This window comes from Myotis nattereri, assembly GCF_964212035.1.
Source record: "Myotis nattereri genome assembly, chromosome: 1".
In the NCBI taxonomy this organism is placed as follows: domain Eukaryota; kingdom Metazoa; phylum Chordata; class Mammalia; order Chiroptera; family Vespertilionidae; genus Myotis; species Myotis nattereri.
In genome coordinates this window covers 207,251,802-207,387,337 of record NC_138075.1, presented here as the reverse complement: position 1 = coordinate 207,387,337, position 135,536 = coordinate 207,251,802, and the positions used below count along the sequence as shown (strand labels likewise).

At 42.4% G+C, this 135,536-nt stretch overlaps 2 protein-coding genes and 1 pseudogene across 4 annotated transcripts; 1 reads left to right on the top strand and 2 right to left on the bottom strand.

Moving 5' to 3' along the window:
• Positions 1-16,729: 16,729 nt before the first annotated feature.
• Positions 16,730-79,132, top strand: FAM114A1 (family with sequence similarity 114 member A1). 2 transcript variants are annotated; one of them, XM_081093055.1, is made up of 14 exons: positions 16,730-16,781; positions 24,031-24,386; positions 34,658-34,745; positions 48,247-48,357; positions 48,475-48,581; positions 51,154-51,288; positions 53,421-53,573; positions 59,301-59,424; positions 64,604-64,701; positions 66,807-66,968; positions 67,816-67,955; positions 70,256-70,328; positions 75,415-75,468; positions 77,619-79,132. In XM_081093055.1, exons 2-14 carry the CDS (start codon positions 24,039-24,041, stop codon positions 77,718-77,720), a joined length of 1,695 nt encoding a protein of 564 aa, XP_080949181.1. In that variant the 5' UTR covers positions 16,730-16,781; positions 24,031-24,038; the 3' UTR covers positions 77,721-79,132. The 2 variants fall into 2 exon arrangements, with proteins under 2 accessions (XP_080949181.1, XP_080949182.1); XM_081093056.1 differs by lacking the exon at positions 24,031-24,386 and having other exon boundaries at positions 16,733-16,781; positions 34,658-34,741; positions 77,619-78,400.
• Positions 79,133-113,104: 33,972 nt separating this feature from the next.
• TMEM156 (transmembrane protein 156) lies at positions 113,105-134,073 on the bottom strand (the record flags this gene model as incomplete). The annotated part of the gene is given in 6 exon segments (XM_081102166.1): positions 113,105-113,239; positions 113,241-113,383; positions 116,003-116,122; positions 119,440-119,697; positions 122,943-123,212; positions 133,986-134,073. Coding segments are annotated over 6 exon segments (1,014 nt in total).
• LOC308529898 (small ribosomal subunit protein eS6-like) lies at positions 114,837-115,784 on the bottom strand (annotated as a pseudogene). The gene is made up of 2 exons: positions 115,772-115,784; positions 114,837-115,634 (listed from the first exon to the last, which is right to left on the bottom strand). The product of its transcript is annotated as a small ribosomal subunit protein eS6-like (transcript).
• Positions 134,074-135,536: the final 1,463 nt, after the last annotated feature.

Genomic DNA, 135,536 nt, shown 5'->3' with positions numbered 1-135,536 from the left:
GGCGAACACTCTTAGGTAAAAGCTGGGCAAGAGGTACTCTTACTACTTCTAGTCAACATAATACACTGGAAGTCCTGGCCAGAGTAATTAGGTAATAAAAAGAAACAAAAACATCCAAATTGGGAAGGAAGAAGTCAAATTATCTCTGTTTGCAGATGATATGAACTTATATGTAGAGAATCCTAAAGACTCCACAAAAAACAAACTAACTAATAAACAAATTCAGTCAAGTAGCAGGATACAAAATCAACATACAAAATCAACAGTATTTCTATACACTAACAACAAACCACCTGGAAAAGAAATAAACAAAACAATTCCATTTACAATTTTATCAAAAGAACAAAATATCTCAGAACAAATTTCACCAGGAAGGTGAAAGACCTATACACTGAAAAGATAAGACATTGATGAAAGAAATTGAAGACACGAATAAATGAAAAGATATCCTGCATTCATGGTTCAGAAGAAATAATATTGTTAAAATGTCCATTCTACCCAAAGCTATCTATATATTCAATGCAATAGTTATCAAAATTTCAATGATATGTTTCACAGAAATAGGGAAAAAATTGAAAAATTCCTATGGGACCACAAAAGATCCCAAATAGCCAAGCAATTCTGAGACACAAAACTAAAGGCACCACACTTCCTGGTTTCCAACTATATTACAAAGTTATAGTAATCAACATAGTATAATGTGCACATAAAAACAGACACATAGACCAATGGAACAGGATTGAGAGCCCAGAGAGAAATCCAGGCACAAACTAATATTTGACAAGGGAGTAAAAAATACTCAATGAGGAAATGTCAGTCTCTTCAATAAATGGTGTTGAAAAAACTGTATATGTACATGCAAAATAATGAAATTTGATGCCTATCTTATCCCACTCACAAAAATTTACTCCAAATAAATTAAAAACTTAACTTTTAAGAACTAAAACAAAAAAACTCCTAGAAGAAAACACAATGTCAGGTTCTTCTAGAAGAAAACCTGACTTTGGTCTTGGCAATAATTTTTTGGATCTGGCAACAAAAAGGAAAATTGTTTAAGAAGTGGGGCTCTATAAAATTAAAAGGCTTCTGCACAGCAAAAGAAACAATCAACAAAATGAAAAGTCAACCTTGTGTAGAAAATGGTTTAATCAATTATGGCACACTCATAATATGAATAACATGCTGTCTCAAATATTGCACTTTTGGAAAAAACTAATGTCTACAATATAATGTAAGGTGAATATAAGAATACAAAATTGTATATGTGATAGGACTCTAATTTTGCAAAACATGAGGAAAACCTGATGTATAAGCAAAGCCTAGGGGCAAAAAGAATGGGAAGAAATATATCAAATGCTAATAGTAGTTATATCTGGCTTTCTGAATCCTAGATAAAGTTAATTTTCTTTCCTATGCTTTTGTGTATTTCCAAAATTTCTAATTTTGAACATCTTTTATAAATCAAAAAAGGTTTGTCTTAAAATACAACTAACATAAAAACAGTTTATATTTAAAGAAACATGCTTGTATTATTTGTAGAAAGAAAGAACTTCTTCCGCATGATGCTCGATAATTGGCATTTATGAATGAGAACCTACCTAGAGGTCCCTCTCTGGTGTCTGTGGTCAGGGGACTGAAACTTAGCCGCTGTGTGAGCAAGTTGATCAGCTACCCTTAGAGCACCCTGCCCCCAAACGGCAGTATTCCTCCAGGGGCCTTTATACCCTCAAGCAGTTCCCAGTGTATACACCTAACAAACCAGCCAGGAGCTTTTATATTTAAGAAAAAATAAAAGAGAGGAAAAGGGGAGATGAGAGTGGATGACTACAGAGTTCACTACTTTTTTTTTCCCAGAAAGTAAAAAGAGGTAGGAGGAAAAGTTGTTTTTTTTTTCTTTTTCTTTAATGCATGGAATGAAAAGAGGGAGGAAAAAGACAGATGGAAGAAGCTCTATTTCAAGAAAAACACCATAGTGGATAGGATCTGTGAAAATTAAGACTAAAAGAAAGGGGAGATAAGAAAAACATTGAGGTAAGAGTGATTCCATAATTGAGTCAACAAGTATGCGAGAGAAATATTGCTTTATTTGTCAAAGTTTAGGTGAGGGACGCAGAGAAAGGCAAATCCTCGGTCAGTGCCTTCCACTTCCTTCATTTAATAACTGTTTATTCAGAGTGTATTATGTGCCAGGACTTTGCTAGGCGTTAGGTGCTGGGGAAAGAAATATGAATAGCACTGGCATAATCCCTGCTTTCCAAATGCTTATAAATTAGTGGCAGATACAAACAAGCAATTATAGAATTATTTGACAGGGGACATAAAACACTCATGCCTACTATAAAGATACATAATATGTAAGAGGTGCCGTAGCAGTGGCATAAAGTACTGTAAACGTTACTGAAAACAAGGAACTAGAGAAAGGTGAAAAAAGAAAATGTAGTAGACAAAAGCAGAAGAAATAAATCTCATCGGTTAGATTTTCCCTTAACTATGACTACACGTGCTATTTTTGTACCTTTGGGAGACAGTCCGGTCTTTATCTTTCTTGTATATTTAAAAGGACATTTGCAACATTTAAAAACACACACACACCTAAAATCATCTTGCAAAAATGTCAAAGAAACATTACCTATTTCCTAGACAATCATTAGCATTTTCTTGCTTGTTTGAAGTAATTATGCCGTAATTTGAAAAAGCTACAAAAGCCTGCTTACTTACCCAGATTTCTTTCTCAGAAGAAAACAACGTCTAAAGGCGGAAAAATAAGTGCTTGACAAAGTGGAAGTTCTTAGTTTAAGTAAAGCAGTACTGTAGGTACAGTATTGTGCCATCTGTAGGACCTTCCTGGAATTACTCCTACATGTGAATTTCCCTTTCAAGGGTCACTGTGCAAAGCATATGACTCAGCAGGCTTTTATGGGCTACCGACTAAAATAGTCATCAAAATTTAATTCATTTGAGCAAGAAGTTATGACCATTTCAGTGTGAAGAAAACTTTTTTAAGGTAATATTTATCTGTAAAAGCTGTAACCTGAATGTGAAATTGTCACCAGAGTGGAAAGTTATTGAACTTGGTCTGTTTTCTATTATCACCATACTTAACTTTTCCAAAGTAATTGCAACTACGGTTATCAAGCAGTTTGGGAGCACTGTCTTTCTGGATAAGATACTTTAAAATAAAATACGCTTAAGTCCAAGATTTTTTTAAAAATCAATTTTTAAGAAAAGCTTAGTAGTTGATACCTATATAGCCACACCTAGAGGAAATTGCATCCTGTTTCCCACATTCTGACCAACATTTAGTATTATTAGAGGCTTTAATTCTAGATCCTAGAATAATAAATAACACTGAGCCCTAACCGGTTTGGCTCAGTGGATAGACTGCAGGGGTGGGCAAACTTTTTGATTCAAGGGACACAATGGGTTCTTAAACTGGACCGGAGGGCCGGAACAAAAGCATGGATGGAGTGTTTGTGTGAACTAATATAAACTCAAAGTAAACATCATTACATAAAAGGGTACGGTCTTTTTTTTTTTTTTTTAGTTTTTTTCATTTCAAACAGGCCGGATCTGGCCCGTGGGCCGTAGTTTGCCCACAGCTGGATAGAGCATCAGCCTGTGGACTGAAAGTTCCCAGATTCGATTCCGGTCAAGGGCATGTACCTTGGTTGCAGGCACATCCCCAGTAGGGGGTGTGCAGGAGGCAGCTGGTTGATGTTTCGCTCTCATCGATGTTTCTAACTCTCTATCCCTCTCCCTTCCTCTCTGTAAAAAATCAATAAAATATATTTTAAAAAATAAAATAAAATAAATAACACTGAGATCCTGCAGGGCTAATTAAACAATCAATTTTCTAAAGGAGATTTAGAATAATACATTTTTTCATGTTTAAATCCTTTTTATTTTTCAATTACAGTTGAGATACAATAGTATACTAGTTTCAGGTGTACACTCCAGTGATTAGACATTACCTAACTTACTAAGTGGTCATCCTGATAAATCTCACACCCACCTGACACCATACATAGTTATTATAATATTATCCTATATAATAAAGAGCTAATATGCAAATGGTCGTCACACCCTCACATCGTCGCACCATAATGGCTCAGATACTCAACACTGCCTGATCACCCCTAACCCCTCTGCCTGTCTGCCTGATCGCCCCTAACCATCTCTGCCTGCCTGATTACCCCTAATGGCTCCCCTACCGGCCCAATCACCCCTAACTGCTCCGCTGCTGGCCTGATCACCCCTAAGCACCTCTGCCTCGCCCCACACCCAGGACCCAGGATTCCCTCTCTCTGGCCAGCCACAGGCACCCAGGACCCAGGCCAGCTTTGCCCAAGCTGGCCACAGCTGCAGGGGATCGTGGGCAGGGGAGAGAGGAATCAGGACCAGCCAGGCACAAATGAGTTCATGAGAGAGGAATGGGGACCAGCCAGGCTGCAGCCTGGGAGAGGGACAAGCCGCTCGCCCCATAGTCCTGGGAGCCAGCCCCTGGGGCTGTGGCCCGGAAGAGAGACAAGCCACCAGCCCCACGTCCTGGTTGCCTGTGGCTATGGCCCAAGCAAAGCCACCTGCCCATGATCCCCTGCAGCTGTGGCCAGCCTGGGCGAACCTGGCCCGGGTCCTGGGTGCCTGCAGCTGGCCAGAGGGAGGGAATCCTGGGTCCCGGGTGAGGGGCGAGGCAGAGGTGCTTAGGGGTGACCAGGCCAGCAGGGGAGCCGTTAGGGGTAATCAGGCAGGCAGAGATGGTTAGGGGCGATCAGGCAGGCAGGCAGAGGGGTTAGGGGTGATTAGGCAGGCAGGCAGGCTAGTGGTTAGGAGCCAGCAGTCCCAGATCATGAGAGGCAGTCGGACATCCCCCAAGGGGTCCCGGATTGGAGAGGGTGCAGGCCAGGCTGAGGGCCCCCCTCCCATGCACGAATTTCATGCACCAGGCCTCTAGTTGATTATATTCCCTATGCTGTGCATTACATCCCCATGGCTATTCTGTAATAACCAATTTGTACTTCTTAATCCCCTCAACTTTTTCACTCACCCATCCAAACCCCTTCCCATCTGGCAACCATCAAAATGTTCTCTATATCTATGAGTCTGTTTCTGTTCAGCTTGCTCATTTAGTTTTTTAGATTCAGTTGTTGATAGATATGTATTTATTCCCATTTTATTATTCATATTTCTTCTTCTTCTTCTTTTCTTCTTCTTAAAGAATACCCTTAACATTGCATATAATACTGGTTTGGTAGTGATGAACCTTTAGCTTTTTCTTGTCTGGGAAGCTCTTTATCTGTCCTTCAATTCTAAATGATAGCTTTGCTGGGTAGAGTAATCTTGGTTGTAGGTCCTTGCTTTTCATCAGGGGGCGGGGGGGGGGGGGGGCATTGGTTTGTTCAGTTTGTTTGTTTTTTAATCTTTATTGTTGAGAGTATTACAGATGTCCCTCTTTTATTCCCCCTTTGCTCCCCTCCACCCAGTCCCTGCCCCTCCCCAGGCCTTTGCCACCCTATTGTCTGTGTCCATAGGTAATGCATATCCTATACAATAGAAGGGTAATATGCAAATCAACCAAACAGCAGAACCACCAGTCACTATGATGCACACTGACCACAACAGGGCAGATGCTCAACACAGGAACTGGCCCCTGGTGGTCAGGGTGCTACCACAGAGGGAACGCTGCTCAGCTACAGGCAGGCTGATGGCTGGCGAGCACACAGCCCTCCTCCACAGAAGTGCTAAGAATGTCCTACTGCGGCTTAGGCCCACTCCCCATGGAGATCAGACCTAAGCTGTCAGTTGGACATCCCCGAGGGCTCCCGGACTGTGAGAAGGCACAGGCCAGACTGAGGTACCCCCAACCCAGCCTGAGTGCATGAATGTCATGTGCTGGGCCTCTAGTATGTATATAAGATCTTTGTTTAATCTCCTCCTGTCCCCCCCCCCCATTTGTATGCTAAAGTCACTGGAAACAGCTTGGATGGACTCAAAAGTTGGGTGGAGCAGAGTCTCAGGGACTCACCAGGGTGGACCAAACAGTGTTAGCTAGGTGGATGGAATTTCAGATATGGCACCAGAGTGCAGCTCTGTGAGGGGAGGTTTTATCAAAGAAAAAAAATGGCCTCTGGAAGCACATCTGTATGGGAGAAAGCTGACCCTCAGCTCTCACCCTGGTGCTGGAACAATTCAGTTTCCCCCCTATGTCTCTGGTGCTTTTCAAGCTGCTGCTCCAGTGCTGGAGCTCAGAGGGACTGAGTTCGAGTAAGTTTGTGCATGGGCCCTTTAAGAGGAACTTCCTGGGACTCCAGCAGTCTTCTGTTTCCCTCAGCCTCAACCCCCACTTGTTTTTACAGCCAGAAGTTATGGGGACTTCTCTTCCAGGCACTGGGACCCTGGACTGGGGAGCCTGAAATAGGACCCATCACTCCTTGGGGGTGACTTCCGCAGCTAAGATATTTCTCCCAATTTTTGTCCACCACTCATGTGTGTTGGACCAGCCCATTCTACATCTCCACCCCTCCTACCAGTCTCGATGTGGCTTCTTCTTTAATTCCATAGTTGTAGGACTTCCATTCAGCCAGATTTTAGGTGATTCTGAATGATGGTTCTGTTGTTTAGTTGTAATTTTGATATGGTTGTGGGACAAGGTGAGTGCTCATTTACCTCTAGAATAATTTTAGAATGATATTGTTAAGTGATCTAAAAAAGAAGTCTGGAGGCTTTAGCTAGAAATGATTGATAAAATTTATTAAAGGGTCTTAGAATTTAGAAAAACCCAGAAGTGTTCCAAAGAAGAAAAAAAGGTTCAGAGTTCCCAGGCTAGTTAAAACAAGAATAGAATCATTTCCTCATGCCTCAGCAGACTTGATTTCAGTAATTGAGCAGCTTGATCATAGTGACTCCAATTTTATTCCTTCATTCTGTTTTTCAATGTAAATGAGTGTTGATACAAAAAGACAGTGTCTGGTTTATCAGAGACTTCAGGTGGCCAGAACTCTCTATTCCTAACACTTTCCACTTACTTGAGGTTCTGTAAAGAACTGAACATATGAGTTAAATAACCATTCTATAATTAATTCTAGTCTTCATTGTTACAAAAAAACAAGCACTACTTCATTGTTACAAAAAGCAAGTTAAGACCCTACAGTTTGACCCATGACAAAGTTGAACATCTGGTAAGAACCACTTCTGCTTTCAGGAGGAAGGGAAAGACCAGCTTCTTACCATTCGTTCTTACTCATCAAACATAACAGGAAGTTTTCCCAGGCCTGAGGAGGGTCAGTAAGTAGATTTCCAGCAAAAGGAGACAGTGAGAGAGCAGCGGCTATCTGTGACACGGCGAAGCCAGATTTGGAAACAGTCAGAGGGGAGAGGGGCCAACTGTGGCTCTGAGGAAAATTCAAGCAACACTGGACTAATGTCCTTATGAAAATACAAACACATGCATACACACACACACACACCACTGCAGAGATGGTTACATCTCACAGTGACTAACAAATGCTTATTAGGGTGTTGCATAATAATGCTGGTTTAGGGGAACAAGGAGACTATTCTTGTTGCAGCTATTGTAATTCTGAGAAATATCTTTAAGAAGATGACAAAAATCAGGTAATGTGGCAGAGAGCATGTCCAACAATCAGACAGTACTGGGCTGACCATGTTCACCATGCCGGGTACTAGCTGTGTGGTCCTGGCTGGGCAAGTTGCTTAACCTCACAGAGAAATCTTTTATTCATCCACAAAGTGTGAGTACTTGTGATTTGTAGGGGAGATAATGAATACAAAGTGGCTGCAACAGTGACTGATACAGAAGAGAAGTCATTATAGAAATGACTTCTATGCAAGCTTTACCTTTTACACACTGAGGTAGAAAGACTTCAGAAAATACTATTAAGAAAAACACAGAACAGTATGGAGAGTGTGACAGCATTTATATAAAATCTTGTCTGTAAAACACTTGCATAGGTGATCTTCACTTGACCCTCATAAAGGTGCTATCAGATAAGTATCATTATCTCTACTTAAGGTGGAAGTGGGAAAGCAGTTAGTTAACTGTCCAAGGTTGTACCACTGGTCAGTGGTGGGTCAGAGGCTTGAACCCAGATGCAATCTATCCCCTGAGTCTGTATGCTTCAGCATTACACCATGGTTCCTTATAAGATATCATATCCTATCTAATAAAAGAGGAACATGGTAATTGGCGTACGACCGCTACCCTTCCCATTGGTCAATCAGCGAGATATGCAAATTAACTGCCAGCCAAGATGGCATCCAGCAGCCAGGCAGCTTGAAACTAACATGAGGCTTGCTTGCTTCAATGACGGAGGACTCCAACATTCCCCGCCTGCTCTGCCGGCCTCTGAGCCTGCAGTTTAAACATCGTAACAAATATAGAAGCTAAACAAAACTCCAGAAACCTGCTTTCAGCGAGCCCGGGATCTCAGAGCTGGAGTTGATACAGAGTTTCGATTATAGAACACAAACAAACCAGATACCTTCTTTCAGCAGCGGAGGCCTCAGAGCTGGAGCCAGAGCTAAAGCTGGCCCAGAATAAAAAAAAATAAAAAAAAATAAAATAAAAAATAAAAAAAAGGAGCGGTTGGGAGCTTCAGTCAGCCTGAAAACAGCCCTCAGCCCCTCACCCAGACTGGCCAGGCACCCCAGTGGGGACCCCCACCCTGAAGGGTGTGTGACCAGCTGCAAACAGCCATCATCCCTTCACCCAGGCTGGCCAGGCACCCCAGTGGGGACCCCCACCCTGATCCAGGACACCCTTAAGGGCAAACCAGCCGGCCCCCACACGTGCACCAGGCCTCTATCCTATATAGTAAAAGGGTAATATGCCTCCCAGCACCGGGATCAGCGGAGCCGTGAGGCCTCCCAGCACTGGGATCAGCGTGAGAGGGTGCAGCGCCCAAACCCCCTGATCGCCTTGTGGCTCTGTGTGTGACAGGGGGCAGGGCCACAACCTCCCTATCCACCCTGCTCTGTTCGTGACAGGGGAAGGCGCCCCAACCCCCTGATTGGCCCTGCTCTGTGTGTGACAAGGTACAGCGCCCCAACCCCCCCCCCCCCCCACGGGCCCTGCTCTGTGTGTGACGGGGTAGAGCCATAACCTGCCCATCGGCCCTGCCCTGAGTGTGAGAGTGGCGGCACCCCAACCACCTGATCGGCCCTGGTCTGTGGGTGATAGAGGGAGGCGCCCCAACCCCCTGATCTGCCCTGCCCTGAGTGTGACAGGGGGCAGTGCCCCAACTCCCCTATCAGCCCTACTCTGTGAGTGACAGGGGGGAGCTCCTCAACCCCCTGATCGACCCTGCTCTGTACATGACAGGGGGTAGCTCCCCAACCCCCTGATTGACCCTGCTCTGTGCGTGACAGGGTACAGAGCCCCAACCCCCCTCATGGGCCCTGCTCTGTGTGTGACAGGGGGTGGCGAGGCAACCTCCCCATCGACCCTGCCTTGAGTGTGACAGGGGGCGGTGCCCCAACCCCCCAATCGGCCCTACCCTGAGCATGACTGAGGGTGGCATCACAACCTCCCAATCTGCCCTGCTCTGTGCATGACAGGGGGTGGTGCCCCAACTCCCCAATCGGCCCTGCTCTGAGCCCCACCAGGGGCTGCACCTAGGGATTGGGCTTGCCCTCTGCCACCCGGGAGCAGGCCTAAGCCAGCAGGTCGTTATTTCCCAAGGGGTCCCAGACTGCAAGAGGGCACAGGCCGGGCTGAGGGACCCCCCCTTCCCCCTAGAGTGCACAAATTTTTGTGCACCGGGCCTCTAGTCTATATATATAAAACCCTAATATGCAAATAGACCGAACAATAGAACTGAACAACTGGTTGCTATGACGTGTGCTGACCACCAGGGGGCATGCACAGACCATGGCGGGCCATGGGCGGGATGGTGGAGCAGGTGAGCGGCACCAGACCAAGGCAGGGCACCAGTCGCTGTCATTGGGGCGAGCCTCTGATGGTTACTGAAAATTTTTTGCTTTTGCATGCCACGGTCCCACCAGTTGCTCGCACCCGCTGACAGTGCTGGCCCTCCTCGCACCCGCTGCCAGCACCCGGCATGGGTCCCGATCACTTGGCACCATCAGTGGGTGCAAGGGGCGGCTGCCAGCCCCATTTGCCCCTGAGGGCTCCTCCACCTCCCCCTGCTCCTGAGGGGCAATCAGGGCAGCAGCTGCTGCCAGCAGACAGGGGACTGGAGGCTGCAGCTGGAGAGGCCAGGCAGGGGTTCAGAGGGTGGTCTGAGACCTGCCCCTGTGCCCACTGCAGCCTCATAGTCCACGGTTCCTTTCAAGGTGCATGAATCCATGCACTGGGCCCCTAGTGTTCTTATAAGACTCACTCAGAAGAAAGATACAGAGAGAGAGAGCAGCAGGCCATTCTGAAAACAGATTGGAGTTTTGCAAGCACAAGTAAAGAAATGCCTGGAACCCTCAGAAGCTAGTGGACCTGCCAACACTTTGGTTTGGGACTTCGGGCCTCCAGAACTATAAGACATCGAACAGGACATTGTAGACATCATTCAAAATACACAAAACAAATTACATGGATGACTTAGATATTAAATGTTGCTATTAAAACCAAAAATTTATGCTGCATTAAAAAAAGACAATTCATGGTTTGAGAAAGATATTTGTAACAGATACAACCACAAAGGATTAATATATAAAATATATAAAGAATTTCTACAAATCAATAAGAAAATGACTAGCAAGCCCAATGGGAGGATTAACAAAGAATATAAACAGATGGGTAACAGAAAAGAAAATGGAAATAGCTCAAACATATGATAAGGAAAACATCCTCATTAGGGTATGGGAAATACAAATTAAGACAACCAGGAAACACCATTGTACATCCCTGAGATGGACAAAATATTAAAACATCTAATAATATTAGATGTTGATCAGAATGTGAGGAAACAGCTGCCAAACATGTCCAGAGATTCCGACTTAAACTGCGTGGGGTGGGGCCAGTCATCCGAATTATTTTTAAAGATCTTCAGGTGATTTCATTCCAACACAGTGAGGATCAGGGCACTCTTGAGGCCTAAACTCTGTCCTGAACACACTGCCCTCTAGTGGTCCCTATTTTCTCAACCGCATCCTTCACACCTCATGGCCTGGAGGTGAGACAGGTATCCTCAGTTCTCAGCTGCTACTTCCATATAACTGCTCCTTCCCACAACCTTGAAACCTACTCTTCCTGATTGCAGTCCTCCCCAGAGCCTCATCCCTCCCTCAGTCTTATTTTAGCACTGCTCACTGTCAAGTCCATCACCACCCCAGCCATAATTCTAGTGACTTCAACAGCCATGTAGAAAGTCCTTCATTCCCATGGCCTCTTAGTTCTTTGATAGTCTCTTTCCTAATGACTTTTTCCTGCAACATACCTCAGTCATGCTGTCCCCTAACCTAGATGTCATTATTACCAATGGCTGTACCCTCTCTATAATCTCAATTGCATTGCCAGCCTCCCACTTTCCAGCTACCACCTCCAACTCTTTCCCTCTGATGCCAACAAATCCCTAGCCCCACTGCACTGGACTAAAAGATTATGACCCATGCTTTCAACCATCCCTCTGCATTCACTACAGCTACCTTACTCTTCTCTCCTCAACCCAGGTTAAATCCAACTTACCACTGGACGACATTGAGCCTGAGCAGCTAAATGTGGTCAGAGAAAATACACACCCATGATGACTGTCACACTTAAAATTCATGACTGGGTCCCAACCTCAAGAGGGAGCAGCAATATTACTTGTTCTACTCCCCTTCCCTAGCCCATTGACTCTCCCAGTCTCCTATTTTACACGCCTTCCTCTCTCTTACACTTTTAACATCTTCTTCCCTTTCTCATTCTCGGCTGATGATGCTTCAATTTTTACAAATAAAATAGCTGCATCAGAAGAGCATTTCCATATGTGTGTTACATGCCATTCAGTTGGCTCTGACTCCAACTCTATGGCAATACTAGGACTGAGTGATGTCCACAGTGTCTTGTCCTCAACAGCCCTGCTCAGCTCCTGGAGACTCAGGCCTATGGCTTCTTTCATGGAGTCATTCCATCTCCTATTTGGCCTTCCTTTTTTCCTGCTGCCTTCTATTTTCCCTACATTATTGTCTGGGAAGTAAGATGTGCCCACAGTAGGACAGCTTCAGCTTTTTCATTTTTGCCTCCAGTGATGTTTCAGGCTTAATTTGCCCTAGGATCCACTTGTTCATCTCCCTGGCAGTCCAAGGTAGAGCTCTCATCTAACACCATATTTCAAACAAACTCGTTTTCTCCCTATCAGCCTTCGTCACTGTCCAGCTTTTGCTTCATACATAGTAACTGGGAATGTAAGGGTGTGGGTGATCTTAGCCACATCCTCCCCACAAAACTCTATTAGCCTATCTGAACCTGTTCTACCTGCACTCCTGAATAAAGTCTCTGTGTCAAGAGCCAATTCCTCCCCATTGAGCACGCCTGCTCAGCTACTCAAGCAAATCACCCTTGCTATTAGCCTGTCTACTGCATCACCATCTGTCTCTTCCAATGCATAATTCCAATTAGCCTATAATGCTACAATTTCCCCATATTTAAAAATACATTCCTTCCTTTGAACCTACAACCTCTTCCTCTTTGCTTCTCTTTACACTGGAACTCCTTGAAAGAGTTGTTTTCTCACTGACTCTAATTCTTTTCCTCCCATTCTCTCAAACCCTCTCCAATTAAGTTTCCTTCTCCATCACTCCAAAGAAATGGCTCTTCTCAAGGTCAGTAATGATCTCCACATTGCCAAGTCCAAGAGTCATTTCTCAATTTTTCTCTTAGCTGTACTATCAGCAGCATTTAACACAGTTAAAAGATTATGAAAAGTTTTCTACTTGGCTACTGGTACCCTATACTCTCTTCCCAATTTTCCTGCTAAATCACTGACATTTCTTCCCAGTGTCCTTCTCAGTCCTCAGTATCTCTCTGACATGAAACACCCAAGACGGTCCCTGACCACATTTGCTCTTAGTCATTATTCTGTAGACCCCTAGACTCTATATCCTGCTTTATTCCACCACCAGATAGGGCCTTTCGCCCCTTCAATAGACTGTAAGTTCTTGGAGGGCAGGACTTTGCTTTGCTCCTTATTGTATTCTCAGCACCTAGAGTAGTTCTAGGCACATAATACATGCTCAAAAAAAAGTTTTGCTGGATGACTAGTGGAACCACACTGGAGGACAATTTCACAATATTAGTGAAGGTGACCTGACTATTCCATGTCCAGTCTGGGATACAAGAAACATAGACAAAGATGGCTGGCCATTACAACACAACATGTAATAGTGAAGCATGAAACACACTAATTGTCCATTGATTGGGGAATGGATAAATTGTGGCATAGTCATACAATGGAATTCTATAAAGACTTTGAAATAATGGACTAGAGCTATATGTAGGAACATGAACAGTTACCAAAAATATAATAACCTATATAATAAAAGCCTAATATGCTAAGTGTCCAGTCGGCCAGTCAGCTGTTCAACCAATCAAAGCATAATATGCTAATGATATGCTAAGCCTCTCAACCACTCGCTATGACATGCACTAACCACCAGGGGACAGACAGTCGACCAGTTGACCAGTCACTATGACGTGCACTGACCACCAGGGGGAAGACACTCCAACCAGCAGGTGAGCTTGCTGCTGGGGTCTGGCCAATCAGGACTGAGCAAGACAGGCCAGACACTCCCTGGAGCCCTCCCACAGTCCTTCTCTGGCTGGCCAACCTCCTGTGTCCCTCCCTGGCCCTGATTGTGCACCGGTGGAGTCCCTCAGCGTGGTCTGCAACCTCTCGCAATCCAGGACCCCTTGGGCATGAAATTCATGCATGGGTGCGGTCCCTAGGCCTGGCCGGAAATTGAAGAACAAGAATCTGGCATGGAAGGGCACATCCCAGCTGACCTCTGGGCCCTGGGCAGCACCTGGGCCCCCAGGCCCCCACGTGCCTCCCTCCGCCTGAGTCATGGTGCCCGAGTCCCCAGTGGAGATGCGGTGAGCACGGCTGGATGCGGGCCAGGGTGCAGCGTGGGCCTCTGGGCCACCCAGCGATGCTGCCTGAAAATGTTAGACAGGCAGTTTCAGCCCAATCCCACAGACCAGGCCAAGGGACCCTACTGGTGCACAAATTTGTGCACCAGGCCTCTAGTCCTATATAATAAAAGCCTAATATGCAAATTATCCCCACAACCGGGAGTTCGACCAGGAGTTCAACCACTCACTATGACGTGTGCTGACCATCAGTGGGTGGTGTGGAACATGGTGGGTGTTGGCAACGCAGCGCTGGTAGCGGGCGGCAGTGGAGGCGCTGCTGGCCTCGATGGGCCCCGACGAGAGCAGGACTACAGCAGGATGATGGAGCAGGTGATCAGGCAGCGCCAGGCTAAGGAGGGTGCAAGCAGGGGCCCAATGGCCCCACTAATGGCCTCGCAGATGGCAACCATTGGCAGCAGCAGGCAGTGGGGCCACCGCCAGGCTCCCAGATGCTAAGGGAGCTGGGCGGGGGCCTGGCTCCAACCAATAGCCCCATAGACAGCAACCAGCAGCCGCTGGCAGGCCCTGATTGCCTGATCCTGGGCTGGGACGGGGAACTGGGGGTAGGTGGAAGAGACAAACTTCCTTCAGCGCCCAGGTGGGGGCTGGGGGTTGAGGGGTGCTGTGACCTCTCCTCGCCTACGTGGGGGCTTGGGTGACAGGGACGGTGCGGTGAGAATGCGGAGTGTCTGCGGAGCTTGCTCTCACTCCCCCTGTTACCCTCCCCCAGGACACTAGGGCTTGCACACGGGAAGCCCCTGCACTCAGGTGCCCGCCCTGCACCCTGCGGCTTCTTCCGGGTGAGCCAGGACATAGCCGCCGGGACTGCAGGGGCTGCTCGGGCTCCCTGTCGGTTTGCACAGGAGCTGGTCTGCAAGGCCAGCCGAGAGAGAGTGGCCTGCTCACTCGGCTTTCAGGCAGCACCGCTGGGTGGCCCAGAGGCCCACGCTGCACCCTGGCCCGCATCCAGCCGTGCTCACCGCATCTCCGCTGGGGACTCGGGCACCATGACCCAGGCGGAGGGAGGCACGTGGGGGCCTGGGGGCCCAGGTGCTGCCCAGGGCCCAGAGGTCAGCTGGGATGCGCCCTTCCATGCCAGATTCTTGCGCTTCAATTGCTGGCCAGGCCTAGGGACCGCACCCATGCATGAATTTCATGCACTGGGCCTCTAGTTAAGTAAATAAATGTATAGGATGTTATGATTTTTTAAACATTGGAAATCAATTCTGTCTAGTGTTTATGGGAGAGGACATGTGCAGTAAAATATAGAAATATTGGTGGGAAAGATACCCAACATCCTCAGGACAGTAGTTACCTCCAAGGAAGGTGGAAAATGAAACATATCTGTAACTTCTTTCTTTTAAAGCAAAAACACTGCTAAATATAAGCATTATAATATTATAATACTCTCTACTTTTATACACAAATAAGTATTTGTCACATTATTCTCTACTTTTCTATATGTATTTAAAATACTCCAGAATATTTTAAGTGAATAAAAAATGGTCAAGTTGCAGAAAAATAAAAGTTTTGAAATACAACCTGGTGGGCTTGAAAGCAACGACATTTGCGTAAAAGGGCATAATTTGCAGTCAGCAACAAAACTTGTTGCTAGGATTGCTTGGTTAATGTTCTTTTCTTGGAAAGGCGTGGTTTGGGCAAAGGAGAAAAGGAAACCAGGCCTATAAAAGGGAATGTCTGATTGGGCGTTGCCACAGCAGAGAGGGGCAGGTGCGGCAAAGGTGCAGGCTGTCCCACAGGCAAGGGTGTCTGTGTGTATGGGACACCAAAGGACACCTGTCACGCCTGAAACACAATTTGCTAACACTCACAATTGCAGAGCTCAGGAAGAATCACTGTTTTTAAAACTATTATTTCCCTGACATATAAAATATACATACATATCAATATACATGCCCTCTTCTGAGCTTCCCCTGCCCTCCACTTAATAGTTGGCTATGGCCTTCTTTTCATGTCAACAAATTGGATGTACAGGCATGATTTTTAATGGCTGCAGTGTTATCCCTGACTGTGTGACATTACTGTGGTTTACTTCATCAACCCTTAATTGTGGGGCAGGTTGTCTCCGGTTTCCCTGGGCACCAACCACTACAGTGAACGTAATTGCTGATTTGACTGTTTACTTAGGACACATTCACAGACATGGAATTCCTGGCCCAAAGCTGATTCACTTGAATTTTGATCCGCATTTCCGAATTGACTTTCTAGGAAGTGCTTCTGTTTGTTTAGCCCATTGGTTTTAAATCAGATTACACTCCCACAAACGGGGTAGGAGAAAACTTCCAATGCGCCTTGGGCACATGGCAAACTTGCTGAAATGGAGCGACCCCTCCCCAGCATAACTGCCTGCGGGCTGTTCGGGGCACCTTGGAAAAGACGGGGATCCGGCGCCCCTCCGGCTCTCCCGCGGGGACAGAGCTGGAAAAGCAAAGTTTCCCAAACAGGTGGGAAGCGCAGAGGAGGGGCGCGCCCGGACGCCCCCTGCGCTCCGGGGCTGGGGCGGGGCCCACGGGGCGGGGCCAGCCCTGGGCGGGCCGCGGGGCGGGACGGGGCAGCTCGGCCGTGTCCCCCTCCGGCCCGCCCTCCGGCCCGCCCTCCGGCCGCGTCCCCGCCAGCCCTGCCGACGTGGCGGGGCGGGACCGCCGGGCGCTCCCGCGCGCACTCGGCCGCCAGAGCGGTAAGAGCCCCCGGCGCCCTTCCCGGCCCCTTCCCCGGGCGGGCGGGCGGGGACAGCGGGTGGTGGGGAGACCGCGCCGTCGCTCCCGGTCCTGACTCCCGAATCCCGCACGCTGTGTCCCCTTCGGTGGGGACAGGCCACCGGGCGCGGGACCAGGAGGATCCGGGCTGGAGGGTGAAGTCCAGGGAGGCGCGGGTGGCGCGGCCGAGGGCCCTGCGTGGGTGCGGGCGTGTGAGTGTGTGTGTGTGAGTGTGTGTCGCTCGGGTCCACGCTCATGCACACACCCACACGCCCGCACTCCGGCTCTGCACCCTCGGCCGCCGGGGAGCCTGCCGCGAGCTCCGATGCATCCAGTCCCAGCACCAAGCAAGTTTGAGAAAGTTTTCCCAGGGTCCCAGGTCGGAGGCCCAGATGGCCTCGGGGTCTAGGCAGCTGGGGGCGCAGAGGGAGTGGTCCCCGGCAAGGCAGGGGCCTCCTTCTTGGGGTTCGCCTGCCCATGGACTTGGAAAACCGAGTGCAGGCCCTGACTTCCCACCCGAGCTCATCATTCCTCCCCCTGCAGACCCATGCCCTGCCTTCCACCCGAGCCAACATCCTAAACTGACACCACCTGGACTCACAGCCCTTGGGTTGAGTCCGACTCCCTAGCCCAGCCCCACCCATCCACCCACCCACTCTTACTCGCATTCTCCCTGGAATGTGGTGGGTATTTCCTCTCAAATCAGGCACCTGAACTTCATTGCCTTTTCCTAGAGTAGGAAGACATCTCTATAGGCTGTGAGGGCTCTGAGTATGCCCTGCTGATCCCATCAGTTACCAACCTAAACATCTTGAGGGATACCAACAGGTGGCTTTTAAAATCCATGTCTCTTGAACTCCAGAACGCCTCAGGCAACCCGCAGACCTGAGGGTCAGAATGGCTTTTCTCCTTGCTGCCCTCTTTTCTTCCTGGGGGCCCCTTTCCCACCTCATTTATATCCATCCTGTACTCTCTCCTTCCTTTCCCCCATCAAAATCTGAGCTCAGGAAAGAATGACACACTCTTTACATTGCGAGCTTTAAGCAAAGGCATGAACCTTTCAGGGTGGAATTTGAGGCGCAAGCGAGCCAATGCAGAAGGAATTTGAGGGTGGGAGGGGGCCTTGCTGAATCTCAGCGATTCAGTCCATATAAGTAGTCATTTATTTATAAGACCAGCTTAAAGCAAGCATTGTTTCTCTTACATCAGTGCCAGACAATATATGCAACTTGGGTGAATATCTGAGGGTAATAAACCAAGCTAGGTGCTTGTTGGTCACAGCCCCAGAGGAGACTGTGACATAGAAACAAATACTCCATTAAGTGCAATAGAAGCATCACATAAAAGTATTGCAGAAATATAGAAGAGGCAGCAATTTAATTCTTCAGAAGGAGCAGGGCACATTATGGAAAATTTCGGAGTGAAAAGTGACATTAGGCATTGAGAAACAAACCGGAGTTGGAGGCAGGGCAGAGGAGCCAGCATAAGCAAAGGCAGCGAGGTGGGACGGTTTACGAGCTGTGTGGGCTCCTCTGATGGAAAGTCTGGTGAGGCAGGAGTCAGGGTGTGTTGAGAGCTGCAGGAGGCAGAGAGAGAGAGAGAGAGAGAGAGGGCGATTGGAGCTGGGCTATGAGGGGCCACTGATGCTGTGCAAAGGTGCTTCTAAGCAAGAAAACAAATAGTTCCCTTCTATGTTTCAGAAAAATCCCTGGCAGACACATGGGGCCAGGCCTGTGTCCTTGTCCATAGGCACTCTTACAAACTGATTAGGAACCTCTCTTCTAGAGTTGTTGTTCCTGGTCCTTTACTGACCTGCACTTTTTAAAACCGTGTTACCAAATTCTTGTTTTGCCAAATGAAGCCATATGTAAAAAGATATCCATCCACTACATCGCTGTTTCATCAGAATGAAAGACAGTACAATCCCAAGGAAAGCTAAACTTGGAAAATGAAGGCAGTCCTTTATATTTAATAAATTTAGATTGATGAAAAACTGGCTACCTTGTCCTCATTTTTCTGTCATCAGTCTGGTGTTGGAGAACAAAGTATTCGGATCTTTGTGTCCAGCCTTACTTTACAGAGGAGGAAGTGAGGAAGCCCAACAGAAGTGAGTGAGTGATGCCCACCAAGGGGCGGAGGGACAGAGCACAGCTCTCTCCACCTCAGAATCCCATCCCTCCCACCCTCACTAGTCCTTCATGTAGCCTCTGGGCCCAGTCACTCCGATGTCCATCCTGACTATGTAAATTCATTTCTGATGCTGGACATTTGCATATACTCTTATCCCATCATGCCTCAAACCACATCAAAGACATTTCACAGGTCCTCCCTTGCACGAGATCAGTCTAGTTCACCTCTCCCTTAATTGAGATGCTGTTTTACATCATCATTTAAGTAGTTCGTGTTAGCTGAATTCATTTCCTGGACCTTCACTGACCAGGAATAAGATATAAATGCATTATTCATTTTCTGAAGGATAGTAATCACGTCTTCTCTTTTAAAGTTATTTTTGGAACTATGGTGCTGCTGCCCCACTACATAGCATCGTTCTGGGAGCCTTTTAGGTAATGATTGCATTTACGCATGAAAAAACTAACTTAGTCCCAGCTCACAAAGGCTTCTTTATATGCCCCTTCCTCTCCTTGGAGTTTACTGAAGAAGCCTCCTTGTTTCTGTGGGTTGAGTCTCCCCAGCATCAAAGCCGTGATGTAGCTGCCGTGATCAATGTTCCTAACCATAAATCAGGAGAGATTCTGAAGCCGGACTGCCTATGGGCACCCGGCAGGGATGAGACTGTCCCGGGAAACAGTGTGTGCATCACGGCTGTGGTCCGGGTGGACGCCAACAGTAACAGCTCAGAAACAGCTGTGTATCCAGAATACACAATTTCTGATGATTTCAGACAAAAGGGCAAAGTCTTAAAAAATGATTGCGTCTCTCCTGTCATAAGGACACCCAGAGTGAAGGCCTACCAAAACAAACAAAAAAGATCTCTCTTGTGTTAGTTTTGGTTTAGGGGGAGGTAGAAGTAAAGAGATTAGAGATGTGTGCAATTGGAAGTTAAAGTAGGGCTGAATATTATAGTGCCCATTTTTACTATATAAACAGATGTAAAAATATAGTCCTTCTTAAATTGATAAGTTGTCCATAAACATTTTTAATAGTATCAGTTCAAATACTCATCTTCTTGGGTATTTCTGAAGGAATGGTCTTGTGTTGCTGGTTGAATGCAGAGAGGTGCAGAGAAGAGAGATTTTGTTGCAGCAATATTTCCAGAATTGAGGTGAGCTGACCTAAGGCAATTTGGCCATTAGAGATGAGTGAGGGCTGTAGGTTTCCTCCCTTGCAAACCTCTCGAAGGAGAGTGAAGTTCTCAGAGTTCTGCCGCCCACTCGCACGGATACTACCCACTGGGTTCAGTTATACAGCTTGTTCCTGGAGCTTGATGTCCTAGCTCTGTCCTTTTGGGCCTCTGGGAGGACTCGGGTAACCTCTTCAGCTTCAGTTTTTTTCTTCTCCCAAAATCAGCTAGAAGAATTAGAAACATTCTACTCCACAGGGCAATAAGCTGCTGGGCTCAGTGCAATTGTGTGCCCTGGTAATGGAAGGGCAGAAAGAACCTGTACATTACTTCTTGCCAGTCACCTATCTTAAGCCCCATTGCCATCTCATCAGTGAAAATGATTTCTAACATCCCTTATGCTAATTAGCACACCCTGGAGTACCTACCCGAGAGGGTAAAAGTTGAACCCTCTGAAGAGGTGAACTCAGTTACAGATACTGAAATGCTAACTAAAGACCTCTGGCGAGCATATTCCTGAATACGGGACTTCAGATGTTAACCCACCACTGCCAGGGCGTAAATGACAACCCACACACATGGCATCTGGTATATGCTGGAGTATTTTAACATTATGAATGGTATCATAACACATTTAGGGCAGAGCACACACGACAAAGTGCTCATAATGCTTTTTATTTGCCCACGAATGTTTATCACAGCCAGGTTTATGTTCCTGCTTATAGGAAAGTGAAATAGTTTGGAGCTTCTTAATAATTCAGGTTAATGATAAGGATTTTCAAATTATCTTACAGAGAAAATAGACAGTGTCTGTGACCAGCTGTTGATGAACCAAAACTAGGAACAAAAGTGATGTCTCAACATCATTTACTCATAGACCCATTCTCCTTATGGTCCTGCCCCTAGCACCCAGATGAGGATAGGATAAATTAGGACGGAGAACTCTTTAGGCCATGGCAGTCAAGCAGTGTCCTAGGCCATAAGTCAGCAAACATCTTCTGTAAAGGGCCAGATAATAAATATTTTAGGCTTTGCGACTTTGTGGGCCATATGGTCTCTGTTGCAGCCATTCAACTCTGAGAAGCCGTAGGCAGTACATAAACATATGAGCATGTCTCTGTCCCAATAAAACTTTATTTACCAAAACAGATGGAGGGTGAGATTTAGCCAGCAGGCTCTAGTTTGCCAACTGCCATCCTAAGCCAATCCTGACAATGTTTTCCCAAAGATCTTATAAATTTCCAAATGACAGTGGCTTTTCAAGTAGCCTCCCTCGATCCCCTCCCCACCTCCACCCTGCCCCCATGAACCGCAGTAACTACCCTTCTCTGTACAGCGGCCTTATATCATTCTTTACTGTTTCAACTAGGCATTGGTCATACTTATTGACAGACCATCTCCAACCTTGATTATCCTGAGTAATTGGGGACATCTGGGTGCCATTAAATGAAACACAAAAGTTAAGAGGAAGATCTAGTGTTAATGATAAGACAAGTTTCCTTTTGTCTAGGAAGAGATGTTCAACTGGCCATTAGAGCTACTTATCCAGGGATAGACTTTCTTTATAATAGCATATTAATATATAACACTATATATTACATATATACACTGAGTGGCCAGATTACTATGACCACCCCATCAGTACTTCATTGACACTTCCAAAAATACTGAATATTGAAAACTTCCTAAGCAAATACTCTCAAGGTTTTATTATTATTATTTGCATAACTAATTCACTTCATTGTACTGATGGGGTGGTCATAATAATCTGTGCGGTCATAATAATCTGGCCACTCAGTGTATATTCTTAGTAATTAAGGTGTAATTTGTATACCATAAAATTCACATACTATAAAATTCACTATATATATATATATATATATATATATATATATATATATATATATATAATTGATTTCAGAGAGTAAGGCAGAGGGAGATAGAAACATCAATGATGAGAATCATTGATCGGCTGCCTCCTGCACGCCCCCTCCTGGGGATCGAGCCCACAACCCAGGCATGTCCCCTTGACTAAAATCGAACCTGGAACCCTTCAGTCCACAGGCTGACGTTCTATTCACTGAGCCAGACTGACTAGGGCACAGAATTCACTCGTTTAAAGTGTATACAGTTCAGTGGTTTTTAGGATATTCACACAATTGTACAGCCATTACCACTATCTAATTTTAAAACATGTTCATCACCCAAGAAAGAAATCTGTACTCATTAGCAGTCACTCCTCATTCCCTTTCCCTTCAGCCTCTGGAAACCACTAATTTACTTTCTGTCTCCATGGACTGGAGGTAGACATTTGAGATTCATGACATGCAAGTGGTGTGATAAACAGAAAGGCATGTGCTTCACCAAGGGGGAGAATGTAGCAGGAAAAGGAATTAGCCAGATGACTGCTCTTTGAGGGGATATGAGGGTTGGGGATATAAGTTCTTTCTAAGTCTACATCACCAGGTGGCCAGTATGTAAACTAGCTTCTCACATCCCATGGTTTTAGCAGCAACCTGAGATTTGACCAATTGGTAAACACCATGGTCAACAAAAATACCCATTGATTTGCCTGAGACTTGGCTTCTTGTGTAATGAGAACACTGTCTTCGTTTTATCCAAAAAAAAAAATTATCATTTAACCTACTTTCTAGATCTGTGCTATCCAATAAGGTAGCCACTAGCCATATAGGCCTATGTAAAATTAAAATTTTAATTATTTAAAATGAAATAAAATTTAAAATGTACTAAATAAAATTAACATTTTTAATATGGCAGTAGCCAGATTTCACATGCTCAGTAGCCACATGTGGCTATTAGCTACCACACTGGATGGTGCAGATTTAAAACAGTTTCATCATCAGAGAAAGTTGTATTGAACAGCGAGGTTCTACATGATATCTACATGAGAATGAGTTTTCTGCTTCTCGGGTTGTTTTGTAATGGCTACATTCCTCTTTGGCTTAATACACCACTTCTTTGCTTCCCATTTTATCCTCATGCATCCCTGTTTAAATTATTATTCAGAGCACAGGCCTTCATCAGCTGGTACCCAACAAAGCATACTTATGTGCATGTATGTCTCTTTCTCAATGTGAATCTCTGATGACATGGCGGAGCTAAATGTCACGTGTTTTTTAATAAGCTCTTAGGTATTTTCTATGCTAATTCTCATTGCGACAAATATAATTAACCAAGTCTTACTACATAAATAATTTCCCAGACTCAAATAATACTTCTAGTTACCATTTGTATATCGGTGCAAAGCAAGCAAGAGATCCATGAAAGGTTAAAGATAGCACTGTAGGTTTTATTAGTTTCCTATTGCTGCTGTAACACATTACAACAACCTAGTGGCTTATAACAACACAAATGTATTTTCTTACAGTTCTGGAGGTCAGAAGTCTAAAATGAGTTTCACTGGGCTAATGTCAAAGTGTTGGTAGGGCTGGTTTCTTCTAGAGTCTCTGAGAGGAGAAGGGTCTCCTTGACTTTTTCAGCTTCTAGTAGTCACCTGTATTCCTTGGCTTATGGCCCCCTCCTTGCCTTCAAAGTGCATCACTCCAATCAATCTCTGCTTCTGTCATCACACCACCTTTTCCTCTTGATAGTCAAATCTCCTCTGCCTCTCTTTACTAAGGATACTTAGGATTTCATTTAGGACCCACCCAGATAATCCAAGATAATCTCCCCATTTTAAGATCCTTAATTTGATCATATCTTCAAAGTCCCTTTTGCCATGTAAGATAATATTCACAGATTCCAGGAATTAGGATATCTTCGGGATATGTGTTCAGTCCACCCCAAGATTACATAAAGTTTATTATTGATTTACCCCAGCAGACTTAATTTAATCATTTAGGGCTTTGAATTAAAGTTCAACAATTCATATTAAAACAGAAAGTTTTTGTTTGTAATTATGTTGGCAGATAATAAGATGTCTGATGATGCTGGTGACACTGTAGCCCCTGGAGACAAAGCAGAAATTACCGAGATGCCCAATAGTGATTCTTTATCCAAAGATGCAGAGGTGCACTGTGATTCAGCTATGATTTCAAATGAGCCAATGCTGGCTGACCCCAGAGGAGATGCATGTGAAAATGCAGCGGTTCAGGGTGAGGAGATTGCTGACACTGGGCACACTGACCAGCCCGAAGACACCAGTGCCATGGATCCGCCCCCCAATGGAGAAGTGACTGAGGAGGTGCTTGCCCAATGCATTGATGCCGTCAGCCTTGAGGCAGAACTTGGACCTGAAATACCCCTGAAAGAACAGAATAATCCGGTAGGAGTGGTTCATTCGGTTTAGTTCAACCTAAATTCTTACTGATACCTACCATGGGCACGGATTTGTGCCAAGCTCTGTGGGAGGGGGTTGGGATTCAGAATAATCTATGATGTAACCTTATGAGCATAGCTGGTCATTATAATATTTGCATTTTGATAATTGTGTTAATAATAATAACAGCCACTAATAATTGGATACATCCTGTGTGCTGGGCACTCTGCTAGCCACTTTATATGTTATATAATTCACTCCATACAAAAGTTGTTTGCGGCTCTAAGCTAGATAGTATTAACCTCAATTTGTAGACAAGGCAACCAGGCATAGAGATTTTAAACAACCCAGTAAGATACTAAGCTATGCAGTAGTAAAATGGAAAATATTGTAATATTGAACATAATGAGTCCAAATTATTAAGGAGCCTGATTTCACCCTAAACGAGTCAATGTTTCTTTAATAGAACTTAAATTTTAATGCACATTTACAAATCCACTAGGGCGATCTTAGACATTCAGACCACTCTTTTATCATCCTATACCTTCCACCTTCCAGGGGACCAGAGGCAGGCATGTTCTCTGCCCCTTTCCTTCAGCACCTGCATCTGTCTCTTTGTGGGGAAAAGATAGACCACTGTCTCCTGTTTGCTACCTTGTGACACATCAACACAACCATGGAGCTGGCTTTTGTTGGTATTTCCATCTCCATCCATGTGGGGACTGGTGGGGATGGGAGGCACCCAGCATGAAAGGAGGAGGTGGGCTGCTCTCCTCCTATCCTCCGTTCCAGAGTGATGGTACAGGATGGGGGGATGGGGGCCTTCCCTCAGCCATGCCCCAGCCCTGCTCATCCTGCACTGTCACTCACATCATCTCCAAGGGACTAGGCTGCACGCCCTGTGGGAGGGGAACTAAACAGGGAGCCAGGGGGCCTGGGCTTTCCTCCTCCAACCTGTCATCATGTCTGTTAATTTGGGCAAGACACCTAATTTCTCTGTGCCTCACTTTTTTCCTCTATAAAATGAAAGGTTTACACATGAAGATATCCTTCTGACTAATGTTTTATGATTCTTTTATTCAAAATCAACTTCCGTTTTGATTTTTTCAATTACAGTTCACATTCAGTAGTATTTTGTATTGCTTTCAGGTGTACAGGGTAGTGGGTTAGACAATCATACACTTTACAAAGTGCTCCTCCCCCCACCCCACCCCCCAATATTATCAGTACCCACCTGGCACCCAACATAGTTATTACAATATTACTGAGTATATTTTCTAGGCCGTACTTTACATCCCCATGACTATTCTGGAGCTACCAAGCTGTACTTCTCAACCCCTTCACCTTTTTCACCCAGTCCTAGAAAATCAGCTTCTTAGTTTCCTTAGAACTGTTCTGAGATGGGCTTTCTCGGAGAGGAGGGTGTTTTCCAAGACAAGATGTTTAAACAAAACCAAACAATTATCTTGTAAGGATGTTAGCTGGGAGTTGGATCAGATATGGTCAACATAAATGCACACTTTTGTTTCTGAGTTCAGAGAGTTCTCAGACCCTTTGAATTCACCCTGGGCCCCATAAGGGCTTAAGAACTCACAGACTAGAGGTTCTGTGACCGTAGCTGAACATTTCAACCAATGGGGGAGCTTTAAAAAAATACTGATGCCAGGGTCTGGGCTAGTCTGGGTTCTCCAGAGAAACAGAACCAACAGGATACATATTTATAATTCCTCTACCTATAAATACCTATATGCCTGACTCTGGAACCCCTTTTCCCCCCCATGCTATCTTTCTATTGTGGGGAGCATTGGTTCCTAATTTTTATTATAAGTGCTACTGTTAATAAATACCTTTGTTGATTAGGAAAAATATATCTTAGCCACAACATCCTGAGATGACTTAAAGAAACTACATAAGTTCTACCTAGTCAAAATATATGTTCCTGATGCCTAGGTTATTCATTCAATTTCTGACTTCTAATAATTAATGATTGTTAATAAAGATAGCACAATAAAAAGTCAGTATGCTCCTATACATCTGCCTTCTTAAATTTTTTGAGCAAATTGAATGGATCCTGCTTTTGAAAGCACTTTATAAATCTCTTTGATGCTGCAAGAATGAGCCAATAGGCAGCTAGATGCCTCCCTCCTGCATCTGCACAACTCTGTTAGCTTTCAGGGACTTTGTTAAAGGTGAGCATTTCCTCATAATGAACTATCACACTAGTATTTGGATGGAAGTGCAAATATTGGCTACAGAGTTGGGACCGTGGCTCTGGATGTATACGTGGCATTGCCCTCAGGAGCTCGGGTAGAACCAAGCTGTGGGAGGCACACCTGAGAGTATGTTTGTTCTAAGAAAGGCAGAAAGCTGATAGGGCTGGTTGGAAAGGGTATCCCTTTCACGCGGGTCATGTTTAAACTCTTCTAGGTAGTTGCAAATTTAATCTTTTTTTAAGGATTACCAGAAAAGAGGATTCTACTATCTCTTTTGGTAACCTATTCTTTTAAGTTAATATTAGAAGTCAGTTTTGTGCCTCATCTTCAAGCATTGTTCATTTGTTCTATTTTATTTGCTCTTTGCTGGACACTTATAGGAAGTCCTCTCACAGGGATGAAAACAACTGTGGGATTTTTTTGGGGGGGTGGAGGGTGGGTGTTTGTTTGTTTTTGCTTTATTTTTATTTTATTTTTTACTTAACTCCCTTCATTTATTTTATTTTATTTTTTCTTTATTGATTAAGGTATTACATATGTGTCCTTATCGCCCCATTGTCCCCCCACACACACTCATCCCCTCACTAACCCCCCCCCCCCCGTGTCTGTGTCCATTGGTTGGGCTTACATGCATGCATACAAGTCCTTTGGTTGACCTCTCCCCCTTACCCCCACCCTCCTCTACTTTCCCTCTGAGGTTTGACGGTCTGATCAATGCTTCTTGTCTCTGGATCTGTTTTTGTTCATCAGTTTATGTTGTTCATTATATTCCATAAATGAGTGAGAGAAAAAATAAAGAAAACAATTATTTTTCTGATCCACAAGAGGATGAACTCTACAAAAAATCTTGCATCATAAGTTCATTTACAAGTTGACTGTTTGGATCGTGAACACAGGCCCCCGAGGAATGGCAGGTCCTATAGAAAAACAGCCAAATTCAAAAGCCTATTTGACCCCAGGTATAGCTGAGCCTGAAAGCATCTCATCACCCTATTTTAAAATCTTCTATGGAAAAAATGTCTGCTTAAAAAAAACCCAAACCTGGTAGAAGAGCCTTTGAGACAGTATTATAAACCAATATCTTCTAGGACACACTGCATTTTGTAATAATGTGCTTAAATGTGTATATCTTTCTCTAAGTGGCTTGTATCTGCAGTTACTTTGGGTATGAGGTCCCTTAAAATCCTTTGCATTATTAGCTTCATCTTTGCCTGAGTCAGCAGGGTGGCCATAACTCAGCAGGGAGGGTGGTGTGACCAGGAGGGGCCTAGAAAAGAGGAAGAGGCCAGTGGTTCTGCCAGCTGCTCAGCTGGCACCTCTGCTTTGAAGGATCACACCATTCACAGCTTATGCTCTCACAGAAGCTATCTCATCCTTGGTGTTACTTCTCTTTCTCATCCATTCTTATGTACAGACTGGAAGCCATTGAATTGGCGCTTCCTGCAGGAATCCACTCTACAGCATCCATGAGACATGTTGGACTAGATACTTCAAGGCCTCTGTCAGTCCCATGACACCATGTATCATGCCCAGAAATCTGGTGAAACTAGCTTCAGGATGCCTACAGTCTAGGTGGGGTATAAAGGCAGTGTGGTATGAAGTAATTACAGCATGTCCTATAGTGCTAGATAGGACAGGCACGAGGGAAGAATGAGATGGGACACTTAAATGAGTCTTAAGGAGTCAGGAAAGTTTTCAGCCTCAGTTCAGAGCTGGTTGTCTTCGATACTAATCAGGAGTGACATTTATTCCCAGAGATCTTGTAGGACCTTATTATATACTAGTCCATCGCCCCCCAAAAGATCCTATCTATATCAAATGTCCCTAAACTCTTAACACCAAGAAATGTGACCCAGAGTGAAGAATGCCATCCCTACTGCTCAACACCAATGCATAAGGCTAATTATGAAGGTGAAGAATCCAGAAAGTACTCTTCAAGGAAAACATAGACTACCACCAGATAGTTCTTTCCCTAGAAAAGGAGAAGCAGAATGTTTAAGTAAGAAAATTGCAGTTGAAGGAGACAAAGAAGAGAGAACATAGGCCAAGACATGCTGATAACAGATTTTTGCCTCTTCAATGAGTAGAGTTTGCTCCAATTCTGTTTGAGTATTCCCCCTTTTAAGCCTGATCTACACGATGACACTAAGATGCTGGTGCCATTTGGTCATATAGGGCAGTGCTTCCTAAATTTAGTGGTGTATTGGAATCACCTGGGAAATTTGTTTAAAATTCGGATTCCTGGGCTCTACCCTGAGAGATTCTTATTCAACAGATCACAGTGGAAGCCAAGACTCTATTTTTAATAAGTTCCCCCAGATGATACTCTTGCAGTCTGTGGACCAGTATTTGGAACACAAAAAGAGGTAGTTGTGGGGTGGGGTGAGATTGAGAAGATGGGGAGTTCAGTATTGAACATGCTATGGGACATCTAAGGGAAGAGATTTTGTAAGCAGTTGGTGATAATGGTCTGGAGTCCAGGAGAGAGAGAGAGAGTCTGGAGGCCATGAGTACTTGGATACTATTTAAGGAATTGGAATGGGGGAGATTGACCAGCTGTTATTAAAAAAAGAAAAAGAACAGAGACCAAGGACTTGGCCCAGGAAGGCTCCTATTTCTAACACAATTTTGTCATTCACAGTTCTTAGATTCTCTTTGATAGGTTGTGATAGATAACAAAGAAGTTGAGGTGTTGAGAATTACCTCTTCTCTCCACAATCTCGCCATCACCGTCAATAAGTGAAATCAAATCTCAAATCACATTGTACCACACTGACATTTTTAAATTAAACATCAATTAACAAGAAAGTTAAAAACAGATCATAAAATCTGTTTCTTTCTTTTTTTTTAATATATTTTATTGATTTTTTACAGAGAGGAAGGGAGAGAGATAGAGAGTTAGAAACATCGATGAGAGAGAAACATCGATCAGCTGCCTCCTGCACATCTCCCACTGGGGATGTGCCCGCAACCCAGGTACATGCCCTTGACCGGAATCGAACCTGGGACCTCTCAGTCCACAGACCAACGCTCTATCCACTGAGCCAAACCGGTTTCGGCAAAATCTGTTTCTTTTGTAGGCTTGAGAACATCCTTTTGTTCTGTCCCTTTAGGGGCTCTGACCACCAGCCTGAGTGAAAGGTTCACTCAAGGCAAATGCCTAGAATTCTAGAGGCAGGTTTTTTCCCCTTATCGTTGACATCAATCAACCAGAATTCCCCGGAGTTCAGAGCTGGATAGAAAACCATTTAGCATAGGGCAACCTCCTTTCGTATATCCTGTTCATGTAAAGGTAGGAAGAAGCTTTAAAATATATTTAATCATCTCCAAACCTCAAATACTTTTAATTTCATCATCTAGAACTCCTTTCAGATATTCAGAATGCTAGTTAACAGTCCACCGTGTTTACCAGTTAAAACCCGTTTCTGCACCTCAGTATGCTAATTAGCAAATCATCAAATGTTAATGGAGATTCAGATAATAGAACACACTGGTGTAAGCCAGTGTGTTTTTGTGTATAAGAAGGACTACACAGACTTTTAATTCGGGTTAAGTAATTAGTGTTCAATTTATTACGGTCACAAATTCGAAATTTCATTTCTCCCTAGGCTTTATATTCATCTCACAAATTTTTATTTAGAAATCTAGCAAAATGAACAATCACTTTCAAGGGATTTTTGATTAATGCTTGGTCCTTTTTACCAACTTAAACATATTTAAATATTTTTAAACAGCATGCATACATTTAATATGTTCTATTTCCTTTTTAAGTACCTCATTTACCTACTTAAAGAAAACCTTGCTGAGTGCTTAAGAATAGTTACAAATATATTAAATTAAGTTTATAGAGCGGACCTAAAGACCTCTTAGGTATTATAATAATATGCATAATTTTAGGAAGATTTCAACTTAAAATCAGAAGTCTGATAATTCAGTTATTCATTTTAATTGGTTTTCAAAAATTGATGCTCTCATCGGTCAAATTCCTTAAAACCTTAGTAGTACAGAAAAGACCAAATATGCACAAAAATATTAATAGCCTGACTTTGATGCTTTCAACCTTTCTATATTAATTTTAAGTCTTCCCAGAGCTAGATGATCCATACACACCAAAGAAGAAAATTACCTGGAAATAACTGAAGCCATTTTTCAGCCAATATTTTGACAGAGCTATAGGCATCCAGAGCAATTCCCATGCTCCCAAATGTCACACTGAGTCCACTTTTAGAGAAGCTATGTCATGAGTTACAAAACTTAAAAAGGGCAGCTCTTATCATGCACATCCCTAGACACATGCTATATACAGTACCTGATTCTTGATCTACTCAAGTAAATAGGACAACCAGGTTGATCTATGATCTTAAGACGGGTTCATTTATTTTCTAGTTAAATGTTAGAGACCTTCAAATTCTATAGAATCTAAAATTTATACATTTTTTCTGTCTCATGATACCATTGAACTTTTTAGCCTAAAGTAAATAAATGTATTTTCCATTGGAAGATCTTTAAATAAGATACCAGAGATATACATGTCTTTTCTATTTAAAGACCTTTGAACTTAATGGAATCTTGAATTCTTTCCTATCCTTAGGACTGCACAATGGTTTTAGACATTTAAATGATCTCCAGTTGAGTTTTGATATTCCTCTTGATCAAGCCAGATCTGAGTTGTAAGAGATGAGGTCATTCCTCTGCAATTGTATGGGGAGGGAGGAGGAAATTCAGAGAGTTTTCATCTAATGGCTTCTGAGTTCTCTGTAAAATAGGATGTAAAGTTGTCTGATAAAGGAGGTGGGGGTTACATGGCAAGAGGGTGAGAAAAAAAAGGTTTAAAATAACTATATTTGATCATGGAAGATCTGAGTAGGTCCAATCTGTCTACTTTATAGCCTCAAAAGTTTGGGACATTAAAGCCATTTAAAGTGGAGACAGTACTCGTGGTGAGATAGAATTATAATTCATGCTGAACATTTAGTTTATATGGTTTTTGCATTAAACATGCACAGTTAGTCATTTGAGTATTTGCCACTGATAAATATTCTTCACAGCTGATTAGGTCACATCTCAATGTCAAAGGAGCTTTATTAATAAATCAATTGAAGTTGTCACTTATTATACTGCAAAAAGTTCCAAATTTATTTCACAGTTATTTCCATTTGCTAGTCAATTACCAGCTGTCAGAACATATTAAGTATTGTAAATTTGAGTCAGAAGCTGTCACCCTTAAGTGTATTAACTCTCCTTAATCACATAGGTAGTGATTTTTTCCATAAAAGAATGATATTATTCACTAGCTTACATCTATCTTCATGATGGTATAAAATTGCCATTGGCTTCCATTGCCAGAGTGAAGTAAATCAATGTAGACTCCAAAAATGAAAGCTCACAGTCATGAATCATGAGTATTTCCATTCATATTAACAGGCTTTTCATTGTTTCCAACAGAAAAAATGTCAGCCAGTTTCAAAGCTTTTTACTTCTTAGTGTTAAAAATGTAGTTTCTTATTATTGTTATTATTAATTATTATTATTATTATTACTACTAGTTAACATTTATGAAGTATTTCTTAAGTGCCAGGAACTATGCTCACAGTTTTATATGAATTATTTCTTTTAATCTCCACAATAAACCTCTGAGGCCATTGGTTCTTATACAGAAGGTGTTTATACTACCATACCTTGTGTTCTGTAATGAAGTAAACAATGGCTTAAAGGACTTGAGTAACTTGTGGTCCAAAATGGCACAGCCTAGAGTCAAACCCAAGCAATTTAATTCTATAACCTTTTCTCTTGACCAGCAGTGTACACTGGTGGATGGTTTGATATTTACAGGTGAACCAGTTAGGAATGCATTTGGGTGCAAGTAATTAAAATCCAACTTATAGTTGCTTATAAAATAGCAATTTGGGTGTGTTTTTTCTCACTTGACAGAAAGAATGGAGATAGGCAGCTACTCACATTGGGTTAGCAGCTCAGCAGTGGCAGCACCACTGGACTTTCCCTTATGGCAACAAAAATGGCTGCTTCTGTTTGAAGCATTATGTCTACATTCAGGGCAGGATAAAGGGAGAGGGAAAGAGCTGGCACTGGCCATAACTTTATAATTCATTATGAAAACAAAGCGTTCCCAGTTATATCTCATTAATTTAAAACTGTTTCACATGTTTACTCTTTCTTAAAAAAACATGTTTGGCCCAGCCTGCATAGCTCAGTGGTTGAGCATCAACTCATGAGCCAGGAGGTCACGGTTCAATTTCCAGTCAGGGCACATGCCTGGTGTGCGGGCTTGATCCCCAGTGTGGGGCGTGCAGGAGGCAGCCGATCGATGATTATCTTTTATCATTGATGTTTCTATCTCTCTCCCTCTCCCTTCCTCTCTGAAATAAATAAAAATATTTTTTAAAAAAATGTTTGTACTGATTTTAGAGAGAGAGAGGAAGGGAAAGGGGAGAGAGAGAGAGAACATCAATGAGAGATCGGCTGCCTCCTGCATGTTCCCTCCTGGGGATTGAGCCCACAACCCAGGCATGTGCCCTGACTGGGAATCAAACCAGAGACATCTAGGTGCCTGGGACAACGCTCAACCAACTGAGCCACACCAGTCAGGGCCACACGTCCACTTTTATCTGCAAGAATGGCAGACAGCAGAGGAAGGGAGTTGGAGATGACTGATGGACCAAGCTTGGGTCAAAAGTTATATAATTTACAAACTTTGTAGGAATTTTTCACTTCTTTCTTAACTACTTTCTTTCTTTTTGGAGTGAAAGAACTGTGATTCTCCAAGTCCTAATATGTTCTTGCCTCATTTTTTAGAATGTATTCTATATAATAAAAGGCTAATGTGCACATTTTCCCCTCAACTGGGAGTTCGACCAGGGAGCAGGGCCAGCCAACTGCCCAAGGCCCCTCCCTCTGGCCAGCCCCACTCCCGATCAGCCCCCACCCCCATCCCGTTCAAGGCTGGCCGGATCCGACCCATGCACAAATTCGTGCACCAGGCCTCTAGTTCCTAGATAATAAGAGAAAGCCATGGTTTCACTAATTGGATCAGAATACATTGGTTGCAAGTATTGCACACTTAAGAAAACAGATGAATTTTAGTTATTTATTCAACAAATAAATGTATTGAGCACTCATTATATATCATGCACTCTTCTGGGGATACATGAGTGGAGAGGAGGAGAAAATAGAAACACACACACACAACACACACACACACACACACAATGCAGGAATCTCATGGAACCCAAAGACAGGAATGCAGCAGAACCTCGAAGAGGAAGAGGAACCAGGGCTGAGGCGGTATCAGGAATTTGAATAGATCCTCTGAATATATCTCCTTCACTCTGCTCATGCTGCTTCCTCTGAATTCTTAGCCTGCCAGGTGGATAGAATATGGTCGCCCTACATTCCCCAAGTTTCCATCTTCTATTCAAGCAACCAGTCTCTCTCAGTCCTAATTCAAACACCTAAGCAAGAGGTTTTGATTCCACTGAGCCCATGGACAGGGAGAGATATGGTTGCAAAGGTCATTGTGAGTGGAGTGGACACTTTGAAAGCTGTCTACCTTAAAAGGCTACCTGTTGCTGCTTCGATTTCCAGGCTCACTGATGCTTTTCTAGACACTTTGCCTATCACCTATGGCAAAGCTCCCTCCTACATGCCCCCAGAGATTTGAAAATTCACTCCACCATGAGAAGCACAGTTGTTTAATTCTCTACAAATCGCATGAGTCAGAGTTGTTTTGAACTTTTTCAAAACACTTTTGTGCCCCTTTCCCCCCACAGCCCTGTCCAGATGATGGGAGATTTGAGTCTTGGTTAACATCAAACTCCCTTCTTCTCACTTCATGCCAAACCCTCAGAAGCCAACACCACATGTAATCAGTTTGGTTCCAAAGTACATATTGCAGTGTGGGATGGCATATTCTTTTATGGCCTTTATAAACTGCAAGCCAGTGAGGCATGGTTCTTGGTGATTTAAAAATCAAACAAAAATCTCTTTGCTTCAAACAAATGCATGCTTTTGAATTACTGATCTCATGGCTAATCTGTTTTTCTACAGGCTGTGGATTCCCCTCCACAAGGAGGCGGATGGGCAGGCTGGGGATCCTGGGGCAAATCTCTGCTCTCATCCGCATCTGCCACAGTAGGTAAGCATTAAATCTTGCATTTGAATGGATAAAGTTCAGAAGCCTAAAAGGATATGATAGTTTAGTCATACTATGTGCTGATACAGTTTAACATTAGCCTCTAAGATCATCATTTTTAGTGTTCTAAGTGCTTCATATATATTAATGCATTTATTCCTCAAAATAGACCTATAAGAGCATACTCTTATTTTCTCCATTTTCTCCAGCTGAATCACAGAGTTTGAGGCAAAGACCTTGTCCAAAGTGAGGAGTGGCTGGGGCTGAGATTTGAACCAAGGAGTATGGCTTTTTATATAAAAAACACTATATTATATTGACTCTTAAAATATAAGATTTGGGCTTTTTAAAATATATTGTTAAAGCTTTGTACACATCATTTCACTTAAATATTTTAAAATGTACAATGAACATACCAAAAGGGATCCACAAATGGTACTTTTGAGGTATCTATAAAAGGCACTTCATCAGCAGAGCACTGAAATACAAATAGAAATAATTATGCAGGTAGGAAGGATATATAATATATATTTAATATATCCCAAAGCTAATAGAGTTACTGTAATTGAGCATTGACCTTACTATCAATAGAGTTACTGTAACTGAGCTTTTTGGCTGCCAGTATTTCTCACTGAATGATAAAATCAAACTTAGTTCACCTAGCCCTGGCCAAGTGGCCCAGCTGGTTGGAGTACTGTCCCAGGCACCAAAAGGATTCTAGACGGGTTTATATGGGAGGCAAGCGATTGATCTTTCTTTCTCTCTCTCTCCCTTCCTTTCTCTCTAAAATCAATAAAAATACATGTCCTTGGGTGAGGATTATTAAGAAAGAAACTTATTTTAGCTAGATAAATTTATTATTTTTTATGGTATTAAATTTTTGAAGCAGTTTCTTCTATTGGCCCTTTTTTGTTGTTAATCCTCACCCCAGGATACTTTTTCCATTGATTTGTAGAGAGAGTGAAAGGGCAGGATGGAGGGGGCAAAGAGAGAGAGAGGGAGAGAGAAACATTGATGTGAGAGAGATACATCCATCAGTTGCCTCCTGCACAGGCCCCAACCTGGTAGGGATGGAACCTGCAACCCACGTACATGCCTTTGACTGGGAATGACCAGAATTTAACCTGAGACCCTTTGGTGTGTGGGCCACTGCTCTAACCATTTAGAAACACTGGTCAGAGAACTATTGGCTCTTACGCAAGGAGAAAATATAATGGACAATGTCGTCATTCGTGCAGGTTTGTCAAAATATTCTTCATGTGTCCTTTCCTTACATCCACTTTTCATGAAAACTGAGGGTATAGCATCAACATGCCTAAGATAATTTAGCAAAGGATTTCATCTAGAAGCTAGAGAGTGAGGAGCAGGACAGGAGAAGTCACAAATAACATAGCTTTCACATCATTCAATTCGGGTGTCTCAGGTATAGTTCACGGCCATGAGCATCTTTTTTTTTTTTTTTTATTGATTAAGATATTACATATGTGTACCCTCTAACCCCCTCCCCCCCCCCCCCCCCCGCTCATCCCCTCACCCCCCCGTTGTCCGTGTCCATTGGTTAGGCCTATATGCTTGCATATAAGTCCTTTGGTTGATCCTTCCCCCTTGCCCCCACCCTCCCCTACCTTCCCTCCAAGGCCCGCCAGTCCAATCAATGCCTCTCCGTCTCTGGATCAGTCCTTGTTCATCAGTTTATGTTGTTCATTATATTCCACAAATAAGTGAGATCTTGTGGTATTTATCCGCTCTCCAGTTCCATCGATGCTGTGGCAAATGGTAAGAGTTCCTTTTTCTTCTTCCTCTTCTTAAAGAATACCTTTCAGCATTTCATATAATGCTGGTTTGGTGGTGATGAACTCCTTTAGCTTTTCCTTATCTGTGAAGCTCTTTATCTGGCCTTCAATTCTGAATGATAACTTTGCTGGATAAAGTAATCTTGGTTGCAGGTTCTTGGTATTCATCACTTTGAATATTTCTTGCCACTCTCTTCTGGCCTGCATGGTTTCTGTTGAGAAATCAGCTGACAGTCGGATGGGTACTCCCTTGTAGGTAACTGACTGTCTTTCTCTTGCTGCTTTTAAGATTCTCTCCTTATCTTTTGCTCTTGGCATTTTAATTATGATGTGTCTTGGTGTGGTCCTCTTTGGGTTCCTTTTGTTTGGGGTTCTCTGCGCTTCCTGGACTTGTAAGTCCATTTCTTTCACCAGGTGGGGGAAGTTTTCTGTCATTATTTCTTCAAAAAGGTTTTCAATATCTTGCCCTCTATCTCCTTCTGGTACCCCTATAATTCTGATGTTGGTACGCTTGAAGTTGTCCCAGAGGTTCCTTACACTATCTTCATATTTTTTGAATCTCTTTTCTTTTTTCTTTTTCGGTTGGGTATTTTTTGTTTCTTTGCATTTCAAATCTTTGACTTGATTCTTGGGATCCTCTTGTCTGCTGTTGGATCTCTGTAAAATATTCTTTATTTCAGTCAGTGTATGCTTAATTTCTAGTTGGTCCTTTTTCATGTCCTCCATGGTCTCACTATACTCCTTGAGGGATTCATTAAATTTATCGGCGGTTTCCATAAAATTCTTGAAAAACCTTATAAACGTGGCCTTGAACTCTATATCCAGTCGTCTGTCCTCCTCCATTTCTGACAATTGTGACCTGTTTCTCTGTCTCCGCATTTTGGCTGCTTCCCTGTGTTGATAGAGTGGCCCTGCGCGCCAGGTGTCCTGTAGGGCCCAGTAGCTCAGCCTCCCCAGTTACCTGGGGTGGACACTCTTGGTGCACTCTTGGTGCCTTGGTTGTTGTAGGATCACTGGGAGGAATTGACCTCCAGGCCAATTGGCTGTGGGAAGCAGCTGTGTCTGAAGTGGGAGAATGGTCCCCCTCTGACCACTGGGTACAGTGGCTCCTGGATCTAAGGAGGTGCTAATTCAGCCCCTGCCTGAGGCCACACAGCCGGAGCCCCCACGAAGAGGCTCAGCTGTGAGGCAATGCAAGCCGCTGCGGGGCCCTGGGCCTTCTCTTGGAAGTTCCGGGTCTGGCTGGCCGGGCTGCAGTTAGGTACATTCACATGCAAAAGCCTCTGCCGCAGCCTGGTTGGGGCGGGGTCTCAGGGAGTCAAAAGGGAGGAGAAAGAAGCAATGGCTGATTCTCCGCGCCCGGAGTCGCGCGTCTCAGTGTCCCGGTAACGGCTGCAAGCACCTCTGAGGGAAATCCGCCCTCAAGTTCGCCCGCTGCCGCCTGAGAGAGCAGCCTCTCCCCGTATGTGTCCTGGGTCCCCAGAGACTTCCCAGAACCGGAGATCAGAGCAGTTGGGAGCTTGTGATTCAAAAAGACAGCCGCGTCCTCAGGTGCCACCCCCTTTCCGCGCGCGCAAGCCGCCGCCGTACCTCTGCACTCAGCCTCCGCAGCTCCTCTGGCTCTCAGAGTGCTTTTCTTTTCTTCTAGTTGTAGAGATTACACTCAGCCAGCCTTCCTGTTGTTCTGGACGATGTTTGCTCCGTCCTTTGGGATAATTTTCAATTGCTGTGGGAGGCGACTATTTCCTGGTGTTTATCTATGCCGCCATCTTAGTTTCTCCGGCCATGAGCATCTTGAGATGGACCATGATTGGCGCAATCTGTTGTTACTTCTTAAACCAGGAGGGATAGGAAGGTCTGAAGGTCTTTTGCTCTGCTGCAGTGGACCATAGTCACAAGCAATTTAAGGACCAGATATCTAATTTGATAAGATTTAGACTTACCGGAAGAATGGATAGATTATCCCCCCCTAATTCTATGTCTGTCAAATATCACGAGAGCTCCGGCAGGAAGTAGACGGTGTTTAAATAAATGTTGGCCTCTTTGGCGAGAGCTTGGAGAGAGATTTTTCTCTATGCTTCTTGTAGGGGACAGGTGTGCGGTGGGCACTATATGCGGAGATGGAAAAATTAGCCAAATTAGAGCAGAGAAACCTGTGTTGTCTGAACAGGACAGATTCTCTTCGTGAGCGTGAGAACAAGCACCTGCAGGCAGCCTGCTTTGGGGAAAACGTTGGAGCTTTTAGTGGCTCACAAATGGATCTTGCCACTGGCAGCACTTAGGACTGACATGCTTCCTGAACCAAAACCTACAAGTGTGGAGTCTAGAAGTTTTTGAAAATGGGAGAAGTCATGTAAAAGTAAATAATATGGTCACAGAATTCTACAGCTGTCCTCACGATTGATGCCATTGACAGCAAAGTGTTCTGCGTACTTCCAGTTATAATGGTGTCAAGAGCTGCCCTGGTTTTATAACAAATTCAGTGCTTTAGAAGGGTCTTTTATGGAGAAAGGATGTACTTTCATGTTAAATATAAGCTCTTCCCATGGTAAATGCAGAAATGTGTGCACACTTCCAGAGTGCCGGTAATCACTCTGCCCTAGTTGGTCTGACTCTTTGCTCTTGTTCCTCATCGGTCGACAGCTACACTTCATCCTTTGACTTTGGGCTTCTCTGGACCCTTACAAGGTTTTCCATCCACCAACTGACAGCTCGCCTGTTGAATTTACCACCTAGCATCTTAGGTATCCTGTTGTAATCTGACCTTCGCACACGTACGGCCTAGTGCAGCCTTGGTCTCAGTAGACTGTGCTGCAAAGTCTCTGGGTTCTGTTACCTAGTTCAAGTATAGCCGGTAGTAGATGATGTGGTTTTACTGCTTAAAAAGCACAGTGTTATTTCTGTGGCAGGTCTCACCCCATGCTGGTAGCCACTCATCTTTTAACTTGATCGGAAGTCAACATCTTTTATCTGCAGCCTGTGCTTATGTTTGGTGTTGCTCTTGAAGTTTCCCTGTGTCTAAGTTACCGTGAAGATGATAAATGCTGTATCTTATTGATGTTGCAGACACTTAAAGCTTCTGGTGTTTCTTGGCCAGCTCTGTGCAATAATTGATCCAGAAGAGCCTAGAGCAGTGGTTCTCAACCTTCCTAATGCCGCGACCCTTTAATACAGTTCCTCATGTTGTGGTGACCCCCAATTTCATTGTTACAAGTTGAACATAATTAAAGCATAGTGATTAATCACAAAAACAATATGTAATTATATATGTGTTTTCCGATGGTCTTAGGCAACCCCTGTGAAAGGGTCGTTTGACCCCCAAAGGGGTCACGACCCACAGGTTGAGAACCGCTGGCCTAGAGAGATAAGTGCCCTTGAGCCAGCATGATTGCCGTGTCACCTTCCCCTTCTGGTTGGTGGATATGCTGTTTCTCTGAGATTGTAGGACATTTGCACATTGGCCAATATAATATCCAAATGATGTTCAGTATATCCTCTTGCGTTCATTTCTATTGCTGTGGAACAAATTCCCATAAATTTGGCGACTTTAGAACAACATTGATTAGCTCACAGTTTCTGTGGGGCAGGACTTTAGGCACAGGGATAGCTAGGTCTGCTGCTCAGTGTCTTACCAGGCTGAAATCTAGGTGCCAGCCCACTTCATTCTCACCTGATGCTCAGGGTCATTTTCAGTTATATAGGGTGTTGACAGAACTTAGTTTCTTGCAATTGTAGGGCGGATATCCCCATTTTCTTGCTGGTTCTTAATCAGGGGTCATTCTCAGCCCCTTGAGGCAGCCCTCAGGCCCTTCTTCAAAGCCAGCAGAATAATCTCCCTCATACTTTAAATCTCTCCCTTTAGGAGTCCTTTTAAAGACTCGCCTGATTAGTTCAGGCTCACTGACAATGATTTCTCTTGTGATTAACTCAAATCCAACTGATTAAGGACTTTAATTACATTTGAAAAATCCCTTCATGTTTTCCCTAAACATAACTAATCATGGGAGTGAAAGCCCATTATATTCACAATCTTGTTCACACTCTAAGGTTGAGAGTGGGGGGACAGGATGGGGGAGGGGGAAGAAAGTGTTTCCATCACCAATTTTAGAAACTGAGTATCTTTTGATGGCTCTGGCTACATGATGGAATTTTGAAAAGTGTTTGAATCTTGGCATTTTTCTCTTGTTTGCACCAACAGTAGTCAAAGGGCACATGAGGGAGACCAAAGAAATGTTGAAACATTGATGCTCGTCCTAAGAGTCCCTCTGGACAAACTGGAGCTATCTTGTCCATCACCACTGGCCATCACACCCTAATGCATGCAAGAGCAATATAACTGAATACCCCCCCATATGTTGCTCCTAAGGCATATTTCGGAGATTTCTGGTCTGGGAGTGCTATCACTTTACAGATAGTAGCTAGAATAATACCCGTGTGTACTTCAAAACTGGGTACGTATCTTTGTGGGCCTGATAGAGAACTAAAGCAGGTATCGTCAGGGGAGGCTGAAGTGATGGGTTCCAGAGCTGGAAACAGAAAGTGGTGGTGGAAGGGAGTTGAACTCCCAAAAAATAATTAAGGGGTCACAAATGTCCCACAAACGGAGAGGTGTCATAGCTGGCCTCAAAGCCTGCAAAAGGGTTGGAATAGGGTCCAGCCATCCGTGAACAAAGACTTTAAAAAGTTATGGGTAACGTCCTGGATTGTGTTCTGTATTGATCTGCTACCTTGGAATTGAGAGAGGCAAGCTAGGCATGCCTTCCATTATGTAGAGGTATACTATCCACCCAGGGCTTTGCAGCATTGATAGTTTATTATCATAAGGCAAAGAAACTCATTGGAGAACAGAGCAGTCAGAGCAGTAGACAAGCTCTTGGAAGTTTATAAGTTGCCTGTGGAAAGTAAAGAATGAAAATAACCACGTATTCCATTGCAATTGATTTCAACTCAGAAACCTCATGTAACCCCCAGGGCAATTCCAATTGCAGACAGGAGTGCGGAACACATAATCTGTAACAAAACACAGAGCTGTCAATTCAGCACTAGAAACAGAAACCAATACTTCTTTTTCTTTTTAATCCTCACCCAAGAACATGCTTTTATTGATTTTAGAGGGGAAAGGAGAGGGAGAGAGAGAGAGAAACATCGACGTGAGAATGAAAGATCAATTGGTTACCCCCTGCACATGCCCCAAGAGGGGATCGAACCCGAAATTTGGGTATATGCCCTGACAGGGAATCAAACCTACAACCTTTCAGTGTAAGGGACAATGCTCCAACTAATGAGCCACCCAGCCAGGGCAAAACCAATACTTCTTACATTGGTTGAAAAACTGATGTCACAGTAGTTAGAACTGTTTAAAGGTGGCAGGAGAGGAATTAGAAAATGGAAACATTTAGAAGGTGGTTGTCTCTTGGAAAGAGCACTGTACCAGGAGTCAGAAGACCTGAGCCCGGCCCTGACTGCTACTTACTTGTGATCACAAAGGACTGTCACTAACTAGCTGCACCATGCATGCCAGCTCTCTGAGACTCAGCTTCCTTATTCGGAAAAGTGGGGGCCAGGGAACTTGACAAATTCTAAGACTCCTTTCAACTTTTGGAATATAATGATTCCATAGTCTATAGCTATATATAGAAGGAGAAAGATGCTTATAAGTACCGTGCTAAGTGGAAAAATACAGAAAATTGATTGACTTTTTGCTACTCTGTATTTTTCTATTTTGTCTGCCTCACTACATTGACCCCAAAGTTAAAGGAAAATGAGAAAAAGTAACCTTCCCAATGTTTATATAAAATCAAGCATTTCTCAGCCAACAATTATTTTTGGGAAAGGTGGTAACTCTTGCATTAGTTTCACCCACAGCTGCACCGTCATCACATTCTAAGAAGACCCAGGCCTTTGGGCAAGGTCATAAAATGCAATAAAAATGGTTACTATTGAAGATCCAGGCAGAAACCAGAATGGGAAAGGAAAATGTAAAAAAAAAAAAAAATGATTGTGATGGTAATTTCACAGTGATGTTGTGAGAACCAGATGTGATTTCCCACAAGCCTCTTAGAGACCTGACTGGTTCCTAGAATATACTAAGTTAAGAGTGATAGACCAATAATCAGAATGAAAGTCGACAATGCTGAAACTCATACAAATATGTATACCAAAGTAAAAGCTCCATGGCAGAACAGAACAGTGTATTCCTAGATACTACAAAAGGCCTAAATGTTTACTAAAATTCTATTTTGACAGTTCTATGAGTCTACAAGAGAACCTGAGGGAGGGGAGGTGCATCTGATCTGCATATTTACCTTTCAAAACTACCATTGCCCCCCTTCTCCGTCCTCTCCCAAGTTACACATTTTTTTCCTTCTGCACATGTTAATGAATCCCTTCTTCCAGCACTGTCAGAAATAATGACAGCCTTTATTACAGAGAATGCCAAACTTGTCAGAATGATGCTAAAATGAGAACCCTTAACTGTGTAAATCACTATTAATATCACATGAATTCATGTGACATTGCTGATGATGTAAGAATTCTCAAGAATCATGATTTTAATCCATGGGCACTTTCTACTGGTCCCATATGTTCAAGGACCCTTGAGTAGGGCACCAGCTAACTTACATTTTTTATTTTATTTTTTTCTTTCTTGATTAAGGTATTGCATATGTGTCCTTATTCCCCTCCATTGCTCGCCCCCCCCCCCCCCACTCATGCCCTCACCCTCTTGGTGTCTGTGTCCATTGGTTATGCTTATATGCATGCATACAAGTCCTTTCGTTGATCTCTCCCCCTTAGCCCCACTCTCCCCTAGCTTCCCTCTGAGGTTTGACGGTCTGATGGATGCTTCTGTGTCTCTGGATCTGTTTTTGTTCATCAGTTTATGTTGTTCATTATATTCCACAAATGAGTGAGATCATGTGATATTTATCTTTCTCTGACTGGCTTATTTCACTTAGCATAATGCTTTCTAGTTCCATCCATGCTGTTGGAAGTGGTAAGAATTCCTTCTTTTTTACCACAGCGTAGTATTCCGTTGTGTAGATGTACCACAATTTTCTAATCCATTCATCTACTGATGGGCACTTAGGCTGTTTCCAAATCTTAGCTATGGTAAACTATGCTGCTATGAATATAGGGGTGCATATATCCTTTCTGATTGGTGTTTTTAGTTTCTTGGGATATATTCCTAGAAGTGGGGTCACTGGGTCAAATGGGAATTCCATTTTTAGTTTTTTGAGGAAACTCCATACTGTTCTCCACAGTGGCTGCACCAGTCTGCATTTCCACCAGCAGTGCACGAGGGTTCTGTTTTCTCCGCATCCTCTCCAGCCTTGTTGTATGTTGATTTGTTGATGATAGCCATTCTGACAGGTGTGAGATGGTACCGCATTGTTGTTTTGATTTGCATTTTTCGGATGATTAGTGATTTTGAGCATGTTTTCATATGTCTCTTGGCTTTCTGAATGTCCTCTTTTGAAAGGTGTCTATTTAGGTCCATTGTCCACTTTTTTTTTTTTTTTTTTTTTTTTTTTTTACAGAGAGGAAGGGAAAGAGACAGAGAGCTAGAAACATTGATGAGAGAGAAATGTCAATCAGCTGCCTCCTGCACACCCCCCACTGGGGATGTGCCTGCAACCAAGGTACATGCCCTTGACCGGAATCGAACCTGGGACCCTTCAGTCCGCAGGCTGACGCTCCATCCACCGAGCCAAACCAGCTAGGGCTATTGTCCACTTTTTTGATTGGGTTGTTTATCCTCCTTTTGTAAAGTTGTATGAGTTCTCTGTAAATGTTGGAGATTAAACCCTTATCAGTGATAACATTGGCAAATATGTTCTCCCATGCGGTGGACCTACTTGTTTTGTTGATAGTTTCTTTCGCTGTACAGAAGCTTTTTATTTTTATGTAGTTCCATTTGTTTATTTTCTCTTTAGTTTCCATTGCCCTAGGAGCTGTATCGGTGAAGATATTGCTTTGGCATATGTCTGAGATTTTGCTGCCTGTGGATTCCTCTAGTATTTTTTATGGTTTCCCATCTTACATTTAAGTCCTTTATCCATTTAGAGTTTATTTTTGTGTATGGTGTAAATTGGTGGTCTAGTTTCATTTTATTGCATGTGTCTGACCAAATTTCCCAGCAGCATTTATTGAAGAGACTGTCTTAACTACATTGTATGTTCTTGCCTCCTTTGTCAAATATTAATTGAGCATAGTGGTTTGGGTCAATTTCTGGGTTCTCTATTCCATTCCATTGGTCTATAAGTCTGTTCTTGTGCCAGTACGAGGCAATTTTGAGAACATTGCCTTTTAATACATCTTGTTATCTGGTATTGAGATCCCTCCTACTTTGTTCTACTTTCTCAAAATTACTGCAGCTATTCGGGGTCTTTTTTTATTCCAGATGAATTTTTGGAGAGTTCGTTCTAGGTCTGTGAAATATGCTGTTGGTATATTAATGGGGAGTGCATTGAATCTATAGATTGCTTTGGGTAGTATGGACATTTTAATGATGTTGATTCTACCAATCCATGAACACAGTATGTTCTTCCATCTGTTTATGTCTTCCTCTATCTCTCTTTTCAGTGTGCTGTAGTTTTCTGAGTACAGATCTTTTACCTCCTTAGTTAAGTTTATTCCTAGGTATCTTAATTGATTACTTAAATTTTTAATATAACATTTCCTCCCTTTTATTTCATTCATTTATTTATTTTTCTTTTTAAAAATGAATATATAGAAAAGAAACTAAAGAAAGTAAGATTCATGCTTGAAGTTTGTTCACAATCCTTTACAGTCTTTGAATATGGCCCAGGGGTTAATGAATTTCTGTCTGATAATTAGGCAAACACTATAAGTTTAGGTTCTTTCCACTTGAGTATAGGCAGTAAATTAAACACCAGTCAATCATTTATCATTTACTTTTAAATTATACAGCATCACAGCGTTTATAGACATTCTTATCCTTGCAGTGCTGCAATATGTCAGCGGGTGGAGGATATCCCATCTTCAGAACCATGGAATTTGAGGATTTTGATATCTTTAAGGATATGTAGGGTTTGTGATGACCTGTGAAGAAACTAATTGAGGAACTATACCCTATAGTATTATTCATATTTGTTGTTTTTCTCTGTTAGTGGTAGAACCGATCAATGTTTGAAAATGAATCCCTCCCAGTCAAAAGGCAACCATGATTCCCTATTACTTCCTTGTTTTGAGCACTAGATGTCACACTAAGTAAAGTTTTAGAAGTTATTCTTCAAAGTGGGGTGTGGTGTACAGTGTAAAGCCTAGTTATGAAAGACCATCGCTTTATGTTTCTAGTAGAATGTAGTAAAGGTGTACTTTCACTAACAAAAGAATTCAGAAAAAAAGAACTATTCATCAGAATATATCATTGGAAGAACCTTAAATATGTGCAGTATAATTACAACTCAATAAAACTGTGTGTGTGTGTGTGTGTGTGTGTGTGTGTGTGTGTAGTTGGAGTAGCAGCCTATTCTCATATCTGTTAAACAGGCACCCCCCATTGAAATGCACATAAAAATGGTATTTCCTTCCAGAAACAAAGCAATGTTTCGAGAGATAGCCTATGCACACATATCCGTGATCATTTGTTTTCTGAGGTGGTGAGAAGCTGTTCTTCTCTAGGAAGAGAATCAGACATGGTCCTAACCTGCAAAGGGTGGAAAAGGTGAAAGAGGAGATAGTGACAGTGAGGTTTAATAACCCCCTACTGGTCTCAGGGAATGAGGTGGAATCATCTTTCTTACACAGCTTACGCAAAGAAGCTGTAACAGATGTGCCCCAGCCTTCTCAAACTCATTCATTCCTTGATTGCAGATCCCAGAAATCTAGGTGAGAAGCATAGATTCCTATCTGGGTGTGCACTATTTCCTTTCTAACAATATGTATTTTTAAAAGATGGCAAGGAATATGGACTCCGTATGTAAATAGGTTAGATGGCTATGTTCTGTAACTTAAATGTGCTACTGAAACGCCAATAAGTTCCCATTGAAATGCTTGGGATTCATTGGAAGCTGGAGAGAATTAATTCAAGGCTTGGTTTTGGCAGTTACAGTGCATCTTCTCCCCCGCCCCCGCCCCCAACGTAACTCAGTAATGAATTTGAACTGCATTTAATGATCTGCACATGAATATAGACACCTATTTCTGCATGTAATTAGTGTTACAAACATTGTAGATAATATTTCAGGGTTTTCTAGATCATGTATAATGATAGGTGATTCCCACTGGGTATAATTAGTCCTCTGTCTGTTTGGTAAGTATCAGTGTCCTAATTATGTTCAGATAGCTCTGGTGAAGTTACAACAAACACAATACTACTATTCGGGTTTGGGATTCAGCCTTGTCCTTCTCTTAGTCAGTAGGTGGATAATGGATCATTGTAATAGTGCCTTCTAAGACCAGGTGGTTCTTTTTGGCTCTAAGTCCTGGCACGAGTTGGGATCTTCCCTCCCCAGCCCCAACCCCCACCCCCGTATATTACTGCTGCTGCTGCCTTGGGTTTTAACAACCTGAGGTTGCCCTCATCCCCAGTGAAATCCATTTCTCCCAGAGTGCTCGGGGGAGGTGAGTGCTGTGAGGATGGCAGCTCATGCTGTTTCTCCTTCAAGAACTAAACAGCCACTTAAGAGCGTCAGCAGATTTTTGTTGTTGTCGGATTTGGGACTCTGAGAAAAGCTATAGCTCATCAGGGGGGCCTCTAATGAGAAGCAGATAAAGCTGCAGACTACAGTGTAGAAAGGAATACAGGGTGTCCAAAAAATGTATACATGTTATAAAGGCAGCGTTTATTAAAATATATTTCATTTTCAACATGTAATAGAATCTACAGCTATCAGCTGTTAAAGTCTGTATACATTTTTGGGGGACACCCTATATTTATCAAACCAAGGGGGGGGGAGAGAGAGAGAGAGAGAGAGAGAGAGAGAGAGAGAGAGAGAGAGAGAGAGAGAAAATGTGTTGGGGGTGGGGTGGGGCATGAGAAGGTCAGCTCTGTATTTACCAAATAGTTACTGAATACCCACTGTGCTGGGTCCAGGAGAGAGAGGTTCTATCCCTGCTCAGATGGAGTGAAGCCCGTGCCCTTTATCCTGGCTGACTGTTCTTATAGCTCATGTTTAGACTTACTGTCAAGACAACTGTCAGAGCGGTTGGGTGCCCTTCCTGGTTTTCCCACTGACTTGCCTTTTGATTTTGACACATGGGCTCCAACCCTGCTCTCTCCATTCTAAAGGAATGACCAACACGTGGGAAGAGCATGTTAAAGCTCAACCGATTTCCATTCACCAAATAGCAGTGGAGCACCTGCCATGGGCTGGGCCTGCAAGGAATCAAATAATGAATCAAATGCTATTCGCAGGTCATATCTTTGGTGTGGGACGCCAGGTTGCTAGTCAGACAGTGTGCGAAGCCACGTGGAATAATGAAGCATCTGGGGGCGCTTCACATCTGTCTCTCTTATCTGCCCCTCACAATAACCCTACAAAGAAACGGAGTCGCTGAGAGATGAGGAAACTTCTCCAAGGCCGCCCCCAGGCGGTGAAGCTGGGCTGGAACTGGGACCCACATCTGAGTGACTGCACAGCCTGAGCTGTCCTCCACCACCCCGGCTTACCACCACTCTGGGAGACGTGCTATAGAATCGGAGGATCTCTCTTGTAGCCATGAACCATATCTTTATTTCCCGGTAGGTCACGGATTGACGGCGGTCAAGGAAAAAGCAGGGGCCCTACGGATTCATAGTGTGAATTCTGGCTCTTCCGAAGGGGCCCAGCCTGACACCGAAAATGGCGTCCCTCCAGGTGAGTGAGGTATTAATCTGGGGGCTGTTCGGACTTGGGCTGTATTCCACTCGACGCACAAATAAGAAGATTTCAGATGAGTGAAATGAACTGTGAAACAATCTTTTCTCTCTTTAGCCGCAGAGGCGGCCCCAGATCAGAGCCCTGAGGAAGGCCCACCCACTTCTCCGCCGTCGGGGTCCCGGGGCATGCTGTCAGCCATCACCAATGTGGTTCAAAACACAGTGAGTCCTTCGCTGCTCCCTGTTTTCCCTGGAGTCTCCCGGCGCCTTCCTTTCATATCTCTATTTACCAGTGACCTAGATACATCAGAGCAAAGATGGCCTCGCTCACAACTTCGGATGACGGTTTTGTTATGTTTTCCCCGACAGAGTAGGCGTAAACCTTGGAACCAAAATAATAAGGGCAAAACGAAATGCATTTTCTGTTTAAAAGAAAGGAGCTGTTTAAAAGGCACATTTCTCAGTCTGATGTGACGGTCCTCCAGCTGCTGCAAGGACAGCGTCTGGCTGCAGGGAGAGAGGGCTTGTTCTCAGAGCTGGGACAGCTGTTTTCGCTCAACGCTCTGTGCCTCTTAACCTTCCATTTGGAATATCATAAAGCCACTTAAATAAAAACAAATTCTGGTAAAGAGTCAGGAACAACATCCCCAAGATGTTCCTAAAGCGCTTCCAGATAACTAAGACCCACATTCTTCCCCCATTCCCACCTCCCAATTTCCACTCTCCCTTCCTCCAATAACTCAAAGTCTTGTCCCCCCCACTCACACCCCTGGCTGGGGGGAGGGGCCGCCTACCTCTTAAAGAAACTTGTTATTGGCAACAAAACAGATGACTAATGAAAAAGGCGGGAGGTACCCCAACTGAGGTCACACTGTTCAGAAGGCCGTGCAACTTAAAACCTATGAATTGTTTGTCACTGGAATTTTCCCTTTAATATTTTTGAGCTGCCGTTGAACGCAGGTAACTGAAACCTTGCGAAGTGAAACCACAGGTTGGGAGGTCACCATGTTCTCTTTTCCCAAGCTCCGGACACCCCCACCAGGGCTGCCCTTAGTCACAGTCTCTACGACCTCCCTCCTCTCGTTTTATTCTCTACTTTAGGAACCCCCCCATAGAATGTTAGAAGGAAATACATCAAATATACAGAAGTATGAATGGCCAATATCCCAGTCCTCCCGAAGTATGTGTATTTGAAGATTTGGTTTATAGTGTGATTATTGATTTGCACCCAAAACAAGTCTAAATGTCCAGGATGGAAATGATGGATAAAGCATATTAACTCAGTGAAATAGAATATTGTTATTGAAGTGATAATTATGGAGATTGGGAAATGCATGTAGGAAATCTATACTAATAAAAGGGTAATATGTTAATTAGACCAGGAGACCTTCTGGACGTCTTTCTGGACAAAGCCATGGTGGCGGTTAGGGGCTATCAGGCCAGGAGGGGAGGGCAATTGGGGGTGATCAGGCTGTCAGGGGGGGGCAGTTGGGTGTGAGCAGGCTGGTGGGGGGGCATTGGAGGGGGCGGTGAGCAGGCCAGCAGGGTTGGGGCAGTTGGGGGCGATCAGGCTGGCAGTGTGGGCAGTTGGGGGTGACCAGGCTGGTGTGGGGGAGCAGTTGGGGTGAGCAGGCCAACAGGATGGGGGCAGTTGGGGGGGGGGCGATCAGGCTGGCAGTGTGGGCAGTTGGGGGCGACCAGGCTGGCGGGGGGGCAGTTGGGGGTGAGCAGGCTGGCAGGGCAGGCAGTTGAGGGCAATCAGGCCGGCAAGGGGGGGGGCAATTGGAGGTGAGAAGGCCAGCATGCAGAGTGGTTAGGGGTGATCAGGCAGGCAGGCAGGTGAGTGGTTAGGAGCCAGCAGTCCCGGATTGCTAGAGGGATGTCCCCCAAAGGGTCCCAGATTGGAGAGGGCGCAGGCTGGGCTGAGGGACACCACCCCCGTGCACGAATTTCGTGCACTGGGCCACTGGTAATGTAATAATAAAATAAAATGTATATAAATTTAGGTAAGGTGGGAAAACACAGGTATATGCATATTGTAATTTCAGTTGTGCAGTCGGAGGGTATGTGCAGAAGTTGCACAGACTTTAAGCAGTTCTGTTTTTAGGAACAGTTTATGTGAGAAAGATGATTGTTTTCATCTTTTTTTTTTTTTGTTTTTTGTTTTTTAAGGAAAACAGTGACTGGCAAAGTGATTCACAATAGGATAACTGTATAACAGAACAGTGTCTAAAGCCAGTAGTATATGGAAATCAGCCTGTCTTAGTTCATGAATATACTAATCGTAGGCAGTTATTACTCCTTTCTAAAAGTGTGGAGGAGCCATCTGAAACAGCCTAAGGCTTCTACACTCCAGGGCCCTTGATTAAAGAATTCCCTAAACTGCCAAGAGCATTTGACATTTCAATAGATTGCTCCACATAACTCAGTTACTTGGCTTAAAATTTTTTCAAAGTAGCAATCGGGCCACCTATTAATTTTATGTCCTGAATACGTATCTATTCATACACTCAGAGCTGGTCAAAGTAATCCCAAATATGTTTTGTTTTTTTCCTAACCGTCCTTTTAAAATAACATTGCATGTCCTACAAATTATATGACATATGCTCTTCCAAGGGAAAGCAAATCAGATTAAGTGGATAATAAATCTCCTGATGAAAAAAATTATGACGTCATATTGATATTATTTGAAGACAGGGTCCTCTGGGAGCTGCCGACTGCTTCGAAGCAGCAAAATGTAAAAATCGAATCTCATGCAACCTCGCCCCCCCCCCCCCCCCCGCCCCATCTGTAGGGTAAAAGCGTCTTAACAGGTGGGCTTGATGCTTTGGAGTTCATCGGCAAGAAAACCATGAATGTCCTCGCAGAAAGTGACCCAGGCTTTAAGCGGACCAAGACACTCATGGAAAGAACCGTTTCGTTATCCCAGGTGGGATTATGTTTTTTTGCAAGTTTTTCTTTCAGTCAATAAAACAAGAGGTAGTAGAGGCCTGGAACTGTGGACCCATGAAGGTGGTCATGAGTGCTGACCCTGGGTGCAGTGCGAAGGCCTATCCAGATTTCCTGAAGGGCTGAATGTGGGGTGTGAGATAGAGGGAGGAGGCAAGGATGGCTCTGAGGTGTTGGCCTGAGCAGTTGGAAGGATGATGCTGCCATTAGCTGAGGGAAGTCTGCTAGGGTTTCCCTAACCCACAGTCAATGACTGGAAATCGGAAGTGTTCACCCATGCACAACCTGCATGCCTCACGGTTCTCTCCCAGGGGAACTCTCTGGGAAACATTCATTGGACCTCACGCCAGAATCACTCCTTGCTTTTTAAACCCATCGCCTTTCCAGAGGGAAAATAGAACCAGCATCCTGGGTAAAGCCAGGTCTTCTTTAGGCAACTTGAATTCCCACTCTCCATTTTTTTGGAGTGAATTCAAATCATTCCAGGATGATGCTTCCCCTTTACCTTCCATCTCAGCCCTTTCCTCTCTATTCCCAAGTACAAAGTCAAAGATGGAAATTGGTGTAGAGAAAGGAAGCGATTTCAATGTCAACTGGTTATTTTGTTTGACCACCACCAACCCAGTGAGGTCAGTGGGGGGTAGTGTGTGTGTCACCTGCCACCTTGATTGGCTCCGACTCCTGGTGACTGAGTCATGTCCACAGTGTCCTGTCCTGCTCAGCTCCTGTAGACTCAGGCCTGTGGCTTCTTGCATGAAGTCAGTCCTTCTCCTGTTCAGCCTTCCTTTTTTCCTGCTGCCTTCTATTTTCCCAGCATGATTGTCTTTTCCAAACCCCCACCTTGTCATGAAGTGCCCAAAGGACAGCTTCAGTATTGACGTTTTTCCTCCCAGGGAGGTTCAGGCTCAATTTGCTCTGGGACCCGCATGTTCATCTTCCTGAGAGCCCATCCGTAGAGCTCTCTCTCCTCCAACACCATATTTCAAAGGAGTGATTTTTTTTTTCTATCAACCTTCTTCACTGGGTTTTATTGTGTTAAAAATTGCCAGTGGTTTGATGGGGTTGTTTCGAAAACGTTAAAATTCAGAGCTTGTACTTATTAGTTAGAGATAAACAGGTGGGAGAGTCTGTCTGCAGACCTGTGGGTTTTCAGCCAATAGCATCCAGACCCAAACGGAGGAAGTGGCTGATTGTTTTATTGACACACAATAAAAACAAAATCTATTCGCCTGTGATCTTCCCTTGGTGACCTTATGGTGGCCAGTGTCTTTATGGTGCTCTTCACAGATAGTAAAGAACCCTATAAACTTAATGCCCCAGTAAATTTGATGAGGAATCGAATAAATGAGGTATAAAATCAAAGAAAGCAAGTGCAGGAAACTGGGAGTGACTGGTGGACTTGCGTTCCTTTCATTGTTCTTTTATTTAAATCAACAGAAAGCATAACTTGAGAAAAATTATCAATGAGGAGAGGAACTCAGTTCACAGTCATACTTCTCATGAACTGCCAAGCAAACATTCTTATTTACATTCAGGATCTAGTAAGGAATATATTATGAATTTATATTTTATTCATTTTGTGTGTTTTAATAACCACACATACACAAATTTTTAAATGATGTGACTCAGGTAAAATCAGGTCAGTTAGTTTCTGCTTTGAAGTCTGCCTAAGTGCAGCCAGCGCAGTTAATCCTGTCACAATAGATTAAACTTTTCTAGTGCACATACATTTGCTCATTATAAAAAAAATTGGACTTCGTAGAGAATTTAATTACACACAGAAAATACTTCTGTGGGAACCACTGTTGAGCTTCTGTTATGCTTCTTTCCAGTCCTATACCGGGGCATAGAATTTTTGCTTTGATTTGTTGTGTGCATAATGAACATGTAAAATTCAAAGTGGACCACTGTGTAAAAATTGTCAGTAGGATCCATCAAAACCATCATCTTTTTTTTGGAAATTCCAAAGTGACTAAAACCTACCCTTACAAATACAGAGTCAGCTCTCATCGCCCCCTACGTCTTATGCAGGAAACGGGGCTTCTGGGCACACAGTGAGTATACGAATATTGTGGCACACAGTGAGTATACGAATATTGCCTATTTCTGCAGATGTTAAGGGAGGCCAAGGAGAAGGAGAAGCAGAGACTGGCGCAGCAGGTCACGGCCGAGAGGACTGCACACTACGGGATGCTGTTTGATGAGTACCAAGGTTTGTCACACCTGGAAGCTCTGGAAATTCTATCCAATGAAAGTGAAAGCAAGGTATGTCTGCAGAGACTGTTTTCAATGACATATTCATCAACGCGTTTTCTTAAATAGGAAAGAAACTGGAAAATCTGCCACTAAAACACCTCCTTATTATTGTGCCGAGCTCGCAAATACTGTACAGCCTCGGACCGCCCCATACTCCATGCTATTCCCGCTCCGTCCTCCGCCAAGCTATTACTCCTCCGCATCCCCAGGAGAGTCATCACTAGCCAGGCCTAATGGTGCAAAAGGCTGCTCAGAAGCTTGGCTGTCAGGCTCCGGGCCCGGCACCTCTCTTTGCTGACACAGTACCCAGATCAAAGATGCCCTACGAAGCCCGTCTTCATTCCCACCCAGTGAAAACAAAGCAGCTGATGTTGGTTCCGGGCTGTGGAGTTTTAATATATTTAGTTTTATGGCTCAGATGTGTAATCACCCATTTGTTAGATTGCCGGGGCTACAATGGGCAGGATTATCTTATTGGTGGTTACAGTTGTATTTGGGGGTGCTCCTGAGAAGCCACCCAGCAGCCTTGCATGTTCACATCCCCCCGCTGTGACCCCAAGGCTGTGATCCCAAGAAATAAAGCATCGCCCTAGCCAGTTTGGCTCAGTGGATAGAGTGCTGGTCAAGGGCATGTACCTTGGTTGCAAGTTTGACGCCCGGCCCTGGTTGAGGTGCGTGCAAGAGGCGACCAATCGATGTGTTTCTCTCACATCCATGTTTCTCTCTCTCTCTGCCTCTCCCACCCCCTTCCACTGCTTCTAAAAGTCAATGGAAAAATAGCCTAGGGTGAGGATTAACAAAAACAAAACAAAAATATGATGAGCAAAAATCAGCAAGGTGTGGTAATTTCTTTCTAAAGGATCTACATGGTGTGTATATGTGTGTCTTTAGTTAGCAAACACTTATACTGGCACTTATATAGTCACCATTCTAAGCACTTCATTTTATTTATTTCTTATTAAATTTATTGGGGTGACATTGGTTAATAGGATCCTATAGGTTTCAAGTGTATATTTCTATGATACGAGATCTGTATATTGTACTGTGTGCCCATCAACCAAAATCAAATCATCTTCCGTCAAAACTGTTAACTCATTTAACTGTATGTATGGCTCTGTTGTGTGAATGTCAGGGTGACCGTATTCACGGGTACTTTTCCAGTGGAGGCCATAGGGCAGTGCCCTTTGGACCTCCCATGAGGGGCTATGGGCTATGAGGAGCCGTGGGCCATTCACTGGGAGAGGCAGCTGCTCAGACAGGAAGCTGAACTTGGAGGTGAGCCTCCAAATGGAGAAGAGGCCTCATCATTTCACGTTTGGACTTTGAGGAGATTGAGACATTCTTCCTACCTGGTCGGGGGAAGATGACATCTGCCACATAGCAGGCAACCAAGGACCAAACAAGATGGAAACACACACATCCCCACTCCTCACCCACAAGATTATTGAGTTACAAGTTATTATCTGTGTTTATTTTCTTTTCAGTTACCCATCAGTGACAGTGTTCTGGTTAAACCAGCCGTGGGCAAACTACAGCCCGCAGGCCGGATCCGGCCCGTTTGAAATGAATAAAACTAAAAAAAAAAAGAGACCGTACCCTTTTATGTAATGATGTTTACTTTGAATTTATATTAGTTCACACAAACACTCCATCCATGCTTTTGTTCCGGCCCTCCGGTCCAGTTTAAGAACCCATTGTGGCCCTCGAGTCAAAAAGTTTGCCCACCCCTGGGTTAAACTGTTAACAGATAATTTTTGTAAAAAAGCAAAATCATGAGATATAAAATGAACATGAATTAAATCATTTCTTTATCTCATTAATTAAATGAAGAAACCAAACAACTATTATAATTCAGTCAAAAGGAAAAGCCAAAGAAGCACAAAAGTATACGGAGTGAAACAGTTTTGAAATGAATGTGCAAATGGACACAAACCTGGTTTTTGCAGAGGAGGTTGTCCCTCCTCTGGGCAAAATTCACTCACATATCTGTAGTCAAGAATTACTTTTGTGCTTCAAACAGCTCTCTACAATTTAGAGAGTTATAAAATGACTCCCATAGAGCAGAATCGGATGATCTGGGAAGGGGTGCGTTAGAGAATGAAGCACAAAGTTTCCCCTACAAAGCTGTTTGGGGTCAGATATTACGTGATCAGATACGACTCAGTAACTGTATGGTTGGGACCTGTCTTATCTCAGTCTCCTTATCTATGAAATGGGAATGGGAATGAAAACCTACTTCATAGGGTTATTAAAATAATTGAGCTAATCCATGTGAAGTTAGCCACAGCATGCCTTATACATAATAAGCACTCAGTAAATGTCAGCTGCCGTTTTATTGTATACATATATGTGTATAGATATATATAGTGTTGATGGCATTTTCTTTTTATATGAATTCTTATGTTATGTATTTGTTGTTAATACTAAAAACATTACCAGGGAGCATGACCTCTTGGAGGTCATGGTGGTAGCTGGAGAGATTTCACTCTGGCTGGTTCCATTGCAGGTCTCAGCCGTGAAACAGCTGCAGGTCCCAGGTCCCTAGAAAAGCGCCCCGAAGGAGGGCTGTTGCTAGGAGGGAGGTGAGGTCCCTGGAGGGAGGCATTGCTGTCTATTTGCACACGGCTCCCTCAAACTCAGCTTTCCTTCCCCAACCTGGAGACTTTTGTAGTTTTCATAGTAAGAAATGTGGACCTTTTTTTTCTTGGCTTAGTGATGTTACCTACTGGGTGCTATAATAAACAGTCCTAAAATGTTATGGGTCGAACCCATTAGGCATTATCCTCCCTCCTGTAACAGTCCCAGGTGGGGGTGCCTGATCAGCAGGCAGCTTTCCTGCATGTAGGGATCCAGGAGCCAGGCTCTGCCCATCTTGTGCCTCCATTAGACCCATCCTAATGCTCACAGGCCTCTGGCAAGAACACAGATGGAGACCTACACTGGGGCTGTCAGCTTGAACAAATAAAAATACAGGATGACTAGTTACATTTTAACTTTAGAAAAGCAATGAATACTTTTTTTTTTAAGCATAAATATGTCCGGTGCAATATTTGGGACATAACATTTGTACTACAAAAATATTCATTGTTTATCCAGAATTCAAATTTAACTAACTCACCCATATTTTATCTGGCAACCCTACGCATACCAAATATTTAAGAGCAAAAGCACTTTTGGAAACAGACTGCTGAAGAAAATATATTCTGCCATCCTACCCTTGACAAATATACTTTCTAATGACCTGGGAGGCCAGATTCCCACTTAGACTTCTCAGACTCCTCCAGTTTCCACACCACCCTCCTGCCTGCTCTCCTCCCTTTATCTCCAGTTGCCTCCCACCTCAGAGCGCCTCACATGCACATGTAATGATGACTTAGTTCCAGTTCCACCACACCCTGCGAACAACCACCTCCTTGTCATCCCGTGGGCCCAGAAGTGCACTCTCCAGTAGCCGGTCCCACTGTAAGGAGCACCGCCTGGGGAAGAGGTCCCTACAGGCCGTGGAAGGGAACCTGGAGAGTCCCCTCCAGGAGGGCGGTCCAGCAGGGGGAGTACGGGCTCTGGGCAGCCTATCCTTTTGCCCTGCGGACTCCCCTGTGTCCAATCCTAAAGTATTGGCTTTTACCATCATCTAGTGCCTTCTCAATCCCACCAGCATAAGGAAAGAGAGTGTAGAGGGGACACTCGCATTTTTTAAAAGCCTTGACCCAAAACTGATTTCTGTCTCCTCTGCTAACATTCCATTGGCTAAACTGAGACGAGGCATAAGGAAATATAAAGACTATCTACCAGATTGGTTCTAGGATGGCAGTGGGCATGGCAATGTGGTATAATCTATAAATCTTCAGGAAGAACCAATAACTGTATTGCCATTGTACTCAATATTCAACAAAAATAGTAAACAAGAATCTTCAAAATGGTGCCCCACGCCCCCTTTTGGGGAAAAGGTTTGTAAGGCAGACTGTCTGCCCTCGTGTTCCGACAGCACTTAAGAACAGTGCCAGGCACGCAGTCAGCATTCCACAGATATTTATTGAGGCGTGCGTAATTAATTATTTGTTATTGGGTTGACATAAAGATTCAGTGCCCATTGCCTTGCATAAGGGAGTGAACTAGAAGGAAGCAAAAGAGATGCGGTCGTAGACAGATGCAGACAAATGAGTCCTTTGCTTAAAAGAACCCTTCCCAGGGGTGCCCCACGCAGCAAACCCCACTGCCATCACTGCAGGAGGATGGCTCCCCTCCAGAGGCCACGGGAAAACCAAATGTTCCATATGTGTGCGTGCATTTTCACTAAGGGTTGTACTCTCACACACTTACTCAGTTACCTTTATTTTTACTCGTAGACAACTGCTGTTAGAAAATATATCTGAGGCGTCGGAATTTGACGTGGGCACATCCAGGACCCCGAGACCTAAACATGAGTGTGTGCGCTGCAGGAAGAGTCTGAGGCGGTCGGGGTGGAAAGGAGGGGTGGCAGCCGCCTGCAGCCTGCGTTTGCTTTCACCTGCTGCACTCAGCTAATGGGTTTTGTGCTGATGACTTCCCGCCGGGCTTCTGCCCAAAGCTTCGGCGCTGGCTGCATTAGCAACGTTTAGGAAATTGGTGCTCTGGCATCCCGATGCCCTCTCTAACTCCCTCACTTACCCTGATGTGTGAATCTACTGCCATCATGAATATTTAAACATATTCTAAAGGGCATGGTGGTTCCTCTGCTGGCTCTCTCTCCAGAGCAAGGGTTGGCCCCGCAGAATGAAAAATTAAAAGCCTTATACTGTGCGGTCGTACTTCAGAGGGCGAGAATCATGCCCTTTGGCCAGCTGGGGAATGGAAATCAATGTTCAGACTCTCAGAGGATGCCTGGCCATCTGTGCAAATAATGTTTAAGTATTTACAAAGGATCCTTTCCAAGAGGGGAGCTGAAGACATTGGGCAGGGAGAGCAGCAGTTCAGGGAGGACACCAGACCTCACACACCCTCTCGTCTCCCCCGAGGGATGGGCAGCTCCCTCCCTGGTGCCCCCACTGACACTCCACTGGCACTGTCATGGTGTTATAGGCTATCATGGGCTCCCTCTCCTAGACTATAAGATCTCTGAGAAGAAAATTGTGTTGTGCATTTTTTGCAACTCCAGTATAATAACCCAAGTATATGTGTGTATATATATATATATATATCTGTATCTGTGTATATATATTTATTTACATGTGTATATGTATATGTATATGTATACAAAATGTCTTGATCATCACTGTAAATACTTTTAACTTTCAAGTCAACCTTATAAGGTAGATGCTTTTAGTCCCCATTTGAAAGATACCCACCATTTGGAGCTGAGGCATAGAAAGGTTAAATTGCCCAACGTCACATAATTACTAAGTGAGGAGCTGATATTGGAATCTAGGGTTGACACCAAAGTGTGTTTATAAGTGCTGTCACCCAGGAGCCTCCGCCACCATTCATTCAACACCTGCTGTGGGCGCCTGTGCAATGCCCTTCATGTTCGTCACCTCATTTACCGCACATCAATCGCAGTAGAAGTGTGGGTCTCACTTTAAAATTTAAAAAAACTGAAGCCGAGGGAGCTTAAGTAATGGGCCCAAAGTTGCACAGTTAATAGGCAGTTCATTCAACCCCGCATTACCTCCCACGCCAGGACTCACCCGGTCCCGTGTACGTAAATGTTATTAAGGAGAAGAAAGGATGACAGTTATGCTGACCTATTTCTTTTTTCAGGTTCAGTCATTTTTAGCATCATTTGATGGAGAGAAGCTGGAACTCTTAAAAAATGACCTAATTTCCATTAAAGACATCTTTGCAGCCAAGGAGTTAGAGAATGAAGAGAATCAGGAAGAACAAGGTAACGGAAAATAACGAGTTAATAGCAGGATGGGCGGTTGGTATAATCCTTATGACACTGCTATTAATAAGCACATCCCTCTGAGCAGGATAGAATTATTTAATCCAGGGCTCCTCCGTCCCACTTCCAAAACACTCCAAGGAGCTGGTCCCATCGATCTATAGTCCTCTCTTTTTTGCTGGGCGGGAACTCCTGACTGGGGCATCTTTATTTCTCTAGCACAGTCCCTGGCACATCACAGGCACTCAATGAATGGGTGTGGTCAAGTGAACTAGGAGGGCAAAGCACTGAACAGGGCCCTGAGGGCGAGAGTGTATGCTCCGGTGGCTAATGTTCTATCTGCAGGTGGAAGCTGTTGAATGTGACTGATATTGATGATGGGCAGGTATTTCAATGGATTTCTTTTCATAGTTTGCCTCTCCCTTTTAATGTATATGTGTAGACGTTAGGATGTATTTGTAAGTCACCTACAGTCCAGTGAAAGGTACAGTTTATACAAAGGCCCACACTGGAGTGTTGTGTGTCAGGTTGTCAATCGCTGAACTGAGCCAGGTGTGCTCTCCCGACACTGACATGACCCCAGGGACAGGAGGACCTATTTTGTGAGAAGCAAGGCTTCCTTGAGAGGGTAGAAAACACTCTCAAAGGTAGACACGCTTAACGATTAAGTTGTCCATTTGGGAGAATATAGTAAAACATTTGCTGTGTACATGGACGGGATTTCTTACCGATGTCATCACCAAGCACTACAACCACAGCGTTCGTGTAGGTCTGCCGGGAGCCGGTCCATCCTTGCTGTTTCAAGGGACCTGGCATATATGGCATACTGTTCTTAATATGTTTGCTCACCTTCTTGGCACTATGTGTTTTAACCAAGGTCTCTGAGAAAGGTTGTTTCCCCAGGTAGGGATTTTCCCCTGAAGTTAGGGAGGGAATAAAACCTCTTAACTAAGTGCCAGGTGGGAAATTAATCACTTTAACTACAAACAATCATGCTTAAGCTACATAATCTTTACTCCCTGGAATGGAGATAAGAAACGCCCTAACCTTTGAAATAGAGATTGATAGGATTGGAATCAACTGGTATAAATACAGATGTAACAAGACAGAACCGAGAGAGACAGAAATTGGCACAGAACCTACACAGAACGTTCTCTAGAGACAGAAGAACTTCGCTGGAGAGAACATGGCAAAAGATCCTGGACAGAAACTGGCCTCAGAACCTAGAGACAGAACCTAGTGAGAGAACATGGCAAAAGATCCTGGACTGAACCTAACTACAGAAATTGGCAAGAGAACCTGACTAGAACCTGGTGACTGAACCTGGCTGGAGAACCTGGACAGAACCTGGCTGGAGAACCTAGCGAGGAAACATGGCTACAGAACCTGGCTGGAGAACCTGGAGAACCTGGCTGGAGAACCTAGCAAGAGACCATGGACACAGAACCTGGCTGGAGATCCTAAGCAGAACCTCTCTGGAGATCCAGACGAGAACTTGGGTGTAGATCCTGGCTGGAGATCCTGGCTAGGCTGCTGATCAACTGAACACTGTCTCCGTGTCATTCCTTCTTCGCCGACTCCGTCTACACCTTTGGGGACCCCTGGACCCACTGGGGTTGGACCCCAGCATAGGTCAGTGGTTCTCAACCTGGTCTGCACATTAGAATCACCTGGGAATCTTTTTAAAATCCTGATTTCTGGGCCTCATCCTCCGGAAATTCTGTTTCTTTGTTATGGGGTGGGGCCCCAACATTAGTAACAAAGAAACAAAATTTCCGGAGGATGAGGCCCAGAAATCAGGATTTTAAAAAGATTCCCAGGTGATTCTAATGTGCAGCCAAGGTTGAGAACCACTGGTGTAGGTTATACTGAAAAGGTCGAGCAGCCATGGACAAGACAGGGCCGGCTTCTAGGACCCTCTGAAGGGTCCCATTGGACATATGTTCACCATTTACATGCTATATGGCCTCGAACAAGCTATGTAACCTTCCTGAAACTCAGTGTCTCACCTGCAAAGTGGCGACAATGACACATATTTCCAAGGGCTATTGTGAGGATCAAGTTAGGTTAATATATGTAAAAACATATATGACAGTGCCTGGCACACAGAACCGCTCAAAAATGCTAGCTGTGAGTATGATTTAAAGTGCTAACACAATGCCAGGAAAATAATAAAGATGCAATAGGTGTAACTCTTATTTACGGTTGCCCTTGGTGTCACCCACATGCGGAGTATGGTAACGTGCATTCATTCCGCCAAGTCTCGGAAGTGCTTTGTGTCCAGGTGTGTCACGGACCTTTAATCAGAGCTTGAACACCAGCACCCCAACGCTTCAGCCTCGGGGCTCAGGGCAAAATTATTCTAAGCTTTTGCAAACTGTCATTTAAATACCATCTCCTGCATTAGCCTCACGTAGTGACCTGACGTGCCTCCAGTTTAATGAGCTTCACGCTCATTGCATCAAAATAGAAGAATCAATTATACTAAAGCCTAGAGAGAGGCCTATTGCAAAGAGACTGTTGGAGAGTTATGTGTTTGAGCATTTGTGTGTTTCTCTAAAGTCACAGAGGGTGACGGCCTTGTCTTGGGGTTAATAATGAAGAAGCGAAGACTACAGTTAGTATTCTGGACTCAGGATGAGCTAGTGTAACAGTCACCATCAGAGCCAGGCTATTCTCTTCCATTTCTTTTTTTTTAAAATATTTTAAAATATTTTTATTGGTTTCAGAGAGGAAGGGAGAGGTATAGAAACATCAATGATGAGAGAGGATCATCAGTCGGCTGCCTCCTGCATGCCCCCTACTGGGGATCAAGCCCCAAACCCAGGCATGTGCCCGGGAATTGAACATGAACTCTTGATTCATAGGTCGATGCTCAACCACGGAGCCACTCTGGCAGACTCTCTTCAGTTTCTTGATGCCTGAGGTAGACTTTTTTCCTATTAGGGGTTCATTCAGAAAAGATAAAAAAGAGATCCCAAATTCCCTGTAACATCGGAGAAATATTGTTGCCAGTGCAAGATAAGGCAGTTATTGCTTTCTCAACTAGTGCTATTTCTTGGAGAGGAAGTTTGATTCAATATTGTTAAATAGAAAACGGTATGTCTCACTCCCGTGTGCAGCTTCAGTAAATTGAGATTTTTTTTAATATGACAAAAAATATTAAAGTTCTAAATAGCATGCTTATGAAATGTCTCTCCTTAAGTCACAGAACCCTGTAATCTCCTGTTTAGTATGTCCATTTTCCCAAAGGGCATCTCCAGGTTATCAAACCACACTTAATTTTAATTAATTTAATATAGAAATGTCATTCGAACACTTGAAAAAGAACCGGGAGGGAAGAATAGCAGGGTTGTCGTTAAATCAATCTTATTATGATGGAGTGTTACAACTTATAGGGGGCGGGGGCGGCCGGTGAGCAGACAATCCAAGAGCAAAACTCGAGAAGAAACAAGAACATTTTCATCAAATCCTTTCTTGGAACCACTTCCTAACACTTAAATAATTTATTTGATAGTCTCCGGATACGCTGTCATTGTTAGATAAATTTAATATCAGGCTCCCTTGCATTGACTAATGTTAGCTTATGATCTGCCTGTTTGCTTCTCCAGCAGAATATAATTTTATCACACTGCCATAGATCTCTAATTGAGTTTACCACTGTTGTGAAGAGATTTTAAAAGCCTATTTTCTATTTTCATTGCCTTGGTGAAGGTCTTTTCACCATATACACAGAACAAGAGTTGCAGGAATAAGTATCCTTTGTTGCAACGCTTTTTTATCATCTGTTTTTTCCACTTCCATTTTCCCCTGTGATTTTTTTCCTAACATATTTGGCAGCGGCATTGGTGGATGTTCCTGTTTTACAGAATGAATGCACATTTAAAAGCAGGGCTGCACCACATACTTGTCTTCTACATTAGTGTTGATCACTCCCAAATATTTTTAATCTCCTTATGTTATATCTTTGTAGCGCATAACAATATAGCTACATAAAACTTCAGAGTTTATAAAACGCTTTTGCATCTGTTATAGTATCTGGTCCTTGCAATGCTATGAAAGAGAAGATGTGTGGTTTTATTTTCCTAAGTTTGCAGAGGAGGGTTTGGAAGCTAAGAAGCCCTTTGACGGGCCGCACGTCACAGACCCACCAGGTGCTGGGGCCGGGCTAGAACATACCTTCCAGTCTCAGTGCAGGGCTCCTCCTGCCCTGCCACTCTGCCTCCTGCGGAACGAGACGAACGGGCCGTTTGGGGATGAGACCTGGTTGGTGCTCAGCTGTGCCCTGTCCCTCTTAGTGTGCCTACCTAGAGAGGATGACCCAGGCCTCCGCCCAGTGGAGAGGGAATCTCAGCTTTTAATGAAATCTCTCTCTCCCTCCATGTTTCTTCCTCCCTCTCCTTTCCCCCCTTTCACCCGCCCCCAAACTCTCCTTTGTGCATGTGTAATCCCTTCTCATTCTTTTTTTTTTTTAATCCTCACCAGAGGATATTTTTCTATTGCTTTTTGTGGATAGAATGGAAGTGGGGGGGGGGAGAGAGAAACATTGATGTGAGAGTGATACATCAATTGGTTGCCTCCTGCATGCACCCTGACTGGGGAATGAACCTGCAACCCAGGTACATGTCCTTGACAGGGACATGTACCCGAGACCCTCTAACCACTGAGCACCCCAGGCAGGGCTGCCTTCTCACTCTTGAAGACTCAGATCAGACATGAGCTCCTCCATCGAGACTACTTTGATGTGCTCAGCACCGTGGCTCTGTGGACATGAAAAGGCTCTGCGTGTCATCAGACTTGCAATGCTAGGCATAATAGTACTCTAAGTCATAAATACAGTGTTGGTGGAGGCCACTCGGGCCTGGGAAAGGTCATTCATTTGTTCATCAGTCATTCTTTCAGCAAATAGCTACTGACCACCCATAGCTGCAAATGAGACGGTTAAGTCCCTCCCCGCCCTCCCCTTACAGCCTGGTGGCACCCCAGCGAGTGCTGTGAGACTCTGGCAGCCCCCACCCAGCAGCAGCCTGCTGCCTCACTGCCATGTCATAAGTGGGCAACACTCATCTTTGCTGGCAGCTGGAGGGCAGGTTGTGGAGGGCAGGGGAGGGGCGGGCAGAGCTGCCACATTCAAAAAGATGAAAAATAAGTCACGCTTCTTACTTGTGTCATTTTCTAGTTCTAGGCTCGGAGGAAAAGGGAGAAGAATTTGCGAGGATGCTTACAGAGCTTCTCTTTGAATTACACGTTGCGGCCACGCCTGACAAACTCAATAAGGTCAGCACCATCTGTCTGAGTTTTTGTCTTTTAGAAGAAGGTCCCAGTTATCAAATTCCAGAGCTCCACCTGAAATGGAAAAAACCCACACCCCATATGACACATGGGTGGAGGGAGGTCTGAGGTCGGAAATTAAGACTCGGGGCAGCTACATAATGAAATGCAATGGTAGAGCACATGCAGGACCTGCGTTTCAGATGCAGCATCAGTAGTAATTACCTTATGACCTTGAACAAGTCACTTCTCAAAATAGAATTGTATGTCGGAGCAGAGGTTACCTTCAGCATAGGGCAGAGACGAGGGTTCCAGAATCACCAAGGGGCTGTTTCAAACGCCATCTCCCCTCCCCCACTAGAGTGGCAGGCCAGAATTAGGCAGAGAGAAGCACATCGGCCAGGGGGCCCCGTGCCCTTTCCCGCCTGGAATGCTGGTGCCACTTCCTGTCTAAGGATGTTCAAGCTGCTACAGTCAGGGTTCCCCTCATAGTGCAAGGTCTTGCTGCAGAGTTTCTTAACGCGGGCACCAATCATTAATTACTTAAAACTGTGTCATCTTCCCTACCGTCTCCCTTTTTGTTTTCCTGTTCTTCTCTTTAGCCCCCAGTAGTTGCCACAGGCCCTCCTTTATCCAGGAGGGTGAGGAAAGAGGCAGTGAGGGGGAGAGATGGGTAATTTCTTTATCTCTGAGAGAGTTCACTGATTCTGGCAGGTCAGTGACTTGAGCACGATGGGAAATTGCCTCATTCATCTCAGAGCAGCTCCTGCCACTGGCCGGAGAGTGTGCCGTCTCCAGGGCCTCCCGGTTTCTGTAGTTACATAGTCAGGTAAACCTGGGTCCCTGAAAGAGGACACGCCAAGGATAGTGTTATTGGGTTTTGTCTCCCCAAATCTTCTTACCATTAACTCGCCATTCAACACTCTGACATATTAAACTTTGACATGGACACTTTAGGATGAGAAGTAGTTTAGCCTAAGCTCAGATACAACTTGCACTTAAGCAAACGGCTTAAACTTTAATGGTAAAAGCTCCCTTTCTAAATGCAAGAACTAAGAGAGGGAAGGTGGTTGATGCTTGTTCAATTTAACTATCATTTCTTAGGCACTCCTGTGAAATTCAGCTAGTCACAACGCGATGCCAGGTCTTTCCAACAGCCCTTCCCTCCTCCCCCCGAGGTCAGGAGACCTTGCACAGCTAGAGCAGAGCCATCTTTCATCTCTCCAGCGCGATGCATTATCAGGTTCATGAGACATAGCGGACGAGGACATTTGCTTTAGCAATGACCCTGGCTAAATGTCTAACCTATATATTTAAAAAGTCCTGTGATTCTTTTATCGTTGGTCATGAAAAGTGAAAAATATACTATCACTGAGTACCATTTTAGAGCGCTTTTTAAAACATCCTTCACCCTCAGTGGATATCAGTCATTGAAGTTGGTACAATAGCCATAAATTAAGTAAGTCATCCAGAAATCCAGATAGGAAATTCCCATTTTTATAAAATGTAAGTTCCCAGAATGACTAATTTTAGGGGGAAAAAATGAAATTTTCCTCTATATTTGAACAGAAATATAGCTCATTGTGCAGCAGTCATAGTGCAGGCTGCATGGAGCCCTGTGAAAACAGAACATCGATGAAGAACATACTTGTCACAGTGGCAGGTACACAGAACCTGTGACAGTTACCCTTCTGAGTAGAAAATGATACTGCACTAAGGTACCAATAATGAGATCAAAAGTTATATGTTGAATCCTTTGGTAGGCCAATTTTCGTTTGTCTGTTTGTTTTCAGCCTACGTTGGAAATTTGCCCTCAAATATGACAATAAATCTCTCTCTATTGCTAAATAAATAAATAAATAAATCGTCTTTCGCCCTGTACAGGGCTCTCCATGCTTTCTTTCTATTCTGTCCCCTTTTCCTATGTTATAGTCACCCAAAAGCAACAACAAGGTGTTTGTAAGGAGCGTAAGGAATTGTCCCATCATTGTTTAAATGTACAGAGAAGCAGCCTTGAAGGTTTAGGGCAAATTGATCATAGTCTGGAGAATGGAATATCTTAGTCTCCTATTTGCACAATAAATGTCTCGCTTTGGCTGGGACCTTTGCAGGCCATGAAGAAAGCTCACGACTGGGTGGAAGATGACCAAACTGTGGTGCCGGTAGACGTGGCAGAAGAGACAGAGGAGAACACTAAGAAGGAAGAAAAGGAAGAGAAACCTGAAAGCCCTGAAGAGGGCGAAAAGCAAGAAAGGAGAACTAAGACAGTTGAGGTAAATTTATTTTAGATTGTCTGCCTAAAGAGCAGTAATATTATGCTAATTTTATTACCGGCCTAATTTTAAGTGAGAAAAAGCCATTTCACTTTTGTTATGGAAATATGAGTATTAGTATAATAAACACCGAAATTTCTCAACTCCAAGATAATTCCTGACTTAGCATAGGCATTGTAATTTTCTCCATAGCTCTACAATTATAATTTACAGAGGGTGTGGGGGGGGGGAGGGGAAGGTCTTTAAGGACATAGTTGATTTAGCTTAAGAGTGAAATTCCATCCTGTATGCAAATCTGTAACCATAAAATGCCTCTATGCCCCATAACTAATGAGGTAATTGAAGCTTTTTCCAAAAAAAATTTTTATTAGCACAGTTTTTATTCTGTAGTTTAATAAATATAGATGTGTATAATTTATATCCTGCCTGTGTTTAAAAATGAGTTCATGATCACTTCATCTTACATTGGATTTGAATTTTAGAAAAAGTAATTTTTAAAATTAGATCACGCTGAGAAAAATGTCCATTGAGGTCTATTCATTTAACTGCCCTTTTACAAGCCTTCTTGAGTGCCTGCCTGTAGAGTACCCGACATTGGAGGGACAGAGCTGTGACTAAGACTTGCCATGTCCATGGGAACTGGACAGCACTTCCATTTTAGGGCAGATTTCCACTCAGAAAAGTCTTAGACATGCCCATTAATCTTTGGGTAAACTGTTTCCGTTCATATTTGGGTTCTTTTTAAAAAAATTATATGTGCATATATATTTTTTAATATTGCAGTGTGTATTTTTTTAAAAGCATCTGCTCAGTTGTTAATTTTCTTATTTGCATTCACTTATTTCAGGAAGTATACATGCTGTCCATTGAAAGTCTGGCAGAAGTCACAGCACGCTGTATCGAGCAGCTTCACAAAGTAGCAGAATTAATTCTTCATGGACAAGAAGAGGAGAAATCAGCTCAGGACCAAGCAAAAGTGCTCATAAAGTAAATGTTATTTTAAACGCTTATTTTTCCAATTTTATATACATGTGCCATTCAAACACACACACACACACACATACACACACACACATACACACACACACACCCTAGGTACTAAAGATTCCCATTTCAAATCAACTAATTCCAGTTTTTATGGTCATCTTAAGGAATAAGGACTCTCTTAAGAAGTGAGCCATGTCAGCAAGGATATAATAGTTAACTAGATATTTCAGGAATTATTTATGAAGAGATTTAAGAGAAGACACCTTAAATAATTCAGAGCTAAGTAAGTACTAGTATTTATTTTAATAGATCCAAGTCTTAGAAGTATGAACCTTTAAGGGTAATTACACAACATACCACACAGATATTGAGAGGACACCTTAATGTGACTTCTGAGCAAGCTTCATAAAAATATGCACACACACACCCACTGTTCCTAGGGACTTATGCCAGCTCTTCATATTCTGAATTCTGGCAATGGCAGTCGCTAATGTAAGCCAGTTCACTGGACTGTATGCATGCGTATATGTGCTGTTATATGTTATGTTCTTCAAAAATTAGAAGTTACTATCAGTTAATCTAGTGAAATAAAAATGTATATATGTAACTCTGTATACAATAAAATAATTGGTATAGAGTGTTCATTAATATAGTTGGTATGGAGTGGAAAAATAAGATATTAACTTTTATGAACATGACTCTGTGTTGTGTGCTAGAAAATTAGCACAAGTCGAAAGACAACTTCATTATTATACAGACACAGAAGACAAAATAAGAGCCTCCAAAAAATATATAGGTGCACATACACACATATCTCACCTCACTCATTCACCTCGCTAGCTGACTAGTCTTTGCTTATTACTGCATTTGGCATTGTAGGTCGGGGAACAAATTTTCCAACAAGTCAATATTAGTGGCATTTTTCCTCATTTGTGAAGTTTTGTCATCTAGTCTAGATTTTCATATTTAAACACATGAAAAATCAAAGCTATTATAAGAACTGTATAATCCTGCCCTTCATATGCCTAGAAAAGAATATTACTCCAATGTGTGGAAGGAAGAGGAAATGGCAAAATAGTAGAAGTTAACATTGATGAAAACACCTAAGGACTATTGCATATTTGCTGCACTGACTTGGAAGAGGAGGGCTGACTCTGAGCTGTCCCTGAGTATGGGTAGCAGGACCTTACTCTTAGCTTCTTTCTGATTCCCAGCCCTGCTGGTCCCATCCTTACCAAGCTCACAGCAAAGAATAATCAGACCTCATATTTGTGTGTAATAAGTGCCTCTCCACCCACCTACCAAGAACACAGACAGAATGGCTCTGGGCCATCTCCTAGCTTTACTCCTGACCCTTTGGGAAGAGCAGTTTTGGGTAGAGGGATGGATGAATGTTGCTCAATAAACCTGAATACATAGCTTAGACAAGGACCCCTACTTCTCAACACAAAGCTTACTTCCTTCTACTCAATGCACTAGATCTTTTCTGAGCTTTGAGTTACTGTTTTTCTAATAGGATTTTAATCACGATTCATGAAGGTCACATATGTTATTTTTAAAAAATCAGACAATACCGACATTGTTAGGTAATTAGACTGTTTTCCGTTTTTGTCATCATCTGTAACGTTCTGACACATTCCTTTAGTTAAATATTTGTGCCCATCTCGTGTTACTTTCTTGGGGTAAAGTCTTAGAAGTGGAATGGCTGGAATAAACTTGGAGTTTTGATGTAAGTCTTAAAAACATCTTCTACAGAATCATCTGAGACACCTGAGTTTGAATCCCAGCTCTGTCATTTACTACTGCTTGTCCTGAGCAAGTTACTTAAACTTCTTAAACATCAGTTTTTTCATCTATAAAATGGGAATAATAATGTAACCAATCAGGTCACTATGAGGGTTAAATGAGTTTATTTATACAAAAGTACTTAACTTAGTACCTCAATGAATGTTCATTATTATTTTTAAATGACCAAAAAGCTGGAGAAACTTGGTAAGAGTGTTAAATGCCTCTACATGTGGGCCCTGAGACTGATGTTCTTCTGCATGTGGTTTTGATTCATGTGGCCTGAATGGATTAGATGATTATTCTTAATTAGCATGCAAAGAAACCCAGGATTAGATTCAACAGTGCTTGTGAATCATGGAAGATTATTGAGAAAAACATTTCTACAGAGCATCTTCAAACTTGTGTGCCATTCTTTTAAGTGGAATATGGTATTAAGATCAGTAATTGTCTTCATGGTTAAATTATTTTACTTTTAAAAAAAAATCCTCAAACCACTTTTTTTAAAATTTCAGATTAACTACTGCAATGTGCAATGAAGTGGCCTCCTTATCAAAGAAGTTTACAAATTCCTTGACCACAGTTGGGGTAAGATTGTAATGCTGATTCTTTTTTCCCCTCTTTAAGGGAGGGGGTTCTATGAGGAAGAGTGGAAGATTTAGGGCCGACTGTGATGGCTCCACACACAGAAGCTCTGCCGGGACGTTTACCAAAACTAGGCCCAGAGCACCTTCTCCAACAGGCAGCTCAGGGCCCTCATCGGACTGAGGTTTAGCCCTGGCACTGCCTCCTCAGATTTTGAGACGTTGGGTGGGCTTTCAAACCGCTCTGAGCCTCATTTTCTTTTTTCTTTTTTTAAAATATATTTTTATTGATTTCAGAGAGTAAGGGAGAGGGAAAGAGAGATAGAAACATCAATGACGAGAGAGAATCACTGATCGGCTGCCTCCTGCACGCCCCCCTACTGGAGATCGAGCCCAAAACCCGGGCATGTGCCCTTGACTGGAATTGAACCTGGGACCCTTCAGTTCACAGGCCGACGCTCTACCCACTGAGCCAGACCAGCGAGGGCTGGGCCTCATTTTCTTTATCTGTTTTTTTAAAAGAAGTCAAGCAAACCTTCCTTCCGTTACTTAATATCTGAAGTATATAATTCAAGAATAATTAGCTGAATATTTTCAATCACTGTTGTCTTCAGAGCCTATTGATACGCACCCAAAATGAAAAGTTTCCTTGCTTATTGTTACACTTCAACTTTAACCAAAAGAAAAACATTTACCAATTTGGCATGTGTTTCTCTTCTGAAGGTAACAACTTGGAAAGGCTTGTATTTGTTTGAAGGTATAGCTTCTGGTTATTTTCTTTTTTCAAAATATTTTTATTGATTTCAGAGAGCAAGGGAGAGAGATAAAAACATCAATGATGAGAGAGAATCATCGATTGGCTGCCTCCTGCACAGCCAGCCCCCACTGAGGATCGAGCCTGCAACCCCGGCATTTACCCTGACCGGGAATCGAACCATGACCACCTGGTTCATAGGTCAATGCTCAACCTCTGAGCCATGCCAGCCAGGCTGGTTCTTTTCTTTAGAAATTAGTCATGGCCCTAACCGGTTTGGCTCAGTGGATAGAGCTTTGGCCTGCGGACTGAAGGGTCCCAGGTTCGATTCCGGCTAAGGGCATGTACCTTGGTTGCGGGCACATCCTCAGTAGGAGGCGTGCAGGAGCAGCTGATGGATGTTTCCCTCTCATCGATGTTTCTAACTCTCTATCCCTCTCCCATCCTCTCTGTGAAAAATCAATAAAATATATATTTTTTTAAAAAAGAAAGAAATTAGTCACGGTATGTAACCCCACCTTAGTGGGACCAGAGAAGACAAGTGGAAAATACTTATTTTCAGCCTTTGTACTTCCTCTTTTAAAGCCCTGGATGCCAAGGTGGATGATTCTTTGCATGAGAAACAGCAGATTTTACTTCCTAGGGCTGTAACAGGTACCACAAACTGGGTGGCTTAACAACAGAAGTGGATTGTCTCACGGTGCTGGAGGCCAAAAGTCCGAGATCAAGGCCATGCTTGCTCGGAACATCTTGCCTCCTCCAGCTTCTGGGAGCCACAGGCATTCTTTGGCTTGTGGCAGCATAGCTCTACCTATTTCTCTGTCTTCACATTGTCCTCCCTCAGTGAATAGCTATGTCCAAACCTCCCTCTTCTTATAAGGACCCTAGTCATATTGGATGAAGGAAGGACCTCATCATAACTGATGACATCTGCAGTGACCTGATCTCCAAACAAGGTCACGTTCTGATGGACTGGAGCAGTGGTTCTCAACCTTCTGGCTCTTTAAATGCAGTTCCTCATGTTGTGACCCAACCATAAAATTAGTTTCATTGCTACTTCATAACTGTAATGCTGCTACTGTTATGAATCGTAATGTAAATATCTGATATGCAGGATGGTCTTAGGCGACCCCCGTGAAAGGGTCGTTCGACCACCAAAGGGATCGAGACCCACAGGTTGAGAACTGCTGGACTGGAGGTTAGGACTGTAACATCTTAGGAAGGGACACAATTCGATTCTTAACGGAGTAACAGAAACAAGCTCTAAATAATTTAGACAGAAAGGGACTTTATTAGAGGCAGTGGAGAAATGTGAACAGCTTTGGGGGCCCAGTGCCAGAGCTCACATACCCTCTCTCTCAAGTGTTGCCACAATGGGACTCAACTACCCAGTTCCCAGTTCTCTCCCTTTAAATGCTGGGTTCCCGGGGGGAGAAGGTTTGAAAGGCTCAACAGCCTGAGGCAGATACCCATCTTGGAATCACCAGTAGTGACTGGGGACAGTCATAGCCTGCATGTAGACCTACCTGGCTGCTAGGGTGCACCTCCCTCCCCCCAACCCCAGGCCAATGGCAGCTCTCAACACGGTGGAAATGGCTATGGACCTGTCAGGAGACGTGTGTCACCCACACTTCTGTAAGTGATTCAGTTAATAACGCTATCCACCACTTATTGGTCCAGCTGTCAAGGAATCTGGTTTGCTTCTCCTAGTTTGTAAGACATCAGCTTTTATATTTGTCTCATTTTAAGCCATCAGCAATAGAGCTTCACTGTATACAGGCAGAGTAAAGGGGGAGGTGGAAGTTCATTGATATGATAGGCTCGATAAAATGCATGTATGTGCTCAGTGTTTCTAAGTTAACGGACACCCATGGACTTCAGTGTAACTGCTAGGTTTACAGAGAGATGGAAGGTCTTAAACAGGATGGGCTGGCCTCAGTGGCTCAGCTTCCCAAGGCTCTACTGTACCCTCTTCTCACTCCGCGCAGTTTACTAGGAGACACTGAGCCCCAGAGAGTGCACTGACTCACCCAAGCCTTGCAATTGGTCCCTCAACTTCCAGTTGTCTGCTCCTCAGACACATCAGACAGACAGACAGACAGATAGCTGATTCTCTGTGGTTATCTAGTGATGAGGAGATATATGTATGCATATATATATATATATATATATATATATATATATATATATATATATCTGCATGGGTGTGTGTTGTATGTTTTATACAGTTCATGGTAAACATTAATTGATTTGCTTTAGTGGGTACTATTCACAGTAGTTTCCCGTTCCTTTTAACACAGTATATTCCAGCCCAGTGCTTCTCAAACCTGAATGTGCAAGCAGGTCACCTGGCGATCTTGTTAGAATGCAGATTCCGATTCAGTGGGTCTGGCATGAAGGCCGAGGCTCTGCCTTTCTAACAGCTCCCAGGTGATGACAAGGTTCCTGACCCACCGTAAAGCTCAGCAGACAGGTGTTGTACTTGAGCTCACATCTGTATGTAAAGTTGACCCTTGAAAACATAGGTTTGAACTGCGTAGGTCTACTTATGCGGGTTGTTTTCTCAATAAATATTGTAAATGTATTTTTTTATGATTTTCTTAATGATACTTTCTCTTCTTTGTATATAATACATATGCAAATATGTGTTAATTGACTCTTTTGTTATCAGTAAGGCTTCTTGTCAACAGTAGGCTATTACTAGTTAAGTTTTGGGAGCACCAAAAGTTATCTACAGATTTTCAACCATGCAGGGTCTTGGTGTCCCTAACCCCAAGTTGTTCAAAGGTCAACTGTACATACAGAAATGTGTACAAATGTGTGCACAGAATCAGAAACACACAGTTATTACATGGGAGAAAGAAAAAGCTAAGTCTAAATAGAGTTCTCTGAAATGCCATCTCGCCACAAAATCCGTCTCATCCGATGCTGTGATGAATCATCCACATCAAGCATTGTTTCTGTTCTCCAAAACAGCCATTATTCATAACTTGAAGTTAATGAGAGTATATTGCTCTCTAGACTCTATTAAAATTGCTTGCACATCTCATTGATTCTGAAAATCAATGTCATTTTGATTATATTTTAGAGATTTATTGATAATCAAGTAAACATGAAAGCAAATACCATAATGGATTTTCTGGTTACTTACTAAAATGACTGGGCTTCTAAAGGTTTTTTTTTCCACCAAGACTTCATTATGGTTTCCCAGTAGAGTAATGTCAATGAAAGTAGGCTGCTCTGGGACGATGTATTTCATTTATATTCTCCTGTTTACCATAAAGTCTTCTGGGTACAGTAAGGAAAAGCAGTCTATTAAAATTGCCCCCTCTCTTTCCAGTCCCTTTAATTGTTTACTGCCTAAGAGTAGACTGAACATGTTAGACAGAGAAGACTGTTGATGGATAGACCAACAGCGGAGGTCATGATGACGATGCTGACACTAGCTCTCATTTTTTGAATACCTGCTTTATATCAGGCTCTGTATTCTGTGCCTTACAGAATAGTCATGGTTTGCAAACCGGGATCTGCAGACCTATTTGCAAGTTATAGTTAAGATTGTTTTAATTATGCTGCTAAACTGAAAGACACACTCTATAACCAAATACCCAAGTTTTGCACTGAAAGAAAGGAACAGAGAGAGAGAGAGAGAGAGAGAGATTGAAAAATTTTAAATTGAAAAGAACTGATCTCATGGGACGAAAATTAGTATAATAAAAAATTTAATATGAAAAAAAAAAGAAAGGAAGGAAGGAAGGGAAGGGAAGAAAAGAAAAGAGAAAAGAGACGAATGACCAGGTTGGGACTAAGATAGGCAAGTAAGATTCTTAACTCACTTGAAAATTTTCAGGGGACTCCCTCCAAAAAAGACGCAGAAAGAACTTCAATCATCTAGACAAATATTTTAATGCAACATTTTTTTAAAAAATCAAAATGAATACAAAACAATTTTAAGTAAGACAGGCTCCAGCCCTGCACTGCTACACCCAGCCTCACTCCCCTCACTAATCCCAGGCCTGCTTCAAGTCTTCAACAGTTAACACAGGTCTGCGTTTCGGTGTCTAGCTGTGTGACCTCACACAAGTTACTCAACCTTCCTGATTGCCATTTCATCTCAAATGAGGATTGTCATGGCACCTACCTAGGGTTTCTGTCAGAACTCAATGAGGTCATCCAGGGGAAGCAGCAAAGAAGAAGCCTGGTCTAGAGTAAGCTTTCCACCGCTCCTCTCCTTCCTCCCTGAGAGATCCCTCAACGAAGCCAGTGTCTGACATTTCGTGGCACACCTGGCAGTATGAGCACCTAATCTGTCCGTTTCCTTCTTTTCATTCCATAGAGCGACAAGAAGGCCGAGGTCCTTAACCCCATGATCAATAGTGTATTGTTAGAGGTAAGTGGCCCCGGAGAGAAAGTGCTTCTGAATCAAAGCAAATGTTAGCACTACATTTTTTTTCCCCAGGCAGCAAGTGTTACCGCAATTCCAAATCTTATTATCAACGGTCTTCTTTTGAGTACATTTGTGGAGCTCAGCCAGCTGTAAACCCGAGGGTGAAGCAGCAATACATGATTCTCAAGAATTCCTGATTATGAAGAGAAATGCACAGCTTGCACGTTATTCCTGCTGCTGTGTCCTCCAGCTGAAGCAGCTTTCTGTGGCCCGGTTTGACTCCAGATCTGGCTCTGTGGTTATTGGCTGCAGGGAGGGATGCTTGCTCAGTGGCGATTTTTGTAAAAATGGGCACTTCCCTTCATTCATAATAATCTTTGGTTTATTGGGTCTGAGCTCCAGACGGGCAAAATGGCACGTAGACGATTTAGCCTCTGCCTGGTCAGTGACCCAGAGGCGCCTTCCTCTGCAGCCACTCGCTCCGTGGCCCGTCCACGCACCAGGACGCTGTTGCAGAGACAGGAAGTTGCCCTGGCACCTCTGTGTCTTTGCCACACACAGTGACGTACGAGAGGCTCGGGAACATTCTTGAGTCATGAGGCGCTGTGTTCTACCTGTGGTTGTGGGGGAGAACCTTCCCTTAGGGGCTACACACTAAGAAACAGACATATCTGTAGCCACAGGCACCGCGCTGAAGCCATAAGGTGCTACCAAGTTACGTTTAAACATGGGCAATGCATATACCGTCGTTTTTTGCAGGTGTCAATTGCAAATTTTGGAAATTACAGAACTTCAAAGGAGGGAGGGCTACCTATAAATGTATAGCAATATTTTTAGGAGTCATGCCTTACTATTCAGGAAAACAACCAAAGTGCCACAAAAAGTACCGATGTGGTGGCACCGAGTGTCGTTGTATAAGACACAGCCACACATGGGATGGAATCAAGGGACAAGGAGTGTAGCGGCAGGTTCTGCAGGCGGGGCGGGTGTCGGGGCGGGGGGGGGTGGGGGGGGGGAGAAGGGAGGGACAGACACAGTTAAGAAGAAACCCAAGCTATCAGAGGCAGAATGTGGAACAGGGAAATCTCTCCCTGGCCACCCAGAGGGCATTAGCAGAGTAATTGACCATGTCAGTCATGGAGACTATGAGGTCAAATATTTATTCATTCTCCCAGTGGAAGTTTTCTCGTGTTTTAGTCATCTGACACTTGAAATGGCCTCTCCCTCTGATGCTGTATGTATGGCAGAGAACGTGGCAGCAACATCAAACACCAAACCAGGTAGAAGGTACCAGCGTGCATGGGAGGATGCTAGCATTCAAAGTTTGCCACGAATAATGGCACACTATTTCCAGTTAGCTTTATGCAGGCCATTCTTGTTTACGCATCTGCAGGTTGGACAAACTGGATTCCCCTGCCTGCTGTGACTTTATGTTATTTCAGGACAGTGGGGTCGATCTGGGAAGAGGATAGTTAAGACTGGACACGAATCATGAATATACGCACATTGATGCGCCCTCAAAATCTATGGGAATGGCTTTTCTCATTTTGAGTGAATTCTTCTCTCTGTTAGTATAGATCAGTGGTCGGCAAACCGCGGCTCGCGAGCCACATGCGGCTTTTTGGCGCCTTGAGTGTGGCTCTTCCACAAAATACCACGTGCGGGCGTGCACGTACAGTGCAATTGAAACTTCGTGGCCCATGCGCAGAAGTCGGTTTTCGGCCTGGGCGAGTCTATTTTGAAGAAGTGGCATTAGAAGAAGTAGGGGTACGTTCGCTGAGGTCGACCCCTCAGATTGAGGACGTTTTTAGCAAAGGCCAGCTTAGGAGTACCCTAATTATGTTAATAACAATGTACCTACCTATATAGTTTAAGTTTAAAAAATTTGGCTCTCAAAAGAAATTTCAATCGTTGTACTGTTGATATTTGGCTCTGTTGACTAATGAGTTTGCCGACCATTGGTATAGCTCATTAAGAGACGGACGCACTCCATCCCAAGGAATGTGTTTACGTTTGATTTAAGCACCAATGTCACAAGAAAAATATGATATAATATGACGGAGTTTGATGAGAGGGAACATTATCAAGTTGGAAGGATTGTCAGGATTGACCTAAGAAAACAACCCTTCCTCCACACGTTTCTCCTCTCTCAGGGCTGCAACAGCACGACGTACATCCAGGATGCCTTCCAGCTGCTGCTGCCCGTTCTGCAGGTTTCCCACATCCAGGCCAGCCCTTCAGAAGCACAGCCATGACCGGACCAGACTCCATCTGCTTAAAGGAAGCAGCAGGCCCCGTGGCTCTGATATATTTATCATTGAAGGTGATGTTTTCTATGCATCTGCCCATAGACACCGATTTGAGGACACTACAAGCAAGTTTGCACAGTGTTGAGAATGAAAGTTTAAAGCGTATCCTGTCTCTTAATGTATATGGTTGTTCTTACAAATAAGAGTGTTTTCTTGATGTTAATTTAAACTTACTCAGCTTTGTATTGGTCATGTCCTTCCATCTGAAATTCATTCACAAATACTCATTGCCATTTTCCTGGTCAAGCATCCCATATTTAGAAATTCATGGGCAGACCCTACATGTTTGTTTGTTTTTTTGACTCTTTAAATTTCCACCTTTAAATTTTCCATTCTTATAGTATTAGTTTAAATCAGTTCTTATACTGAACTTAATTTTATTACATAAATGTCATGGACAAAGATAACACTACTTATATATTTATCTGTAATATTTAAAGGGAAACATAAGTATCTCTTTAGAGCCACTCATTCTCGAAACAAGCATTTATTGAGCTCCTACTGTATGCTTACAGTACGGGAACATGATCTCACCCCAATAGAGATAGATTGAAAGAGGGTTTATAATCATTCTTAAACTGCTTTAAAACACTAATAAATTTTCTAAACCTTAAAATATTTGACAGAACAAGGTAAATTCATAGTTTTTAAAATGTTCTACCCTTCCATTTATTCTATTTTTCCACTCTTTCTGCACTTTTTTATCCCCAAACTTTGTACATGGGTGAACATATACATGGAAAGGGGTACTATAGAGTATTTGGTTTAAAACTGACTTCTTATGACTATAAATACATGATAGCATAATTACAAAGCTTGGAAGTATTCAATTAGAAAACTAAAGGGATTCCAGCACAGTAGACCCCTAGGACTGCATTTTTAAATCTACTACAGTGGCGTCAGGCTGTTTTATGAATACACAGATCATGTTCACCAGCAGCAAATACTAGCACTGCTTCTAAGGGGCAGGAAACCCTGATGTGTGGGTTGACTAACTGGTATATTGATCCACGAGAGACTGCACAGAAGGCCCTTTAGCTGGGAGAGGCATCACCAATGGGCATTTCTTTTCCTAAACTCCATCTGCTCATTCCGGGTGGGGGTGCTAGTAGAATGCTTCTGTTTTAGACATCCTCACAGGCACTGTCACAAGATGCCTTGCCCAGTGGTTCTCTCCAGGGCAGATAGAGCCTATATTTTTGCAAGCGTGAAAAATCTTCCCTTGGCATTTGCTTGTATTCCCCTGATAGAGTAGACTGCCTTTGTTCCATGCAGGCATTGCATTTGTCTATGTTGTATATTACATTTGTGTATCTGCTGAAACGGCCAAATAGAAAACATAAAAACAATTTATTTACAATCTGGAAAAGAAATTATTCAAGGCATCCATTAAAGACGGTGTTTCTTTTTTTTTTTTTTTTCCTACTGGCTTTTTGATTGGTTGAAACATTTCTGTGATTAAATCTAGAAAACAATTAACTGATGAAAATGTTACATCGACCTCTTCAGAAATTTATACTTTTTATCTAGAGAGCAGAGGAAAGGACTTAGATTTACAATTTCTTCACATCAGGTTTTTTTTAAGCATCAGATAGATTTTATAAACACTAACTGGAACTATAAAAGAAATCATTTCAAAGAAGCTAGTCTTTAAGCCTAACTACACCCATTTGGTGTACAACAAAATTTTAATCATGAACTAAAATAGAAATCTGTAAAAGAATGAGAGATAATTATTCTTTTTATAATTTTTTTATTGACTTGAGAGAGAGAGACATGGATTTCATTCCACTTATGAATGCATTCCTTGGGAGATTCTTGTATGTACCTTCATCAGGGATTGAACCCACAACCTTAGTGTGTCAAATGACACTCTAACACACTTAGCTACCCGGCCAGGGCTGAGAGATAATTATTCTTTTAAAAAGTGGGTGACATGCCCTGGCCAGTGTGGCTCAATGGATTGGAGCATTCTCCCATGCTCTAAAGGGTTGTAGGTTCGATTCCTGGTCAGGGAACATACCTAGGTTGTGGGACCGATCCCTCGTCAGATGCACCTGGATTAATGTTTATCTCTCTCTATCTCTCTGTTTTCCCCTCTCTCTAAAATCAATAAATGTATCCTAGGGTAAGGACTTTAAAAAAAAAAAAACTGGGTGACATAATTTACATTGCATTTTCATGTATTTTAATGATAGAATATCAAATGTTGCCAGGTAAAGACATAAGCTGAGAGATGATTCCCGGAGCCTAGCTCCATGGTCTGTGAATTACATTATTTAAGAGAGAATACTCACTTAATATATATCCACCTTCCAGAATTGCTCTCTTTCAATGCGGTTTTTCACCATCACTTTTAAATAATTGCTTCTTTGCTTTGCTTTAAAAGCTGGCAAAGCACAGGATCCAGATCTAGGCAAAATGTCAATCGGTGCCTGAATGAATGATTTAGCAGGCTTACTCTGGAAGTTTTCTATTTCTTCAATAATCCTTTACATAAACTGGGTTCCTTTCACTCTGTGCAATTACCCTGAAGAAGCATGCCAGATTTTTCTTACATCAAGTGCAAAATAAGTTCTAGTCTAAATAATGGATGTAGTTCGTGCCTGTGCCTTATCAAATGAAAAGCATCAAAAGCCAATTTCAAATTCAAAGCAAAATGCATCCAAGGAAAATTCCTTTGGGGTATCTATATAATAAAAACCCAGTGGTCGTAATGCTGTAACGACCAAAGATTGGTCACCAGGAGGCTGCGTGCACGGCAAGGCATGCACAGGTGGTCGGGGACTTGACTCTGGGTCCCGCAGCGCACCGGGACTCGGGGGAGTGCCACAGCACTGGTGGGCTCAGGGGTCCCGGGTCTCACGCAATTTCCCATGGGTCTGGGTCTCATGTGATTTCACGCACTGGGTCACTAGTTGATATATATACCACTAAAGGACAAAACTGAGTCCCAAACCTTAAAGCAGAGGCCCAATCTTAAATATTCTGTCCCTCTGAGCACAGACATCTCTCTCTTCTCTGGCCTCACACTGGGCTGCACATCAAGCTCATGGTTAAATGAGTGGAGTTACTGGCTTGAGGCAGTGGCAGGACTGGGCTGAGTTCCTTACACCAACAAGGAACCATGGACCTCAGTGGCAGAGCTCACAGGGCATGAAAGAAGCACCAGCTTTGGGCAGCCTCAAGGAAAGTGATAAGTGTAGGATGTGGGAAGCTGCCTATTGTCTTCTCTAGCAGGGAGGTGTGGACAAAGAGTCCAGAATGCTGGTGACCCTTGAGCCCTGGCAAAGTTCAGAGCTATGCACCGACTGTTTAGTCAAGACAATGGTAGCTGAAGCAACTTTCCCACCAGACAGTCATGTAAATCCTTACTGGTAAGATAGTCTGCCTGTTACTGGAACTTGCCTGCCTAAGGACTATGGGTGTATCCCAAACTGAATAAAAAGATGGTGAGGCCTGAGCACAAGCGGAGTCCATCCTCTTGGGATGGGCTCTCGCCTGGCCACCCAATTTCTAAATTTTTATCTCTTGTCTTGTCTCTTTCATTTGTGTGCGGCCCCTCTTCCAGATCCTGAACCCTGAACCATGCAGGACCAGGGGAAACTTACACAGTAGGGTATGTGTCTGAATCCAGAAATGAGAGCATTTCTGTCTTTGTAGAAGTCAGATGCCCCAGGTGCTCGCATGTCTGGGAACTCACCTTCCACACAGGCCAACCACACTCGCTTAAGTTAGGGACAAAAGCAGACAGATTTCGCCCTAACCTGTTTGGCTCAGTGAATAGTGCATCCGCCTGCAGACTCCAGGGTCCCAGGTTCGATTCTGGTCAAGGGCATGTACCTTGGTTGTAGACACATCCCCAGTAGGGAGTGTGCAGGAGACAACTGATCGATATTTCTCTCTCATGGATGTTTCTAACTCTCTATCCCTCCCCCTTCCTCTCTGTAAAAAAATCAATAAAATATATTAAAAAAAAGCAGACAGATTCCAATCATAGTTATCCCAGAAATCAGAACATAATGTGTCTTAGGGAAGTAATTCAGCACAAATGTGAAACAAACATATTTCTCTTCTTTTCTAAAAATATATATGTACACATATATACTATATGTGTGTGTGTGTATATATATATATATATATATATATATATATATATATATATCTGTTTGCTAAACAGACGGGATGGATCATAGCACATGACTTCAATCTGTATTTAATTTTATAAAAGCAATGATTCTTCAGGGTCAAGCTCATTTTTGTCATGTAAAGATTGCCCTTTGATCTTCCTCTCAAGCGTGCCCTACATTTTTATATTCAGATCCAGCTTCCACTTGTTTTTTTAAATTCTCATGTTGGTAAAGGCACATCAGAAGAGATCATGTTGAAAATTCATCTTAGAACTGCAATTTTGCCCTGGTTTTGTAGTTGATTAGAATTCAACAAGCCATAGGAGTGGATTCAAATAAAGGGGGGAGGGGGGAGAATCCTGTGTTAACCATTTATTTCATTTTTCTAGATATCTCATTACTTATTCAGGTTTATGTTCATTTTCTGTGTGTTCATCTATAATAGATGCTCCATTCAGTAACTGCTATTAAACAAATATGAGGAAAGACCATTCTGTTCCCCCCACCCCCTCTCCTTAGGTCCTAAAAATAATCTGTTATTCTACCCTTTGAGCATTTTGCCTTCTACGGTGATTAAATTGTTACAGCCCAACAGTGAGAAATGCATTGATTGTGTTTCTTATATCTCTGGTGTCTAGGGTCATCATAGACTGGGAAAAGAGGCTGATTATGGAAGGTCAGGATTTCGTGTTGGGATTTAAGCTACATTTACCTTTGTCTGGATCAAAGAGTGTTTTTCTCTGCATGAGCTGTCAGCCAAAAAGAAATAGGATTATGTCTGCCATGGTCACTGCTGGCTCACTTCACAGGCCTGTCTCTTATGAGTCTCAGAAGAATTCTATACTGCAAAAGAATAACATGTACATTTCTCATATGCCTTCACTGAATATAGAAGTTTAGGGCAATTCGGAGATGGAGTATCTCCCTGACCCGAGTTGCGAGTTGCAACACCAGGCTTCTAGAGCTGCCATTTGGAGGGAAAAACCAGCATAGAAGCCAAGGCCAGATGGATGAAACCTTGGCAGAAAGCAAAGCTAAGCCTCTGTCTTTGAGTTCCTGCCATGTTTATCCTTTTTCTCTCGAGATTTTTTTTTTTTTCCTGACAGTCATTAAGCGCCTCTTTTCCGGGATCAGCTTTTAAAGTCCTGCCTCTCTTTTCCATATCTCTTTCCTTTCTCTTTCTCTGTAACTTATATTATCCTTTCTCCGTTTATCTCACCAGAAAACAATCCATCCAAAAGACTTGAATAATAATAATTACTGTGTATTGACCACATGCTGGGCACTGTGCTGGATGTTTTATATGCATTATCTCATTTAATTTCCATAATTACCCAACCGGGTAGGTATTATTACATTTGCAGCTGCATGAATGAGAACATTGAGACCCAGACAAATTATATAACTCATCTGATATTACACAACTAGTAAGACAGAGCCAGGGATTCAAACCGAGGTCAGTGTGACCTGACTAGCATTTTAAACTCTTATACAGAGCCTCCTAATGAAAGAGAACGTAACGTGTTAATTTTAGAGACATCCGAATGCTTATAGGTTTCGCTCTCTGTGCCGTGAGGTGGATTTATAGCTGAAAGATTTGGTCCATCAGCTTTGGTTGTTTCCATGAAACTAAGAACAAGCTGGGACTAAAGAGACACAGAATGAAGCCAGGCGAGGTTATTGGGCCCCTGGGCTGTTCTCACCGCAGGCCTCTCCACCACTTCACAGACATTTACATCCAGCAGCTCCCTGGTCATCATGAACACAGCATCCTGTCTCACAGGTGCCTCTGCTATTCCTAAACTGGCTTCATTTCCCCCTCCCACCCCCCTTCTCACTGCCCAGGAAGCTCATTTGTAAATCACCGCCCATCCTGAAAATCCTTAACCCTCTACTCCCTGTCTGGAGCATGGGTGTTTTGAATGCTTTCCTTGCCTTGAAGATTACCAACTTGTCTCACAGTCTTTCCGCTGAATCTTCAGCACCAGGTACTGTGGCACACTTATAAATAATTTAAGGATGTACTGAATAATGCCTTCTTGTCCCTTAACTTGGTGCTATTCCCTGTTAAGCCCAAGAAATGGTGATGGTGGTGATGATGGTGATGGGGGTTGTGGTTTAGGTGGTGGACTTATTTATTGAGTACTTATTGTTAAACAAGAACCTTAACTGCCATGACTGAAAGCCTTTGTAAAAGGAATGGGTTATTGGGCCATAATGGACCAGGTCCTGGGGCATGAAGTCTAACCCAGCAGCAGCAGCAGCAGCAGCAGCAGCAGTACGTGGAAAAGGCAACATGTCCTCCATCCTGGAGTCAATGGGCTTTTTTGTGTATCAAGTAGGAGGACACAAGATAGGAGTTGTTTTGAGAGTATTTACTTTGACTACAGATAAGGGGTAGGATAAGGTAAAGCAGGAGCAGTTCTGGGATAGTTTTTAAACAGGAAAATTCTTCATTTCCATCTCATTGGAAGAGACACCAACTGGATAGTCTCTCTAATCTTCCTACTAAACCTGAACAGCTCTGGGGTACGTAATGACTGCAGAAGCAATTTCAGAAACTTCTGGAGGGAAGCACCATGCAAATGAACAAGTTATTAGCTTGGTGCATATCATGTTTGCAAGAGGCCACTTACAATCTGCTCTTCTTGACAAATATGGCACCAGGGGGTTTTAATACCTGCATTTGCCATTTCTGCCTCTCCCTCTCCAAATTGATGGCAAAATTGTAGACGAGAAAAATGTGTCAGGGTTGAATGACCTGAGGTCTCTGCTCTACTCCTACAGCTTCATTTCGCTCAAAGGAGAGTAACGAATGGAAAATAAAAGTCTCAACAGATAATGAATCTGAGTCCTAATGACCTTCCTGAACTACAAAATGGATTTGTAACTTAATTGTCATTGCCCAAATCATGTGGTGCCTGTATTGAGGTGTGAAAACATCTTGGCCATTTTGGGCCACAACTGTGCATTTTAAGCATTTCCTCAATGACTTGTGAAGGGTCAGAAATACCTTTCCCTGGAAAGGTAAAATGCATCCATCAGTGGTAGTGGAAAAATTGTTTCCAATCTGCCCTGTTTACTGTCTTGATGGTGGTGTGATTGATTAGTAAAGAGGCTTGGTATATTCTGCAGCCCCTAGAACCATAGTTTCACCATCTATACAAGATATGGGTGTTACGTGACAATGCCTGGCATTCTACGTCTCTTTCTTTTAAAACCATTTGGTCTCTGACAAGGAATGTAAAGACTCATATTTACTCAAGAGAAGTCATGTGTGAAATAACATGTTTGCTTGCTGCACAGTACCCAGCCCATACTCAGCTGGTCTTCTCCATCTGGATTTCCTGCAAAGGCATCATTACCTAATGGGAATAATGTACAGCAAACGGTCTGAAATCAGTTGGCTTTTTATAAAAATGAAAGGCTCATTGATTTTTAAAGGCATTCAAATGTTGCCTTTTGGCTTCTTGAAGGTAGTCATATGGTTTTTCTTTCCAGAGCTAAAACTGAAACAAAACCTATCTAATAAAAGACGAAAAGGGTAATTGACCGTACCTTCGCTACACTTCCCATTGGCTAAGCAGGGCGATATGCAAATTAACTGCCAAGAAAGATGGCGGTTAACCGCCAACAAAGATGGTGGTTAATTTGCATACATAGGCGAAGCTGGCTGGTCCCAGCAGGAGCAGCGAGCGCAGGCCGGTGTGGCAAGCCAAGAGCAAAGAGGGAAGCCCACTGCGCCAGCCTCAGCCACGCCCCCAGGGCTCAGGCCCCTCCCAGCGAAGAGCGAAGGCCTGGGTTCCGGGCACCAGAGGAAAACTGGAGCCAGCAGCCAGGGGAAGGGGCCCCAGACTTCGAGAGGGCACAGGTCGGGCTGAGGGACCCACCCGAGTGCACAAATTTTTGTGCACCAGGCCTCTAGTCATGAGATGAAGTAAAAGAGAATATGTATAGATTTTCATGAACCTATACTCTTCATTCTCTTGATCATCCATCTATCCATATATCCATCAAGTGGGTCCACAAACATTTATTGTAACTGTTGTGCATTCTCCTGAATAAAACAGGGCTCAGTTTGAAGTTCACTTTGCATGTCTCTCATGCAAAATTGTATAAATCAGTTTGAGCAAAGAAATATACTGTGTGTCCATGGTTTCTGCAGCCACCCACTTATATGCTGGTGACACCCAAATTTCTACCTGGAGTCCTGACATCTCTCCTGAATTCCAGCCATAGAGTCAACTTTCTACTAGACACCTGTAGAAAGAGTTATTAGCTTGGTGCAGATCATGTTTGCAAGAGGCTGTTTGCAATCTGCTCATCTTGACAAATGTGGCACAAGTGGGTTTTTAAACCTTCATTTGAAATTTCTGTCTCTCCCTCTCCAAATTTATGGCAAAATTGTGGATGTGGGAAATGTGCCAGGGTTGATGTACATCAGTATTTGGGTGTCCCACTAATCTTAATCTGAACATCTCCAAATTGAATTCATCATCTTTCCCCCTCCTCCTACATTCTCTGTCTTAGCTGGATGCACCGTGTTACTTCTGCCAGAGCCTACCTGTCACCCTAGGCCCATGGTCGGCAAACTGCGGCTCGTGAGCCACATGCGGCTCTTTGGCCCCTTGAGTGTGGCTCTTCCACAAAACACCACGTGCAGGTGCGCACATACAGTGCGATTGAAACTTCATGGCCCATGCGCAGAAGTCGGTAGTTTGTAGAAGAGGCACACTCAAGGGGCCAAAGAGCCGCATGTGGTGCGCGAGCTGCAGTTTGCCAAGCTGCAGTTTGCCGACCACTGCCCTAGGCTGTTACTTTTCTTCACCGTCAACACCCACTCAGTTTCCAAGTGGTAGCAACGACCTCTTCTTTGTGTATCTTCCTCCATCCTATTGCCTCATTCTTGTTTTATTTTCTTCTCTTCCTGCCTATGAACTAGTTTAATAGACACTGAAAGGTAGCTGAATATACCCCAGTATTATATGACTGTAGGAGTTTAGGACATGCCCCACCCCCAAAATGTGCTGCTTTGGTATATTAATTATTTTGACCTGTGGGCACTTTAAAAGCAGCAAAATACAGAGAGAGGCTTTCTCTGAACTCCCCTTATCTGTCTAAAGACAGATCCCCTGAAAGGAACTCCGTTGGCATTGATCTCCTGCCCAGGAGTTTTATCAACCAAGGAAGACTGACTCTTGTCACAGGAAAAGGAGACTAGGAATTGATGTCACACCCAGGCCAACTGTGCCACAAGTTATCACGCCTCCCCTCTGTTCTTCTAAGGGCCCATTTATGTTTCCTAACAATCATTCACATTCCCCTCAGACCCCGGTATCCCCATTCCTTCTTCTCTGTGAAGACGGTGTTTATGCCTGAATTTTAAGCCACCTCTTTGAGTTACTCATTTTTCCCTGGTTATCTCCCACAGGTTACATGTTAGTGAACTTATATAGTTTTTCTCTTGTTAATATTTTATCACAGGGGCCTCCACTAAGAACTCAGAAGGGTCGATAATTATTTTCCCTCCCCTACAATAACCACCTGGTATTAGCACAGTCTCAGGCCCCTTTTAATTACCCATAATGAGAGCATCAGCACAGACTCTCTAAGAGTTCAAATCTGGTTATTCCTCTGATTAAAACCGCTATTGGCCGGCCCCGGCATTTAGGAAAATATCCACACAAGGTGCTTTACAGTCTGGTCCCAGCCTACCTTTTCAGGCACCTTCATCAACTTCTCCATCAATTCAGGCACCTTCATCAACTCTTCATCAACTCAAGGGTAAAACCGACAGAGATCCGTGTGGGTTGTCCCTTGCATCGTGCTCCCTCTCACCTCTGTGTAGTGGGAATTTAACTTATGTAGCTGCCAACATGCATTTATTGGAGCCCACGAAGGACCAGTATGAATAGAAGGACTTACCAGTACTGATGATGCCGTAGACCAAAGCATTCCTAAAATCAGTACAGTAGGTCCTCAAATAACATCTTGTTTTGACATTTTGTTGTAACATTGATGAGATGCCATAGAACTGAACTCTTGTTCATATTAATTAGCCTATGGCAAAATTGGTTTCATTATACCCCATTCATCAGAACCTAATAACGATGTTAGGTGAGGACTTCCTGTATAGCATCAGTAGCACAAATGAAAGTGTGCTTTAGTGGCATTCATCTTTGGGTGTTTTTAAAAATACGGCTATAATATAACCCCAAAAGAGGGATAAAATTCCATAAATCCTTCAGTGTCTCAATCTTCTCTTACTGCAATGATTCAAAAACTGCTATTTAGAGGATACTTGGGAAGAGAAAAATACAGGATTTTCCTGGGAAGTGTGTTTAGCCATTAATAAACATATATATACTAGAAGCCCGGTGCACAAAAATTTGTGCACTCGGGGGGGAGGGGGGTCCCTCAGCCCGGCCTGTGCCCTCTCGCAGTCTGGGACCCCTCGGGAAATAACGACCTGCTGGCTTAGGCCTGCTCCCGGGTGGCAGAGGGCAGGCCCAATCCCTAGGTACAGCCCCTGGTCAGGCTCAGAGCAGGGCCGATTGGGGAGTTGGGGCGCCTCCCCCTGTCATGCACAGAGCAGGGCAGATCGGGAGGTTGCAATGCCACCCTCAGTCACGCTCAGGGTAGGGCCGATTCGGGGGTTGGGGCACCATCCCCTGTCACACTCAAGGCAGGGTCAATGGAGAGGTTGCCACGCCACCCCCTGTCATACACAGAGCAGGGCCAATCAGGGGGTTGGGGCTCTGTACCCTGTCACTCACAGAGCAGGGCCCATCAGGGGGTTGGGGCGCCGCCACTGTCACACTCAGGGCAGGGCCAATGGGGCGGTTATGGCTCTACCCCGTCACACACAGAGCAGGGCCCATGGTGGGGGGGGGGGGGAGCTGGGGCGCCGCACCCTGTCACACACAGAGCCGCAGGGCGATCAGGGGGTTGGGGAGCTCCCCCCTATCAGGCACAGAGCAGGGCTGATCAGGGGGTTGGGGTGCCTTCCCCTGTCACGAACAGAGTAGGGTGGATAGGGAGGTTGTGACCCTGCCCCCTGTCACACACAAAGCCGCAGGGCAATCAGGGGGTTGGGGAGCTCCCCTCTGTCATGCTGATATCGGTGCTGGGAGGCATACCACCCTTTTACTATATAGGGTAGAGGCCTGCTCCCGGGTGGCAGAGGGCAGGCCCAATCCCTAGGTGCAGCCCCTGGTCAGGCTCAGAGCAGGGCCGATTAGGGAGTTGAGGCGCTGCCCCCTGTCACGCTCAAGGCAGGGTTGATGGGGAGGTTGCGGCGCCACCCCCTGTCACGCACAGAGCAGGGCCCATCAGGGGGGTTGGGGCTCCGTACCCTGTCATGCACACAGCAGGGCCCATCAAGGGGTTGGGGAGCTTCCCTCTGTCACTCACAGAGCAGGGCCGATAGGGGAGTTGGGGCACCGCCCCCTGTCACAGAGCAGGGCAAATCAGGGGGTTGGGGTGCCGCACCCTGTCACACACAGAGCAGGGCCCGTTGGGGGCAGTTGGGGCATCGCCCTCTATCACCCACAGAGCAGGGCCCATCAGGGGTTTGGGGCGCCGCCACTGTCACACTCAGGGCAGGGCCGATGGGGAGGTTATGGCTCTACCCCGACACACACAGAGCAGGGCCCGTGGGGGGGAGGGGGGGTTGGGGCACCGCACCCAGTCACACACAGAGCCGCAGGGCCATCAGGGGGTTTGGGCGCTGCCCCCTATCATGCTGATCCTGGTGCCTGGAGGCCTCGTGGCTCCGCTGATATTGGTGCTGGGAGGCATATTACCCTTTTAGTATATAGGGTAGAGGCCTGGTGCACAGGTGGGTGCCAGCTGGTTTGCCCTGAAGGGTGTCCTGGATCAGGGTGGGCGTCCCCACTGGGGTGCCTGGCCAGCCTGGGTGAGGGGATGATGGCTGTTTGCAGCTGGTCACACATCCTTCAGGGTGGGGGTCCCCACTGGGGTGCCTGGCCAGTCTGGGTGAGGGGCTGAGGGCTGTTTTCAGGCTGGGGGTGACTGAAGCTCCCAACCGCTCCTTTTTTTCTTTTTCTTTTTTATTCTGGGCCAGCTTTAGCTTTGAGGCTTGGCTCCAGCTCTTAGGCCTCCGCTGCTGAAAGTAGGTTTCTGGCCTTTGCTTACAATGTTGCGATCCTGCTGGCTGAAGCCCGGCGGACTAAAGCAGGTTTCTGGGGTTTTGTTTAGCTTCTATATTTGTTACATAGTTGCTTAGAGTTGCAGCTCAGAGGCCTGCAGCGGCAGGCGGGGAATGTTGGAGTCCTCCATCACTGAAGCAAGCACGCCTCATGTTAGTTTCAAGCTGCCTGGCTGCCGGCCACCATCTTGGCTGGCAGTTAATTTGCATATTGCCCTGATTAGCCAATGGGAAGGGTAGCAGTCATACGCCAATTACCATGTTTCTCTTTTATTAGATAGGATATATATATATATATATATGTGTATATATATATATATATATATATATATATATATATATGAATTTTCCAAACCTTTTAGTTTGCAACTGTGCATTGGAACTCTCCAAAAGGGAGATTTAAGGCACTGCTTTTCTCCAAGTTGAACAAGGAACCCTGGTTCTGAAGCACCAGTGAACAGCTACCTACAGTGGTGTTCCTCTGCATGCAATCTGGCTTTCCTCTATTCCAATAACCTTCTGTGTAATAAATCATTCTTTCAGTTGTGCAGTAGCCTTTAAGGCCTCCCTGCTTACACTTTAATTGGTTAATCAGTTACAAGTTCAAATTATATAGTGTGAAAAATATCACAATAGATCACAGTATGGTCCCTTTTCCCCTGTAGAACTCTGACATTCTCAAGCGTAACAAAGTTCATCTCTCACACATTAATTACTGCAATGTCCTTGAAATAGAGAAGAGCATAGTTATTACTATTTTCAGAGAGAGCATACTTCTGTCTCCTGCATGTCAGGAGCCCACATATGTGTGTGTCTGTGTGTGTGTGTGTGTGTGTGTGTGTGTGTGTGTTGGAGGACACATATCTTAAATTAAGGTCCCCTTTTCTGTATGTGTTCCTTCCACCCTGGCCAACTTATCCTTTAAGACTCAGATTGTGTCAAGCTATCTGGAAAAAGTAAAAGCAGATAAAGAAGCTATAACAATATTCCCCCAGATTTTAAATAATCTATATATATAAAAGCCAAGCAACCAAAATGCCAGAATGACCAGAATGACCAGAACAACCAGTCACTATGACCTGCACTGTGGCCAGCCAACTGGCCCGATGGGGGAGGGGGGACAGCCCCTCCCCCTGGCCGGCCCCAGCTGAATCGGGGGCGGGACTGACCGGCCAACCTCCTGCAGCCCCTCCCCCACACCAGCCCAGCCTGATCAGCCCCCATGGGGTGAGGGGCCAGCTGGACCCCACCCATGCACAAATTCATGCACTGGCCCTCTAGTGAATTAATAAAGAAAGCAACAATTCGATTGAGGGGAAAAAAGGACTCAGATTGTGTCCCCTTCTCCAGGAACTTTTGCTTCATTCCTGCTTCCTCCTTGATTCAGGTGCCCATTGTCTGGGCTCCCATAGCAACGTTCAATAAGGCCACAAACACTTACTGGATAATTTCTATATAAATCTCCTTGGCTGAGCATTCAAAGATGGATAAAAATGAGTTTCTCAAGAGTAAAGACCCAGCCCAGCCCTTTCCAGACTGCATGATAACTGTTTGTGTAACTTGTCTCTGCTATGGAACTGTGCCTGGCATAAGGTGGGTATCACATTAACAAATAAATAGATAAATAAAAGACCTCCATTTCAACAGTATTGTAATAATCAAAAGGGAGCCCTTCCAAGGCTTTAATATGTAATGGACTCCAATTATATTTTGCTGGGGAAAAAAAAAAAAAACACCTGCTAATAAACCAAGCCTGTGTATTGAGTTGGTAGGGGAGGTCCTGCACTATCGTGGAGGTGTGAATTAAACAGCAAGGAAAGACAGTCTCAGACACTGGCTTGTCTGGGGCACAGATGGGCCAACCTGGGTCCCCGGGGAGGGCAGGCCTCCATTCCCAGGGCCCATACAACTAGTTCCCAAGAGAGGACAGAATAACCTCCCTACTGCTCCCCGACCACTATGCATCCCACCAAAGTGACAGGTACCCTAGAGTACAGTCCATATGATGAAATTTCTGGCACTAAAGCATACCATTGAAAGAAATCTTTTTTTGCTCACATTGATCTAATTATTTTGTAAATAAAAAAATAAGCAATGATGAATAATGAAGAACTTTCCTTCTGGTATTAGCCTGTTATTTAGGTAGCTGGAATAAAGCAGAGCATTTTTAAAGACCCTTTTTCTACTAAAATGTTTACTCTGAATAAAGAATAATATATGAGGGGGGGGGCGGAGGATCTCATTATGATGTAATCATTAAGCACGGTTTGTTTTGACATAGTGGAACTTTGTTATGATAAATTGCTTAAAAATAAAGCCTATGTTGTCTGTTTGCCAAATAGAACCAGAATAGAAATGACTTCCTGTCTCTCTGTAGCAAATTTCAAGTAGAAAAATGTGTTTTGAACCCAGTAAGCAGAAAGGGGCTTTTTGGGTACTCGGTTCACCGCCTTTTCTCATCAATATTTGGGTGTAGTTAAATTGTAATTAATATCTTTCACCACAGGGGACCCTGACATGAGTTAAAAGAATTAAAGTCTTTTAAATAATCAATGGAACAATTACTATTGACCCTAATTTATGACCACCTAGGGCAAAAAGTTTCATTCTGTGCAATTTTCACAACTCTCAAATAATTGAGTTCTTTAAAGATACTTTATTAAAAGAGAAGCAGCTGCTGTGTAGGAGTATTTGTGGGAGATTGTTGTTTGTAAGTATACCCCAAGAGATTCATAATACAGAACCCCTGCTAGAAGTGTTTGTGAAAAGTCATTTGTCTACATTGGATAATCTTTATTTCCTTAAAAAAAAAAATCATCATCATCTACTTGTACCTCCACAGAGAGAGATTATGTGATTAAGAAGCAACAGAGCAGGGGGTTAAGAGCATGGTCTTCGAGACCAGACCACCTGGGTTGAAATTTTAACTCTGCCACTTAAAAGCTGTGTGACTTCACGCAAGTTACTTAATCTCTCTCTGCCTTAATTTCCTCACCTATAAATATGGGTGATAATAATAGCATTTACCGATCAGTGTTGAAAGAATAAACTACTTAACACGCTAAGTGCTTAAAATAGTGTCCAGCACATAATTAGTACTAATGATAACATTGTAATTAGCTAGTTATTAATAACTAGAGGCCCAGTGCATGAATTCATGCACAGGTGGGGTCCGGCCGGCCAGGCCCCAATTGGGGTGGATCGAGCCTGAGCCTGTTGGGAGGAAAAGACGGCGATGGGAAGTTGGCCAGCCGGCCCGCCCTGATTAGGGCCGGATCAGGGCTAGGCCGGCTTGGGGGAGGGGCTGCAGGCAATTAGCCAGTGGGCCCCACCCCCGATTGGGGTGGAGGGCCAGCCGGCTCCACCCCCAAATGGGGTGGGGGGACCGATTGGGGGTCAGCGGCCAGGTCAGGGGCCATGGGAGGTTGGCCAGCCAGCCCAACTCCCAATTGGTGTGGAAGGGCCAATCGGAGTGGAGCTGGCTGTGGGGAGGGGCCACCAGATGATTGGGGTGGTGGGGGCTGATCAGGGCTGGGGCCAGCCATGGGGAGGGGCCATGGGTGGTTGGCCGGCCAGCACTGGCCCTGATCAAAGTTGGGGGGCTGATCAGGGGTGGAGCTGGCTGGGGGGAGGGGCCAAAGGCCGATCAGGGTGGGGGGGGCTGATTTGGGGTGGGGGGAGGGGCTGCACGAGGTTGACCAGCTGGCCCCGCCCCCTATTGAGGTAGGGGAGATGATTAGGGGGTAGGGGCCACGGGAGGTTGGCCACCGGCCCCACCCCTTGATCAGGCCGCAGTGGGCGTCATAGTGACCAGTCGTTCCGGTTGTTATGGCTTTCCAGTCGCTGGCTTTTTATATATATAGACTAGAGGCCTGGTGCACAAAATTCATGCATGTGGGTGGATCCCTCAGCCCAGCCTGCACCCTCTTCATTCCGGGACCCCTCAGAGGATGTCCATCTGCCAGTTTAGTAAACCGGAAGTCAGACATCCCTCTCATAATCTAGGACCACTGGCTCCTAACTGCTCACCTATCTGCCTGCCTGGTTGCCCCCAACTGCCCTCCCCTGCCAGCCTGGTTGTCCCCAACTGCCCTCCCCTCCAGCCTGGTCACCCCCAACTGCCCTCCCCAGCTGGCCTGGTCGCCCCTAACCGCCTCTGCTTCACCGCCCCCCCTCGACCCCCCCACCATGGCTTTTTCCAGAAGGATGTCCAGAAGATGTCTGGTCTAATTAGCATATTACCCTTTTATTAGTATAGATAGAGAAGAAGCAAAGGGAAGGCCAGACATTATGGGCATGCCATTGGGGCAGCTTAACCAGGAAGCAGCAACTTTGCACTCCCCAGGGAGGGAAGGGATTCAACAGAGGGAAGATAGATATATGCCCAGTAAAGTTGGGGTGACATAGGGAAGGTACTTTTCTGTCAATCACACCTGGGGACAGAGATGGTTGGCCAGAATGGGCATGGCCACTGCAAGGGCAAGAAACTTTGGGAATACATAATACCCTAAAAAAAGGAGTTTGTAATCATGGCTTCTGTTGCTCATGTTGCTTGGGGTGCTCTCTCTTGGTTCTCTCGCATTTTCCCGTGTGGCCTGCAGCCATGTGGACCCCACATGCAATGGACTGATGGACTGCAGCAGGAAACACAAGCTACGCTAGCCTGCTTCTGGACTGGATCCTACTCCAACATGGAAAGAAAACTCTGGACACTGGCTCTGATTTTAGCTCTACTGAAGCCCCAGTTACACTTCTGCTATGCCTGGACTAAGGGAAATGGGTCTTTGGAAACCCTGGGGTGTGATCTCATAGAAATAAAGCTTTCTATCATATCTCATCCTTCTGTGGGGGCCTCCGGAAATGCTTATTCCAGCAGTACCCCAGGGACACCACCCCCAACAGCAACTGGGGGAGATGAGCCCCTCTCCTATCCTGTAACACTATAATTATTAATCCCCTCTACCCCAATTCTGGGCTATTTTGACAGTGGCTGTATGAGCTATGACTGCCCTAGAGCAACTGAAAAAATAGAGCACATATATATCTTTCCATGTGAGTCAAGGAAGGTTCTCCCACATGCACACAACTAGAAGCTAGGCCTAGAAGTGGTAAATAATCACTGTCAGAAGCCTAGCCCTTATGTTTCCCTAGAGCACACCACTTCCTTTCCAAACATTTCGAGATAGCTGGAAGGAACCAAGACTCCATATAAGGATATAAACTGAAGCCTGTCATTACCAGATGCCACGTCTCTGAAAGAACAATCTGTGATACAAGGTTTTAAACTACACAAAGCAAATTGTCAGTTTGGAATAAAAGTGAAGATTTTTTTAAGTCACTATTCTCTAGTAAGCATGAGGGGGGGAGGGGGAGAGAGAGAGAGAGAGAGAGAGAGAGAGAGAGAGAGAGAGAGAGAGAGAGGCTGTGGTTTATAGTAAAAAAGGGATTAAAATTAAAAGCAGACTGGACTACGGTGGGCAAAGGAAACCTGGTCTTATTCAAAGTTCTGCTACTGATGAGCTCTGTGATGTGATCTTGGATGAAACCCTCATCCCCTGGGGCTTCTGTTTCTTTGGCTATAAAATGAGGCTGAGCCAGATGATTTATAAGGTTTCTTACAGCTGAGAAATCCTATGACTTTAGGAAATAAAATGGATTTTGTATCCAGCAGGCACCAGAAACCAACTCAGGAAACTTAAGCAGGAAAAACGATCTCTTTACAAAGATATTACTGGTAGGTCAGAATCAAATGGAAGGCTGGAGAACCAGGCTCAGAAACAAGGCGGTTTGGTGGCCATAGCGGGTATGTTGGGATATCTAAAAGTGGAAACCACTCAACTCTGCGGCTGGAATGAATAAGCTCCAATCATTTTTTCCACCCTCCCATCACTGCATCCATAAACCAAAAATAGAGGGTCAAACGGGTCCAGCTCAGGTCACATGCCACTCCTTGGCTGGTGGGCAAGAAACTTGATTCACAGTCCCACCAAGAAGACATCATTCAGTGGGTGAGACATAATTCCCTAAGAGGCCATTGGTGTAGGTAGAGTAATGAGAGAAAGGTAATGCCTACTGTGCAGCTCTTTATACAGAACTTGTGTCTGCCTTCATGATATCACACACTGATATCACTTTTCTGTGTGAAAATAGATGGGCTATTTCCATCTGAAAATCGGAGTATCATTAGAGGGAGATAATGGCCCCATGACAACATCGTAGACACCCATGACAAAATGCTGGGCAATGACATGCTTGAGGGACAGCCTAGCATACACCTCAAGGGGTTGTTATGGGGGAAACACAGCCTGTGTTTTGTTTTTAGTCGGTTTCTCTCTGCACATCTCCTGGGAACTGAGGAGGAGCATTCACAAGGCCCGCCAGCACACTTCCTCCATTTTTACAGAGCTCTGTCTTCATTCTGATGGTCAGTTCCTCTCCCCTCCTTAAGAAGCAGGTAAAGCTTGGTCCTTCCCATCCTGATGGTCCCATTCCACCATCATTGGTTGGTTTAAGGGTGGGTCTTTGATCTAGATGTTCTGACATGAGAAAATATCTGCTGGGTGTCAAGGTTTCTTTGCTCTTAACAAGGACATTGTGGTGTAAGGATGCGATGATTATGGCAGCTGTGGTACCAACATTTAATACAATCGCTTCTTGAAATGGTGGCAGGAGAAGCCTGAAGACAAAAGCCAACAAGCTGAAGATGGCAGAGAAGAGAGGAAAGAACTTGGATGATGGATGATGTGAGTTCTTGAGTTAACTAACCCTGGAACCACTCCTCAGAATTTCTGTTAGATAAGATAATAACACTTCTTATCATTTAAGACATTTTGACGAAGGCCTGCTATTATTTGAAGATGAAAGTATATTAACTAATAATCCAAAGAATGATATTCTTTTAGTAAGCAGCAATATTATCTCCATACTAGTAGGCCTGTGCACGAATCCGTACACCAGTAGCTCGCTGCCACCCTCCTGTAGCTCCCCCCTCATAGCTTGCTGCCCTGCCCCCTCCTGTAGCTCCGCTGCTCGCTTGTAGCTCGCTGCCCCACACTCCTGCTGATCCGGTTGTGACGCGGTCAGTCGTTATGCTTCACCACATAACGACCATTTGCATATTTCATCTTTATTATACAGGATTTTCTTCTGATAATATCTTTAATTTTGGGGAGGGGGTGGAAAATAACTCTTCCAGAAGATTTATGAAGTATCATTTTTTTTTTGCCAAAATGTTCTGTTTTCTCCCTGTTCATGCATGCACACTTCATCTTGCCCTTTAAATCACAGAAGCTTCTTTTTTTAAAAAAATTTATCTTTATTGTTGAAAGTATTACAGATGTCTCCTTTTTATCCCCCATTGATCTCTTCCTCCCCACTCCCACCCCTTCCTCAGGCCTTCACCACACTATTGTCTGTGTCCGTGGTTTATGAATATATGCATACGAGTTCTTTGGTTAATCTCTCCTAGAATCATCAATTTGTTGCATGCTTCCATGTCTCTGGATCCCTACCCTGTCTTTACTGAATTACAGGATTTCTAGTTCACAGAGATTTTTTTTTTTAATGTGTCTTTTGGTTGTCATACCTCTGAGGTAATGATGACATACCTTATTTAGATTTTTTTAAAATGTAAGAACTTACTTTCACTCGTCCTAAAATCACCACTCATCAGAATCACATCAATAGCTGGAGATTCTTAAGAAAGATGTAGACAGAAAAGAGAACGGACTCTAACAGATACTAATGGCCTGTGAATTCTCAGCAGGAAGCATGGAGCCTGCAAATGACACACTTACCTTACTGTATTGTGTCTAGTATTATAACCAGTAGTATTATATCTATCTCCTCCACCACCTTGTAAACTCTGTGGGCAGAGAGCAGGCCAACACTATTTTGAATGCTTCAGAGTATCTGTTAAAGTCTATTATTTGAATAAATAAGTGAAATTAGCTTGCAGAAAGCTGACACAACTTAGCAGAACTTGAAGCTTAATTTATGCCTATTGTAAGTCAAGCTCCCACTGATTTCCAAGTCACTTGTCTGAACATAATAGAGGATGTGCAAGGAAACAATACCTTGGCTTCTCAGAAATTGTATAATATCCATTCCTCATGGAGTGTGACACCCCCTTAACTCCTGCTGAATATTCCAGAACTGAGCCTGACTCACCTGTTAATCAGGGCTACACTGACAAGAAAACGTGAGACTAGCAGAATTCCCAAATCTGGAATTCTACTCAGCTAAGCAATTTTAACCAAATAATGATGCCAGGAGAGTAAATTGCACCTTAACTCTGGGAGGATAGTTTTATAATTTTCAGTGATAAGACCTGCCCTCTTATCTCTATGTGCTTTTCTTATAATTAATCACTGTAAGTATTTCTGATATGAATGATATCCATAAAACATATGAAAGCCAAAGGAATCAGAGGACACATTTTGGAATTAAATTTAAATATTGAAGTTTCACTTAAATTTTACTTCAATTCATTGTATTTTAGTGTCTTTGAATTTTTTGAAACGTCCTCAGTGCCACAGAGGATGTTTCAAAGGCAAGATTTATAAATCCAAACAAATGTAGAAGCAAACAACTCAGGCCCTTTGAAGTGACTTGCCAAGAGAAACAATCCATCTGCCAGGAAAACCCATCAAATCAGAATCTGCACCCTGAGCCAAGCGGAGAAAAGCCTGACCCTGTTTTTTGATTCCTCAAAATCAAAATCTTGGGGCCATCCTAAGCTGTGCAATGATGGATATTCAAGAAGACTAAGCATTCCCTTCCTATTTCCATGGGTTTCATCAGCTTGTTTCCATGACTCATAATGGTTTCCTGAAAAAAACCCTCATTTCTTTGATCTCATGTGTCCCATGAGTGCTCCCGAGCCAGGATGCTATTTCCTATTGTGCATCCTCAACTGGACTCATAGGTTTACCAATTAACTCAGTCCCAAAATAAAGTTGTGAGTATTCTTCAAAAGGATTTTGTCCAACTTGTTCAGAGGACTTCAGAAGGATGTTCTAAAGATTAAAAATAAAAAGACAAATATTAATCACACAAAAATATTGTTACCTGGTAGTATTACCTGAAGAGAATTAGTGGAAAACAAGTTTAAAACCATTCATCAAAAGTGTGTCTTATAAGAACACTAAAAATCTAGAGTCGCTGATTAAGGGCTCTTCCAATCCCATGTTATGCAATGGAGCCTCCATTATATCCAAGAAGACAGTGTGGTAAACAAACTTCTCAGCCCAGGACTCAGGAAACCTAGGGTTTTTTCCAGCCTCTGCCACTACAGTATGTTTGGGTTACTCTCCACTTCTGTAAGTGTTCACAGTCCATGATTCTAGTAGAGAGACATAGAAGCTAGATGCCGGAGACCAATTCCAGCATGTCATAATTTCAAGAGTTTCATCAAAAGGTTGATGAGACTTGGGGACTCAACAGGGTTGAGTCACACATGTAGTCACCTGTTGGGAATGGCTGAAGGCATTTCCTCAAACCTGAATAGGAGACATTAAATTGATTGTGGCTGCCAGACAGCTAAAAGGCATCTTAATCTGCATGTTACTGCCTCCTACTGGCCAAACACCTGAACAGCTGTAGGCTATTCCCCCATTCTGACAAGGTACCCTGTACCAAACCCTGACCCTTTGAAGTGTATATCTCTGCCTCACCTCAGGACAAATTGTGTTAATAAAAAATATGGGGTCCTGGGGATGAGGAAAGAACCTAAGACCTTAGACTTAAGATCTTAGAACTTAGCTCCTTTAGCTAAGCTCCTCTGACCCCCAATGCCTTTCAAAATTATATTTCGTCTCCAGACTCTTTATTAGTCTCTGGATTCCTATGTCATCTACGCACAGCCTTTTCCAGATTCCTGAACCCTTCTTGATGCTGAGACAAGAACCCTGGCAGCTAGGCCTTAATCATTCACTCAAAAAATAACTATTGAGCATCTATTAAATGCTAGGCAACGTATCCTCTGAATGCGAAATCTTTCCATTATGATCCCAAGTTCCCTGTCAATGCCTCTATCATGTTATTTGGCACTCTATTGGAATTAGGGGTTCCCTAATCTGATTCCTCCACTGACTGCCTGTTATTTTTGCCAATGAGTAGAATTCCTGGCAAAAGCGTTCGGTGAATGAACAAAGGGGAGCTCTTCCTATGCCAGGTTGAGCATCCCAGAATGAGGACCAGAATGAGAAGAATCAGACGTAAAAATATCCTGTAATATTCCATTAAAACAATTACATGATTACATTACAGTCTACGTAGAAATTTCTGAGCCAACAGCAGACCCTAATTACACTAAGACCCAGCTACTAAGACCAGCCTCTCTCTAGTCCTGAACACAAACATATCCTTGGCACATAGTTTCCAGTTTGATGTATTGAGTCACCTGTGCTGGATCCCTTCAGTTACCTTTTCAGATCTGCCCTCCACTTTCTCCCAACCTGCTGGTACTCTGGGTGGTCAATCTATAGGAACTGCCTCCATCTGGTGTCAGCGTCCCCTGGCTCTGGTTCAGTGTGGCCAGTGGGAGATACACTGAGTAAAGGGAGAACAGCCAAGCTGGGGTATTTATTCTCTCTCTTCATGGCAACCACAGGCTGTTGTGTCCCCTGACCAAAGGTCACAGCTCCTGTCGGGCAGCCCTCTGCACATACTCCACCTGTGTGTATGTATGTGTGCATGTGTGTCTGCTTCTGTGTGTGTTTCTCCAGGATCCTTTAATCTTAGAGACAGGAGCGGTATCCCCACTTATTAGTCCTATGGTGTCACACTCTCCTTTTTGGTTTTCCTAGTTTAATAAACCCTTTATTAAACTCTTCACAAATTATTTGGGTATATCAATGGTTTCCTATTAGGACCCTGACTGATAACTACCCAAGGATTGTGAAGAATAAATGATCTAGCCTATCACCACCAAGCACAAAAGTATACAACAAATAAATGCTAGTGTCCCTCCTCTTCCCTGTTACAATTATTATACCGCCTACAATGGCTACCAATTTTGCCTTTAACAGAACAGCTACTTAATAAATATTTGTTGAATGAGTGAAAAAATTTTCTAAGACACTTCTGACCACAGTTTTGAATTCAAATAGATGGGAAGCAATGTACATTAATCTAGACGATCAGATGTTAAATTTAGAGAAGTCTTTAGTTTCAGTAATTGAGGATCAGTGGACAGTTCTTTATAAATTCACATTCTCTCTTTTCTCATGCTCCAACTGAAACAATGATTGGCCCACTGAAATTGTGACTCAACCCCAGGAAACAGTGCCAAGGGATGAGTTGACAGCTCAGAGGCACATGTTGGTTAACAGACTAAGAGATTAGTTTACTGGTTCTTCCTACACCTTGGAGAAACAAGTAATTTTATTTCATGTCATTGAATTCATCTGAGCTGATTTTGCAAGTTCATCACTTTCTATCTCCTACTCTCAAATAGAAACATAGTTTGAAGTATACTTTACTTCCTTGGATCTCTTCACATTTATAATGAAGTCAAATCATCAATAAAGCAGAATCATGACTCACCGTGTATACTGCTCGTGCTGACAGGTCGTGGAAGGCACTTCTAGTTCTGGTATTGGAGAAAGCACCACCTTGACCTGAGTCGAGGGCAACCTCTGCTTGGCCCCTGCTATTTAAGAAGGAGAACAGTTTTCGTCTCTATTTAATCCACAGCAATGCAAACACAGACACAGTGTTTTCTAATAAAGTAGGAGAACCAAACCCTCCATCACAGTGGTTCTCAACCTTGGCTGCACATTAGAATCACCTGGGAATCTTTTTTAAATCCTGATTTCTGGGCCTCATCCTCCAGAAATTCTGTTTCTTGATATGGGGTGGGGCCACAACATTAGTAACAAAGAAACAAAATTTCCGGAGGATGAGGCCCAGAAATCAGGATTTAAAAAAGATTCCCAGGTGATTCTAATGTGCAGCCAAGGTTGAGAACCACTGGTCTAGAAAGAATGTTGGCAGTTTCCGCCATTCACTAAATTTCCTGCTTACAACTCTGACACCTTTGACCCATTCCTCTCAATTCTGTTTCTTTCCTTTCATTATTCCTCTGCTCCCACTTTCTGGGGACAAGACCTAAAGCATAGTTGAGAAGGAGCAAAGTAGAGAGAAAATGTTTTAAGTACAATGTCAAGTAGCAAGAAAAGAATTTTAGTTTGGAAACTGACTGCAAACATGTCCTTCTATGGTACGTTGCTGAAATGTGTCCTTAAGAAGAATATTAATGACATCCTTTATTTCAGAGACAATTTTACCAAAAAAGCAAAGTTACAAACTAGGTGAATTCTAATTCTGTCTTTCTTTACTATGACCATGTGACTCTATCAAATTCGTCTAATATTATCTTTAGCTGCTTTCAAAGCAGAAGATGAAATGTCATGTCCATGGCATAATGGTATCTCTTTTATTCCACTGGGGTCTGAAGTCTTGCTTTTCTAGTTTTTTATATTGAAACTTAGTCCTACATAGTATATGTGGGTTTTGCTTCACAGATGCCTCTGCTTCTTATACAAAGCCCTGGACATGAATGGAAATGAAGTGACCTATAAAGGAAAGAGAGCAGGTAGTTGCTTCTTAAAAAGAGAAGTCAAAAAGGAGGATTTACATGTAATCAAGAATATGATGTTTCTTGTCCATGAAGATGATTAACACTGGTATAGTTTACCAAAATAGAAATACTATCAACCCTTCTCTAGGAATTTTTATTGTTTTCATTAGAGAAAATTTTCAATAGGAAAAACTTAATTTCTGGATTTAATTTTCTAAATAAATAATACATTCATTAGGGAAAATTTTCAATAAGAAAAACAATTTTTGGATTTAATTTTCTAAATAAATAATACAACATTAGAGAACATTTTCAATAAGAAAAACTTAATTTTTAGATTTAGCTTTCTAAATAAACAATACATTCACATGATTAGAATTTTTTAAACTATAAAAGGATATTCAGTGAAATTTCTCCCTCTTACCCCATATCCTAGACAATCACTTCCCACTGCATCACATACTTCCCTTCCTCTGCCACTGGCAACCAAGGTTATTTGTTTTTTGTGTATTAATAGATGATAAATAAGTGGATAGATAGATAGATAGATAGATTTATACTTTTATACATATGTATGTTATTTTTGTCACTCTTTACACAATTTGGTAGCCTACTATCCACACATGTACTTAAGGATATATATTTTAGAGATCTTTCCACATTAAGACCTTTCTCATTCCTTTTTACAGCCTCCTGGTATTCCACATAATCTATCTATCATCATGTCTTTAAATAGCCTTCTATGTAGATTGTGTCTAATCTTTTGACATTGTGAACACACTAGCAATAAACATTGTACATATGTCATTTCTTGCCCATGTAAGTACATCTACAGGACAAATTCCTAGAAATAGAACTACTGGCTCAAAGGGCTTGTACATATTAACTTCAATATCTGTTTACAGACATCCAAGTTGCTTCTGATGCACCTTAACTTACTATGAACTTACTATGCAAATAATTGTTTACACAATTAGGTTAAAGTATCCAAAGAGCCTATTCATGAAACTAAATAATTATTGAAGAAAATGAACAGAAGCTCTTTCAATTGGAAAGCCAAGCTGCTCACCAGTTGCTTATTCATTTGGTTTGCTAATATTTTATATTATGGTATAACCATATTTTACTAAGTGATGTCTAAAGTAACCCTCTAGTGGGGCATTACCCTCTGTCTCTTCTAGTGACCAGGGTCATGTAACTTCTATGCTATAGCAAAACTTCTGAAAATTTGATGAAAAGGCAAAAAGTAAGACATGTGTGATTTTAATAACTTCTTCAGAATAGCTGTTAAAGCAGGTGGAACTTTTTTTGTTCTACCCTGGGAAATAGAGCTACTTTTGAATAATATTAATTCAGCAGCACCAGTTAAGGCAGTAGAAGCAGTCAGACATATTTGAAAACTTCACAGAAGTCTTTTTATGAATTTGTCAAATCTCTGAACCAAGCATTTCTTTGACTTTTTTCAGGAACCTCAGAAGAGCCTAAAACATTGAAAAGAACCCCAGTTGGAGTTTTGACCTGGCTGAATCTAGTGAATAAAATGGATTTCTAGCAGTAGAAAGTTTGATGAAAAGTAAAACTCCATGCCTTATGTTCCCGGATAAAGCGTCTATAACCCTGCCCATGACAATGTCCAGGGTGCCCTCTGGTCATTATTTTTCAAGATTTCTATCACGTTCAAAAAGTTTTTTGACATCTGGTATCTAACTTCAACTCATCCTTCCAAGGTAATTTTTTATTCCGAGTGTCAGAAACTTGCAAGATGTTCTGCTCCTGTTGGTTTTCCTGACAAAGACAAGGTACATCTCCCACAGTGAAGGCACATCTGAAACTTCCTCATCTTACCAGGCTCTCTGAGCTGCTAAGTGAATTTTCCCCATCAATTTTTTATATTCTTATCTCAAAAACTACTTGTTCAACAATATTTTACTTGATTATTACACTGGAAAGCCAAAATAGCTAAAAACAAAAAACAAAAAACAAAAACCACAAACAAGGAGTAGTAACTAGGGTTAGGTGTCCATGCAATATATAATCCTCTGTGACCTCTGTTTCCCCACTTGTGAATTTACCCAGTTTTGCTGTAATTGCTTACTTGTCTGCCTTCTTGTGTACGAAGATTGTATTTTATGCAAGAAGCCACCTTAGAGCATGACACGCGATGGGTCTTCAATAAAGACGTGTTGAATGACTGAGAGAATGTCACTTAACTTTTTTGTGCTTCATTTTCCTTAATAAAAGGGTGTGGTTAGACGCAGTACAGCAGTCAACGGGGGTGCCACCTAGGAATCTGGGGATAAGACTGCCCTCTGAGAGTTAATCTATCAAATCAACCCACAATCAGAGCAGAAACACACAAAGTCATCTTCAGAAATGATCCCCAGGCCAAAGCCTGTTAAGTGTTAAAAGTGCTGTGTTATGTGAGCCATCAGGCTTCCCCTAAACTGAGGATGAAGGACCCCCAACATATGTTGGCAGAGGAATCCACCCTAAGACCTGCCAAACAAGTGTTGACTGTGATTTGACTTCCCAGGTGGGTCTAAGGAGAGAGAACACACGTGTTTGCTCAGAAATGTTTTGGGTCGTGTTTCTCTCACTGGGATTACTCTTTGTGAATTAATACAGTGGCCCTCTGGTTTTCTAAACCTATTGATGTGAGCGGGATTATACAAGGGACCCTTCTTTGTGTACTACCATTGCAGAAGGCTGAGCCCACAGGCCTGAAAGGAGGCACGGGATCAGGTAAATTCACCTACACCCGGCACCTGTGTGGCTTCGTGGCCCGTGGGCGGCAGCAGCCAAGCAGCCTATCCTGGCAGGGCCCTGCCTCACCCCACAGGTTTCGTATAAAAGGTCGGCAGTGGTTACTGATCCCTGAACTACTGAGATCATTTCCTTGTGACTTCAGCAAAGCAAGTGCGGCTGCCTTGAGGCTTAACGGAGGAAAAGAAAGGTAAGGGTGAAATGAGGTAATAACGGTGTATTTTGAAGTACTTCGAAAAATAGAAAGCTCTAAGAAGTGCAAAACAGAATATTTTTACCAGCATTTTTTTCAGCCCACTCAGGAGGTCTGCTCAGAATTAAGCAGGGCCCGCATCTGTGCTCAACAGGAGAGGAGTAAGGAGAGCTAACCTTGGGAATGATGATCTCAGTGTGTCCCTCGCCTTCAAACTTTGGGAGATTCAACCATGAGCCTTCGTGGAGACAGTGGCAACAAATGTCTAAACCGTTACCCACGAAGTACAGTGGGGCCTTGACTTACAGCCGACTAACGAGTTTTTTGAGATACCAGCCGATTTTTTGCATTGAGTTGACAGAGTAATTTGAGTTAATGAGCTCCTTAACGAGCTCGGTCTCGGAAAGAATTAAACTCGTAAGTCAAGGCCCCACTGTACTAGGTTTCCTCATAAGAGCTTCTCAAAAAATGCACGGAACTCAAGTTAATCTTAACAGATGACTGTGATCAAGACAGATGTGGAAATTTTCAGATGGTTTAGCAATTCTTATTCAGTTCTCTAATCTGGCTTCAAAAAGCCTTCCAGTCTTAATGATTTATCCTTATTGCTATGCAGAACTTTAATACTGCTATACATCATTCTAACCTTTTTGTCACATAAAAACATTGGCACTTTTGTGCAAGCCCAAGATAACTAGTAGCCTTTCAGGGCTAATAGAACCAATTATGGTAACTTAAAATAGATTTCCATTATTCCAGGCACCAACTTCCTACTATGCACAAAGCTTTGTCTGCTATTATTAACAGTGATCTTTAAACTACTCATTTGCTCCAAATCTGGCCAGTGTGAAAATCAAATGAGGATGGAAAAATAAATTACTGCAAAATTATCTAGAATTAACAGCTAAAGAGAAAAAAAATAGTCATTCAACAGACAGCTGCCAATATTCTGAGCCATTGACTCAGTTTCCGGTTCATTCACACTGCAAATATCCTTAATACTCCAAGGAATGAAACTGATGAAGTGTTTAACCATTTTCCTTTCATTATTTTGAATAGGCATTATCAAAAGTTATAATTTAGGGGGGGAGTATTTAGAAGGTCTTTGTGCAGCCGTTCTTTCAACATAGTCGGAGTAGAGTTTTATTAACTTGATAAATATTTATTGGGCACCTATTATGTGCCCTTATATGCACTATGCTATGAGCTGGGATGTAGTAATGAGTACTATAAGATAGTGACCCCTGACCTCAAGCTACCTGGCTCATGGGAGAGACATCAATCTCTCTATATAAAAGCCTAATATGCTAAGTGTCCGACCATTCGACCATTCAACCAGTCACTATGACGCACACTGACCACCAGGGGGCAGATGCTCCGACAGGTAGGTCAATTTGCTGCTGCTGGGGTCTGGCCAACTGGGACTGGGCAAGATGGGCCAGACACACCCTGAAGCCCTTCCACAGTCCCTCTCCAGCCAGCTCCGATGGGCCCTGATCGGCCCCAATCAGCCCTGATGGGGACTGGGTGAGAGGGGCAGGACACGCCCTGGAGCCCTCCCGTGGTCCCTCCCTGGACTCTAAAATATTTCTTCTAATTAATTTCCTTTCAATGTGCACAAATCTGTGCACTGGGCCTCTAGTCAAATAGTAGCACAAAAACATCAAATAGCGCTGGCCGAGTGGCTCGGTTGGTTGGAGGTCATCCCGTAAACCAAATGGTTTCAGGTTCGATTCCTGATCAGGGCACATACCTAGGTTTCTGGTTCAATCCCCTATCAGAACTCATACTGGAGGCAACTAAACTCTTCTCTGTCTTTCTCACCCCCGCCCCCTTTCCTCTTTCTCTAAAATCAATAAAAACATATCCTGGATTAAGGATACAAATATATTTCCAATATCAAGAGTAATAATTGCCACAAAGAGAGATTGGGGTACTATGACGATGTGTAATAAGGAGACTTTACCTAATTTGGGAGGTCCAATGTGACTTCCCTGAGGAGGTGTCAATTAAACCAGGGTTGGAGTTCACTAGACAAAGGCAGGGTGGGAGAAGCGGAGGTGTGCAGGGCATGGCAAGGGAGGGAGGATGGTTCAGGCAGGGAGAGTCTGTGCAAAGATGGAGCAAATGTTTATCTGCATATGTTTTATCATCAATTCTTTCATACCTGGCATAAATGACTGTCACATAAAGGCATTAAAATAAATCACCCTATTCTGCCGATAGATTCTTCACACTTATGAAATTCTTCCTGCGCATAGAGTCACCCTCCGCATTTTGATCTATTCTGGAACCAAGCAGATGGCTATAACCTTTACTGTTTTATGAACCCAAATCTGTATTTTAAGAGTCATAAAAATCATAGTTAAGCAAGTAAAAATTGAATTTTCATGTTATCTTGCTTGGTTGCTAGACATCTGGCCCCAGTGATTTATCTTCTCTTCAGCAGGAAATTGAACCTGCTTAATCTTTATTATACTGGCCATAAACATGTTGCAAATGATAATTTTATAGTGCCATTCATTTTGTGTGCGGGTTATACAAATTACTGGGTCACCCACTATTGGCCTGTAGTAATTCTCTTTCTTTTTTCTCTTTTTTTTATTATTCTGTGTCTGCTTTATTTATCTCTCCTTCTATGGTATAAGTAATTCTCTTTCACAATAAAGTTCCACTTTCTTTCCTTCATGGTCCCTACATACTCACCCACATTAACTACAAAAAGCATTTCAGCCAGTGCTGAAATGTGACTTTGTGGATGACCCACATAGTCTCACGCAAGCATCTATATCAGTGATGGCGAACCTATGACACGCGTGTCAGAAGTGACACGCGAACTCATTTTTTTTGGTTGATTTTTCTTTGTTAAATGGCATTTAAATAAATATATAAAATAAATATCAAAAATATGTCTTCGTTTTACTATGGTTGCATATATCAAAAAATTTCTATATGTGACACGGCACCAGAGTTAAGTTAGGGTTTTTCAAAATGCTGACACGCCGAGCTCAAAAGGTTCACCATCACAGTTCTATATGCTTGTAGAGGAAAGGTCTCACCTCAGTGTCCAGTGTTGAAGAGCAAAGAGTTTGTGTCTGTGAAGAACCAGAAGAGGTAAACTCCCCCGTTCGCCATTGCCACCGGGGTGCTAGAAAGTGCATCCATTGGAGTTTGAGCCCTGACTCTGCTAGGACCTGTCTGTGGGTCGGTGACTTAAACTCTCATAGCTTCAATGTTCTCATCAGGAAAAAAGAGTGAGGTTCTTATGAAAGAAAATAAGTGATGTGTGTGAAAGAACTGTGCATATTGGAGGTATTTACGGAGTTCTTAAAGTTTCATTGGTTCCCCTTCTCCTAAGGCAGTGGTTCTCAACCTTCCTAATGCCGTGACCCTTTAATACAGTTCCTCATGTTGTGGTGACCCCCAGCCATAAAATTATTTTCGTTGCTACTTCATAACTGTAATTTTGCTACTGTTATGAATCGTAATGTAAATATCTGATATGCAGGATGTATTTTCATTGTTACAAACTGAATATAATTAAAGCATAGTGATTAATCACAAAAACAATATGTAATTATGTATGTGTTTTCCGATGGTCTTGGGCAACCCCTGTGAAAGGTTCATTCAACCCCCAAAGGGGTCTCCACCCACAGGTTGAGAACCGCTGTCCTAAGGCAACCAGAATCTCCTTAACTGTGGTGTCGGCTCAGTGAAGGCAGCGACCGTGCTGTAGTACGGCCACTCTGTTGTCAACACTAACAACGCCCAGTGTGTAGTCGGTGTTCAATGGATTTTAGTTGAACGTTTGTGGGTGAAGAATTTCAGGTTTAAAAATTTCAGCACGTTTTATGGACATAGAAGGGGGAGATGAAATGACCCCCCTAAGGGACCCACACAGCAGGAATAAGTGGAGCTTGAATCCCAGAAACCTTGGGTTGTGGAGATGTATTGGCTGTCCAGCATGTGGATAGCTCACGGGGACTCTCAGGGGTGCAGGAAGCCAGAAGGGCAGATATTCCCACTCTCGGCCTCCTGGCCTACCATCCATTAATCAGCTACTCCACCTCGAGGCTGGCAATCCTGGCAGAGATGCAAATCTGCCAGGTGGTATAAGGCTAGCTTTGGCAGCTCAGAGGGAATGTCCACTGGTCGGGACACCAGCCGAGGTATTCTCACCAAACCATTCCTGTGGTATGAGTTTGGATGCATTTTTAGCTGTCTAGCCTCTCTTAACTCCTCTTTATTTTCCAATCTCAGATTCCCTAACCTCCCGGCTGCTTCTGTGGATTCCATATTGGTTTTCCAATCAATTTCCTTTCTGCCAAGTCAGCCAAGTTGGTGTCTATTGATTGCATCCAGTGATCTGGGTCCTAGTCTATGGCCTCTGCCCCTGGCCTTGGTTTCCCAACAGTATCTACTCATTAAGCATTGTGTCTAGGGATGTATTCCAAAGCTGTTTTTGTGTTAATTCTCAAATATCTTCTTCAAATGGTCAGTGTTTTCGCGATTCTTTCATGTCCTTAGCAATTCTATAAAGTGTGTTACACGTTCTTTAATGAAGTAGAATTATGCTGCCTCTGATCACTCTTTGTCTGTTTGCTTGTTTCACCTTTCCCAATGCCCAAGCTTCATTTCTTGTTCATCTGCTCTTTTAACTCTAGACACATTCCCCCTTAGCGTTTGTGTGATTTAATAAGTTTTTATTGTCCATGAACGACATGCCAGATATTATGCTAGGGACAAGGATCCAAAGGTGAATAAGATAAAAATCATCTGTGTGAAGATAATAGTCGAAAGAATAAAATGTAAAATGGATTAATGCCAGGAGAGGCAACATATGCCACCGTGCTTCTCAAAGCAAGGAAGAAAATACAAGGGACATAGGAAAGCCTGAGATTTGATTCTCTGTGACATCTTTTCTACAGCAAAGCAACTCATTTATCCCATCAGAGTTTGCTGGGCCCCACTGCGCGCCAGGCACTGTGTGGGGTCAGGGTCTGGGTAAGCTCTCCCGGTTCTCCTTGTCTTTCTGAGGGTGTGAGCCTATCTATACTCTGTGTGTACATGTGTAACAATACTTACTCATGAACAACTGAGAGGCACTGCAGGATGTACAGCCACAGTGGACAGCAAGAGGGTCTGCTGAAGTGACTGCAGTCACTGCTCTCTTTGAACTACATTTTTTTAAAGCTCGTGTTACTGCTTCTCCAGAGAACCAGGCCGGCACATTTTTTTTCCTACTGCTGCCTATAATCCATCATTCCAAAGAGAGGCCTTAAAAACAGCGCTCGAGGGAGACATGATTTCCTTTCCATTTCTCTCTCAGAAAGAGCAGCTTAGAATGGGAGGAGGAAAAATTGCATTTATGTTAAAGCAATATAAATAACAGGAAAGAATCTGCTTCTTCTCCCTTTTAAGAAGCTAAGCCTCAAAAGGACTCTTCATTTTAAAACAGGCCACCATCCCTTGGCCTGCTCTAAACATTAATATTATATACCCAGTAATAAAGCCAGAGGATTTTTAGTGAGAGCTGTTAAAGGGAAAGGGTGGCTGAAGCAGGTTTCTCTGGTGAATGAAAATCACGGGCTCATAAACACAGCGTGTGGTTAGTTCTGTGGTTAGCCAGAACTTTAAACGTGTGATTCTCCCCATTGTCTGTGTTGAGAGGACAACTATCGACTTTTCTTGGTTGCAGTGCTCAAAATTTCAACTTGAAAAGAGAAATGATTGGGAGTCCCTAGGCCTAGAGCAAGCAAAAGCCCTATAGAGCCAGGCTAAAACATTCCTAGTGTATGGATGTCAGGTGTGTGTGCTGGATTAGAGGGGACACCAGGGGAAATGCCATTTTCTCTCTTTAAAAGTTAATTTTGTCTTTAGAAACAGCCCTGTGACTTTTATTTCATTAACCAAACAAAATTGTCACTGACCACCCAAAATTTCCATCAGCTTCCCCCACTGTTAGCTAGTATCCAGTGACTATTTAACTAATACTTATTTTTAGACATCTATATATATAAAAGGCTAAGCAACCAGCCGACCAGCCAACTGGCCAACTAGCAGGTAGCTATGATGAGCACTGACCACCAGGGGGCAGACGCTCAACACAGGAGCTGCCAAGAGAGAGCAACTTTGCAGAGTGCCCTCTTGCACTCTGGGACCCCTCAGGGGATGTCGGACTGCCAGTTTCAGCCCGATCCCCGCAGGCCAGGCCAAGGGACCCCACCTGCCAAAGGGACCACCTCACTCTGCAGATGCACTTCGAGCCCCGGCGCACCACCCCAGGTGCGGCTGGTCAGGGAGGGACCATCGGAGGTTGGCTCCAGGGCATGTCCAGCTCATCTTGCCCAGTCCCTCCCCACTGGCCACCTTCTAATTAATTTCCTTTCAATGTGCACGAATCCATGCACTGGGCCTCTAGTAGATTAATAATTTTACTCCGAAGGCTGAGATTAGAAAATATGTATATATTTTTAGGGTGAGCTCTTTTGGCCCAGTTGACATGGCTCAGTGGTTGAGCATCGAATTATGAACCAGGAGGTCATGATTTGATTCCCGGTCAGGGCACATGCTCAGGTTGCGAGCTCGATCTCCAGTGTGTGGATGTGCAGGAGGCAGCCGGTCCGTGATTCTCTCTCATTGTTGATGATTCTATCTCTCTCTCCTTCTCCCTTCCTCTCTGAAATCAGTAAAATACTTAATTAAATAATTAATTAATTAAAATGAAAGTGAGCTGTTTAGGTGCACCCAATACAATTTTTCCTCAAGCTAGAGAGCGGAGTACCTGCTAACTTAAATAGCTAAGACAAGCTCAGGAGCATAGTCCCCGGTGAAATGCTGTGCAAATCTCCACGTGGCGACAGATGCAGCTGCAGTCCCCCACTTTTTTGCAGGCCCAGGATTTGTTCAATTTCCTTTCAGTTTGAAAATGGTTTACACACCAGACATGAAGTTTCCTTATGTAACTTCTCACAAAGCACGAAGAGGTCTGCTCACTGGCTGTGCACGAGGAGATATCGTTATATAACTCGGAATTCTGTGGTTTTCAGCGACGCAAGTAGATTATTTCTCCCTGACGAAGAAGAGGCCTTTGCCCCTGTCATAGGCTGCCACTTTCTTTTTAATATGACCTGACGGCTTGAATTCAGAAGGAAGCTTCCCAATTTGAAGAAGGGGATGGAACTCCAGTGTCTGTGCTAACAGCCCCCTTGCTGCTCTAATGAGGATTCCCGTACTCCATTTCTACTTCTCGGGAGAGGACAGGGTTCTTTTTAATTGGGGCTATTAGAAGCTCTCTGCACAATGACACCCTCCGCTACATAAAGGCTCCAGCAAGAGCCAGGCCCACTCTGCAATTACTTCTTGCAGTTCTGAGAAATAATGGTATCTTGTCTCATTTAAAAATAAATCTGCGATGTATTCCTGATTGCTTTTTCTCCTCTGCCTACCCACATGAATTTCTTCTTGCCAACTGAGCAAACTTGCCATTATTTAAGGAGGTGGTTTTGATTGTGACCGTCCCCTGATAATAAGACATATTAAACTAGATATCATGTACCCATGGTTCCTTTCTTCCAGATACAAGGCTAATTTAAACGAGCTCAGATCTCGTGATCTTGAGTTAATATCGAAAGGGTGAAGTTTTGGAATTTGCTGAGCAGTGTTCTGTTTGCATGTCACAGAGCTCACCTGAAATTACCCGCATTTCCAATGTTCGGAGTTTCTCAGAATCACTTCTTAAGAGAACAGATGAAGGTTTGTATTTATGACCTATTCCAAGAAAAGAAATGAAATATTTAGATGGTAACCAAGCACATTCTTAAAATATATTCCCCATGTTGAGTCCAAGGATTACCAAGGAAATGGGCCATTCACAACAGGGACTGGAATGGCAAGCCATAAAGAGCTTTTCCTTAAGTTGTTTTTCATGAACAAATACAAGTTCTTTCTAAAACCAGTGGCTTCTCCACTGCCATAAATGCCATATGCCATCTTCCTAATGAAAAGCCCAGCTCTTGTGTATAGAATGTTATCTTATTTATGTTATTATATATACATAGATATCATGTACAGAATATTTTGTTATTTGATATTTAATATCCTAAATGATGTGACTTTTTATTACTGTATATGCTTGGATTTATAAAGCAAGACTTTGAAAGTTATTAAGCCTGTCATGAGGCTCAATGTTCATAAGAACTCAATGTCAATCCCCACTATTTGTCTCTTTCTAGACCCATTTTCTTTCTGGTTTCTATCTCTCTTTCTTAGTATGTTACTATATGGAAAAAATAGATTTAAAAAACTCAAAACTAAGCACTATTTGCAATAATATACATTTATTTAAAATAACATAATTTTCAAAACTAGGAAGGCCCTGAGTCTTAATGCTGACATTTTATTAGTTGTATAACTCTGGACAGAATACTTACCTCTCTGAGGCTCAGGGTTGTTGCTGTTGTTGTTTTAATAAAAATAATAGCACATACCCTGTTTTCATGCTTTGAAAATCTAGTAAAAATCTTGTGAGAATGCTATTCTACAAATATACAATATTATGATCATTAACCAATGCATTAGGGGTCTTATATATAAGGTATCAATGACAAGACTTGATATGAAAGTGCTCTCAGAAATGTCTGCAACAAATACTTAGTCAGAAGAATTAATGGCACTTGCACTCAAACCTACAGGCAACCATTTGTTTGGCTACTGAAATGACTAACAGCCTTGCCTGGTAAAGAACATAAGAGCCTTGGGAAATAATCCAAGCAGCACAATACGACTCTTGTTTATTGAGCATCGCCATGCTCGACATTGTGTTAAATTTCTTATGTAATCTCTTTCATGCAATGCTTACTTCAACCCTGTGTGGTAATGGTGACTAGCCTTGTTTTACAGAGGGAAAAAGGAACACTCAGATACAGTAAGCAACTTGCTCAAAGTCACATAACTAGTGAGTGGTAGTACTAGGATTCTAATGTATCCACCTACCTCCAAAGACTAGTCCCATACTGACACATTTTTCTCTTGTCTTTAAGAGACCACTGCTTTCGATCAGGCCTGATATTCAGCCAGTATATTCACGGGCACGCACTCGTAGAGCCAGTATATGAATGGTTATATGCATGGGTACACACCAGTAGGGCTATTAGTTATTAAATAGTTTATTTTTTAATATTTGCTCTCCTTTATTTGTTAGTCATTTGTTAGTTACAAAATCTCATTTTTGACTGGACTCAGACTCAGAGGTAGAAGCTCTCAGAAAGGACAGTCTGCGTCTCTTCGCAATCTGTTCCTGGCGTTCTTCTCTGGCCTCCTTCATTCTCTTGGCCAAAAGCTTAGCATATTCTGCGGCCTCTCTTCCTTGTTTTTCCTAGAACGTTGTTTCTTCAGAGCAATATGCCTGCGTCTGTGTTGCAGCACACGTGGATAACAAGACACTGAATCTTGGGTGCTAGGTTTCTTACCTTCTTTGTTTAGAGGCTTTCTCACAACATATTTGCGGACATCATCTTCTTTAGAGAGACTGAAAAGTTTGCGGATTCCGCTGGCTCTCTTGGGCCCCAGGCCATGAGGCACAGTGGTATCAGTGAGACCAGGAATATCTTTCTCCCCCTATTTTATACAATGACCAAGTAGAGAACCCTGAGGTTGGCATCCGCAATGCAACCCTGAACAGATTTTTGTTTTCTATGTCCAGTTCTCCTTGGTCTGTAACAGGCGTGTCCCTTACTCAGCAGCAGGCGGACTCGGCCGTGGGTCAGGACACCCTGCTTCATGGGGAGGCCTTGTTTGTCATTCCCGCCACTGATTCGAACCACATAACCCTTCCATTCTTCACCCAGCGCGTCCGCAGCAACTTCTGTGGCCATCCACTTCTCATAAAAGGTACGGAGTTTGCGTTCATCGTCCACTTCAATGAGTTTCTGGCAGCCAGTGGCTGGGAAAGAGATGTTGAACTTCACCCTGAAGCAGCCGACAGCCTCCAAGGCGCCACGAAAAAGAGGCTCAACTTCCACTTAGCCCAGATCACATAGGCACTTCCAGTTCTTGCGAGATGGCTAGTTATTAAATATTTTAATATCATCCCTAGTGTCTTGATTTCCAGTTCCACATTTTAGCTCAGCCCAGCCAAAAATCTACTGACACACTCACACTCATTAAACATTGGCTCCCCCTCCCACTCATCACCTTTACTTAGATCTCCAACGATAACATTCTTTATCACCACTCCCTACTGAATCACCAGTTACATACAGTAGGTGCTCAGTAACTGGTAAATTGAACTAAAAAAACAAAAACAAAAAAAAACCTATAGATAAGATTAGGAGTTCCTTGAAACTAAATGGATTATCCCAAATGATGGATTTATTTCTCAATACTTACTCTGCCACTTCTGCACTCGCCTATGGACTTCAAGTATTTTGTGGATAATGAGGATGAGCAAAAATATAAAAACTAATATGACTAACACATACCAAGTGATCTTCATGGAACAAGAGAAATCTGCAAAGAAAAAAATACTATAAAAAATACAATAAAAGGACACAACAAACAAGAGGCTATGTGGGGGTGCAGCTGGGTTCTATTATGTATTCTGCCCGTAACTAAAAAGCTAAATAGCACATAGCATCACTTTATGGGTCATTTGCTCTCCTGAATTCTTCCCTGATGTATGAGGAAATTTGATCAGGTGGCTTCTAGAGATCCATTTAGTTCCGAAATCCTAGGGTTAATTTCTTACAGGTTACGCTAGTGTTAGTTTCACTATCATTTCTATCACTAGGTTAAGACCAGGACATAGCCAAGCAGCTAAAAATTATATCCTGAAATCAACAAAGATGCATTGAGTATGAGGAGGATGAGGAAGAAAGGTAACGACAGACAAAGAGAAAGGGCTGGGCTGAGGCATAGGAGGTGAAAGCAGCCAGGGCAGATGAATAATCAGACTCCCCTTTTCACAGGGCTCTCAAGACGATGATCAGAACAATATGTGCATTAATTAAACATGCCGTTATCCCAGCCTAAACTGAATGAAGGTACAGGTAAACACTTGGTCATTCAAATGACAGTGAAGCCACACGGGGAGGACGGTCACCATCCAGGAATAGTTTAGCACGATCTCCTTTGACGCACTGAGACACACTGGCCAGCCGACACAGGAATCAGTGACTTAAATGAAGGCAAACTCATCATGTCCAAGACACAACTGTCTACTGACTTTCTAAGCCATCCTCTGGACCCTCTTCCTTGCACACAAAACATAGCTAGTACTTATTCAACTTAGCAAGATATATAACTGGCATCTACTCTTGGATGCCTGCCCTTGTGGTGCTCATGATCTGGGTATCCCTTTCACAGGACCCTCCTCCATGGGCAGGTGTACATTACATAAGCAGTCAACATGTATTTAGAGAAGAAGCTGGATGAAGAAAAGTCATAGTTGACTGGGATGACATAGCACTCGGCCTCCCCAATATCATTCCATGATAGTGAGCTGCCAAACTTGCATTTCTCACTCAGCAAAGTAAAAGTATGTAGTCAGCCCAGCCGGCCTGGCTCAGTGGTTGAGCGTCGACCTATGAACCAGGAAGTCATGGTTTGATTCCTAGTCAGGACACCTGCCCAGGTTGTGGGCTTGATACCCAGTAGGGGGCATGCAGAAGGCAGCCAATCAATGATTCTCTATCACTGATGTTTCTATCTCTCTCTCTCCCTCTCCCTTCCTCTCTTTTAAAAAAAAAGGAATAGCAGATTGTCAGTGCCAGCAAAAGCCAAGATGGGTCCAACCACCAAGGTGTCACTGGGTAGTGGTCAAGCCAAAAAAAAACACCATGCATTCACCAAAGTTATATTGCAAGAGCAGAATATGCACAGTTGAGGCCAAGCCAGCCAGCCCACCCACCAGTATGAACATAGCATCAGTGTGAATACAGAGGAATGTGTTTCCCCACATCCTGTGCCGCACACCTTCCCTGCATCCCTGCAGCCACCTGGGAGAGAGCCAAGGGGAAACGAACAAGAATCTGAAAAAAATCTAAAGAGACGGTTTAAATTATTGTTTCAGAGTAAATTACCAAATTGGACTAAATTTCGTTTCATTCCCTGATGGATAGGGCTTTTAAAGAAGATTTAAAGACATTAGTCTTTGCACAGCAGAGTAAAATACGAATAATTTTTTAATCTTCTACACATGGCAAAATGGATATAGTTTTTCCAGAATATAAAACTACCTATGTATGCACCCCTATAATCTTTCTGAGTTGTGGACCCCCCAAAAAAATTAACTATCATTTCACTCTGACTAGATTTGTGGATTTTTCCATTAACACAAAAATAAATCTTCTTAAAATCATAATAGAAATGCTTATTTTTCCTTTATGTTTTAAAACATCAAGTAATTAAATGGATATATAAATGTACATTGAAATAAAAGTTTTAGAATCTATAATCCAAACCTCTTTATCTTTCAGATTTTATCATAGTCACCTTTCCTATGCAGCCTTTCCAAAACTTACCTTCCGACTTCACACCTGAACCAGAGGAACGGACTTTCTCATGCCCTCTCCCATGCCACCCCCACCCCACCACACACACACACACACACACACACACACACACACACACACACACCCCTGGAAATACGCACTAACTGCAGAAGCTGTAGGGTCCTGGGAAAACTCACTCACAGGAGAAAGTTCTCTGAAGTCATGTATTTTATTTTCAAAATGCATACATAGTATATATTTGTGTTTGCTTTAAAATAAATATAAGATTTTTTTAAATAGTTGCCTCAAAAATAACTAACGTTTTAGAAAATCATACTAAAATCACCTGAAAGGCTCCCAGGCATCTGGAACATCCACAAGCACAGAAGATTGCTCTAGCAAAGCACCTGTCCACTGAATGACCTCCTTGATTGCTTTGCATTCATCTCTCTTTGTGTCCCCAATGCCTGGAACACAGCTTGGCATACAGCAGGCACTCATTAAATGGTTAGGTCATAAAATGCCCTTCAAGAGTAGGTTTTGTGGCTAAGTGAGGGCACAATGCTCAGTAAAAGGATCACTTGTGGTCAATCAGGAGTTTGATTGGGTAGGAAGTTAATCAGCAATAAGCAGAACTAAGATATATGTAAGTTTTGTCTTTGGGCTCCTACATTCCCCCAACTCCTCCAGGGAACCAAAGTGCTTAATCTTTATCCTGCCTATCTTCTCGGCTTCACATCAAAAATCCTACTTAGCTATGGTAAGGGGGAGAGATCAACCAAAGGACTGGTATGCATGCATAGAAGCCTAACCAATGGACACAGACACCAGGGGGTGAGGGCATGGGGGGGGGGATGGGGGGATAAGGACACATATGTAATACCTTAATCAATAAAGAGAAAGAATCCCATTTAATGCAGACCTGGTTCACAGCTCTAAGAGGAAATGTTAAATCAATTCAAAGTAAGATGTTAATAGATATCACAATGTACATGGATATTTGCATTTTAAAATAAACCTCACCCTTTCATGCCCAAGTGAGGTAGTATTACTTCAAGCACAGCTAGTAGGCATGCATAACATCTTTTCTAGGGCAGAGGGTCTTTTTAGTGACCCCCATTCACCACCCACAGATGCTCCTTCTGCCTCCAGGTAGGGTTGGGCCCCATAAAGAGCACATTTTCAAAAAAAAAAAAACAGATAAAAGGGCTAACACTTTTCTAGCCATATTATTTCATCAATAAAATCCTTCTTCAATGATTTTACTTTCAGTGAAGTTAATGTGATAGCCCTTATATCATTTCTCTTTTCCCTCTAATTTCCTTTAAGACTTACTTTTTGCATCCATTTCTAGGTGCAAAGAAATGTGCACACAATTATTCGAGTGATTCATAATTCCACAAGTATGGTCTATAGACTTTTCCTTGGTTGGCTCTTCCTCCGTCATTGCTGAGCTTCTGGTGCCTGTTTTTAGATGACAGGTAATGTTATATTCCTCCGAGTGGTCAACTGCAGGAGCTACAGTGAAGCTAAAATGTCGACAAGGTGAAAGATCATTTGCCTTCACTTCCATGGATCCTCTCATGATAAGAACTAGAAAGAGATTAGAAAAATGTTATTCACAAAATAGTAATACCTAGTAAGAAAACAATTTAAAACTAAAATATCTCTCTCTAGATATAGATATAGATATAAATATAGGTATAGATATAGATAGATATAGATATAGATATAGATATAGATATAGATATAGATAGATATAGATATAGATATAGATATAGATATAGATATAGATATAGATAGATATAGATATAGATATAGATATAGATATAGATATAGATATAGATATAGATATAGATATAGATATAGATATAGATAGATATAGATATATAGAGATATATAGAGATATAGATATATATAAAAGTAGAAACAAGAAGTTACCTGCACTAAATTTTTTTAAGATTGTGAAACCCAAGGGACAGTAAGATTGAAACAGAATCGGAGCACCTCAAAGAAAACACAGATATTTCTCTGACAACTTGTGGAACAGATTTTATTTTTCAAAATTGTCACGACAATATTTCTCATTCCACATTACACTAGTTTGCTAGGGCTGCATCACAAAGCACCATAAACTGGGTGACTTAAGCAACAGAAACTTATTGTCTCACAATTTTAGAGGCTAGGCTTTCAAGATTAAGGTGTTGGCCAAGTTGCTTCTTTCTGAGGGCTATCTGGGTAAGATCTGCGCCAGGCCCCTCTCCAGGCTTCTGGGGTTGCTGGCAATCTTGGCATTCCGTGGCTTGTGGAAGCATCACCCCAATCTCTGCCTTTATTTTCACATGGTGCTCCATCTGTGTGCTTGTCTGTGTCCACATTTCCCCTTTTTGTAAGGACACCAGTCATATTGGACCCTAACCCATCCTGTTGACCTCATCTTAACTAATTACATCTGCAACAACCCTATTTTTAAATATCACATTCTGAGATACTGAAGGATAAGACTTCAACATAATTCAACCCGTAACATACATGTTAACTTAAAATTTTGCCACTGCACCATAAATAGGTAGAGTCTAATACCTTTCACCTTGAATCTGGGTGGGAGGGTTTGTGATAAGTGTAATCTACCAAATTCAGAAAAAGAGACCCTTCATGGTGAAGCCAGAAAAGGGGAAGCAATATCTACCTTGTTCCCTGGAACATAATATTGGGGCCTTGAACCAGTATGTACCAGTTCAACAACTTAAAGTGATCCTTCTGCGAGGAAGCCCAAAGTGGCCCACATGAAAAGACCACATAGAAAATTCTGAGAAAAAACCTGAAGAGAAATACCCGCCTGTCTCTAGCTGCTCAGCCCCTCTGCTTTAGCTCGCCACTGTCTTACCCAACAGTATGAAATGCTCCCAGCCAGAAATGCCCAGTTATGCCCATTCTGAATCCCTGGCTCGCCAAGAAGAAGAAGAGGAAGAAGGAGGAGGAAGAGAAGGAGAAGAGAAAAGAAGAGAAAAAAAAAAAGAAAAGGAAAGAAAAGGAAGGAAGGAAGGAAGGAAGGAAGGAAGGAAGGAAGGAAGGAAGGAAGGAAGGAAGGAAATGATTGCTGTTTTTTTAAGCCACTGAGTTTTGGGGTGATTTATTACACAGCTACAGCAACTAAGAGAATTTATCAATGCACTGTTTTCACTTTCTTTTTTTTTGTTTTTATTTCCTTCCAAGCCAGAGGGCCTCACTTTCCTTTAATGAATTGATTTGAACATAACTATTTTAGAATAGTTTTAGACTTACAGAAAAGTTGTGAAGACAATACATGGAGTTCATATATACTCCATACCAACTTTCCCCTATTATTAACATTTTACATTCACAGGAACATTTGTCACAATTATTGAGCCAATATTGACACATTATTATTGACTAAAGTCCATACTTTATTCAGGGTTCCTTGTTTTTGACCTAATGTCCGTATTTTTCACTCCAGGATTCCATTCCGGGTACCTATTCACATTTACTCATTATATCTCCTTAGGCTCCTCTTGATTGACAGTTTCTTAAACTTTTCTTATTTTTGATGACCTCAACAGTTTTAAGGAGTCCTGAGCCAGGTACTTATAAAATGGCCCTCAATTGGGATCTTTTTCCTTCTTTCTTTTTTAATATCTCAAGAAAAATGATTTTAAATATAATGATGTTACATGCAATAAACACCTATTATTTAAGAAAACACTGTTTTCACTTTTCAAAGAGACAGAGAAGTAGCACCTGTGAAATGCCAGCCCTTGAAACACTTTCTAGTTCTTTGCTATCATAAAGGTATTTCCCCATTTTGCTTTCTGGTGATTTGATCCAAAGCCCTGCAATAGTTACAGCACTACTTGACTAAGAACTCACAAGAAGACATGTCTATTGTACTTCATGAAAAGTCAATGACAAGAAATCTTGTTCCCAATTTTCTGTTGTTGGCATTATTACAGATGTCCCCTCATCCTCCCCTCCTTGTTCCCATTTCTAAAGAATGGGGAAAACGCCAATATAAAACAAATAAAAGGCAATCTTGCTTATGCCTTTTTCTCAGTACATTTCAGCTTATCAGTGACAAAAATAAATCGGCATAAGCAATCATTTTTATGCTTAGGCTTGAGGCAACCAATATATTTTGTGATTATAAGTGAATTACTTAATTTCTCAATGATTCAAATTAATACAATTTAACTAAATAATATATATTGATCACATAATAAATGTAAGATTCAGTTATACACTATAGGTAATATGTAGTTATTTTTTATTTGTTCATTCATTCATTAAACAAATACTTATTGAGTGCCAAATGTCACACATTATGCTAAGATACAGAAATACACTAGTGAACAAAGACAAAGACCTTACCATCAACAGGCTCACTGGATAGTTAGACAAGTGAAAAGACAGCTCATATATAGTGGATAAATGTTAAGCAGGAATAGTTATAAATGTATTAAGAATTCAATGACTCCTTGGAGAATCAAAGTGTGATTTTTTTTACTGTGAAACCTACAAGTTAATTTAGAATTTTTAATTCACATTTATTTAAATTCAGTATCTTTGAAAAAAGCATGTTAAATAATTCTTTAGACATCAAATCTTTGTGAATTACAGTGGCATCGATATTTTGAATAGATATTTTGTTTTTGATCAATCAAAGTAAACCAAGGATAATTAATATCTCAAAGCCCTTCAAGTCAGTCATCAAGAGCCACTCCAGGGACTTAAAATTTGAATATATTATTAATACCCTTTCTTAACAGAATATGGTCATCTATTCTTGATACATTTCATTCTCACTTTCCCTTTGAATTTACCTTTGGATGTTTGTTCCTGAGAAATAAAATCCATGTTTCCTTTGGACTCACAAACCAAACACGAGGAGCACATTTGAAATTCACTTGTGATGTCAGGGCATATCCTGGTGAAGTTTTGAAAGTTGGAGTGATTTAGAAAAATTCCCATCATAGTTTCAGTTTCCCTTGCTGGTTGCAGAAAAGTCACAACAGAAAAATTTAAGGAAGAGAATGAACAGGTAAGATCAGGTTGTAAGCACACTTCCAGACATGATAGCTCCAACATGTTTCCTATAAAGGAAAACAAAAACCTTCTTTACTGTGAAAGTTTGAATTTTTCAAATACATACACAATAATAGCTCCCAGTTTTAGTCAGTACATTTCAGCTTATCAGTGACAAGATTTTGTTTTTACATGAATTAACAATAGCTACTCCATTTAAATATTTCTTTTTAAAGTTTATCAACATTCCCTATTAATTTTCAGCAAACAGTCCTTGTAACAAAGTGCTTGGAAACCCTAGCATTTTAACCATTCTCTCTTCTGGGAAAGTTCTAATGGACAAGCCTCAGGTTCCTCTGAATTCATCTGTTCTACGCTGAAGGTTCAAGTCAACTGCATGGAGTTGAAAAGGGAATGGAAGACATGAACAGTATAGTATCTCTATTAGTTTCCAAGGGCTGTGTAACAAGTTGCCACAACCTGAGTGCCTTAAAATATGAAATTCATTCTCTTACAGTTCTAAAGGCCAGCAGTTCAACACCGGTTATACTGGTCTGAAATCTAGGTATCTACAAGGCCACACTCCCCTGAAGGTCCTAGGTGTCGAATCTGTCCCTTTCCCCTCTTCCAGCTTTTGGTGGCTGCTGGCATTCCTTGGCTTGCGGCTGTATCACTTCAAACTCAGCCTGTGTGGTCGCATTGCCTTCTCTGTGTCTGTCTTCTACTCTTCTGTCTGGGTCAAATCTCCCTGTGTCTGTCTCTTGTAAGGACAGATGGTTGGATTAGGGTTCACTTGGATAATGCAGGATAATCTCCCCATCTCAAGATCCTGAACTTAGTCTCATCTGTAAAGACCCTTTTTCCTTATAAGGTAGCATTCACAGGTTCTAGGTTTTAACACCTAATCACCAATGTTTGGGTGGCCATTAGTCAACCTGCCTGAACCTCCGAAGATGAAACTTAACAGGATGACATAATTTGTATTTTTGTCTGAAGACAAACATCTGATATGGAAATGGTGGTATAAATAGAAAAAAAACATCAACTTCAAAAGAAAAGACAGAAAGACTTAGTGTTGTATCTGTCATTAGCCAAGATACTCGAACAATTTAATCTCCATGAGTCTCATTTTCTCATCAGCAAAATAGAGATCATAACTCTAGATTCTGCTAACCTCATGGGGTTATAGTAGTATCAAGTGGTATAGTCCGTATGAAAACACTTCTGAAATTTGTACAAGTGTATATTATTTAAAATTCAGACCCATGTTGCAAAGTAAAAATTAAAAATGCATCCTTCATTTAGGATAGAAATGTCTATGATTTAATTCATACAAGTAATTAAAGATCACTATATATAAATCAGAAATCCCTACTTAGCTTAGCAGTAGTGCTCCACTAAGGAATAGGTAACCCCTCTTTCAGATATTCCGATCTGACTCTCATTTGCCAGTATAAGAAAATAAATAACATGATCAATTCCACCATTATATGTCTTTACCTATATTTCATATAATCATATAGGGCAAAATACTATATTTTTTAAATTTTCTAAATACTGTGGAGTACAATAGAAGAATTACTCCATTTTTTTAGAATGATTACTTCTAGTCATACATCTTGGTTCTAACTTAAAAGGAAATGAAGCTATTGATTAATATTAAGCATTTCTTTTGCTTCTGGAATTTGTACTTGAATATTCATAAGTGTTTCATTACTGATGATATTTTTATTATGTAATAAGTTAAAGGCTCATTCCCTTCTGCATTTGAAATTGCTTCTGTGATAATTCACATTTGATTTCCAGCTTCAAACACATTTCATACTTGAGTTGCTATAAAGTTTTTTGGAGGAGGGATAATTTACTCAAATACATAATTTTATAATTTATTTATAAACAAAGATGTAATCAAATAGTAACTAATTTTTTAAAACATTGTCTTCAATAACAATGTCCCAGGAGGGAGATAGAAATGCACTAGCTGATAGAACTCTAGCTTTTTTAATGTTAGCAAAATACACGAAAAACTTATTTCTTGCCGTCTTTCCACTTTCCTCACTGGAATTTTTCAACTCGTGAAATTTTCAACTTTTTGAATTTATAGTTTTATGCTATGACCTAGAAGGGAGATAGAGAAATTTTACTGTCAATAGTGCAGTCTTATTCAATAAGTGACCCACTGGGCTTCTTAGAATTTACATTTGGGTATGAGGTCATTTTAGGATGTTTTTTTAAACCTCGGGTTTAAATAATTCAGTTGGAAAATAAGTAGAGGACATATCCTTCCCTGATATAATTTTAAGAAATAAATGAATTCTACTCAATCATTTTTGTTATCAGATGGGCTATAATTTCATCACCATAAACAAGGATTTATGATTTTAACTACTGCCATTAATATTGCTGGGAACCAGGAATCTAAATTCTCACTCCCAGAGATAGAACTGCATGCCAGAATTACTCCACTAGTAGGACTGCCATCTCTCAGAGGAAGTATACAGAATGCCAATAGTATTAAGAAAGCACATTACAGTATAAGACAAATGCCCAGATCAGTTATTTTTTCTTTTTAAAGAAATATGGACGATCTTTATTTTCTTTTTTGGCACATCCTGATGAAATTATGAAAGTTATTTTCTTTTTTAACTTTTATTATAATAAACTAGGGGCCCGGTGCACGAAATTTGTGCACTGGGTGTGGGGAGGGGGTTGGGAGTGTCCCTCAGCCCAGCCTGCCCCCTCTCACATACTGGGAGCCCTCAGGCGTTGACCCCCATCACCCTCCGATCGCCTGATCGGCCCCTTGCCCAGGCCTGACGCCTCTGGCCCAGGAATCATGCCTGGGCAGGGGACCCCCATCTCCCTCTGATCGCTTGCTCCACCCCCCGCCCAAGCCTGACGCCTCTGACCCAGGCTTCAGGCCTGGGCAAGGGGACCATCATATCCCCCCAATCCCCGGCTCCGCCCCCCACCCAGGCCTGATGCCTCAGCCAGAGGAGTTGACCTTCACCACCCTCTGGTCACCAATCACCGGATCGGCCCCTTGACCAGGCCTGAGGCCTCCTGGGCAGGGGACCCCCAGCTCCCCGCGGTTGCAGGCTCCGCCCCTGCCCAGGCCTAACGCCTCTGGCCTAGGTGTCCGGCCCGGGCAGCGGGGACCTGCAGTGGCAGCGGGGGGCGCCGCCATCATGGGCTTCGCTTTAGGCCCAGGCAAGGGACCCCTAGCTCCTGGGACTGCCAGCTTTGACCGTGCCCAGCTCCCATCGCTGGCTCCACCCCTACTTCCTGCTATCACTGGCCAGGGCGGCAAAGGCGCCTGCTTCTCCGATCATCCCTGGGGCCGCCTTTGCCCTGCCCCCCAGCTCTTAGCTCCCCCCTGGGTTTCAGATCACTGTCAGTGGCAGGGGGCTTCTTCCTGCTTTCCCTTTCGCCTCCCTGCATTGTGCCTACATATGCAAATTAGCCGCCATCTTGTTGGCAGTTAACTGCCAATCTTAGTTGGCAGTTTATTTGCATATAGCCCTGATTAGCCAATGAAAAAGGTATCACCGTACACCAATTACCATTTTTCTCTTTTATTAGTGTAGATCATATATAAGCATATATAAAATGTATTGTGCCAGTTAAATAATAATAAAAATAAAGACCATGTATCTATCACACAGATTAAGAAACAGGATATTAACAACATCTTTTAGGCATCCTAACCTTCCCATCCCTACACACTACTTCTTTCCCAGAAGTTGACCACTCTCATTAATTTTGTGTGTACCACCCCTTTGCTTTACCTTCTTTCAAAAATGTATATATTCCAAATAACATTGCTTTTTAGCATATTTTAGAAATATATACATATATATGGAATATGCTATATGTTTTCATCTATTACTTGCTTTTTCTCCTCAATATGTCCTAGTCATGTTGCTGTAGTTAATTATTTGTGGTATTCATTTGAAGGATGTATCACAATTTATTCATTCTCTGACTGTGAACATTTGGGTGTTCTATTTTTTGCTGTTCTGAATAATGCTGCTATGAACTATAATGCTCATACATGATGGGACTGTACAATAGTCCAAACACTTTGGAAAACAGGTTTTCATTTCCTTTAAGTTAAATATACACTTAGCATATCGCCCAACAATTCTACTCTTAGGAATTTACACAAGAGAAATAAAAACATATGTTCACACAAATATCTATAAATGAATTTTCATGGCAGCTTTTTTATTTATAATAACCCAAAACTGGAAAGAATCCTTTCAGTCACCTTTTAGTGTCCCTGTCCCCCACGTATGGCCCCATGACACTGAGACTCTAGGCCATCAGGAATTGGTAGATGTCCCTGAAGTGACCAATTTGTTCACTGTTGCTTACCCATCTGGATTTATAATTTTTAGTCATTTTTCCCCTTTGAGAAGTTTTCTTATCAGTTCAACTATATATTTTTTTAAATTTTTAAATATGTTTTAACTCACATTTTATTTTTTTGTGCTAGGAATGTTTTTCAAGGTAGGGCTATAAGAAGGGAAGTCTCAACTCTCTGTTGACCTTCAAAAATATGTGAGAATTTATAATAAAACCTTCACTGCTTGACAGACGATAAGAGCTCCAAAAACTACTCTGTGTCAAGTCATATTTCCCCAATTTCTGAGCTATTCCTCTGTTAACTAGTTGTCAGGGAACTTTGGGAGAAGTATGGATTATTTCAGACAATACATATTCTGTGTTGTTGCTCCAGAATATTAAATGTAAACTAGGAAAAATAAGAAATTGTTTCCACTAGAAACATAGCTAAGTGCAACCATTTTTGAGAAGCATTTGGTGACTTCTTATAAAATTAAATATACTCAGGTATTCTACTACTAGTTGCCTCATATAAATGAAAACATATGTTCCTACAAAGATTTGTACAAGAATGTTCATAATAGCATATTTATAATAGCCACAAACTGGAAACAAGCCGATGGACGAATAGACAAATTTAGTGCATTTATACAATGGACTACTTAGCAAAGGAACTATGGTATACTTAATAACATGGATGAATCTCAAAACATTATGCTAAGCTAAAGAATCCAGACAAAAAATGGATATTGTATGATGATTCCATTTATATGAAGCATAAGAAGGCACAAAACTATACTATGATGACACAGGTCAGGAAGTTGCCTTGGGGGTGGGAGGAGATTTGACAGGAAAAGGCAGAAGGAATCTCTCCGGGAGTGTTGAAAATCCATAATTTATATGGGGATGACAGTTACATAGGTGCATACCATTGTCAAAATTCATGAAACTGAGCATTTAAGATCTTTTCCATTTTATTGTATGTAAGTTATGTCTTTCAAAAGCAGAGCAAAACAAAGCATAGCCAATTGCTTCTGAAGATCTTGCATCATTATTGGGTATTCAGCAATTTAAAAATATTAGCTGCCAGGAGAGGAGAGAGTGTATGGTTTTGCTGTCTAATTTACAGACATTGGTTAACATGTCGTTTCCTTTGGTCACAGGTCTGCCTCTGCAACAATTGGCATAGACTCATTTCAGCAGCAAAAACTCAATTATATTTCCATTTTGGATCCAATGCTGATGCTTCTTTAGAAAATACGGAGTGGGAAAGGGTGAAAAAAGGCCATGATGTGTTAACCATCTACCATGTTAACCAGGTCAGGGACAGAGAAGTCTAGATAGGATATGGATTTATTCATAAACATTTGAGGGAGACAATTTGAAATATTTCCTGGGGGTAAGGGGAAAAGTTTGGGGTTACTTTTAGCTAATGGTACCAGTGTGTGAAAGGCAGGTTTGGGACAGAAGAAAGAGACTGCTGATTTTACCTGTCAAAACAAGGGACATAAACACATTGTGAAATTCTCCGTGGGAGGAAAAAATGGTAGAAAAATGGCTCAGGGTAAAGGGACACATATCATTTTTAATTAAATTTATTGGGATGACATTGGTCAATAAAATTATATATGTTTCAAGTGTACAATTCTATGATACAGCATCTGTATATTGCATTGTGTGTTTACCACCCAAAGTCAGTCTCCCTCCATCACCATATATTTGACCCTCTTTACCCTTTGCAACCCTCCACTCCCATTTCCCTCTGGTAACCACCATACTGCTGTGTCTCTGTCAGTTTTGTTTATTCATTTGTTGCTTTGACACATTATTTTTAAGTAAAAAAAATTCCGTGAAATAAATGTCACAATCTAAAAGTTCTAGATTTGTGATGACATTTAGTATTTCAAACATGTAAGAGGATAGTAATGCCTGGCCTGCCTAAATCAAAAGATGGTCGTGAGAATCAGATGAGAAATGCTTCCTTCAAGAATGTTCGCTTTTTAGCTGCTTTACAATATGACTCAGAAAACTCACTCAATCAATAAGTACTGTCCTAAGTGGTTGAAATATGAACAAAACAGGCAGAAACCTCATTTTCATGGAGTTTACATTCTATTTAGAGAAATCAGACAACAAAAAATATATATAATAAGTAAATTATATAAGTGATAGGTCTATGAAGAAAAGAAACAGAGCAGTGCAAGGGGGAGATATATTATCATATTCGTGTTTTAGAGAAAGTCATATTTTTCTATTTTTTTTAAAAAAAGAAATACACAGAGAGAGCATTTATCCCTCAATTCAAGGAGACAAGCAGTTAGAAACCATCCCCAGCAAGGGTTGTTGGTATTGTAACCTAATAGATGAGACAATGAGGCCAATTCTCCCATACCAGTGAAAAAGCATTATATTCGGCAGTATTTTTTTTTTTTTGCCAATACTTATTGTCCAAAATATATATGGAAAAATATTGTGTCCATTAGTAGCCATTTAAAAATGATAAGGATTCATAAAATTCAGGAAGCAGTAAAATCTCACAACAAAGTAAAATTACCCATCAAGTTCTAGTCCTTCTTTCTGAACATTTTCAGAATAGTCTCTTGAGAAAGATGCTTCATTGTGAATGAGCTTAAGTATTGAATGACTTGAAATGAGACATTTTATGTAAAAGTACTTGGTATACTACCTGGCACATGAACTATTTGTTAATTTTTTAAAATTTAAATAGTCACAAAACTATATCCCAAACCTTATTGGCGGTTACAATTAAATTTTCCATAAGCCAGACAATAAGAAGAAATTAAAGAGCCCATTTTTAAGAAGTGGGATAACACTTTCAGGCAAATTCATGGTGGATAGCCTCAATTAACACTTTTTTTATACCCCAGACTAAGTAATATGTAGTACATATGCTCAGATGCTTCAGGGCTTAACCTTGAGTTCATTAAGTATTTGAAGTTCCTTTATCTTTTGTTTTCTTCAACTCCACTGCTCATTAAACCACCATTTCCATCAGAAAGTGTGAAAAGGAAGAGGAAATTAAAACTAGCAAACATAGTTTATGTCAGTTTGGCTCTTAAAAGTTAGTGAGGAAATCAAAACAGCTAGATAAAATTAGGTTTGAGGTGTTTTCGTCTGCACTATTCCTGTCCCACACTGTCACAAATCATCAGGAATATACTTGCGTAACTCATTACTACCTCTGGTTTCAAGAATTTCTGAGATATTTATATGAGTACATTTTATTTGAAAATCAATAATAATTGCTTCTCTTAGAAAGTGCTTCTGCAAGCAGGTAAGGAGAAATATTGGGTGATCATTTGAAATCTGGGAGTTATTTCCCCTGGCAACAAAAATGAAAGAAACATCTTCCCCCAGACAGGCCCGGAGGCCACTTTTCCTGCGTTCACATTGAGCCGTTTTACGTGGCTATCCAGTAATTGCAGTATCGTATTTAATTATTTACCAGTCAGTCCTCCCGACTGAAAACTCCTTGAAGGAAGACCTGCCTTTCATTTTCGTAGCCCTGGGTTCCTAGTACAGGTAGACAGTATTCATAAGTGAAAGAACGAAAAAATAAAAGATTACTGAGGTTTATATGAGTTAACCAGGTCTCGCTTTCTTGTAAACATTGTCCAACAAAAGTAGGTTAAGTCTATTGTTTAGGGAAAGCTAGCTCCCTTAATTTCAAGAAGCCCTGAATCAAAATATATCCATTCCTTTTTATATCTCTATTATCTCCATGCAATATAAGCCTATCAAAACATTATATTAGCTACCAAATCTTAGCATAAGCTGCTTTTCAAGTAAGCTGCAATTATTAGAATAAGCTTTCCTGCCAATGCAAACTCATTAAAACCCTCAGACACTGTTAAAGTTCCTCTCCTTTGGTGAAGTTAGAATAAATAGCTTCTATTGTATAACTATGATAATTGAATATTCCGAGTAATGATTACTCAGAGACTCAGATACATTCTTGATGAAAAATGATCAAATACAGTTCTCTATTTTTAACACAGGCCTTTGGACGGTTTGTTATTTTCAAATCAAATCTATTAAGCCTCGTGAATACATTATTCCTCATTAAGATTCTTTTTTAATTCATTTGACATGTCGAAGGGTATCAGTGAATAATTTATAAGTAAAAATCATTCATAATATTTGTCTTAGAAATTAAAGTGAATAGGACATAAGAAAAAGTGGGGGAAAAAGACACAAGTAACTGATAGGGAGGGTGAGACTATACAGGAAGAGCTCAAGGTTAATTTTAGCACTAATGGAACCCTCTAAGTTTATAATCTAGATAATTTTACCAGAGAGTTTGTTTTATGAACTATACTGGCTAGCAAGTCAACTCATTTCATAAAACATTGAGTATTATTGTGATTTAAAAATTACTAAAATATAAAGTTTTTTAAAAGCAAAAACAATTATGTGCCCTTATGGATAACATGAGGTGATAGGAACTATTCCTGGTTTTCCATAAACCAGTATAAGATATAAAACATTAGCCCTAACTGGTTTGGCTCAGTGGATAGAGCGTCAGTCTGCAGACTGAAAGGTCCCAGGTTCGATTCCAGTCAAGGGCATGTACCTTCGTTGCGGGCACATCCCTAGTAGGAGGTGTGCAGGAGGCAGCTGATTGATGTTTCTCTCTCCTTGATGTTTCTAACTCTCTATCCCTCTCCCTTCCTTTCTAAAAAATCAATAAAATATATATATATTTTTAAAAGCAGTCCCTTTAACAAAAAAAGATATAAAACATTATTATTACACTATTTTTAATACACGATTCTTATACTACTGTATATGTAAAACATTTTGCCTAGTAATAAAATTTTTGTTTATGGTGGCTCTGTGCAAAATTCCTTCTACCAGAAAATGACATCAGGATAAGATGGTGCTTTTCAAACATTTTGTTTATTGGCCCTAAGGAAGGTTCCTTTGAAACAAAATTCCCAAATAAGTTCATCACCCCAAAGAGTCCAGGGAAATATCTATGCTGTTTTTGAAGCAGGAAAAGAGAAATGGCTCTTTAGAGTATGTGAAGGCAGTAAAGGTAGTATTGGGAGCTGATATAATTGGTTAGAAAACTAGGAGAACAAAAATTATATCAATGTCGGTAGTTACCAGTTCACATAAACATTAACCAATAATTAGCAAGTAGTTTATTAAATCTTTTTTAGGCTGATTACCTAGATTTCATTAGATACAACCTGATTTCTTGGAGGTGCTAGATATGCCTATATGACCTACCTTAGATAATTATTAAATGAGCTTACTCTCAGCCCATAATCGCTTAACATTTAAATAGTTATCTCTAGTCCAATTCTAACTATTCTTTTTATATTTGCATTCAATGAAATCAAGAATTAAAAATATGTGCTATTTAATAACTATGTACCCACCTAGTATAGTGCTAGGTGGGTACTGGAAATATCGGGGGGAACACTTTGTAAAGTATATGATTGTCTAACCACTATGCTGTACACCTGAAACTAATACAAAAAAAATGGAAAATAAATATATATGTACGCTGTGGTTGCCTAATCTAAGCAACATAATGCCTGAAAAACAAGAGAAATTTGAACAATTCAATTGTTCACAAAACTGCACAACTGTGGTATTTATTTACCAAAAAAATATTTTTATCTTTCTATTCAGCATTATTGTTGCATATGCAACAATAATTACTGCAGCAAGTCAAATTATAAGATTTTTCCTAATTTTAATCAAATTTATATAACTTTTAATAATATTATATTTTCTTTTTATTTTTTCTTATTATTAAATGCTAGGGAACACAGTTATCATCCAAATAGTCACATTAACATATTTTCAAATCTTTTACTGACATATAAAAATAGTTTAAATTTACACCTAATTATTTTCTATCCTCAGTTTTAGCAAGCATTACAATTCTTTGAAATATCCACAGAGTTCATTTTGTTCCATTTTTCTCTTGTTACAAACATTCACACCCATATACCTGCTTAAATTTGCACCCATCTTACTCTAATTATATTTTGAAATAGCTAATTCGTTTTTCAAAAAGCAATAGTAAGTTATTGTGTGAAATAGCTGTTGGAAGGAAGTCAAGCCATTTTAACATAATAAATGTTCTTTTCTATCGATAATAATTTCAGAATGTAAAAGCATACTTAAAACTGGTTTTGAAGGAAAATGTTTTAAAAAGCAAAATCATGTGATGAGATTACTGTAAACTGAATGTTTGAAATCTTGGCCACAAATTTTAATTTTCTTTTCATTTTTTTATTTCATTATTGTATGCTACAATGACTAAGTGCTATGACTAAGGTTACTGTGCTATGGAACAGTAAACTGAAGTTGCAATCTCCCTGTATTAGCTTTTCAAACAGAGAGCTTCCGCCCATGCAGCATGTCTCTGAAATGAAGACATTTCCTGTAACCATTGGCTGTAATCACTTTTAAAATTAAGAAAAAGAAAAGATAAATTATAATTATATACTCACCTTTTGGTGTCTTGAAATATTCCGGCAAAATTAAAATGAATGTGATCACTATTGCTAAGAGTAATTTAAGGAGGGCTGTTTTTGTCATGTCTGTTCACATGACACACGTGTTCCCATCCAGTGCATTGATGGCAAGTTTCTTCCTGCTTTAAGTTTCATCTCTGTGGTACTTTAAGTTTATGCAATTGACCTCATACTTCCTTTTGGGTAAGACTTTTTTTTAAAAAAAAGAGGCCTTGAACTGAGACTTTTTCATTTTGAGTCACTTGAAATTGAGAAAACTACTTTCAAATAAGCACTTTCAAACTATCTTCTAAACAAGATAAAAATAAAGAAAGGAGCCCCCTGGCAATGGGCAAGGAGACACCTGATTGGTGGTGTTGCTCTTATTGCAATCAGGGGCAAAGCAGATGTACAGTCCTTAGTTCATCCTACTTGATGCCTGTGCTGGCGGCCAGAGCTGTTTCATGCCTGCAGCACATAAAATGAAAAAAATAAAATAAAAAATAAAAAAATGATCTTGGGAAGCAAAGGGGTCTTGTCCTCACCTAAATTTGAAGCTATTGTCTCTTGTTTACCAATCTGTGTGATAAATATAAACTCACAATATACTCACCAAAAATAAAATGATGAAGGTCAGTCATGTACAGGTTATATGGACAGCATTCATTCATTTAGTTATTAAATGATTGTTGATTTTATATATTTTTTTAAAAGCACACATTAACTCCTGGGCTCAGCAATTCCATATTTGGAATATATCCCAAGATAATAATTAAAGATGCGCACAAAGATTAAACTACAAGAATTTCATGGCAATATTACTTGTGTTCATAATAAAATGCAGGACAAACTGAATCAGGGATTTGAAGACATTATGCTACAGTTACTCATATAATGTCATATTAAGCACTTTTGAGAAGAATATTAACATGGAAAGATGTTCACAAATACTAAACAAAAAAGATTTTTTAAAAAAGGATTGTTGGCCTCTTTTAAGCGTGAGGCAGGCACTGCGCTGGATTCTGGTGTTCAGAAAACAGTATGTCTAGAGGACAATAAACTGACAAAAGGTAAGGATAAACTACAGATACCTGCACAACTTTAGTTCTACTTTACCTACAAAGTACAAAAGCAGTAGAATGGGACTCATTATCATTATGCCTGTAACTGTTTATTGTTACAGAATCCACGTTTTCCATTCCCATTTTTTTTAAGATTTTTCATTATGGTAATCTTAGTAAAACAAAGTATGTTGTTTAGAATATATAAACTAGGAAAAATTCATGATGAATAAAGAATATGTGTAAACAAATATTTTTTCCCATTTTTCTTGTTTTCTAGTGTTGGGTTTTTTTAAATGGCTATCAGTTTCCTCCCTGCTCACTCTCTTTTGTATTCTCGCCACCCATCCGTTTCTATTTATCCTATTTCTTGTTCTTATCCACCCAGCCCGGGGCTTTATCGAACAATGGGTGAGTGGGGAGTTGAAGGCCCGGAACAAAGGTCATGCTGTGAATATATTATGAGCATGAATGAACATCTTCTGAT

Excerpts from the sequence above, each read along its gene's own strand:
- FAM114A1 (XM_081093055.1), top strand. The coding sequence starts at position 24,039 with ATGTCTGATGATGCTGGTGACACTGTAGCCCCTGGAGACAAAGCAGAA. Across the intron at positions 24,387-34,657 it reads TGAAAGAACAGAATAATCCG|GCTGTGGATTCCCCTCCACA; the intron begins GTAGGAGTGGTT and ends GTTTTTCTACAG. Across the intron at positions 67,956-70,255 it reads CAAGCAAAAGTGCTCATAAA|ATTAACTACTGCAATGTGCA; the intron begins GTAAATGTTATT and ends TTAAAATTTCAG.